The sequence below is a fragment of the Physella acuta genome, unplaced genomic scaffold (assembly GCF_028476545.2).
Source record: "Physella acuta isolate Inbredline_101_S28 unplaced genomic scaffold, ASM2847654v3 ptg001671l, whole genome shotgun sequence".
NCBI lineage: Eukaryota > Metazoa > Mollusca > Gastropoda > Physidae > Physella > Physella acuta.
Genome location: NW_026733184.1, coordinates 1 through 105,775, shown reverse-complemented (window position 1 = coordinate 105,775; position 105,775 = coordinate 1). Strand labels below are relative to the sequence as shown.

Genomic DNA, 105,775 nt, shown 5'->3' with positions numbered 1-105,775 from the left:
AAGATATCAGTCAAGCTATAAGTCAAGCTATAAGTCAAGCTATCAGTCAACATATCAGTCAACATATCAGTCAAGCTATCAGTCAAGCTATCAGTCAAGCTATCAGTCAAGCTATCAGTCAACATATCAGTCAACATATCAGTCAAGCTATCAGTCAATTTACCTGTCAAACTGTCAGTCAACATATCAGTCAAGCTATCAGTCAAGCTATCAGTCAAGCTATCAGTCAAGCTATATGTCAAGCTATCAGTCAAGCTATAAGTCAAGCTATCAGTCAAGCTATCTGTCAAGCTATAAGTCAAGCTATAAGTCAAACTATCAGTCAACATATCAGTCAACATATCAGTCAAGCTATCAGTCAAGTTATAAGTCAAGCTATCAGTCAAGCTATCAGTCAAGCTATAAGTCAAGCTATAAGTCAAGCTATCAGTCAACATATCAGTCAACATATCAGTCAAGCTATCAGTCAAGCTATCAGTCAAGCTATCAGTCAACATATCAGTCATTCTATCCTGACCGAGTTTGTCGATGACAACAGGGTACTCGCCTATTTGACCGTGTTCTAATATAATCGATCATATGATGAGAGATTTCAAACTCTGCTGTATTTTACTAAGTAATAGTACGGTGAGATGTTTCTAACTCTGCTCTATTATACTAAGTAATAATCAAAATCGCCCCTCCCTTACCCATCCCCTATCCAACGAATTATCTAGTGCTACTTTCGTCACGCCCATTCCATCCCCTATTATCTATGTATAAAAACACTCGTAAATTTCAACCTTATGGTACCAAACATCACTAACAGAGGCGTAGCGAGGGGGACGGGGGGGAACGGGGACATATGTCCCCGGGCGCCGACCTTGAAAGTTTGAGGGGGGGGGTGCAAAAGAAAAGTTCGAAGGGGAGAGGGTGCAAATCGAAAGTTTGAGGGGGGGTGCAAATCGAAAGTTCGAGGGGGGCGGGCAAATCGAAAGTTTGTCCCCGGGTGCCAGGAAGGGTCGCTACGCCTCTGATCACGAATGGATCCGTTTCAAGTTTATTTTAATATCTTCATGCTAGTACACAACCCCACCACCCCATCGCCATCCACCAATGCACAGGATGGATCTTACAAGGCCAAAAAAGAAAATTATTGTTTAAGACAGCTTGGAGATAACTCTCAACGATAAATCTTCTAGCGTATACCTTCATTGATATCCCCGTCAATACGATTAGTTCCCTTGACGTCACGCCCATTGTAAAGCCGCGGGCCTCAATCAATGAGATATGGAACAGATGCTCTTCTTGATGTTCGTGTCTTATCGGGAGCTCGCGATGTATACATACGCTTTTTTTTTTTACTGCAATCCGTCTTTGTGTTTGTTATTCGTATTTAAAAGTTATTTAATTCTTATGTAGATTTTTTTTATATTGTATCAAAATATTGGATTACGTTATTAGCTTTCGCGGAATTGTGTTGTAAAAATCGGGTTAGGGGTGGGATTAAGGTTAAGCTGGGTTTTAAGATAGGAACTTTTTTTTTATAGTGTAGGTGCCTGGTTGATTACAGCAATACATTCATTGTTTATTTTTAGGAACACAAAATTGTAATAGGTTTATTGATTAGTTGAATGTAGTTTACAACATGATATTTTTTTTCAATTCGCACAAAAAATACGCAAAGTATCAACAACCTTGACCTCTAATTATTAACTATAATGCCGGTCGATAGGGAAGTTACCCATCTATACAATATTAACGTATATTATCCGATACGTTGGTTTATCGCCCTTTAACGTTGCGCAAGTGCTGCTTTATGTATTACGGAGTATCAACAAAACCATTCATCATGGTTTGTGAAAGATTATATACCCAGATGTATGAACATCCTCAACATATATTACGAGCTTAACGACTACAGTCAAACGCCTGTCAGGGAAATCGCATTTTTAACCCATATACAAAGGCGTAGCGAGTGGGGGGGGGGGGGGGGGGGGGGCGGGGGGGGGGGGGACATATGTCCCCGGGCGCCGACCCTTAGGCGGGGCGCCAAATTGAAAATTTGAGGGGGGGGGGGGCGGTGCAAATGAAAAGTTCGAGGGGGGGGGGGATGCAAATCGAAATTTTGTCCCCGGGCGCCGGGAAGGGCCGCTACGTATCTGCCCATATAGTGTTGTTTTTTTTAAATCCTAGTACTAGCAAACAGGACCATTCGTGGCTCTATTTAATAAAAACAGCAAGAAACAATTGTTGTAATGCGCATACAGAAGCTGCCCTATAGAATATATCCCAGAAATAACGGGGCAGAGCCACGCCGAAAAATCTTTACCGCCCCCCCCCCCCCCCCCGCCCCTCCCAACAAATAGAATTTATATAAAAATTATATACTTTTACCCGTGCCTGCCCCCCCCCCCCCCGATAATTTTAGTCCGCCCCCCACCCCCTCTCGAAAATTTAGCCGTTATTACTCTCCCTAAGGTGAGTCAGGTACCCATCCTATCTAGGTGGGCTTTGGACGCTCTACAGAAAAGAACCCGTGATACAAACTCGAGATTTTTGGGATAGCTTTCGGATACTCTACCGACCGTCCATACCGTCACAAGCTTTTAACAGCAGTAACTCTTCTAGTTTATCTGTCCTACGTTTTGCCTACCCTAGTGGGGCAACGCTGCGTCTTTTTTACTTTCTCATATATACGAAGTATAGAGAAAGTCTTGTAATCGTGCAAAAAAAATCGAGATTTTTACAAATCTCGACGTTTTACACCTCACTGATACGGAAAAACATAGTTTTGCAATCTTGTCCGTATGTCTGTGTGTCTGTCTGTCTGCCTGTCTGCCTGTGTGTAAACATGATAACTTGAGTACCTTAACAGCTAGGTTGATGAAATTTCATATATAAGTATTTTATCAAAATCGTAGATCCTTATTAACTTTGAGCGATTTCCGATAACCGGAAGTGGTACTTTTTCTACTTTGAATTTTTCAAAAGCCTATAATTTGAATACTATTTCATATAGATACATGAAATTTCACACGTAAGTAAAAGATCTAATTCTCTACCTTCTGTTAAATTTTGAGCAATTTCCGTTGACCGGAAGTACTAATTTACGCTATTTCCGATTTCTCAAAAAACCCATGTAAATTTATAAAGTACTAATAATATTGCGCTTTATTGTGCACTTTTTTTATTTGGCGTTCACTTGGTGTGCAATTCTTTTGTCTACGAGATTTTATTCTATTTTTAAAACTTTAAGTATTTAAGTATTTAAAATGGATTAAAAATCATGTCTATCGCCCGAGTTCCCATCCCCCGTTATTTTATATAAGAGTATTTGAGAAAGTTTAGGGGAGATCACTCCCGGTTTATTTTCTTAGCGTTTAGGTTCAAATTCCTTTAGCTGTGACCCTTATATAAAAACTCGTCAGACAGCTTGCTGTCTATCATTACCATAAAGTAAGGATTCCTCTTTAGACCTAACGATTCATTGGGCAAATAAAGTGAAGTTCTTGTTTCTTGACCTCGGCATATGAAGGGATAATGTGGTCAGCAATATGCCCAGCCGCCTATACTTTCCCTAACGTAAGTTAAGTACCCATCAGAACTGGATGGACTCAGTGACGTTCCACTAACCTGAACCCGGATTTGAACTCGAAACTCTCGGGTTAGCAGTCTAGCGCTCCACCGCTTGGCCACGCCGTCCCGCTATCATTACCATACTGACTTGAAAACGTCGACAACGAATGCAGACGTGTTGTAGTTGAATACACGGTAAGTGGAGTGGGTCAAGGTCACTGGATTACCGTATTTACTCACAAGTAAATCCATATCTATCTGTTGGTGACGGTCGTTTTCTTAGACACGTTTTTAGGACATCGATTGGAGGTGGGATTGTATGTCAAACATACAGACATGATGCCCCCCTCTCTCCCTCTCCCACCTCCTCACAACACGCACACATACGGTCGTATGTTGAGATAGACACGTTGCCTCACACTATGCTGCACTCGCCAACACATACTATAACACACGGAGTCACACTCACTCACACAGAATCCCTGTCAAACAAGCATAGTCATGCGCAGTCAGTCACACACACACACGCAAACACTCACACAGACCTGTTTACACTCCCGCACATACACCGAGACACACAGCCACAAAGGCTGTAACACACATCATCCACATCAGCGTTCTCATAACCTCAATCACACATGACTGTTTACAGTCCCGCACATACATTGAGACACACACACACACGGCAACACAGACAAACTCTCACGCCTTGTCACTTAGACTGCCACATACATTATCTGTTTCACACACACACACCAATCACCCCTCATACCACCCCCACCCCCACCCCCACCACACACCCTCTTTTCACAATCACGAACCATCACTTATTCCACCCCCACCGCCACCATACACAAACACCAACCACCCTTCATACCACCCCCCCCCACCACACACACACACACCCTTCTCTCCTAAACATACCAACCACCAGCTTTTTCCTTAAACTTTTCTGTCAACACCCCAAGCTTATCTCCATTTATGGTCATCGAGTTATTGATTGAAATTTTAGTACTTTAGTATTCAAGTTTAGCGTAAGCTTATCTCTGAACTAAACATTGCTAATCTTCTGATCTGTCGATTTGAACTTCCAGCAGATGAATTCTGCTCGTTACTTAGAAGATAGTACAGTGGCGCTGAAAGGGTACGTGTAACCCAGATTGTGAAATAATTCTTTTCTAAAGCATTTTATGGGATTATACAACCACTGTGATGGGACGGTTTGATGTAGTGGTAGAGCGCTACTGCTAACCAGAAAGTGTCGTGTTCAAATCCGGGTTCAAGTCGGTAGAACATTCCTGTGTCCACCCAGCTCTGATGGGTACCTAACATACGTTAGGGAAAATTTAAGGCGCCTGGCACAATGCTGACCACACTATCCCTTCATATGCCGGTTTCACTCAAACAGATGAACTCTACTTCATCTGGCCCATGTATCTTGGGCACGAACGGGAAAAGATTATACAATTACTGTATAACCAGCTGTTATGTGGGTACCCCAAAAAGCTGGGCTGGCTTATTGACGTCCAGGTAAAATTAGAAGTCAATTTCTTTTACGAACAAAAATATGACCAGGTATATTAAGACGGGCACCTATTTAAAAATAAAAAAGGAAAGATTCTTCTTTAGACCGAGCGATTCATCGGACAGATAAAGTAAAGTTCATGTGTTTCTTGACTACGGCATTTGAAAGGATAATGTGGTCAAAACATGCCCAGCCGCCTTTACTTTCCAAAACGTGAGTTAGGTACCCGTCTGAGTTGGGTGGACTCAAGGACGTTCTGCGGACTTGAACCCGGATTCGAACTCGAGACTAAGGTATTTGTGGTCTAGTGCTCTACTGCTAGGCCACCCCGTCCCACACCTATTTAAAGATGTGTGAGCTCATTGATAAAATCAATTCCATTCATTGTGCAGTTTTCTATACACTGAAACATATAACAAACACTGGAGAAACATTTATAAAGCGTCCGTTAAGTATTTTATACTGTAAGGTGATTAAGGATAGTATAAAAACTGACAACAGTAATTATAGCCATAACATTGTTACATATTGTAACGTAAATCGATCCCAATAAGGGCTACTAGATCAGAATTAAAGAAAAAAAGAGAATTTTCATTTTTAAGTTCAACCAAGCTCCAGGAGAATTTTTAGTTTTTGTTCATTCAAGCGCAAAAAGAATTTCTACTTTTTGTTAAATCACGAGCTAAGAGAATGTTTTGTTTTATAACCCAGAAGAAGAAATGTATTGATTGAGCAAAACTACAAAGTGCGAACTGTTTTTTTTTTTCTAACTTTCAATTTGATACTAAAACTTTTCTGTCCTTTAGGAATTTTTAGCAAGCTACATAAGAATCTTCAATTTGATACCAAAACGTTTCTGTCCTTTAGGAATTTTTAGCAAGCTACAGAAGATTCATCAATTTGATACCAAAACTTTTCTGTTCTTTAGGAATTTTTAGCAAGCTACAGAAGATTCATCAATTTGATACCAAAACTTTTCTGTTCTTTAGGAATTTTTAGCAAGCTACAGAAGAATCATCAATTTGATACCAAAACTTTTCTGTCCTTTAGGAATTTTTAGCAAGCTACAGAAGATTCATCAATTAGATACCAAAACTTTTCTGTTCTTTAGGAATTTTTAGCAAGCTACAGAAGAATCATCAATTTGATACCAAAACTTTTCTGTCCTTTAGGAATTTTTAGCAAGCTACAGAAGACACAACATGGCGGACAAAGAGATTCCATTGTTGGCTTGTGAGGACGGCGTCCAATGGGTTTGGCTGACTTTTGCTGAATGTTTACAGTCACCGAGGCATGTAACGGGTTATGTGATTGGCTCCTTGTGTGTAGTAACATGGGCTGTCGGATGGATAATGTGAGTTAAAAATTAGGAATAGTAGAAGTTACCTGAAGAATTTAACTATTGTAATCGGTGATGGGATCTTACATATATATATATGTGTATATATATATATATATATATATATATATATATATATATATATATATATATATATATATATATATATATATATATATATATATATGCATATATACGGATCCGTTGGTAGCTAAAGTAGAGTTCATAAGTTTCTTGAACTCGGCATATGAAGGGATGGTGTGGTCAGCATTATACCTTTAGTTTCACTAACTCACTATAAAAAGACTTATCATTTATCCATTGGCGCCACACTTCATTGATCTTTACATCGATACCAACATTTTCCTCTTCCTCTTCATTATTTTTTTGTCGTTGTTGTTGTTGTTGTTAAATACAGTATAAGAATTACAAAGTTTGAAAAACACTTGCTTCTTCTTCTATAAATATAGTTTTATATAAATTTTTCTTGAATTGCAAACCTAACGATGGATTTAGAACTAAAATATTATTATTCACTCGCTGAGCTAAAGGGCCAATACAGTTAAGGCATATACCAATTTATAAAGGCCTAATTTCACCGGGATATTGTATATTAAATATCTCGTTAAAAAAATTACATTGGCTGATTCTACTGGTCATAATTTGTGAAAGCTCTGCTCACAATCCATCGAAAACAAAATATATCGCTTTCCTTGTGGCAATGAAATAACACTGACACGAAATGTCTACGTCGTATTAATGAAATAAAGATATGTATGACACTCAGGCGATGTATTAGCACTCAACGTCCCATCCCGCGGCAATTTAATATCGTTGAAGTGTCATTTCGACGCTGTGTTCCACTCCTAGCTTCCAAGCATCTGATTAATGAAACCTTGAAGTGGCTATATAACGAAATGACGTACATTTGTATTTTGTTTACTGATGTTATATGTCTTTGTCTTGAAGGTTTCTGGTCCAGCTATGTCCAGTCTCAGCCAACAGTATTTGGTCAGTTCTTCTAATCTCACTTGTGGTGGACTTGGTCAGTTTTGCTGGGGCCGTGTTATCCATGCAGGTTATCCTTGTGGTGCGTTACGGCGTTTTCGTTATTTCTCGTTAGTTAATCTAGCTATGTTATTTATACTGCATTTAGTCAACCGATGGAGACAGAGGCGTAGATAGGCAGAAGGAGGGGGTTGAGGGGGCGAAAGGAAGAATAGTACAACATAGAAAATTAAATGCGTATATATACATACGTACTAGTCTTAGAATATACATTCACACATACACATACTCACATACACACGCACTTATTTATATGTTTACATATATAGTCCCTATATATGCATATGCATATATATATATATATATATATATATATATATATATATATATATATATATATATATATATATGTCTGTGTGTTTGTGCATGTGTGTGTGCATAAATATACATACACATGAAGAGAAAAATCTGTCTAATGAAATGTAAATAATAATTTTCAGATCTCCATTGATATGTTGATGCTCGCCTTAGACATCAGTCTCATCATCATCTGTACCATCTACATGTCAACAAGGGCTTGTATAAAGACAAGCAGCGACAGCAAGACACACGAGTCTCAAGGTACAGGCGACCTTTGTGTAATTATTTCAAACTTCTCAGCATAATATCACTAACAAGTAGGACAACATGTACATTATATTTTTTATTTACCTCAATAGTTTCTTAAGACGATCAGACCAGATGCTGCCTTGGTCTATCATGGAGTAGTTTGATTAACTTTTGTCTTTTTTTACGGCATGCTATGGGATCCTTTCTTCTTCTAATTTTTTTTAGCAGTAGGCGTTTAACATATATATATATATATATATATATATATATATATATATATATATATATATATATATATATATATATATATATATATGTAACTAGGGGAAGTTACCAGAGACATAAGAACGCGGTACAGCGCTGTCAACTTTGACACGACTGATGCAATAACGCAGGTGTTGGCTGATAACGATCAGAAAGCCAAGGCGTAGTATCTTGGGAAGCGATACGATAAGAACGCAATACGGTCTGTCAACTTTGATGTGACAGGATGCAGATGGCTTATTAAATCGGACTGTACGACAGAAGCGGCGTAATTAACATTCTGATGCAACGATTAGAATCGATTACGATTACGATTATGATAGAACCGAATACGATTACGAATACGAAGGGGATATATAGGAAGGCGACGGCTGAGCTCGCGGTGTGTCTCTCTCTCTCGATCAGTCAGTCAGTGTGGCAGTATCAAGTTGGTTATTGAACGGGTTAGCCGTATTGTGTTAAGAAGGACGATAGACATGTGCATTCAGTTATGTGAAGACTAGTGAGGACTGTTGGGGGTCAGTTGATTCAGACTATTATTGTGAAGCATTCCTTTTGATTCATTATATTATTGTGAAGCATTTCTTTGATTCATGTAATAAAAGGATCAATAGAGAACCTGCATCTTCGAGTATCTATACTGTGGTCGATGTTGTGTAGAATGAGTGGTTAGACTCGGTAACATTTGGCGTTGTCGAGCAGAACTCGTTAACATTTGGCACTACAGGCAAATAGTCTCGTTACATTTGGCGCTGCGGACAGGATGAATTCAACGAGACCTGCCGCTTGAGGCACCCATAGTCAACCTTGTTCATAACTGTGTTTCGTGTGTGTGTGAATTCGGACATTCAGGAGCAGTGAAAATTGAGGAACGAGGAAAATTTTTCATACACACACGGTAAGAAAGAACTCTTTTTTTTTTTTACTCAAGGAATAAAATGTCTACTCTGGACGAGAAGCAGACCCATATTGTGGTCCTGCCCAGAGAGTCCCACATTAACAAATTTTACGGGGACGGTGATCCAGCTTTAACCAACAGGTTCAGTGAAGAGGTCAAAGCGGCCTGGGCCTCGAGACACATGTCACCAGAGGAAAGATTAAGACTGCTGATGGGCAGTATAGGAGAGACGGTTAGGGCAGAGGTCAAATGCCACGATAAAACCATCCAATCAGATCCAGATAAGGTGCTGGATCTAATTATGGAGACCTTTGGGGAGAGACGGTCGGGATCGCAACTGCTATCGGGGTTCGTAGGCTTAAAGCAGAGAATGGCGGAGAGTGTGATGGAGTATTTACACCGAATGAACAGGGCCTTTGATTCGGTAAAGGGCAAAACACCTGACATTGATGTACGCCTACTGAGGGACCATTTCATCGAGGGGCTAGCAACCCCGATCTTAAGGAGAGAGTTGAAAGAGGAGGTCCACAAAGACCCGCAGTTGACCTTCCTTCAGGTCAGGAACTCAGCGATCCGCAGGTCCGAGGATGAGGACCAATCGAACTGTTCGGTGGACAAAGTCTCTGTGCCGGAACATAAACAATCCCCACCCACAGGGACCGGCACGGTGGAAACCATGATGGCTCAACTGTTGGCCCACCTGGATAAGGTTGACCAACGATTGGAGAGGTTAGAAAGCAGGTCAACAGCTGAGAATCAGGAAAAGAACGGGACAAAACAGAGACAGGTTGGACGGCCGCGACCCGCCGGTCCATCGCTCCGGTGGACGGCTGACGGTCGACCAATTTGCTTGTCCTGTTCACAACCCGGACATATGGCACGGTACTGTCAGGGAAACGGTCGTCCTCTGTAAGGCAGGGCCAGGCTACAGAGGGGCGAGGTTATGGCCCAAGAAACAAAATGATGGGAGTCTGTCCCGAAATGGTGATTACGATTGGGGACATCGCGGTGAAGGCAATTGTGGATACAGGCTCCCAGGTGACGACAATTACGGAAAATTTTTACACCAAATGGATGAAAGGAAAAGACCATAGGTTGAGGTCTGACACATGCATGCGCCTGACGGCAGCTAATGGACTAACCATTCCATACTGTGGTTATTTTCTGGCGGATGTCGTGGTGGCGGGACATAGGTTGAAGCAGGTTGGGGTGTTCGTTACGAAACACAACCTAGAGACAAATGTGTCAAATATACCTTGCCTGTTGGGCATGAATATTCTTGGCCAGTTGCCAGAATTTCTTACAAATATTGTCGGATCGACCACACCAGGTCGGGGATCCAAGTTGGCCAGGTTTGCCAAGACCAGAGGAAGGATATCAGTCCCGGCAAACACGGTCAAGGCAATCACATTACAAATTGGTGATAGAAGCGTGAATGGTGATGTGATGATAGAACCATGTGGCGCCGCACTGAGGGCAGGCGTCGTGTTACTGCGGACATACACATCAGCGGAAAATGGACTAGTTCAAGGATTAGTGGCAAATGTTTTGGATGAGGAAATTTTTATACCGCCTAACACTCTGGTAGGAGTACCACAGAACGTCGAGGTACAAAGGTCGGCACAGTGCATCGAACTGAGCAATACCAGCAGTAATGAAGTAACAATTAGGTCGGTCAATGTGACGGCCGAGGTGAAGAAAGAGGATGGCCGATCATATACATTCCCGGAAACTGAGGACCCAAAACTAAATGAATTGCTGAATAAGTACAGGGATATATTTGCCTCGTACGAGGGTGATTTGGGTTACACGGAAGTAATAAAACACCAGATACCCTTACTACAGGACAGGCCTGTGGCGCAACCTTATCGAAGATTACCACCAAGTCACTACTCGGCGGTGAAAGCACACCTGAACGATCTACTAAAAAAGGGAATTATTACAACCAGCACGAGCCCGTATGCGGCACCGATAGTAGTGGTAAAAAAGAAGTCAGGGGAGATAAGACTGTGTTGTGATTACCGGAAATTGAACAATATCACAAGAAGGGATGCATTCCCCTTGCCTCGTATTGATGAATGTCTTGATGCGTTGGGGGGAGCAAGTTTTTTTTCTACCTTGGATTTGGCTAGAGGCTACCACCAAGTGGCCATGCACCCCAACGATCAACATAAGACTGCATTTATTTCTCCACTGGGACTGTACGAGTGGACCCGTATGCCGTTTGGTCTAACTAATGCGCCTGCTACATTCCAGCGAGTAATGCAGAGTGCTATGAGTGACTTTCTATTTCAAATAATGTTGGTGTACTTGGATGATATACTAGTTTACTCAAAAACTTGGGAGGACCATCTAAAAAGATTAGAACAAGTGTTTCTCCGTCTTAGGGAGATAGGAGTAAAGCTGAACCCAGACAAATGCGGCTTCGGTCTGAAATCGGTACGTTTTTTGGGTTATGTGATTTCGTCGGATGGCATCGCCACTGACCCAGATAAAATTGCAGCTGTTAAAGAATGGAAACAGCCAACAACCACGGTAGAGGTCAGATCATTCTTGGGCTTTGCTTCCTATTATAGAAAATTTGTACCTGGTTTTGCAAAAATTGCCGCACCGTTGCATGACTTGGTAAACAAAATGACAAAGAAACACAGTAAGGAGAAAAAGAAAGGTAAAACACAACTGATAGGTGAATTATGGACTGATGAATGCCTGAACTCGTTTAAGCTCTTGAAAAAGGCTTTGACAGAGACGCCGATATTAGGATACGCGGACTTTGACAAACCATTTCGGCTAGAAATTGACGCCAGCTCTAAAGGTCTGGGAGCTGTGCTATCACAACAACAAAAGCAAGGTTTCAGGGTTATTGCGTATGCCAGTCGAGCTCTGAAGGAATCAGAGAAGAACATGACAAATTACAGCGCCATGAAACTAGAACTTTTGACATTAAAATGGGCTGTGACTGAAAAATTCAGGGACTATCTATTAGGTGCTAAATGTGTGGTATACACTGACAATAACCCCTTGAGTCACCTAAAGACAGCAAAGTTGGGATCCATCGAACAGCGATGGGCAGCAGAATTGGCACTCTTTGACCTGGAGATAAAATATCGCCCGGGGCGGTCCAATGGCAATGCGGACGCTTTATCAAGGAATCCGTACGAGAGACCGGGCGATGAGGAAGAAACGCTGACAGGAATATGTGGGGTCAGAGCGTCAACAGATATCCCTCACGGGGTGCAAGTGATGCAAAACGGACTCAGATCGGGGTGGAGCACATATCCACAGAGCCCGGACATATGGACATTAGTGATTTTAATTGCCTTAATAATAAAGAGATAAGAGATGCCCAGAGAACGGATAGTGGCTTACAGCCGCTGTTGAAACACGTCCAGGAACAAAAATTCCCAAGAAGAAGGGAAAGAGAACAGTTTGGTCGGGAAACAAAGAAACTACTGAGTCAGTGGGACCGTCTCAGTATAAAGGATGGTGTTCTCATGCGGAGAATTCATGACCAAATTGATGGGACAATACACCAGGTGGTGGTGCCTGGACAATTACGAGAAGAAGTGCTAAGGTTGGCACATGACAGGGCAGGACACCAGGGTCAGGACAGGACGCACAAAATATTACGACGGAGGTGTTACTGGCCCAATATGGAAATGGAGGTCAAACGCCATTGTGAGGCTTGTGTGAGGTGTCAGCATGCGAAAATGCCAGTTGTCAAAATGAGACAGCCATCAGGACACCTACTAGCGACAAAACCACTAGAGATTGTGGCTATGGACTTTACGTCGTTGGAGCAATCATCGGATGGGACGGAACATGTGTTGGTAGTGACTGATGTATTCACCAAATGGACTGTGGCGGTGCCCACACGAGATCAGACTGCCAAAACAGTGGCAAAGGTCTTAATAGAACATTGGTTCATCAAATATGGCATACCAAGACAATTACACTCTGACCAAGGAAGGGCCTTTGAGTCAGAAGTAATTAACCAACTGTGCAGCCACTACGGGATCAACAAATCTAGAACAACCACATTTAATCCGAAAGGAAACGGACAGTGCGAGCGGTTCAACCGCAGCATGCATGATTTGCTGCGTACCCTAGAACCTGAACAGAAAAAACGTTGGCCTGATTTTCTCCCAGAGTTGGTATATCTATACAACTGCACCCCCCATGCCACAACCGGCTTTTCGCCACACATGTTGCTGTTCGGACGGGAGGCTCGACTCCCTCTTGACTTGTTCCTAGGAAAAAAGGAGAGTATGACTGGCTCATACACTGCACTGGAATATGTGAATGAACATATGAGACGAATTAGAGAAATGTACAGGGTAGTACAGGAAAGACTAGAACATGAAGCACGGCGAAGGGAACCGCCGGTACAGACAAAGGACCCGCCACTCAAACTGAACGACAGGGTATTACTGCGTAGCCACCCGTTAGGCAGAAACAAAATCCACGACCTCTGGGGACAGGAGATATGGCAAGTCGTGGAGATGCCTAAAGTAGCAGGTGGCCCCTTTAAGATAAGACCCATCGATCACACCAAACCGGATCGGTGGGCGAATATTGCTCAATTAAAGAAATATTGTCATAGTCAAGAAGAGCAGTTACACACAAGGAAACCCAAGACAATTAGGGAACCGGAAACTATAACGGAAATTCACATACCCATCCCGGAACCATGTCACCATCAACAGAACAACAGCGATACACAAGTGGAGGATAACGGCAACGAAGAGGATCCCGTTCCTCCCAGAAGCAGAGAGACAGTAGACCATCAGATAAGTGGTCCGCGGAGAAGTTTGAGAAACAGAAAGAATACGAAATTTTTTGTCAGCAACCATCAATTCTTTCATGGTCGCGCTGGTATGAGAACAGACTGTTCAAAAAGTCATACAAGTGAACTGGTGAAGACACCAAACAAAAAAAGGTGGATGTGAATTCTAGAACTGTTTTGTGTCTGAGGAAGATGATGTAGACACATTTGATATGTGAAATAGGGATAACTGTCAATCTTATACGAAGGTGACAGTGAGTGGAACAATACATTTTTTTTTACGGTGGTGCGATTGACTTTGAAGGACTGCACCTGCCAAGCGTTGTTTGTGGTTGATAACACACAAAAAAAGGCAGGGGTGGATGTAACTAGGGGAAGTTACCAGAGACATAAGAACGCGGTACAGCGCTGTCAACTTTGACACGACTGATGCAATAACGCAGGTGTTGGCTGATAACGATCAGAAAGCCAAGGCGTAGTATCTTGGGAAGCGATACGATAAGAACGCAATACGGTCTGTCAACTTTGATGTGACAGGATGCAGATGGCTTATTAAATCGGACTGTACGACAGAAGCGGCGTAATTAACATTCTGATGCAACGATTAGAATCGATTACGATTACGATTATGATAGAACCGAATACGATTACGAATACGAAGGGGATATATAGGAAGGCGACGGCTGAGCTCGCGGTGTGTCTCTCTCTCTCGATCAGTCAGTCAGTGTGGCAGTATCAAGTTGGTTATTGAACGGGTTAGCCGTATTGTGTTAAGAAGGACGATAGACATGTGCATTCAGTTATGTGAAGACTAGTGAGGACTGTTGGGGGTCAGTTGATTCAGACTATTATTGTGAAGCATTCCTTTTGATTCATTATATTATTGTGAAGCATTTCTTTGATTCATGTAATAAAAGGATCAATAGCGAACCTGCATCTTCGAGTATCTATACTGTGGTCGATGTTGTGTAGAATGAGTGGTTAGACTCGGTAACATTTGGCGTTGTCGAGCAGAACTCGTTAACATTTGGCACTACAGGCAAATAGTCTCGTTACATATATATATATATATATATATATATATATATATATATATATATATATATATATATATATGTATGGGTGTGTGTGTGTATCGGTGTGCTTGAGTGTATATTTAACTTTGAAAAATGTGTTACGTGCAGGTTTTATAGATGAGCCGCCATCTGACCTGAACTTGACCAACCTGACGTCATACAAGGTCTGTATACTGCCCGTGAGCCTTGTGAGCGTGTCTTTACTGGTGCTGACCACGGTGGCCGTGCATCGCTCCAACAGAACCATCTGGTCTGACGCGCCTCATCATCCACTGGTAGTGTTCTTGTTCAGTCCTTTTTTTTAAACTTACAAATGTACTGCTGTCGTTTTGATTGCACGTACTTATATAGTAGCCCTATGTGTTTGTATCTTGTTTCAGTGTAGCTTGTATAAGTCAGTTTAACAAATTAAACATAAAAGTTATACAATAACATTACAATTTTTATTTTTTTTATAGATCTATATTTTAAAAAACATATATTTGGTCAATTAATATATTTTATATATATATATATATATATATATATATATATATATATATATATATATATATATATAAATATATAAATATATATATATATATTTATATATATATATATATATATATATATATATATATATATATATATATATATATATATATTGGCATATATATATATATATATATATATATATATATATATATATATATATATATATATATATATATATATATATATAGATAGATATAGATATATATATAATATATATATATATATAAATTTATACATATATACATGAAATTAAATGTAATAAATTTAGATATATAATTGTATTCATTATATAGAAATGCATATGTGTGTTTTTACACACACACACAAACACACACACACATACGTATTTAGTGTATGTAACCGGCATATATTATATGTATATATATATATATATATATATATATATGCATTTATGTGTGAGTATATATATACCCACATAATAGTTATAAAATACAGGCAATTGTATTTCCAACAGAACATGGTGAGCGTTGTTGCCATGACAACGGCTGGTTACGTACTGGGTTGTCTCTCTTGTTTTGGACGTTGGTGTGTAGAAATAAGAGTCTACACGTTGACTGAGGTAACGCAAAACGTATGATTCTCTATTTGTATTGTTTACTGTTATATACACTTGTTAGATGTAACCAACACGTCTTGGTCTCTGCCAATCTCCGCGAATCATTTTCACATAGCTTTTAAAATTATGTTATTGTTATATTTATAGTACGTGTGTTTTAAGCAGCAAAAATTAAAGAGTTGATTTTAGAATTTAAATTTCATTTTTTTTTTCAAAATAAATCCTCCTCCAATATTACCAATAAAGAGTCAAAGTATTGTGATTAGGGTTACAATCTATCCCGTATGCAGTAATTAAATTTCATAGTTTAGGTCTATGTAGTACTACATGGACGAAGAGCTACTAATTCTATAACACAATGTAATAAAATATTCTTTATTTAGGCTCCAGGAAAAGATACCTCTCAGTTTTATTTGAAACGGATCCCAGGAGTTATCGTTCTTTGTTCCCATCTTTTGTATATCGGAAGTATTTTCATTCAGTCAAATGGATTCAGTATCAGCCTTGTTGCACTACCGTGGATTCTGGGAAGGTATTCGACAAATATATCTATTATTTAAACTGGAAAAAATATTACTATAGCTAGTAAAGTGTGTGTATATACAATCTTTACTACCGATAGTGGACTGGCTTCCCGGTCTGTGGAGAAAATTCTTGTGGTCCCCCTGATAAAAAAAAGTCCCGGTGGACCCCTTAGTACGGCGCTGTTAGTGCTTCGATTAGGAAATATTAATTGATTAATAAAATTGATAAAATTTTAAAATTTTCTTTTAATTTTCAGAACCATTCAAGTAATGTTCCAAGTATTTGTATCCTTTTTACAAAACTAAACACAAGCTGAACTGATTAGTTTTATTTAAAATTATATATATATATATATATATATATATATATATATATATATATATATATATATATATATATATATATATATATATATATATATATATATATATATATATATATATATATATATATATATATAGTTCTATTCTACTATTTATATGAAAAGAAGTAAAGATTCCTCTTTAAACCTAACAATCCATTGGGCAGATGAAGTGGAGTTCGTATGTTTGTTAATTGTGGCATTTAAAGGAATAATGTGGTCAGCAATATGCCCAGCCGCCTTTACTTTTCCTAACGTGAGTTAGGTACCCATCAGAGTTGGGTGGACTCAGGGATGTTTACTATTTATATACTAGTAATAATTCCACTTACTTACGCTAATCAACACTAACTTTTACAAAATGCATTAAAACAAGAGCAATTTACTGTGATTAATTTAATAAGTTTTCACAAATTTCGTCCTTGACATTGCATTCAGCTCCTGTTTTCAAACAAATGCTCCGTTGATTGTACACTGGACCATAATAACGTGGGCTATAAAGCATGTGGTGATGTGGATATCTTTCCTGTTGAATATGAGACTTTACTTAGAAGGTAATAGCGAAAACCAAAATTTTAACTCATTCTAGGTTTACTAATAAAAATTTAGCAATGACAATGTAAAATAGCGGAGCAAGTCGACAGTTTAAAAGAAAACACGTTAAACTTTATCTCTCTTAAATATCATCACTATTTCCCGTTCGTACCAAAGACACATGGGGCAGATGAAATAGAGACATCGGGATAAGGGGTCTACACTTTGCTCATCTCTAGCGTTAGTTAGGTATCCATCAGAGCTGGGTGGACCCATGGACCCATGGACATTTCACTGATTTGAGCCCGGATTCGAGCATGAGACTCTAATCTTGTTCTCTACCGCTAGGCCAAGACGTCCCATTTCTCTATAATACATATTTGGACTCTTTATTATTTTATTATAAAAAAAGAATTAGTTTAATTAAAATTAACTTGTGTGTAAAATTTTAAAATGTTTACTGATTTAGCCCCGAGAACGAGGCTGAGGATACCAACGTACTGTTTGATAAAGAATGGACACAATTCAAGGGGCATAATCAAGAGGCACGTCAAGAGAAGGTAATCTTAGTTTGGTCAATACATTTTAGAATGACGTTCTTATTTAAAACACATTGTCTAGTAAAATTATATGCGATGGTATATAGTTCATGGGGGGATGGGGGGGGGGGGGTAGGCTTAAATAATTTGGAAAAAGCTGTTCGGTGACAGTGCTAGTAAGCTCGCGTTCTACCTTTACGCCACAAAGTGCCCTACATGTCTACAACAGGACTACAAATCAGTTCAGTTTAACCACTACAAGTAGAATCTGATCTGCTGTATTGACTGTATTGTTTTCAAACTTTTCTCCCGCTAGATGACGTCAGACAGTGCCCACTTGACGTCACTCTGTCAAATTCCCACCAATCAGACGGCACTGCATGAGATGACGTCAACCACGGATTCTGATTGGACGAGTACAAGCCAGGAACACGAGACAGTGGTAAACAGCACGAGCTTTTTATGGCTTTTGTAGCTAGCTGTGGTATCTATCTATAGTATCTAGCTGTGGTTTCTATCAGTGGTTTCTAGCTCCGCTATATAGATGTAGTATCTATATGTGATATTTAGCTGTGGTTTCTAGCTGTGGTTTCTATCTGTGGTATCTATCTGTGGTATCTATCTGTGGTATCTATCTGTTGTATCTATCTGTGATATCTATCTGTGGTATCTATCTGTGGTTTAACTGTGGTATCTAGCTGTGGTATCTAGCTGTGAAATCTAGCTGTGGTATCTAGCTGTGGTATCTAGCTGTGATATCTAGCTGTGGTATCTAGCTGTGGTATCTAGCTGTGAAATCTAGCTGTGGTATCTAGCTGTGGTATTTATCTGTTGTATCTAGATCTGGTATCCATCTGTGGTTTCTATCTGTGGTTTCTATCTGTGGTTTCTAGCTGTGGTATCTAGCTGTGGTATCTAGCTGTGGTATCTAGCTGTGGTATCTATCTGTGGTATCCATCTGTGGTTTCTAGCTGTGGTTTCTAGCTGTGCTATCTAGCTGTGGTTTCTAGCTGTGCTATCTAGGTGTGGTATCTAGCTATGGTATCTAGCTGTGGTATCTAGCTGTGGTATCTATCTGTGGTATCCATCTGTGGTTTCTAGCTGTGGTTTCTAGCTGTGCTATCTAGCTGTGGTTTCTAGCTGTGCTATCTAGGTGTGGTATCTAGCTATGGTATCTAGCTGTGGTATCTAGCTATGGTATCTAGCTGTGGTTTCTAGCTGTTGAATCTAGCTGTGGTATCTAGCTATGATATCTAGCTGGGTTACGTAGCTGTGGTATCTAGCTATTTTATATGCATCTTTTATCTAGCTCTGGTACCTAGCTGTCCAATATAGCTCTGGTATCTATCGCAACAACCTCTACATGCGTTCTGCCATAATTTTATTTACTGTACTGCACTCACATTAACGCAGAGTTTTAATACATCCCTAAATTTAACAGTAAACAAGACCCCAGTCTCTCTTATAAATACTTATACCTGATCCTACTCATTACATAACTAGTTCTTTACCTAAACACAATCCTAAACTCTGCCTTACAATTAAACTCAACATTACCCTAGTATAGTTACAGACATTAATTTAATATTTCAACCTATTCTGTTTAAAATTTCAAGCTATAAACACTTGCCATTTTAAAATCTTGTTTACAGTGGGAGAAAGAGGAATTGCTCACAAGACAAAATACCAAACCTGGTCAAAAACCTTTCCGACACCTGTACCTGCCCCTGAAGCCACAAGGTCCGAAGATCGCCTTAGACTCGGCAACGACCGAGACCTACACCGAGCGGGTGTGCTCGTGGATCTCCAAGAGCACGCCCGAGGAGGAGGTGCTGCCGTGTCTGACCTTGACCTTGAACCTGGACACGAGTCAGGAGTCGCGGAGCTGCGACCTGCACTGCAAGCAGTTCGGGGAGAGGAAGGCGTACCACGGCGGGCTGCTGCTGAGCCCGAGGAAAAATTCGTTTTGAGCGTGCAGTGTTGCGAATATGCAACTTTAATTGTGCGCGGCCGTCTTCTGAATACAGAACTTAGAATGTGCACGGCAGTGTTGCGAATATGCAACTTTAAATGTGCGCGGCCGTCTTGTGAATACAGAACTTTAAATGTGCGCAGCAGTGTTGCGAATATGCAACTTTAAATGTGCGCGGCCGTGTTGTGAATATGCAACTGACTATGCGCGGGTGTGTTGTAAACACAGAACTTAGAATGTGCGCAGTTGTGTTGCCAAAATAGAACTTTAAATGTGCGCGGTCGTGTTTTAAATATGCAACTGCGTGGAACAAGAGCGTCTACTGAAGGCTTCGATCCGAGATCAACCACTAAGGATTAGCTGGTGTTATTGTGCAATGTTAAGACCATTGATGTTTTGCTAATGTTATTCTGTAAAGGTATAACTGTTGAGGAAATTCAAGATTTAATAACACAGGGTGTATTGACAAGGTTTCAAAGTGTTCGCCAAAAAAAAAAGACAAACGTCTGCATGCAGAGTTATCCAATGTGTAAATGTTGTTATCCAAACTGAGAGAAATTCCAATAATCGGTCAAATATCATCATTTTTCTGTGTAAATAGAACTGGCAACAATTCGAATGGGAGGCCAATTTGGTGATACTATACAAACTAAGCTCGCTTGCAAATATCTCAAAAAAAAATTAAACAAACTAGCTAAATTCTAGTGTTGGACCAATGTCTCAAATTGCACTATATAATCCAAACTGACAGAAGCTAATATGGTCACCAACCTAGCTTTTGCTCATCAAGTGACGATTTCTTAAAACCCAGTGATTTTTTTAATGTTAAAATACAGTTGTATTTTATGACAACTAGTTGCAATTTACCTTTTTTTCTCAAAACTCGGGCGTTTGCATAATATTCACGAAAAAAATGTATTCTGAATTGACGATTTGAGTCAATGAATAGGATAGAGTGATTGGAGGGGCACAAAACCTATTCTCTTTTATACATTAAATGAAAATCGTTATATGTAATACTGTTGAATGAGAAGGTCTGCCTTCGTGATATACTGACTGCAAAATTTGTGTTGGATATTTGTGAAAACAAGTTAATAAAAAGTCTAGTGACAATTTAAGCGCAATTTCCTTAATTAATTTTTTGTGACCGAACGAAAGGATATTTTTGAAAACTTTCTTCGGCTAAATTGTTCTAAATTATGGCAGGAACCGATTGGTAAATGTTTCAAATCGCTAAGTGGTCTGGTTGCCGAGAACTTGCTTAACATATTTGCTTTTGGAACTAGTCCTCGATATTGCTTCGTTGAGGAGGAGATACGACTTAAACCTGCGGACACACATCCATCCAGAACGAATTAATAATCGCAATTGTCAGTATGGAAATTGCGCTAAAAATAACTGTTATAACATAAACATCGTTAACCAGTCTTCTAGTAATGTAACGGTTTGGTGACGTCTGTATTTGAAAACTAACTGTGCAATATTTCTTATTACTGTATAAAATAAATGAATTAAAAACCCTTAACCTTTGGGGGTCGGGACTTTTCGGTTTAGCAACGATGAGTTTTACCGACCCGACCACACTGGTTCCCAAACAGGCGCATAGCTAATGAATTTGGTGCGAATGGCTAAAGAAAGAAAGAAAGGTTTGCAGAGAGAAATGTTGGTACTAGTTTCTATATAAAAATATACAAATGTAACTAAAACTTCACATCATAACTGTTGCCTTGTGTATCATGTATCCATTAATCGGGATTTTGTATCGCTTGTCTAATTACAAATGTTCGATCCCCCAGCAGTATCGACCCATATTTTTGTTTAAACGACGGTCTTATGCTATTTCTGTACACACATATCTATAGACTAATTCCTAAATTGATGTTTCTGTAGACTTATTCCTAAATGAATGTTTCTGTAGACTAATTCCTTAATTGATGTTTCTGTAGACTAATTCCTTAATTGATTTTTCTGTAGACTCATTCCTTAATGAATGTTTCTGTAGACTAATTCTTTAATTGATGTTTTTGTAGACTAATTCCTAATTGATGTTTCTGTAGACTAATTCCTAGTTTCTGTAGACTAATTCCTAAATTGATGTTTCTGTAGACTAATTCCTTAATTGATGTTTATGTAGACTAATTCCTTAATGAATGTTTCTGTAGACTAATTCCTTAATTGATTTTTCTGTAGACTAATTCCTTAATGGATGTTGCTGTAGACTAATTCCTTAATTGATGTCAATTTAGGCGAATTCCTTAATTATTTTATAGGTAATCCATTCATGCATGTTTCTGCGGGATAAATAACTACTTACGCAATACTTCTGCGGCCTTAACTACTATATCATTGTAAATAAATACGACATTTAAAATTGTTATCTATTTTTTTTAGAGGAATGTTCTTATTTAAGCCATCTAGGTCTATCTGTGTATCTGAATGTAAATAAACGTATTAAATGTTTTTTGAGGAACATTTTCTTGTAATTATTTTTTTTATGTGGCTGATAACAGTGGCGTAGCGAGGTCGGGTGTCACCCGGTGCGGCACTTAATGGTGTCACCCCCAAGAGGCGTCGCGACCCTTCCCGGGGACAAACTTTCAAATTTTCGATTTGCACCCCCCACCCCCTCAAACTTTCGATTTGCAAACCCCCCCCCCCCCCTCAAGTTTTCGATTTGCACCCCCCCTTAAGTTTTTCTCTATATATTTTGCTATATTTTGCCTTGGTGTCACCCCCCACCTAAATGGTGTCACCCGGTGCGTTCCGCACCCCCGCCCCCCCCCCCTCGCTACGCCCCTGGAAAGATGGCTAAGTTGTGAGAATGTTTTGAGCAGAAATATGTATATATCTCTATATAAATTATATTTCGTTGGGGTGGGGGTGTTGACGTTCCTCGGGGGGGGGGGGGGGGGGGGGGTCCGCCACTGAAAGAGATGCCTGGAAGAAACTCTGGCCCCCGAACTGATATTTGATAGTTGATGCGGCCCTCGGGCTGAAAAGTTTGGAGACCCCTGTCCTATACTGATGCTGATACTGGCATGGGATATTGCTCGGTGTATTGGAACATATAGCTACTGTTATCTAGCCAAAGTAACGAAAGTTCGTTGTCAACAAGCCACAAGCCTCCACGTGTACTTGACTTCATCATGAGATTAACGGCTCTAATTAATCATGTGCTTAAAATAAATTAACTTTTATGTTTACTTTTTTTTTAGGAATAACAATACAGTGATACCTCCAGATAAGAATTTAATTCGTTCCATATCATTTGCTCGTATGTCAAGTAGCTCGTATCTCTGAGCGATTTTGAATCGTTGAAATTAATTGCAATGCTATTAACCTTTTCCATCCCACAAAGTACCACATCATCGGTTATTGTTACGAGTTATTTGTTTTTTAAAAAAAAACGTATTTTTATTGTAAATTTTGTATTTAAAAAATCATAAGCGAGAATGTCAGGAAATAAAATTATAAAATTTTATAAAATTACATTTACATTGGAAACCAGCCCATTTGAGATTTCAGAAGATGCTTTGCGGAGTTAAAGGGTAGAGGCAGTGCCGGCGCCAGGTTATTTAGCGCCCTAGGCAAAACTTCTTAAAACGCCCCCTCTCACACACATTAATAACTAAAACATTTGTATAAGAAAACAATTAATTAAAAGTGACATAATATTAATTTATTATCAATTGCATACACGTTATAAGTTTACATCAAATTTTATCTAGCCTCCTTCATTTGCAAGCGTAATCACATTTTATTGAAATTGTTGCTAAGTCCACTTTGTACTTTACGACATAGCCCCACCCCCCACCCCCTAGAAAATTTTAAGTGCTTCCACACCCTCCCGCGAGAAAAAATTTTTTGGAAAAAACCACTTTAAAAAAGTTCTTGTTCATTTGGGCTCTCTGTAGACCTCCCAAGGTGAATTCCAAAACGAACCTTACGTGTTTTAAGCTCGACTGACTTTAGTTAAAATTGTAAAATGTAAAACATTGTGTGAATATTTAACTTTTTTTTGTTTTTGAAAAATAAAAGGTTATAAATGTTATAGCCTTAAATTGTTATATATGAATCCTTTAGGAGAAGGTGAAAACTATGAAAAGACAATTAACTGGATGTTGAATGTACGACTAAGACTGTATGTCTACTAACATTAAGAATTGCAATCTACAACTACAACGGCTACTAATATATTTATTTCTCAACTTGATAATGCTAAAAAAAAACTACCAAACTATTTTGTTTAGAACTTAAGCTTTATATAATTTTTACAATTGCAAATAATAACTTAAAGTTGTATTTAAATGTAAGCGGTCAACCTAAGGTGCAGGAATTTGAAATGGATGTAAAGTTAAGCAATCTCCCATTTGAAAATCCAAATACCAAAATTTTATTCAAGGGAAATAACTTTCAAAAGAATAGCTAAATTAACCAAATGTAACTAAGACATGTTTTAAAAACACAATAAAACGCTTTAAATTTCATTACAATTATAACAAATCTTTTATATTAGCTTTATAATCTGTAAAAACAATATATTTTACCGATTAAATATTTAACTGTAGGTTTTATTTGAAAGTCTAAAAGTGGTATCTTTATTATAACATCTTTTATACAATTTTGATGACACAGTTACACGTGTACAAATTTAATTTTCTTCATGTTTAAAATTTTAGATCCCCTAAATTTAGGGACGTCTTTCAAAAAAAATCAAACATGGGTAACTGTTTTAGACATTGCTAGAAATGTTGATTAAATATAAAAAATAATAAATTGAGAAACAAAGTTTACGGTTGGTTATAAATTCCATCCTATTTAATATTATATATTAATACTTTAAGAGTGTAAATATAGATTCCTAAAAAACTAAAGAATTTTCAACTAGAGAACGCCTACTTTTCTTTGTAGTGTGTTCCGTACTGAATTGAAATCATCTAGCGTGCGATAAAGCTCCTACTCGTTTAACTTCACCAAGCTCTACATGCGGTACTCCCAATCAGTGGCGTAGCGAGGTCGGGTGTCACCCGGTGCGGCACTTAAAGGTGTCACCACCACCCCCCCCCCTCCCCCAGAGGCGTAGCGACCCTTCCCGGGGACAAACTTTCAATTTTCGATTTCCACCCCCCTCCCTCAAACTTTCAATTTGAACCCCCCCCCCCCCTCTTCTCTCTCAAACTTTCGATTTGCACCTCTTAAAAGACTATTTAACACTCGAATTAATCACTTAATGAAGTGGAATTATCATTTTTCTCTATATATTTTGCTTTTTTTTTGCCGTGATGTCACCCCCCCCCCCTAAATGGTGTCACCCGGTGCGTTCCGCACCCCCGCCCCCCCCCCCCCCCTTGCTACGCCTCTGCTCTCAATCAACAACGATTTCACTGGACCTACTTCACTTTAACAGTCAATATAATTCGATATCTTAATACCACAAGAATCAATACTCCCGAACTCCAGAACTATGATACTTCATCACCTGCATTCTCATTTCTCTGTTACCATTCAGAATCCACTAGACCAGGGGTCGGCAACATGCGGCTCGCGAGCCGCATGCGGCTCTTTTGATGTCAAGGTGCGGCTCTCGAGCTCCATGCACACAGATTAATAATTCTATTATTTCATTTTCAAAACTCATAAAATATTACACTGTAAAGAAAAACAACTTTAAACAGGATTAAAAAACTCATTAGAGAACAGTGAGAATAGGTTAGGTAGAAAGTAAATGGACAGCTGACAGCCGCTTTGGCACCAGGCCCAGCCCCACAGCCGTGCTCTAGCCAGCCCCGTGTCGACTATTCCATGCTTGCCACTGCTGAAGTGCCGACTTTTTCGAATATCGTTAAATCGGGATTGTTATTTTATTCAGAAAGCATCCCTCTACCGAAGTATTTTAGTTGTTAGTATCATAAGGTGGAGCCAGGTACTGGACTGTGTGGAACGAGTAGGGTGGAAGATAAGCACTGTGAGAACCGAAGGACAGAAGCGACCTATATCTAAGCCAGTTAGTCAGGGCTGCTTGGCTATGGGAGACATCTCCTGAGCCAGTGGTGTCCGTAGAGAAAGAAAAAAAACTAAGTTATTGGCTTCTAAAGTTGATTGGGATTGTATTATAGTTATATTATTTGATAATTAACTTAATCATAGCGGAGCTAGCTAAAACACTTTTGTGTGCGAAAAATGTTTTTCTATGAATCAATATTAGTTCATATTTAACGGTATTTTTTTCAAATAAACAATTAAATGTATTTACCTAATCCTAATCAAACACCAGAATATTGGAAAAAAATATTAGTGGCTCTTTAAAAACTGGGCAAATTTGTAAATTGTAACTTTTGGCTTTTTCGTCTCAAAAGGTTGCCGACCCCTGCACTAGACCTTCAACTACAAAACAGCCGAATAAAAATTATGACACTTTAACACTTCGATACATTATACCTACGAAACCATTTCAGCAACACCCTTCCGTGAAACTCTGTCCGTGTCTTGTATAAATCGTCTTCGAGGTTGAAAACAACTGCAAAACGTTTGGTTAGTTTCCACGCCGCGACCTCTCTCAACATCCGGTATACTGCCGGTAGTGTACTTTTTGTGAACGTTACCAGACCCCTGCTCAGAGGCGTAGCGAGGGGGGCGGGGGGGGGGGGGGGGTGGCGGGGTGCGGACCGCACCGGGTGACACCATTTAGGGGGTTGAAACCAAGGCAAAAAATAGCAAAATATATACTTGAGGGGAGGTGCAAATCGAAAGTTTGAGGGGGGGGTGGGGGTGCAAATCGAAAATTTGTCCCCGGGAATGGTCGCTACGCCTCTGGGGGGTGACACCATTAAGTGCCGCACCGGGTGACACCCGACCTCGCCACGCCACTGGCCAGACCCCTGCTTTGACGGAGATTCATGAGACTCCGCTTAGAGAAAAAAAAGAATAGAAATGTTGAATTTTATTCGACAGCTAATGGTAAAGTACGCTTGGCGAAAAAGAATTTTATTCGACCGGGATAGAGGGACATGGTAAACTGGTAAACTCCGGATTCTTTACTGGCGCCCCGGAATTTTTCCGGGTGTTCAGGCAAGCCAGTCTACACATCTCCGATCGTGACTTGAATGTTTGTATGTAATCGGCAGGAAATTTTACCGAGTAAAAGATAACATTAGCTTTTGATGCTATGAACAGTGTTTCTTTCATACTTTTTCTCGGGTGTTGGGGAGGGGGGGGTGGCTTGAAATTTTCGTATTTTCGGTGAGGCGGATTTAAATTTCCGGGGGGGGGGGGATGAGGGGAGGGGGACAGACACTGGTATATATTTTGTATATTAATTTTAATTCTTTCTGGGGGCAAAGAGCCGCCTGTCAGCAACACGGCAGTTCTACTAACTTTTTCCAGTTTTCAATAAGTTCGGTGACGTTGGTATCTTTTGCCCCCCAGTTCTTGTATCAACCTACCTCAGCATATTTTAAAAGTACATTTTACTTGTTGAATTTGTTCAGTGTTTCTTCCAGACTTTTTTCTCCGGGGGGGGCACTTGAAATTTTCGGGGGGGGGGGGGGCGGTAGACTTTCTTCGGGGGGGGGGGGGGGGCGGACACTGTTAAATATATATTTTCTATATAAATTATATAAATTTCATTTCGTTCGGGGGGGGGGGGGGGGCGGTAAAAAAATTTCGGAGGGGGGGGGGGGGGTGGGGGGAGGGCGAAGCCCCTTCGAAGAGATGCTTGGAAGAAACTCTGAATTTGTTGAAGATGTATGTGTTGCATCTTGTCCAGTATTTATTTACTCTAAACAAGTCAAGTTGAACAGATACAATTGTGACTTTTAGATCCTATAGAACAAAATGAGATCAATTATTGTAGTGACAATAAACATAAACAGTAATCTATTGAAATGGTTCAGTTAATTTAGCCAGTTAGTAACAAAACGACATACTCAAAAGTTAAGATCCAAAAAAATGAGCAGGAAAAAAAAATTTACGAGCCTGCCAGGATTCGAACCTGGAATCTTCTGATCCGTAGTCAGACGCGTTATCCGTTGCGCCACAGGCCCAGATATTGACGGGTGAAAAACAAAATTTATATAACCAGCTATATTTTATTATGTTAATTCTTTTATTAGTAGCGGGATTTGTTTGTTTATTTTAAATATTTCACCTTAACTTTAGATCAAGGTATAATTAAACACCTATTTTAAAATGTATACTCTTTTCCTAACTTTATTTTCATTAAAAATAATTGTTTTGTTTGCTTGAACTGGGTCTTTTTATTTTTTTAAAACTAAAATCCTATTTTGTATTTAAGCACGGAACAATCTCTGTTTGACATAGTGGATACCCATACTACTGACATTGTTATAATTTGTAAGTAGATCTAGATCTAGATCTAAATCTAGTTCTAGAGCTACACTCAAATATACTAGATCTACATCTAGTCTATATTTAGATCTATAGTATTAATACTAGAAGATCTAGATATTTTTTTATAAATTATTAGTGGCCTAGATTCAGATGAGTTAGGCCGCGTTATGCTGTTTCTATGGCGATTGTTCTCACACACAACACATGACCAGGCCAATGTGACCTGTGTAATAATAATTAGGCCTATAATATTAATTATTAATAGATCTAGATTTAGTGTAATTTGTTGTTGTGACTCTGTGTGTGTGTGTGCACTAATTACTTAGTGTTGAGTCTACCCACTGTAAAAAAAATACTGTAGGTCAGGTTGTCTTGTCATGCCATCATGCATGCATGGTCTCATCACTCATGTCTCATTCTATGTTTCTTGCTGATACTCTGCTTTGAGAGAGTGCTATAGTTGATACTAGATTCTACTTACTTACTTACTACTAATCTAGATTTTAAAAAAGGTAAATGCATATGCAACACACAAACAATAAAGAAAACAGCGCAAAACACACAAAAGAAAATGCAACACAAACTCAAAAACGCAACGCACAAACAAAAATGATAACACAAAAGAAAACGCAAAACACAAAAGAAAATGCAACACACAAACTCAAAAACGCAACGCACAAACAAAAATGATAACACAAAAGAAAATGCAAATGCGTTATCAAACAAACGGCAGTGTTTTTTAGCTATAATGCTCTCACTAACGTCTGTGCAATTTGCACTCCCATTTTTTGTACTTAAATAGCATTATTTAGCGTGAGTTGATTTTCTTTTAAAATTACCTCCCCTGGCAAAATCATTTAACATTTTAATTAATTAGTTTTTTTGATCCAATATCAATAAAATGTATCATTTTTTTCTTTTGTTGACGTATGCTAAAGCGTAAAAACTTTGCAGGGTATCAAAAAATGTAACTTGTTACATAAATAGACCACACTCACACTCTATAGTCTATACTCTATTACTTATAATAAGACAATGTGATGCAAGTAAAATGCACAACATCTCGATATGTTACTAGATTCTCTATAGATAACAGATAACAGAACTAATCATAAAATTAAAATGGGCCCAACATGATCTAAAAATAAACACCCAGAATATCCAAATACTAAAAATATATCAGACAGATATCTAAATCTAGTTTTGTAAATACAGTACCAAAACAAAAGCATTTTTCGTCTCTATCAGCAATAATGATCATAGCTCTTTAACTACTGTAAGTCTAAGATAACTCCCTGTTACTGGGACTAGTCTAGACCAGAGAAAGCTAGCTCCTTGGATCCCTTTCAAAATGAAAGTTGCCTCACATTAAGTTTCAGTTACACTGCGCTCTTGTTGCTTTATAATGACAATTTCTAACTTTTTTATTTATAATGTAAAATTTCTAGATAAATTTGACCCCTTCCCCCCATATCCATTCCAAATCCTACCAACATCAGTGATTGCAATGTGCAACAAGTTAATTCTTTACTGTTTCTTGTTTTCCTTGACAGTTTAGAAAATGTCTGATCAAGCTTCTGAGGCATCACAGGATTTAAAACCAGAAAACACTGCAGCTGAGAGTATGTATAATCTAAATCATTTCAAGATTCTGAGTGGGTTTGAGTAGTCATAGAGTCAATATATATTTTTTTTTAATGTAAATTTAATTTTTATGTAAAATTCATTTATTGTTTTGTTTCTTTTTTGTGTAGAAAAAGAAAGCCTTGAAGATCTCTTAGCAACCCTTGGTCAACAGATTCGCAACTCAGACTGGCTTCAACAAAACACACCTGAAAAGTTTGAAGAAGAAAATCCAGAAATTGCCCAGGTTTTTAAAAATATTGCCAATGACAGCAAAGCAAAAGGTGATGGTGGGCAGGGTTGAAAGTTCAAGAACAGCTTCCATGATTTGCTGTGATACTACAGACATTCAATCTTTTGAAAAACAAGTGAGGCATGTACAAGAAATTGTAAAAGAAAATAGATCACACAGCGCTTGGTCAATCTAAGCTTTGAACTAATAGATGTGATTGAAATATTTATTCATTTGTGACCTTGATTCCTGTTGTTTAGGAACTGAAATAGTTTGTTTGGCAGTACCACATGGGAAGGTTAATGTTTGTTGCGTTAGAGATACTATGATGTGTATTTATTTTTGTTGTTCAGCTGAGTTATCAGCACTGGATGTCTGTTGTTTTAAGGATTAAAATTTATACTGTGACTAATAATGAGAAATTAGTTCTCACATTTTGATTTGTGTATAAAACTATGTCAACAGCTGTGTGGACCTGATTGTAAAATTTAATGAATGTATGCCTGAATGAGATCTTTTGATTAAAATATTTCCATCATTTTTAAGAGTATGGAGTATTCATGCAGTACCAATAGTTTACTTTACTATGTATTTTATGTATAGGGGTACTTGAGAATGAAAAAATTTTACTGCTGAAAAAAATAAATTTAACATTGATATATATAATGTAATTTCAATTTAGTTAGAATTTCTACGCATAATCTGTATGATAATAAATTTTGTTTTAAATGTTTTATTCTGTGTGAGGTATTTATTTAGTTAGTGTTGGTTGTGGCCTTAATTCCCCTTCATTTTGACAATGGACAGTTCATTGCTGGGATGAATTAGAGCATGTTGATTTGTGTGACACCTGTATGTGAAGGTATTGTGTGCTCAGCACCACGACTTTTTTGAGGTTTTTGGACAACTCTTTTTTATATGCGACTGATTATTGTTACATACCCTTCCATGAACTGGTACCCTGATAGTTAACAGGGTAGGTGAAGTAGAGTTTGCTTGTTTATATGACATTTGATTGTATGCCACAAACCTTGTTGTTACTTTCAATAATGTGAGTCAGGTACCCAACAGAGATTGGTGACCAGATACCTTACAGATTTAATTCCCGGATCAAAACTTTAAACATTTATATGGGCAGTTATGAGGTATATTGCCAACAGTCTCATTAGCCTTTATTAGGCAAGATATAACTGATATTGATAAGCAAACGCTGTTTACATACATGGGTCAAAGACGACCATACTTATTACAACTTTTTAAAAGTTGGAGATTACGAACTCAATTTTTTAGAACTTGTCTGTCCAAATATAGTTTAGTACTTGCCTTGTCTATTCTATCCAAATATAGTTTGGTACTTGCACCATTCTAGCCTTGCTTGAGTACAAGGTTGAGAAATGTTGAAAAATTCACTACAGACATGAATAAACCAATCTCACACAAAAGAGCTATTCTAAAAATGTATAAAACAGACACCAGCTTTAAAATCTGTAGTTTAATACTTAGTAGAATTTTCACAATTTTGATCAAATGTTTTTCAAGAGTCTTTTTTTTATTCTTAAAATGTGATTTTAAAAAAACAAGTTAGCAATCTTAAAACTATTTAAATTTACAAGTATCATTTAAAATAAACTAAAATTATTTCCTGGTTTTAAAAGTAACTATGTTGCTTTAAAACAGCAGTGTTTCTAAAATAAGTTTGCAGACATCTTCCCTTATATATGATAGCTTTCCTAACTTTAAAATACTTTTTAAAAATTACCCCTCAAAACAACATAATATTTTTTAACCTATGCTCCCAAATGACCCCTTGATTACCCTACTGAGACATATAATAACTCATAACACATACACCAAACAGTACCATAAATAACTTGTACAAATAGCAAAATTTGTGTTATTCATTACATATATGATGGTCATACATGTATGATAGTCACACACAGAGGACAGGTTTAATGAGGAAAAAATGAACACAAGTGACTTTAAATATTGAGTTTCATAAAGTCATTTACATTCTATGAGTATTATATCCCAGTATTAAAGATATATGAGATTTCGTGTATACACTATATATAGATCTATATAGATTGGATTAAACTGTGCTTAATACAAGTAAAGGATTTATTTTTTCCTGTGTTCCAAATCTCAATACTTTAGTCAAACATAATTTTCAATAAAAATACAACTCTAAACAATACAAATTGCTGTTGACAAACAGGTTTTAAAAAAATTATCTTTGGTAAAGTTTACAAAATTACCATCAAATAATCCATTGGAAGTAATTTATTTTAAAAATGGAACTGATCAAGTTTTTTTAAGCCATATTAATTTTAAAGCATTCATAATCAAAATATGAACATCTTCACCAAACGAAATGTTACTGGCTTTGGTGACCTTATTTATGTAGGAAAAAAACATTGAGATATGTCTTGGTATGGTCTCAGCTAAACAAATCACAGCTTCAACCACAAATATCTAATTGTGTGATACATTATTATTATTTGCAGCAGTAATTTTCACACAAACATTTGATAAAGAATGTTCATGCATAAATTATAATCAAGCATTAATAGTAGTACTACAACAGTGCTTGGTTCTTTGAAGCTACTAATTCTACTATATTTTATTTGAGTAAATGTTAAATTAATCATTTTGATGTTACAGAATAGAAAACTATGCATTCTGTCACCCATGTTTCTCATAATAAAAGATTTACAAAAAATGAACATCTCCATTTTCTTTAACCATAGCAAACATGCCTCTAACTTGCCTAAACACTAGCCAATGAATACACCCACACTATATGAAATGAAACTAATAAATGTCCTGAGGTACATTGGTACAACATTTTGATGATGCTACAAACAAAATGAGAATCTCATCAGTAAAATTAAAATCAGTAATAATTTAAGACCTGTTATATTGTTATAATCTCATTATGGCAAAATCAAAATAGGCCTACAAGATTTGCATTTAATCCAGCACTGTGTTACATATATAAATAGTTAAATTCTTCTTTAACATCCTTACATATGAAGAAGCGTTCATAACATAAATACGGATATTGAAATATTGACCCTATTGATAAATGAAACTTGATAGATGTATTCATACAATGGTTTATAATATTCAACACAAGTTATAGCTGTGTAGAAAAAAACTCGTATCTAGATCTAGTATTAAGAAAAGAATATAACTCAATGTTTTTTCGCAAGATGACTCACAACAAAAACATAAATAAAATGTATACATTCTTAAATCTTATTAATGTGAGGATAATTCATGTTACTGTATTTTCTGGATAATAAGATGACTTTTTATCCCAAGTAAATCTTAAAAATTTGCAGTGTTATCTTATTAGGTGGTTTTATATTCCATTCTCTAAATGCGAACTGGAAAAGTTGGGGGGGGGGGGGGGGGGGTGTCATCTGAAAGACCAGAAATACTTTAGGCCAACTTGAAAAAATTTTTAAAAACATTTTAGTGTGGTTCATACTTCTTACACTTGCAGTATTCACAATCTAAAAACACAAAAATGTCATAATATTAGAAGTTACGTGGCATCTTAACAGATACTAACTTTTTGTAAAAAAGCAAATGGTAAATAACATAATTATTGCTTCTTTCAATTTAATAATTTTTTTTTTTAGAGGACATAAAATCTCATACTGCTATAAAATATATTTTTTAAAAGTGAAGTATAAAAATAACTTTTCTCTTGAATTCTATAAAACACTTAACCATGTAAATTCACTATTTTAATATACCAGCAAGTATGGATTTTGATAAAAATCCAACAACAAACTGAAAATAGCTTGATAAGTACTTTTAGTAAAATTCTTATTTTTTTAATATAATCCTGACTATCTTAATTTAACTGCAGCATCAATTGTCTGTTCTGAAAGTATTACAAAAACACTATATATGGAACATTAAAAATACAAATCCTTTAAAATTGTGACTAGTTAATAACATGCATTTGCATACAACACTGTACAGGATAATTCATCAGCAGGGAAACAGTTAAGAGAAATTTATGTTTATATTTTTACAATGGTCATAAACTGAACCATATCACAGTAATAAGAATTATTTAAAAAACTTAATTTTTGTTTATCGTCAATATCAAATGTAGGATTCTGTGTTTAATCTTCATCAATGTGAGTTTACTGTTTAAAATTTTCAAAAAGCAATCAATCTGTGCATGAATAAACAAAAAAAGATATGTTTAAAAGATATTTATATCCTTTGTCAATGAGTCCTATTAAAATGCAGCAAAATCTGCAAAATCAACCTGCTAAGTCTATTGAAAAATCATTTAAAAAAGTTTAAACTTTATAGCAGCAACCACTACAACAATTTAATTCAACATAAGTTAAAAACTGGCCATACTAAAACTTGTTAAAAAGAGAATTGAAAGCACCAAGTAACAATAGCAATAGATAAGTAGCAGATAAAGTCCCTACTAATGAATCCTTTTAGCCTTTAAGAAAATTTTTTTTTTTAAAATAACCAATATGTGGAGATAAAACAAATAATATAAAAACAACAGTACAAGTATATCGACCAGGAATATGATAGAAAAATACATTTCTACATACCGTTGATGGTTTATACAATAAACTTGTAATTTATTTGACATCATTATTAATAGAAAACTATTTAAACATATTAGTGTGACCAAATTTAATATACTATTTTTTGTTTCTTTGTGATAAACTTAACACACTCAACGACATAAATATCTCTGCTGCTTCAAGAATTTAAATGAGTTAGGCTTAAAAGTAAAGTTCCCTTTTGGAACCTGATGGTCCATAGGGGAACTGGAGTAGAGTTTTAGTGACCTCAGCATATGAAGGGATCACGTGGTCAGCACTATGCCCAGCCACATTTACTTTACCTATCGTGAGTTAGGTACCGATTAGAGCTGGGTGGCCTCAAGGACGTTCTACTGACTTGAACCGGGATTCAAACTTGAGACTTTTGGGTCAGCTTAAAATAATTCAGGTATGATAACGGAATCAATTCCATCATAGAATATATACAATACCCGGGGCAATGGAAACAACTGTGATATATTGGCTCATTGAAGGTTAAAATAATATCTCTTCACAAACCAAAAAGAAAGATAAAAATGGTATTTGTAAAACAACAAATTAAAAGTCACAAGTGAAATAAAGTAATTAAGAAACCTTTTTTTTAAAGTTTAAAATAAAATAAAATTCTCTTCATGGAGAGTTAAAGAAGAGCTTGTTTACACAGCCAATATTGTAGGAAAATATTTTGATAAAGATTAAAATATAGGCACAAAAAAAACAACTGTCAACCTTTAAAAGAAATGTAAAAGAGGATGTAAAATTAAAGTAATATTGTTCTGTTCCATTGGAATTCTGAGATTTTTCAATATTTAAAAAAAAATATTTTTAAATGTTACAAATATTGTTAATTAATATCATGTTGATTTTCAGTTTGTTCATCTTGAGAATTCTCGTCATCGGCATTGATAATATATTCTCCAGTTAGGAGAGCTTCTTCCTCTGCTGTTCTTATTTGGTTATTTTTCCTGTAGTAAACAAACTGGATTAATATCTGTTTACTTCATAAGGAAACAACAGTGTGAATAAGGGGAAAGAATCTACAAAATGATATAAATGATTAAGACTATGTATGATAGAAAATTATATTGAAAGCAAAAATTAGGCATTGCTTTGATAATTGACAGAAAGTTTTAAAATATATTATAATTTTATGTACTGTGAGGAAAGAAATCTTACGGCCCTGAATAGTACTTAAACAACCTGCTTTTACTTTCCTTGATTTGACACATAAATTCACTGAATTGAGAAGAAACAGGGGCATCCTAAATACTCAGAGATCACACATAACCTGTGAACTTAACCATGCAACCAAGGATTTTAAAATTATGGGATACATCTTTCTTTACAACCACCCTTCATACAAATAGCAACCATTCAATAACAGCTCAAGCACAAAAGAGGACAGAGATGATGATGACACTTTAGATTCAGTATCTATGACAACATGTTTTTATATAGTGACTCAAGGATACAGTGCAATCAAGGAAGACAACTCCAAAGCTTCCCAGCAACCATGGCAACTTCTCTATGATGTAATCCTGGCTGAAATCCAGGATTACGATTTGACCTCCGTAGGTAAGATTACCAAAAACAGCCAGAGTGAATGTTAAAAAAGCTAGACCTTCCGTTGATCGGGCTTTCACCTGCAATACATTTTGATCAATGACAATAGGCCAACTACTTTTTATACTAATTATTAATGATAATTAAGATTATATAATTAAAACAAGATGGTCAAGAGGTCATGCATAAGCCTAGTCAAAAAGCCTAGTTTTAGATTTTCAGCTATACATTCTCTTGTCCTTTACCTCCTCTAAATGTTGCCAGATAAATTATAAAGAATATATTTTAAACTTATTCTTAAATAAATTCTTGAACAATAACTTTACAAATACATTCCCATCTTGCCCCACTCCAAACAAATTATTTAAAAATTAAATTTTAAAACCTAACAATCAAATAAGGCTTTAGAGCACAAAAAAAACTTACGTTTTTATATATTTGGGAAACGCGAGAACCCAAATAAAACACAGCAGACACTACCCCCATCAAGTATCCTATAACATTTCTTGGGTTCTGTAAATATACATAAATATAAAATAAATAAAATCATAGCAAGCTTTAAAATCTAAAACGATTTTGATAAACTTAATTCATAATTATTTAATAATTGTGAAATAATCCTGATTGGCATTTTAAAAATAAATATTTGTGAAAGTAAATTAAGTATTCTATATATGACTCTCCTTTACAGTTTAAAACAAAGTAACAAAAAAAAAACTTTATAAATGCAATAAAAATTAAAATCTTTTATATGACCAATTGACAAACAAATATAAAAAGTTACACAAAACTTACATTCCAGTATAATGGATCTTTAACATCATCAACTTCATAAACAGACAACAGTGAACGGGAGACATGGCTTGGATGTATACTATTTTCAGCAGTATTTGCAAAAATAGACCACATGTACTGTTTCCCAATGAAGGAAGAAATAGCAAACACACCCATCAGGCATAAAACTGGTTTCGGTGATTTTTGACGACCTATCAGATCTTTTCTATCTAGAATAAGAATTAAGTAGAATTTTAAATTTGAGTCATGATTTTGAGCCAACTTTCATTACAATTTTTGTAGTCAGATTTAGATGCTTAAGTTGTTTTCATTTTACATAAATTCATTCAATACACCAATAAGAGATCGAAAGGTATTAATAACATTTTTTTTAAACAATTAGTATTAGGTACAATTATTTTAAATTGCTATAGACTGAACATTAATCAACAAGAGTTAATATAAAAGCTATAAATATGTATTCCTAAAGTATATTATAAATGAGTAGATAATTTATAGAATTAGAACTTTTACTTTTATTGTACCTTAATTCTTTTAAATAAAATCTACCTAATAAAATACCATCATGCATAATAAATCTATTATATTTTTTCTTGCTTAACCCTGATTGATTCTTTTTTTTTCAAACAATACCTTCTGAAAGATCTGCTCTTCTCTTTTTATGAATACAAAAGTAGTAAAGAAACTGAAGCAACAATAATACATCCATGCCCACAAAATACCCAGCAAGGATAATCTGAAACAAATAATTTCAATATATTAATAATGTCCTGTATTGTTTGTAATATCAAAATTTGGCTAAATTGTTCTTAAAGGGGTAGTTTCAAATGTAAATATATATAAAAAGGTCACCATATTCTATATAATATTTGTAAGCAGATATTTTTAAAAATATTTCTAAGTTGGCTGTCAGCAACCTAACATTTCTAACTTGAAGATTGTTCTATATATATAATGTAAAAGGTTAATGCTTTACACTTACTTGGCAATTGCTCTACATATAATGTAAGATTATAAGCTACTTACTTGAAAGCTTGTGTGCGAGAGGTTAATGATAATGCTCAATACTTGAAAATTGTTCTATATATAATATGAGATTTGCACACTTAATTGAAAACTTTCTATCCAAGAGGTTAATGCTCTATACTTACTTGAAAATTGTTCTATATATAATATAATATTTGTATTTGAAAACTTTCTATCCAAGAGATTAATGCTCCATACTTACTTGAAAATTGTTCTGCCTCGTTAAAAGACACCCAGTCAAATTGGCCAGGTCACCACCAGCCCACTGGAGTATCAAGAGGAAACTCAGTCCCGCCATTCCATCTATGTGGCAGAAGTTTTTACACATCTGACTATTGCAATTAAAGAGAAATAAATGAAATTTACCAGCAATCAAGAAAACTTTTTCTAGCCAGCAGGGTAAGTATTATTTTAATATCATCATCATAATTTCCTGTTCTTGCCCAAGACACATGGGGCAGATGAAGTAGTTCATCTGCTTCAGAGACCTCATAAGTTAGGCTCCCATCAGAGATGGGTGGACTCAGGGACATTCCACTGATTTGAACCCGGATTTGAACTCGAGACTCTTGAGTTAGCAGTCTAGCTCTCTACCGCTTGGCCACACTGTCCCATATTATTTTAATATAGGCCAAACAAATTTGCAATACTGTCTTTACATTTAAATTATTATAAACCTCTAAAACGTGTAATACAAAACTCATCAAAGAAAATAAAGTAAAACTTTTTAATGCAGAATAACTCATACTTACGGAAAACCAACCAAACCCCACAATACAAGAGAGGCAACTCCAAGATAAGCAGAAGCTTGTTCTCTCGCAGTAATACAGCATTCTCCCATCACAGCATAAACCCATTGCACCCCGTCTACACAATCTGTTCCATTTGTTTGATTGACAGGAATGTTAAGCTTCAGTAGTGATAAATTATACTGGGTTTCCATGATTGATGACTTTTCGTCAGTGTTGAAAGATAAGATTGGTTGTAGGCCGTCTGTAATAAATTAAATTAAATTCATTAGATGCATAATGCTAAAACTGTGTGGTATCAACACCCTATACCATAAAGCATTTAAATCTAACAACGGCCCTGCTAAATATTAATTGAAAAGCTAGAAGAATACCATAAAGTTCTGATACGTTTATAATATCTTTTATTTTATTGTTTAGAAAATAGACCGACACAAAGTTTAAGGACAGTTGTATTTTTAAACTCTTTAATCTTGGTATTTTTTTTAAAACCAAAATCACATACCTGTACTCAACAAATAAATATATTTTTAATAAAGGTCTACCCATGTAATTTAAAATATATCCTACTTTAATTACAGCTGATACACTTACATGAGTAATAAACTTCTTAGTAACTCAATCGTTAATTGACTGAGTTACTTGAAACTCAGACTCAGGATAGACTCATTGCAAGTCACTGTCACCAAGCTCAATCGGAAGAGGCTCTATTAGTAAAGTAATATATTATTCGTAATTTAAAATTTATACACAAAAATTCAATCGATAAAATCATAAATTTAAAATAGTTGCACTAACTGGAAATAGTGGAAATATGAATTGAAGAGTAGAGAGTAAAATTTTCTAAGTGTCTACTCAGAAGATGCTGCTGCCCAACCTATGCTAGTTCGGCCGGCAGAAGTTGCAGAACTTAATGACCTCGGAAAATGGCGAGTTTTTATAAAGACTGCATCAAAAGTCTGGATGTCGAAACGCCTATTTAGTAGACAGCTACTCATCTACTAGATCTAGTAACTAGTCTGTGAGTCAAGTACTGTAGTCTGTAGTAGTAGAAGTAGACTAGTGACTGTAGTAGTAGTTAATTTAGATCTAGTAGTAGTAATTTTTTGAGTAGTTAGTTACTAAGTTAGTAGGCTAAGGGGTCGTCCATAAATGACATCACACTCGTAGGGGGGTGGTGTCAGTAATTTTGTGACAGTGTGTGATGAGGGGGAGGGGCGGTTCAGATGGTGCGACATCACCTTTTTACATTATAAAAAAGCAATGTTAGAAAATGAATTTTAGATGTTTTTCACGTTTTTAGAAAACTGTTTTAGTAAATAGTAATAGGAATTGATTAAAATAATCTATGTTGACAGAGTTCAGACAAGATTTTGGAAATATATAGATGTTTTAAGAAAAATTCAACTGCGACTTTGAGGAGGGGTTGTAGACTGAGATGTGGCGTCATTTTAGGGGGGGGGGTCTGGCTTTTTGTGACGATGTGTAACGGGGGGGAGGTAAAAATTGTCCAAAAAAAGCGTGACATCATTTATCACGGATGCCCCCTAACTACTACTAACTACTAGATTCTAGATCTAGATCTACTTAGGGTTGCCAGATACCTTTTCCGAAAATACTGGACACCTTTCCATCCTTCCCTTCTCAGGTATGCCGCAAAGCAGAAGAAGGGGGGTAACAGAGTATTATTCATATACTTGTCCAGTATTTATATTTATTTTATCCTGGACAGTCTGCTCAAATACTTGACTGTCCAGTTTAAAACTGGACACCTGGCAACAGTGGTAGGCTAGAAGGAGATCTAGTTCTATAGTAGGCCTATAGGATTAAAAGTAATACTAATAACAACTAATAGTAATAGAGAGTAGAGATGGTCTAAACTAAAGTTTAACTAACTTAAAAGTAAAGTAAGTTAACTTTACTGTAACACTGTAACAGTAGTACTTTACTACTTTACTTCAACTTGTCTGTCACTTTCACTTTTTGGGTAATCTATCGTTTTGGGTACGTAAAATCGCCCGCGATTTGTAATGTGAAAAACAGGTGACTCCTTAAATTTTAATAATTATTTCACATTTTGAGGAGGATTTATGTTTTTAAAAATTCAAAAATGTTTCCTTGATTCATTTATGTAACTGTTTTTAAACAATTGAATTAAAACTTTTCCGTAATAAATGAAGACTAGCGATGTTTCCAACAGATGCAACCATGCTCATTTACTATAGCAGCCATCTTGTCAGAGTTTTATTTTTATAAGCTTTTAGCGCCAGTTTCAGGGGGAAGCCACTCTATTTTACAAATGGCTGCTGTTTATATAGCAAATCTTGCTCTCAGACACTGCTGTTTAAAGTTAATTTCTGGCCTATATCGATATATTTAGCCATTGATTTAGGTTTATTATTCATTTATCTATAATATTTGACACAAAAGTATGACAATATACTTCTATTAAAGCCTTGACAACGAGGTAACGTTTTCGTACATAAATAGCCGCGGGCGATTTTACGTACCCAAAACGATAGATTACCACTTTTTGTAAGTCTTAAGTCTTAACTTAATAATATAATTTCTAAATTTTAACTTAAGTAAGACTAAGAATATCTAGATCTAGATCTAAATTTAAAATTAAGCCATCAAAAGTAAAGTAGTCTTACACAATTCACTTGACTACTAGATCTAGATCTAGATCTATTTAATTTAAATTATTTTAATTTAGACTTAGGCAATCTACTTATTTCTCTAGTAGTCTAAATATAGTAAATAACGTAGATTACATCCCCTGTTGAATGATGGTAAGTGCAGTTGCCGAAAATAATATTTAAAAAAAATGAAACAAAAATTTAAAAAAAAAATGAAACAAAACATGGATGTGTCCAATGTGAATATAGATCTACATCTCATGTAGGGCCTAGCTAACTTGAAGAGTTGTGTTATGGTTTCTATTCATTTAACAAGTCAAAATGAAACGAATTTGGTATCGACATGATTAAGTTATAATTCTAGGTCTAGGCTTACAGTTATGGATTAGGTTTCATTTAACACAGGATAAACAGAACATAGGCCCTAATAAATCTTGAACCTTTCCCCTTTTGGCTTTTACTTTTCAAACTTAGATATTAGAATTAAACATAGATCTTCTAGATCTACATTCTAAACGCTTTTGTTCGGTTCAAAACGCACGTTTATTTGTCACTTTGTTGGATATGGTAAATCTTGTAACTTAATTCCGACCAACTTTTAATTAATGCAGCGATGTCGTTTTAACTTTCCAGATACATTCTGATTCGTCTCTGGTGACACAGCCAGAGGAGTAGCGACCCTTCCCGGCGCCCGGGGACATGACAAACTTTTCGATTTGCACCCCCCTCCCCTAACCTTTCAATTTATTTTTCCAACCCATTTTGGCGCCCCCTAAGGTCGGCGCCCTGGGACATATGCCCCCCCTCGCTACGCTACTAGACACAGCAGCAAGAATATATATTATTTTTTATGAAATTAGACATTAGGTTAGTCATACAAATTTAATTTTAAAATTGCTAAAGTCAATATTTAATGGGGAGATAAAAAGATAAAATACTAGCGATCGCTAGATGCTTACTGATCGGGTTTTAACGCAAATGAAATATTTTCAGTCACAGCCTATCAGTGTTTCTTCCAGACTTTTTTCTCCGGGGGTGCAATTGAAATTTTCGGGGGGGGGGGGGGGGGGGATAACAATTTTCGGGGGGGGGGCGGACACTGTCAAAAGTATATATTTTCTATATAAATTCCATATTCTATATAAATAAATTCTATATAAATTTCGAGGGGGGGCGGTAGACTTTTTTCTTGGGGAGGGGGGGGGGGGGGGGGGGGCGGTGCCCCCCCCCCCCCCCCCCCTCCCCGAAGAGATGCCTGGAAGAAACTCTGTAGCCTATGTGATGTCAACTTCATGTAGAACGAATATCTAAACATTGTGTGGGTGGGGGGAGGGGGGAGAGAAAATATTTTTTTTAAAAGCTTTAAAATAATTAGCACTGAAAAAAGTAAACAACACTAATTTGCTTTCGTAAATAAAAGCGTGGTAGCCAGAAAACGCTATAGATTTTTTTATTACAGAGTTTCGTTTAGTATTTTAACCGAATTATTACTGCAAGCTAAAATTTAAAGACAAGAGATTTAAATAATGGTGAAAAACACAAATAAACTGAAATGTTTAAAAGAAATTCCAAACATGGGGGCGAAAAGACAAGACATGCTCTACTACACGCTAACTTTGTGATTTGTGCATCCCTCTTGCATATTCCACATGTGCCCAGTGTATGTAATTCTTAATCTTAAAAGGGGTCATCCATAAATGACGTCACGCTTTTTTGACGATTTTTACCTCCCCCCTCCCCTCCGTCACACATCGTCACAAGAAGCCAGACCCCCCCCCTAAAATGACGTCGCACCTCAGCCTACAACCACCCCCCCCCCCCCCCCCCCTCAAAATTGAAGTTGAATTTTTTTAAACATCGATATTTTTCAAAAATCTTTTCTGAACTCTGTCAAAATAGAGTATTTTAATCAATTCCTATTACAATGTATCAAAACAATGTTCTAAAACGCGAAATAGCGTCTAAAATTCGCTTTCTAACATTGCTTTTATATAATGCAAAAGTGTGACTTCGCACCATCAGAACCTCATCACACACCGTCACAAAATTACTGACCCCCCTCCCCCCTACGAGTGTGACGTCATTTATGGACGACGCCAATCTCTAATTTTGGTATTTGTGCAAGATTTCCTTGTTTATTTGTATTCACTATGAATAGATTATATTCTTTTTAAAACGTTCCAAAGTTTTCGTAATTTTTGATAACTTCAGTTGCACATTTTTTGTGACACACATTTTTATTATGCGCTGTTTTGGGCGTTTTACAGCACATTGAATAGAGATTTTACCCCGGATCAAGTCAACTTTACTCAAGGCAAAAAAAACAAGTTAATAAAAAGTCTAGTAACAATTTAAGCGCAATTTCCTTATGTTATCCATAACAATATTTAATTTTTTGTGACCGAACGAAAGGATATTTTTTTGCGCTAAAAAAAGGACAACTATATTAACCTATATCAACGGAAATAGTTTTATTTTAACGAGTAGGCCTACACGATGCTCAGTTTAAATGTTCGTCCTAGGCCTACAAGATGCTCAGTTTAAAAAAGTAGTAAATATTTTTTTGTGACCGAACGAAAGGATATTTTTAAAAACTTTCTTCGGCAATATTGTTCTAAATTATGGCAGGAATCGATTGGTAAATGTTTCAAGTCGCTAAGTGGTCTGGTTGCCGAGATATGGAGCAAAAACTGCATTTTCCGGGAAATCCAGGAAGGAATTCCGGGAATTTTTTTGGCCCACAATCATCCTTGGAACTTGCTTAACATATTTGCTTTTGGAACTAGTCCTCGACATTGCTTTGTTGAGGAGGAGATACGACTTAAAGCTGCGGACACACATCCATCCATTCATACATCCAGAAATGACGAGTTAATAATCGCAATAGTCCAGAATGGAAATTGCGCTAAAAAGTAGCTAGGCCCTGCCAATTTCACTTGATCCTTTTGGGGCAATGTGTGAAAAGCGTTGATTAAAAATTAGTTTTCTAGGTTGATTTATGCCTACCTACGATAGCTTATCTGGTTCATACGTGCAAACAACCTTTGTCTTAATTTACAATTAGGTTCTATTTCAAAGGATAACAAAATCATTAAAAATGTTCCTGTTTGATATTGAAATCTGCATGCAATTTCGCTCTCGTTTAGCTTATAGAAATACGTTTGTCACATCATACTATGGGATTCGGTTTTTTGTGAGGACAGTTGACAAGAGGAGAGAATGGGTTTAAAATATACAAAGACTATCTTCACATCGTATAAAAGTAAAGTTCCCCTTTCAAACCTGACCAGTGTTTCTTCCCGACTTTTTTCTACGGGGGCGGCGGGGGACGGGGGGACGGGGACGGACACTGATAAAAGTATATATTTTCTATATAAATTCCAATTTGTTCGGGGCGGGCTTAGACTTTCTTCAGGAGGAGGGGGTTGCCCCCCCCATAGGCCTACTAATTGTTCAGTAGTGTTGGCAGGGCACAACTTAGAGAAAAACCAGAAGATTAAAATGACCAGAAGTGACTAGTGCCATGATATTAAGGATATTGACATGTCAGCTCCAGATTCAAAGAACAAGAATAAGAAAAACTACTAATCCCAACCTACGTTTATCAAACTTGATGTATAGGGGCCACCGATTTTATATATCCCCTTCGTGTCTTAAATTGGCGGAGGTAGATCTAAATGTAGGCTATTTCTAAAAATAAAAAATAAAACTTGTGATTAAGTATAATATCCACAGAGATCAAAACAGATTTGTTACATTTTTAAAACGAACTACTAGTTATATTAAATTAATCCTTGACTTACCAACAGCTGAATTACCAAGAGTGTTTCCCTCTTATAAGCCGTATATTACGCCAAAGTGCTTTGTTTAGAGTTTTTGTGTTGGTATACTTCAGTGCAACAGCCCACGTAATTTTCACTTAGTCTTGCGCTGGACTCTGTTACACAATAACATAAGCTGTTGCAGTGGACGTTTCAATCAATTTCCATCATATCGCGCACAGTGGTATACTTCAGACCGTTTAATAAGAGGGATGGTGGGGGGGTTGGGGGGGGGGGGGGGGGGGTGAGTGTTATTAGGCTAGGTATTAGCAAACAAAAGCACACACGAGAGTGTGGTGTAGCCAGATTTTTGAGGTTGGGAGAGCGGTGAATACTTGAAAGGGGGCCATATTTTTTTTTTTACGCTGGTAAATTTATAGCCTATAATATATATATATATATATATATATATATATATATATATATATATATATATATATATATATATATATATATATATATATATATATGCCTACATATTTTAGTTGACTCGATCACCGCACTGTTCAAACTGTCTTTACACATACTTAAAAATTTTAGCCCATGAGAAAGCTTAAGTTTTGATTGTAAAAAAAAATACTTTTTCAATTGTGATGGGATTGATGTTAAACTTAGTAATTTAGTAATTAGCAATTTTCGCGTGTATGCTATTTCTGACTAGTATGCTAGTTTTATAATATCTGGGCTTATGTTTTACAATTGAATGCTACGTATTTTGTTATTTAGGAGAAAAATGTAGGGTTGAACATTGGGCAAGTTTATTGTTTCGTATAAAAAAAGCAATTAACGGGGAAGGCATAACGTGCGTCTAGGAGGGGATCCGGACAAAAGGCCGACACGGCCTTTTGTCCTTGTCGGCCTTTTGTCTTGTCGGCCTTTCGTTCTACACCAGTCTAGGGAAAGACATCCATAATTTGCTGGCAAGCACAGGACTAATAAGAATGATTTTGGCAATTCACCTGGATAACTGCTTTTCTAAAAACCAGTAATGAACACATCTTCATAAACAAATGAGTCTGCTGGCTAAATAAATAGGGACCCTAAATATCACATTTTCAATGTTAGTGATTAAAAAACTGTGTTCAACCGTGAATGCTGCTTCGATATATATATATCACATAATGGAAAAAAATACCAACCTCTTACAAAGTTATCAATGATTACTAACAGCTTTTGGGTTCCAAACACATGAAACAATATAAAAATATGTTTTAAGTCTCTGCTTCTCTTTCTACTCGTCTTTTGAGTGGATCATAATTATAAAGACTCAAAAAACGAAAGACAACTAAGACTAACTGTAGACGCGCACAACGCAACTGACAGCTGTCAACGTATACAACACTTATATGATAATTATATGCAACATTTCCATCAGATGATGAGCCTCAACACTTGTGTCCCGCATCCAACAGCTTCAACATAGATCTATATCAGGGGTCTCCAAACTACGGCCCGCGGGCCGGATGCGGCCCACGAGGTCCTCTTATCCGGCCTGCTGAGATAAATTTGTCCACGGAAAAAAAACGTTTGTTGGTGATTGCTGTGGAACTTCGCTCAGAAAAATCAAAGACATGCCTGGAAGAAACTGGCCCCCGAGCTGAAGTTTGATACTTAATGCGGCCCTCGGACTGAAAAGTTTGGAGACCCCTGATCTATATGAATGTGCTTTAGTGCTGCGTCTTTGTTCAACTATAGAGATAAGACCAAGGGTTTATCAGTACATATGTTCCACCAACAATTAGTCGTACATCTTTGAACTTTAGAGATAACTTTTGGCGGGCGCTTTCATTAACCACTTTTTAATTATTTTACTAAATATAATCGTTAGCTATAATCTATATTTCGGGACCTCATGGTGTCACCCCCCCCCCCCCCCACCCGGATAAAAACTTTGTAATATATATATATATATATATATATATATATATATATATATATATATATATATATATATATATATATATATATATATATATATATAGGTAAAACCTATATATATTAATGTATACATAATATGCAATTGCAATTGGTGACATCCCCTTCCCAAGTTGCCTAATGGCATTAATGTGTGCACACAATCCACCTATTTATTTATGTGGAAAAAGCATAGTTTTCATCGTAAGTTATTAGATTTTGGTGTCATCCCCTCTACTTTCGTAGATTGACCTATCTGTTGTTCAAAATACTTAACAAACCTTTAATTCTCTCTATATTTTGAAGTTGGTGTCACCCCCCCCCCCCCTCGGTGATAGTTTTAAAGTGTGTACAGATAATGGTAAAGATGGCTATCTATAGTCATTTATCAGAACTGGTGGATTAACTCTTATTAACCATTAATTGAACTGGCAAAATGCATATTTCTTCTATATATTTTCAATTTTTTGCCATGATGTCACCCCCTAAATGGTGTCACCAGGTGTGGTCCGCACTCCCCGCCTCTAATCCAGAGTTTCTTCCAGGCATCTCTTCGGGGGGGCTTTGCCCCCCCGAAAAATTTTTACCGCCCCCCCGAACGAAATGAAATTTATATAATTTATATAGAAAATATATACTTTTAACAGTGTCCGCCCCCCCCGAAGAAAGTTTACCGCCCCCCCGAAGATTTCAAGTGCCCCCCCGGAGAAAAAAGTCTGGAAGAAACACTGCTCTAATCACCAGTAAGAATTATCTAACTGTAAGTGTGCAGTGTGAGGGTTTTTGATAAGGTAATAATCTAAGCCAACTTACAATACTATTATATGGGATTTTTGCCTTGTTTAAAATTTTTGAGTGCAAAATATGCAAGCAAGTACCAGTCTAAATTTGAGGTGAATTTAGCTATGCTTTACAAAAAGTTGTCATACAAAATATCCATTAACTAATAATAAATTAAACAAAAACACTAATTTAGAGCACAATTATTAGTATCTTTATAATTTCAAAAGAAAAAAAAAGAGATTGAAATTAAATATATCTGTACAGCGATCAGAAAAGAATGAAATAGTCTTCAATAATAATTACATCAGGCATTGAAGTTATCCATTCTTTGTTCAAAGCATGCCTAAATTTGGGATACTAAATATATAAAAATATTTTAAACAGGCAATGTAGAAGCAATGCATAAAAACATCAAATAATTTGTACAGTAGTTAAGACAAGTTGATAAAAAAAATTCAAAATATAATTAAATGAACAGAAAAATATATGTTGCTGCTTTGTGAATATAATATGAACAGCTTAAGTGTCATGAATATGTAAATAAAATTGACAAATTAGAGGAGAGATTTAAACTGTACATAACATCAAGGCAGATTATGATATAATACGATAGAAGGAAAGTGTTAAATATCACATTGGTTTTAAACAAAGAGCAGAGTTAATAAATCACATGTAATTTTAGCACAATTTAGTGTAACAGGCTTGAATTTGTAAATTTGTTTAACAAGTGGTATCCAGGTGGAGGCAAAGTAGGGGAGATTAGTCAAGAGGTAGAATTTTTCTCAGGGGAAATAACTGGCAATAACGATATGAAATTTTCATAAAAATAAAAGATTGTTTCTATAAATATTTAGGAGTAATTTCTTTTTAGTTAAGAAATGTTTTTAAACATTTAGATTGTATTTATTTCACCATTATATTTTTATACAACAAAAAAAAAATTAGGCCTAGAAAATTAAATAACTATTTCAACCACATCAATTGAATAAAATGTAATATAGAAGCTCAATATTGAAAGCTTGAAATATTGCACTTGCCATCTATTTAGTATGACACATTCAAACTGACAAAGAGAACCCATTAAAATAGGGGAGTATTTCTCAGATTTATCATAAACATCTGCAGTACCCTCACAGCTGAAAAAGATAACTACGGGGACAATATATTTTCAAAATGCAAACTTCTAAGCAGAAATATATTTATACACTAACCATAACCTCGCTACATCAAATTGTAAGTCCATATACCTTATAAACACACTTTATTTGGCTTCTAAATACATGCGTATTGCAAACATGTACATTAACAAGATAAATGGCCTGTGACCAAGTTTTACAAATAAAAATGCTTAAACTAATTAAAAGTAATTAATAGAAAACACAACAGAGCTTGTTTGCTTACCAAGAAATAAATTAATTATTCAACCCCCCCCCCCCCTTCTCAAAAGCAGGAATATTAATTTTTATTACTCTTGCTTAGTGTAAAGTTGGTCTACAAATTCTTCTCATTTTACCTGTGTCAAAATATGTTTGAAATAGACCTTACATCATAAATTTATAAAAATATCAAATTTTGACAGTAAAAATCTAATCAAGTATAATCTACATTAACAGCATTAAGCAATGCATGTCAACTTTATACAAAAGCCAATCAATGGAATTATATGAAACATTTTCATTTGACTAAATAATGTGTGTGAAGTAGGCATGCTCATTGAACAGCATGTATAATTAACTATTTGTAATCCTTAGCGCAAAGCCACTCTGCTATCAGATCTACCTTAACCTACATGATTAAAAATTGTTGCGGTATAATTTAAAGTGCTTCTTTTTAATGGAACATAACTATTTTTATGTTTATATTTTTTAAATAAAAAAGGAATCTATTTTTAAAATTTAGATAATTTTATAATTAGGTTTTTTTGAAAGCACAAAAATGATACAGATTATTAATGGGAACAATAAAATAATGTCTAATAATGCAAAACAATATTGGTAAAAATAAGTTTTAGATAACTATCACAATAGACCTTAAATGCTGTATTTATTCCACTGTTTTGTTCCTTCAATTTCCTTATCAGTTATGGTTTTCTAAACTTTTTGGTCAATGATTTTATTATGAAATGCAGAGACTGAGCTACACACTGGTAGAAATGCTGAATATGCTTAAGCAGCTGAAGTTTTAGGTGATGGTGTTTTCCTTACATTCAAGTCTACATCATCTTCTTCCAATTCATTTCTTCTTGCCATCTAATTAATGAGAAAGAAAGTTATTTTATAGGTTTTTAAAAGAATGCATTTAAATTTTCAAAAGCAATAGCAAATTTAGCAGTCAAATATTATTTGGATTTTAAAAATAAACAATTTATAAATGGAAGAATAGCTGATCAAAATCTAGTTAAATAGCTATATTTTCAAATAAAATTAATTTAAATAGTAAAAAATCTTCATTCTGTAAGTCTACTCCAATCTATAAGAAACCAACAAAACAAAAGGGAAATTCTCTTTATAGCTTAGTCTAATCATGATCTGTATTCATAATTTTTAACTTTGTAGTTTTTAATTCTATCCAGCAATTTGGTTATTTATTTTTATTTTATTAATTAATTTTGAAAAAATGTATTTTATTTGTACTTAAAGCTATTTAAGAAATGTTACACCGAAAAAGTTACAAAACAGAAATTACCATCAGCAGTGTATCTGTATCTGCTAGAGCCTGTTTCGCCAGATATCTTTCTCTCTTGATCTTCAGCTCAAGAGTCTCTGGAATGTCTGGGACTAGTATGTCAATCATCTTACAGATGCCGAATACAACATGCTGCATGGGATTTATTAAACCAGTGGTTAAGACACAATTATTTCATAGATAACAGTTTTAGTGAATGCAAACCATCGTAGTAAAAATCTTTAGAAATTCAATGTATAACAAGTAATAGGTGTAATACATACACCCTTTATGACATCTTTATTTAAGATACAATGGTCTATATCATTAATAAATGTTAAAACTTAAAGAAATGAAGGATAAAAAACATTTAACAAAAAAATTGTTTAAAATACTATTAGTGGAAATTTTCTTTTCATTTGATATAAAGCAGGTGAAAGAAAAAAAATTTCTCAATTTTTTAGTTGCATGAACCGAATACATTTATTATATAACAAACCATATTTAAACTAGCAAAGTTTCTTCAAATCTACAGGTTTCATAACTAATTCTTGTAGTAGGCCTACAATGACAATTAAAAGAAAAAAAAATCTGATCAGTGATATAATTCACAGAGCATTACCTCAAATACAATGACAAAAGCAAGTCTGACTGCCAATAGTTTCCAATAAAACATGGTATGGTTCCCATCAGGTTCTCTATAGTCACGATATCTGAAACATTAAAAATAGAACATATGTCTTACTTATTATAACATTCAACATAGTAGGTTTATTATACTGATGAAACTATTCAACAGTATATTTGTCATATTGATGAAACCATTCAAGAATTTGTCATATTGATGAAACCGTTCAACATAGATAATTAGTAATATGGGTGAAAAAATTTAACATAGTAAATTTGTCTAACTAAAATCCTAATAATTCAATTCAACATAGATAATATAATTACTGATGAAACCATTCAACATTATACATTTGCTATAACATGACATTTAACATAAATTTATCACATTGATAAAACTATTCAACATAGACAAATAGTATTGTTAATGAAACTATTCAACATAGTAAATTCATCTTACTAAATATGCAAGTAATTTAAAAAAATGTCACTAAAATTTATCATTTTTACTGTGTAAACACCCACCTGCATGGTTCTCTAAGGGTATTGTTAGGAGCCTCGGCTAACGTGAAATTTGTATACCCATCCAAACTCCACTGGTACTGGTACTGATACATCAGCCGAGGCAGAAACTCAGAGGTAAAGGCTATGAGGAAGGCCTGAAAATTTTGATGGGCATTGTAAAAAAAATCATGCCATCTACTAAACATGAGCATGTATGCATTAAAAGGTGGATAATATAAAATTTTTCCTTAAATTCAAATACAAAAATGAATTAACATTATACACCCTCTCCCACACCAACTAATTTATATTCAATTTTAATCATGACTAAAACATCACCTCCCTTAATGTGAACCTAATTTATATTCAGTCATAATCATGATTATAGTCTCCTAGATACAAAGTTTAAAAATCTTTAATCCTATTTATGATTACACCCTCCTAGATTCCACATTAATTTATATTCATTCCATATTAATTTATATTAATTCCATATAAATTTATACTCATTCCATATTAATGTATATTCATTCCATATTAATTTATATTCATTCCATTTTAATTTATATTCATTCCTATTTATGATTACACCCTTCCTACTCCACATTAATTTATATCCATTCCAATTTATGATTACATTCTCCCATACTCCATATTAATTTATATTGATTTCATATTAATTTATATTCATTCCTATTTATGATTACACCCCCAGACTCCACATTAATTTATATTCATTCCTATTTATGATTACACCCTTCTTAACTTCACATGAACTTATATTCACTGCTAGTTCAGATGACAAGCTCAGCACTGGCTTACATTGCTGATGACTGCAAGCTGAGCTAATGTCTCAAGGATGGTGAACCACACGCCAATGTCCTGGGCCCTCTCCGCCACTGGCCTCCGGGTCTCACACACAAACTTGTGGGCGTCAAGCCTGATCTCCACCCAATTGTTTAAAAGTGCAAACAAGGGAGCCAAGGGGAAGGCAGCCACAAAAATGGTGATAAAACCAAACTGGAGAACTGTAAATATAAAAACACAACCAGTGAAAATGTATGAAACAAAATTTTTAAATTTAGAACTCTTCAAATACTTGCTTGAATGTTTTGAATACTTTGCTATGATAATCTCAAGCAATTGATTATTCCAACACATAGGCCTACATGGTGTGCAGCTCTCTTATATCATATTAAATATAATGTGATATAAGTTTTAGATTATTAGATTACAAAGGTTCAATTACAGTAAAAAATAAATGTAATAACATTAGTCAATTAGGTTATCAATAGATGCTAAATTCACTGATTTTGGAAGAATTAATTTTAGTGGCATAAAAATTCACTATTAGTAAGATATAATGTTATTTAATCCTGTACCATAAGTAAATTTACAAACTTCTTTTTGTTAATGGTCATTTTAGGAGCTGTCAATCACTGTAATGAAAAGCTATCCCATTTAAATATTTAAACACAAGTGATACAGATTAAATTTGTCCAGTAGTTCATCAGCTACATTAAACTGGAACTTTTTCTCAGGCTTGAAGCACCAGCTCCATCTCACTAAGATGGCTGTATGGTACTGAAGTGTCATTTTTGTCATGATCATAACTTTTTATTTTTAACTTACTCATTTCTAAGTATTCCTGAAACAGACCCTCATTTTCTATCAACTCGTAGTCATCCTCCCATCTTGACCTTTGGACTTTCTTGTCAAACCGTGTGTTGAGCCGATGCCAAAATCCTTTTAGTTTCCTAAATAAAAATTTTAAAATAAGAATACAACAGGAAAATGTTTTTCTATTCATTCATAATAATATTTAACATAGGCCTACATTTTACTAATGATCATATATCTCAAAATATTAATGTTTTACTAGTGCCTCATGTTGTGCATTAAACTGACATTTACAGCTAAAAATTTGTAGAAAAAAATGTGAAAAAAAAAAAGTGGCGACCCTACTTACGGCAATATAATTTCTTGAGCATTGTTTATAATCTGTTTACCAATCATAATAACTCCCAGTTGTTGGGCAAGTTCAACCAAGCAGCCACCATTGTTACACTAAAACATATTTTAATTTCCATAAATAAATATTTTAGGATCTAAAATAAAAAGTTATTTTAAAAAATAAATAATTGAAAGCAAATATCCTAAAAATAAATCCAAAAATAAGAAAATATTTCCAGATTACATTATTAGTTCTATGAATTTATATGTAGATTGAGTGGCCTAGCAGCAGAGAGCTGGACTGCTAACCTGTAAGTCTCAAGTTTGAATCCGGATTCAAGTCAGTAGATTATCCCTGGGTCCATCCAACGCAACTCTGGTAGGTACCTAAGTAAATGCGCCTGGGCATAGTGCTGACCATACTATCCCTTCATATGTGGAGGTCACAGAAACAAGTGAACTCTACTTCACTTTCCCCATAGACCGTCAGGTTTGAAAGGGATTTTTACTGACTACTACTTACTATATTTAGAATGTGAGATAATATGAGTTGAAAAATATTGTTTTTATATGGTTACCTCTTCACTCCTAAGTCCAAAGAACCTGTTATAGTTTCCTGGATAACCAACAAATCTGGGATAAAAATAAGTAAATAAAGTTCTTTTTTATATAAGGCTCCAACACTCTTGGGATTTAGACTATTTATGAAACTAACTACTTCTAGGCCCTGAAGAGTTTTTTTGAAATTGCAGCAACAAATTCATTACATAACAGAGTAGAGAAATATGAATTTAAAAAAAAAGATTTCTGTAAAATTTCAAGACTACTAAAAATATTGCAGTGCAAGAAATTCATAAAAATATGAATTATTCTCAAAGGAATTGTAGCTTCTGTATTGCATTACTTACTTCCCTTTGAAAAATGCAACATAAATAATGGATGAGTAAAAGTTGACAAATTGAAAGATGAACACTTTAAACGTCAGCTGGTCCTCAAATTCTGTCTGTGTACGATGCATCTCTGGAATAAAATATATCAGGTACTAAAATACACCCTTTTACTTTTATACTGAGGTAATGAAATCACAGAACTTTAATATAAACCAAGAGGAAACTAAAGTTTTAAATTTAAGTTATCATTGAAAAAAAAAATCTATATGCATCTGAGAGGTCTTAATATTTGCTAGTTAAAATTAGAAAAATGAAAATTTTGATGTTAGATTTATCAACTTCACATTAACCTTTCTAATATTAACTAAAATAATCCTAAAATAAGGTTCATTTATATTTACTATATTAACATTAACTTCCTAATACTAACTAAAAAATATCCTTAAATTTTATTATATTTTTTTCAATGCTCTAAACAAGTCTGGTCAATTGATATTTCAACAGCTTACCCCATTGGGTAAGTTTATAGGCTAGCTTCTCATAGACTTTCCCTAGGGTCATGATGATGATGAGATTGACAACAGCAGCTGTCATGCTGGCTATGGTTGAGGCCCGAGCTCGGAGATTTTCGTTTTCAAACAATGGAATGCTGATGAGGACTCTGTACATGATGACAGCTATGATGAAGATGAGGACTAGACACATCTGCAAAAAAAGTTAGCATTTAGTTATCATTCTTTAGGATTTTTATCATTCTATAAAAGTGTTACACTTTTATCGCAAAAATATTATCTTAAAATATTCAAATAATGGTAAAGTGCTAATTTTTTAATGGACCTAATAAGACAAGAGTGATACATTTTATTATTGATTTAAAAAGGTATCTGTTAAATTTTATAATTCAGTTTATTTGGCAAAGATTTCACAGCTATTCCTACATTTAAAAAAAATCTAGACAATAACGGTTAAAATTTATTTTTAATATCATTCCTTGAACATTATTAAATGTTTTTTATATTGTCTCCATAATTTGTGATTTAATAGCTGAATAACTGAGATACTAACCATAATGACTATCGCTGCAATACCAGAGAGGATTCTGGGAAATCTTTTACTGGGATCAAAATATGGTTCATTTATGCCAGTGATGGGATTTTCCTTCAACTCTGGAGCTCTGGCAGCATAGTCTGGTCTGGGTCTCTCCTGTATTTACAAATATTTACAGTGGCGTAATTGACATTCTAAAAAATTCTAGAAAACATCAAATGATTTTTTAAAATGTTTTACCATTACAATACCAATTTGCTCCTGCAGTTACTCATCTTTTACAAAACCAATTGTGAACTAATTATTTAATATATTTTATCACTGTTTCTTACAATATTAAATAATGATGTTATCAGTGTCTAAAAACCACAATTAACTTAAAAAAAAAACATAATCAGGACACATTATTATTTCACACAGGAATGTAATTACCTCTTCCTCCTCAAAATCTAAACAATCCCAGTGATGAGCCAAACTGGCATTTTTACGTTTCCAATACTCCAAAAATGTCACAGCTTTAGCAGGAAGATAATTTAAGAACATTATTTATGGAAATCTAGAGATAGTCTAAAATAAATCTTCAACATGTTTTAGTGTTTCTGCCAAATATTTTCCTCTGAGGAGGGGGGGGGGGGAAGAGGAACTGGTGAAAGTATAGGCCTATATAATCTAAACAATATATTTTCCCTATTTATTTTGGTTCGGGGATGGGGGGGGGGGGGGGGGGGTATGTGTGGACGTGCACCAGGAGATACACTGTCCGAAGAGATACCCAAAAGAAACACTGTTTGTAAAGATATTAAAAATACTCTACTTGCAAAATATTAAAACAAAATATGTAAAATCTTAAACAAGTTCTTAAATTTCCTTTTAAAATGTAAGTTAAACAAGTTCTTAAATTTCCTATTAAAATGTAAGTTAAATAATTTAAATGATACTTGTTTGTATTGGCTTCATGAGCCAGTGCAAGAACTCACCCCAGAAAGAGACAAAAACAGCATAGAACACAGTTCCGGGGTGGTCAAACAGATAAGCAATTTTAACAAACAGGCAGACGTCACTGAGGTACCAGTATTCACAGCCGATGTCTTCATCACACACCGGACACATTTTATAATCTTTGTTACTGTCACATATTTCTTTGCTGAAAAAACAAGTTAATAAAAAGTCTAGTGACAATTTAAGCGCAATTTCCTTAATTAATTTTTTGTGACCGAACGAAAGGATATTTTTGAAAACTTTCTTCGCCAATATTGTTCTAAATTATGGCAGGAATTGATTGGTAAATGTTTCAAGTCGCATTTTTTCGCGTTTTTTTTGGCTTTTCCGGGAAATCCAGGAAGGAATTCCGGGAAATCCAGGAAGGAATTCCGGGAATTTTTTTGGCCCACAATCATCCTCGGAACTTGCTTAACATATTTATTTTTGGAACTAGTCCTTGATATTGCTTCGTTGAGGAGGAGATACGACTTAAAGCTGCGGACACACATCCATCCATCCATCCAGAAATAACGAATTAATAATCGCAATTGTCAGTATGGAAATTGCGCTAAAAATATGCTCCAACATTTTAGTATGAAGTACAACATTCCAATAATGAGAATGATCATCACTTGTTTTTTTTACAAGAAATAATAGAATTGTTATTGCAAATTGTTCAAAAATTAAAAAAAATGACACATTAAAGTCTGACTAATTTAATCACAGATGAATTAGATAAAAAATTGTTGTGGTAGATTAGGGGAATTTGTATTCAACACTTTTTGCTAGTAACTATTTCCTTTCCTAGATTTAATAAATATTAAATAACCTTCAGATCTGGGTAAAACTTTTAATTTTTTTAGCCAGGTAACAAAGATCAGAAAATAACAACAGCTATTGTCATGTTTTTTCTACAGATAAAAAAAAAACATGATTTTTTTACCGCGATTTTATTCGCGAAAGTACTAAAAGAGTTCTTTTTCTATACAAAATAAATAAAAACTTGACTTACGCTGGAATATTGTCATTGAATGTGATGAGGCCGTAGAGAAAGACAAGAACACCAACAATTGAAGCAGGAAGCAACCAGGCTGTGTAGAACCCTAGCAAAAAATTTTGGAAATTTTATCAGCTCTGATATACATTTCCAAATATCACATGTTAAATAGCAGTATCCATTAATTTTTACTTTCTTGAAAAAAAAAAACCTTAAAAAAAATAAAAGTCTGTTTGCATCCTGATGTGCAAATAAAATAGAGTATGAAACAGGAATGTTAATAATCATATCATTAGTACAATGCCTAGTCTCCGTTATTACATCATATATATAAGATATATATACATATATCTGTAAACAGAATATTTTTATTATTATGTAATTTATATAGATATTGTTAATTATAATCAAATATGCATCGTTAAACAAAAAAAAGGAATGTTTGATTTTTAAATAAACAAGTGTTAGTTGCATCCCATTTTAACAGTTATTTCGGCTAAGGGAGACAACTTAAATTTTGTTTTCAGATGTGAAAAACAGAGATTCAATAGTTATAAAGTAATTAATGTTTTTTTTTCTTCTTACTTTTCAGGACTATTTAAAATGCCTACTTGGAAAATAATGTGTTAAATTGTTCATTTTATGGATTTCTTAGCAAAAGTTGTGTTATAGTTTAATAGACAAACATTAGCTTTTTTACTTTCTTAAGTTATAGAGACAGGAAAGTTTGATTGGATTACGTTGCATCATCCAGTGTGGGTCATCCCCATAGTGTTTTTTCATTGGCAATACTACCAAATTAAAAAAAACTGCATGATGATACTGAGATACACAAAGATGTCTTTATTTTGCATAACACCAAAAGGAAAAAGGTACTTGGTAGGAATACACTTTTGAACCATAAAGCAGTTGAAGTAGAGTTCACCTGTTTCAGTGACCTCTGCATATAATGCAATATCTAGTTATGCCCAGCCGCCTTTTGCTAATGTCAATCAGGCATTAATCAGAGCTGGGTAGACTCAGACCAATCCCATAAACTTAGCAGAGGTTATTAACTGTTGGCTAATCAACCAGTAGGTCAGATTTTTTTTTTACCTACCAAGCCAGGCGAAGTAGATTCCAATCTTTTCACCGAAATACTCTCTGATATGGTCAAGAGGTTGGTACTTGTACCAACAGCCCCATCGAGCCCAGTACTTGTACAGGACTTGTCTTTTGTTCAGCGTCTCAGGTTTGGCATTGCGGTCATGGTTCTTGTGGGAACCCTGTGATTTAAGAGACTTATTGTATTGGCAATATTGTAGTATCATGTTAATACACTACTTTTCAAGTTGAGTGTACATCATGTTAAAATTTATATATGTATATTATATACATATATATATATATTATATATGTATGTATGTATATATATGTGTATATATATATATATATATATATATATATATATATATATATATATATATATATATATATATATATATATATATATATATATATATATATATATATATATATATATATATAGGCTTATATATATAATATATATAGATATATATAGAGAGAGAGAGAGAGAGGGAGAGAGAGAGAGAGTTATATATATATACACATATAAATTTGCTTTTTATAGACAAAATCAAAATTGTTTTTTTTCTTCAACATTTTTGTTTTAAATAGAGCAGCTATTTTATTAATCTATGCTTTAGATTAATAGTTCTATTGAAGAAGTAACAAATTCCAAAGATATAATTGCCTTATTAAAAAAAAAAACTTAAATAATATATTATGCTTTCAAAAGTACTTGAAATATGTTTTTTATTTATTCATTATAACAATAATTAATTTTAGCTATTGACAGATTGTAGGCTTGTGTTTTTAAATTAACTCGAAAAGTCAACATAATAGTGTAAAACTTCAGCAACCCTCACATCATGTAAAGGAAAGGCAGCAACTAATCCGTGTTCATCCATCAACCTCTCCACCCCAATCTCAGCTCTTTTCTTTTTGCCGTAAATTGTTGTTGAGAGAATTTCCCATAAAATTCGATGCCTGTGAATATCTTCGAAAAAAGTGTCTGGGTTCTCGCTGCCTAAAAACCTGCGAGCGGTTGGAGGAGATAATTATTTAATGCTCTGTCATAATAGAATTTTCTGGAACATTTTTCTCTTCACAAGAAAACCAGTATAATTAAAAAAAAAGTTGCATTTCTTTCTCTATAATTTTTAGTGTAATAATAAAATATAAAGTAAGCTATAATATGGTAGGCTACATTTTCAATAAAAAGTATAAATAGCTACAGTGTTTCTTCCAGACATTTTTCTCCGGGGGGGGGGGGAGCACTTGAAATTTTGGAGGGGGGGGGCGGACACTGTTAAAATAATTATTTTGTCTATATAAATTATATAAATTTCATTTCGTTCGGGGGGGGGGGGGGGGGGTGGTAGAATTTTTTCTGGGAGATGCCTGGAAGAAGCTCTGAATAGCTAACACAAAAACTGACCAAATTGTTTTACATAATGATAACTAAATATTCAACCTTGATTTAATTCTTTTTACTGTTTACCATTAAATCTTGGTTAATATTAAAAGTTCTATAAAAAAATTTTGTTTATAAAAAGCCTTCAGCTCCTTGACTAATGAAACCCCACTGATTAAGCTTTCAAATTATATTATAGAACAAATCCATACATTAGCTGACTAAAAAGTAAAAGAAAGTTTCCTCAATATAAACTTGAGGTTTTAAACACTTGAAGATTGATATTCATTTAGGATCAAACAAATAACTCTATTCCATCTAATAAAACATCAACTAATGAGTCAGAAAAATTCAGAAGCTACAAAGGACAAATTTTCAAAAACATTTGATTTTAATATAATAATAATAGAATTTTTGTTTTTATTACTCAGTCACAATACCAGCTCATATATTTCAATAAATGTTATTAAATTTCACACTTGTAGTAGACCATATTCCCTTAATTGGTTTTAGAGAACAGATATAATACAGGCCTACAAGTAAAATTTATGATAAATCAAAATCTAATTCTCCTACCTCTCTAGCTTTGAAGTTTTAAACTGACATGTATAATAATCAAGTGGCATGTTGGGAACTACTTGATCCATCATATTGGGGATGTGGAAGGTCTCTAAAAACTTGGATGACCAATTGCTTGTTGGGTTTGGGTGTGCCTTGAGTACAGAAATTAAAAGTTTTATACATTGTGTATATGATAAGTTAAAACCAAAGTGTTTGATATTTATGTGAATTCATATATATTGCTGGAATAAAAATGATGCATCAAAGAATAGAGTAAATTATGCAAATTAGGGGATGTAATAATAATGTGGAGGAAATATTCAATGATGTTGAAACATAAAATGTATAGTTTAAGTATTTGAAGACTGCATCTTTCATGTAAAGAAAGACAGGATACTTATGTTATTTAATTTTTAATTTATTATCAGTTAAAAATACCAAATGTAAAATACAGTGCAGCTTGTATCTTCATATGCTGTTACATTGCAAGATTAAAATTGAAATTTGAGTTAAGATAGTTCTGTAAACAGCCTTTATATAATCAGTTAACAATAAAACAAATTTAAAATGAGACATCCTAGCCTCGATCACAGCTAACTTTTGAAAAATAACTAGGTCTATCATATTTCATGCTTTATCTTATATTTAAATTAAATATGCCATAAGAGTGATAACAGCATGTCATTGTAAGATGTAAGCATAGAGTGCATTTAGATTTAAATATATATATATATATATATATATATATATATATATATATATATATATATATATATATATATATATATATATATATATAATATATTCAATATTGTCTTCTTCTGATTTAAACAAAGCTTTCTAATGGTATTGTTATAATTGCATTGTAGCATTGTCTAAAGCCTCAGACTATAGACACTAAGACAGTTTTAACAATAAACATGCTTGGTTTGGTAGTTAGGTAGTCTGTTTTTATTGTGCGGGAACTTAATACCAATCAATTCATCATTATCTGAATAATTGTTAACAGTGGCGTAGCGAGGTCGGGTGTCACCTGGTGCGGCACTTAACGGTGTCACCCCCCAGAGGCGTTGCGACCCTTCCCGGGGACAAACTTTCAAGTTTTTGGTTTGCACCCCCCCGTCTTAAACTTTCGATTTGCACCCCCCCCCTTAAGTTTTTCTCTATATATTTTGCTATTTTTTGCCTTGGTGTCACCCCCCTAAATGGTGTCACCCGGTGCGGTCCGCACCCCCCGCTACGCCCCTGATTGTTAATATTAATTGATTGGATCTATTATTACACGCACATATATTAGCCTATAAGCTTATATTATTATTAAATATATAACAATGTAGGTCTATACACTATACACACATTCACATTGTAATTAATAGTAAAAAAAAAAAGATGGAATAAAATATAAGAGTTATGAATTTGCAGTTTAGTAATATAATTAAATATATGCTATAATAGATCTACTATAGACTACAGGTAGGCTTCCGTAATTTAAATCAAGTAATTAGATCTAGATATACTATAAGACAAAAGAATAAATGTCTCAGCAGTTTCAGGGTGGGGTGATAAGCACAATGTTGAAATTTTAATAGGGTTACCAAATAGGCAAATGCCAAATAGTATAATGAATTATAGTGTGAGTTAGCTGGGAACAACATACAGATATAGCTGTGTTGCAGCACAAGTGAATTATTTAAGTCAGTGAAAACGAGGCTAATGTGAAAGTGAAACAGTTCAATTTACATTTAAATTGCATCAAGCAAGCAACGACATCTGGTGCAAGTGCTACGATCAAATAACAGAAATGGATCTAATTTTTTTTTAACTTGTTAGGAATAAGGTAAGTGTTGCCAGATTTTCGAATTTAAAAAAAATAAAATTTAAATTATTTTTTTTTTAAATTTAAAGATGCTATTCATACATGCCAACTTGTTTTGTAGATCATGAAAAAAGTGTATTATTATCGATCACATATTAAAATAATATGCAGACATAATAGTCAAACTCACTAGACAGACCATTGATGTTAAAAAAAACGATTTATTATTATTAAAAATTATTTCATTATGCCCAGATAGTTGTTTTTTGTTTACCCTTAATTAAGAATAAAATCTCAGGTCTTAGGTAATAATATTGATAAATATTCAGTTTGAATTGTAACAACAGAAACACAAAAGCAGAGCGTCAATTAATTATTTTTTTTTTACAATCTTTTTTACAATGTTTAAAAAATGCATCTATAACTAGAATGAAACATTCTAAACAAAAATGATGACATCAAAATCACGGCTAGCAAAATATAATGTTAAGCAAATAAATTCGGCGTGAAATCAATTTAAGAACTGGCAATTCATTTTTAGTAGTGGTAACTTTTAACCACATCCGTTGACAGAGTTTTTAGTTTGTCGGATTAAAAAAAAAGAAGTTGCAACTGTCGACTAAATGTGAAAACTTATAGCCTACTAAGAATCAACATTAAAATAAAATGTTATATCAGAAAGAAAGCAAATGTTTAAAAATGCAATCATAAAAAGACTTCCGAAAAAAAAAAGTTTTATATTTTCATAAAAACGTTATCTAAAAGTAATCACCTGTAATAGTTGTAAATCTACATACATAAATCTAAATTTAATTACTGAAAAACCCTGTACGCGTTTCATGTGCATTGGCATTGGCCTACAAATCATACATTATAGGAAAAAAACTTCTATTGATGTAGCAATGTTTACAACAAATTTTTAATCGCCATATCAATAAACAAAAAGAAACTATTATTAGCGTAACAGAAAAATTAATCTGTAACCAAGACAGAAAAATTCTGAAGATAAAGTTTTCCTTAGTCGAAATATAATTAGTGTTTATGAAACATCGAAAATCTAATTGAAAGAGACATTTTAATTAAGCAAAAATGAAAAGAGAAATTAGAGTTAATTAACGTCAATAAGGAAGAACTTTTAGCGCTCAGCAATTATTTTGTTTCGAAATGTTTTCTTTTCTAGGAAAGCTAATGCGTTGCTGTTTTCTAGAGAAGCTTGCTCTTAATCTAATTCATCTAATCCTGAAATTTTCACCTAGGTACCAAACAAGATTTTGTATTCTTATTTCATTCATATGTAGGCTACTTGATGCACATTTGTGCTGATAATAGATCTTACGATTGACGTTTTATTAATTGTCGTGCTAAGCAAAGCTACTTTGCTACCATAAGTAGGTCAGACAGATAAAAGCTAGGTAGCAATCAATATGGTACCAGATGAAGCGTGACAAAAATTGTCCAAAACAAAACAAATAGATTGTAGTCTCGTAGCTTTCCTGGTCAAAACAGGATGCCTGTTTGGTTTTAATACAATCCCTATAACAGGGGAAACATTAAAAGACACTCATAGAGTTAATTAAAGATAATTAGAGATACATAATATGCCATCACTTAATACTTCGGTATATACTTATTATTTTCATCAATTTTCATCAACAAGTCTAATTGTATTTCTCATTCGTCATTATTTAATCATGTGTGATTATTTTCATGCCAGCTTGGAAGAATTTAAATTTATTTGGAAAATCTGTTAGAAATATACCACGATGCATACTTTATCATGACAATACGGCTGGTGAGGTCTCAGAAAAAATAACGTGTGTTCTCAAGGAACTATTTCTACTCACAGCCAACTTCGATAGCAATTTCTGTTAACAAACAGGAAATAAACTAATTCTACAACAAATACATAGTCAACATTGATACAAACAAAATTAGAACCATAATGCATGTAAACATCAGTGTTAGTAATGGATAGGGAAGACAGCTGTTAGGGTTAAATAAAACACAAAAACATAATATGTAGGCTACACTACTATAGCTAATGGCTGACGTTAAAATATTCAAGCACGCAGACAGTTGGCATGCGATCGTTCATTCAACTTTCTACTACATTAACGATCCTCAAATTGTTCTGTGCACTGTATTGGTTATTTCCCCTTTCTATGTTCTGTGAATCGAAGATCGGCCAAGCATAACGGGCATTCTTCTTTATATATATATATATATATATATATATATATATATATATATATATATATATATATATATATATATATATATATATATATAGTCTATATATATATATATAGTCTCTCTCTCTCTCTCTATATATATATATATAGTCTATATATATATATATATATATATAGTCATAAAGCAATGGGTAGTGAGGACGACCTGTATCAAATAGATGCGAGGAGTAAATAACGAATTCGGCCCTAGGGGATAAATCCAGACAGAATATTCGAGAGATTAGGAAAATGCTGCTGTTGTAGTGAAAGTCGTACGTCTAACTGTAAAATATATAAAAAAGTATATAATGATTTTAATATGTTTTCTTTTAAGTCGCATATTAGTTGACAGCCTACCACGGCCCACAGGCCATTTTTTCTACGAACACCACATTATTCAGCAAACGATTATCAGAAAATATTTAGGATTTCTTTAGATGGATGACATTTAGTTAAAGTTAGCCAAACAATATAGCTAAGAAGCAAGGAAGCTTTCTTGTTGTATATTACACGCTGCATCATTGAAGTCGAACTAAAAAAACATAATTTGAACATCTGGATCTTCTTAAAAAGTATGGAATATTGAATGGATTAATTTCATAACACGAACTACTGTGTTAGTATTATATTTTTTTAAAAGCCTTCGTTTCATTTCAAAATCAGGAAGTCGCCAAAGACACTTTCTTTATATTGAGTACCATTACACCAAGGTTATTAAAACATATTCTTCCAATGCTAATCAAATAACAATTATTGAGACATAACTGAAACAATATATAAATAAGGTATCAATATAATTCTTTAGATTACAGTACATGGGAGCACCGTCTAAATGAGAAAATATATACAAAAATAATTAGATGAGTCATACAAATAAGTAAAAACAACTAACTACAAATATTCAAAGGGGACACGTTTTGAAGTATAACAAACTACACATAATACATAACGGAGGCATTCGTATAAAGAACTAACTAACAACACAGCCTTTAGATGGGACATCTATAACTACAAGTAATATCGTATAGTATGTAAAGGAGACATACATTTTGTTATAAAATACCAATTTGAATCAGGGGTTGGGGGGAAAGAGGTAATGAAGGAGGGGAGGGCATACACAATTGTTTATAGTATACTACATCAACAAGGTAGAAAAAAAAGAGATGCCTCACTTAATAAAGTGAAGGCCTATGTACACACAAGCACAGAGGTATGTACACAATAGCAAACACCGAGAGAAGATTACCTCACAGAAGTACACACTGTGAGGGTCAAAGGGCATGGGCTCCTGAATTTCGTCCTGCCACCATGGTCACCATGGAAACAACAACAACACAGTTCATCAATTCACCAAAGAAAGCAACAGACGCACATTACGATACAGTTTAACAATTTTAAGAATAGAATAACCAGTGCTTCTTTATTAGAAAATTTCCTAAAGAATAGCATAATCAGTGCTTCTTTATTAGAAAAATTCCTAAACTTAACGCATTTCAACTTAGTAAATTAGTAGGCCTATATAGATCTACTAAGTATTTAAATACAACTGATTTTTTTCCGCAGAAATTGTATCAGAATTTAGAAACAAAATTTAGTTTTTGCGTCTTTTATGAACAAGGTAAAAAAAAGCACTGCTTATACAAGTGTAGATTTTCAGTTTACACTCACACAGACAAAAATTACTTCTTTTAAACTATTATTACATAAAAAAATACAATCACCAACATTTTGCTCTGATAAAACTTGAGTGCAACCACACACAGATCTAACCTATATAATAATGTTTAGTCTGACTATCACTGACGATTGAGTCAAGTACAAATGGATCGTGAAATGTTTGAAATAAATACCGTATTCCCTCAAATAAAAGAGGAAAGCCATACCTTGCTATCTGGCACAACCTAGAATTATAAGTCAAATGGAGGAGTGAAGGTACAGTGAAAGTATAGTACAAAATAAAAAGAAATACGAATACAAGTAATTTACACTCCTAAAAATCCCACATGATAAATATGCTGATATATATATATATATATATATATATATATATATATATATATATATATATATATATATATATATATATATATATATATATATATATATATATATATATATATATATATATATATATATATATATATATATATTATGCTATAAAGGGTTCATCATATAGGGTTGGGTAGAACAGGTTTATGGTGATAAAACAAAAGGTAGAATTTAAAAAAAAAATACTTCTATGGAAGAAGCTTTTTAAGCCTAAATCAACACATAAAGATTGAAGTCCCATTATCTGTTTTCTAAGCTTAAAAAAGTTCATCCATTACGTCACACAATTTTAAGTTTAATCCTTGCCACAAAGAATACAAATATGAATAGCCTGTCCTCTATGTCTATGGCTCGATTTAGGGTTAGAGCAAGATGAAATTTGATCATAATGATGTTGTGTAGTAGAGCATAGAATGGTCAATTAAAAAAAAAATCAGACATAATCGGCGTAATGTTTTCGCTTAAAAAATTTCATAAAAAATAATAATAAAACGAAAATGGGGGTGGGGGGGGGGGGGGGTAAAACAACATAGTTGGTTCTAAACAAAAGACATTCGTTTAACCATTGTTTAAAAAAAAATCATTAATTGCATTTTTAATTTAAAAAAAATCTTTAGAGGGAAAAAAATCTACATTTTAAAATAAAAGGGAAATAACTTGTCACGAAAAATAAACGTTTTGAAAAAAAAAATGACGTGTGCTTTCTCCTGTGAAAATGTTCAAGAAATTTAATGCATTATATTAAAACAATTTTTGTACACAGCTATCAATACATTAGTCACACACATGCGCGTTTTTTTAAATACAAAAAATTAATTACAAAATATAAAATAAGTGTGTGAAAATGAAAGCGAGGTAATTTTCTTTAATTAAAGCTAAAAAGAGTGTGTTGTAGATTTAAAATAATAAAAACAACAACGGCGTTTCGCTCACGTCAAGTGCTTGAGAATTTAACAAGAAAAAAAAACAACAATTTTTCGTCTTTACTCTAGCGAAGAGTCATTTAAAATATTTAAAATATGTAAATGTTATTTACACCATCGAGATGGCTATATTACACTCATCGTCAATTCACCCATGTAGCGTAGATAGGATTTCGATTTAGCGTTATTAGTCCTAATCGAAAATTCAACCCTAAACTTTAAATCTTACAAAATCCCCACACACAAATAGATAGCCCTATAATATAGCTCTTTATTTAAATATACGATGTAATATAACAAATCCGATGGTATTAATTTTTATCAATAAACAATTGAAGCTGTAAACATAACTATGACACATGTCGCTGTGATTTAAAATAAAAATTAAGCATCGAGTTGTTTTAAAAACACTGTATAAATTATGATAATTAGTTTCTGGTAAACCACGCCTACCTGTAATGGCGCCCTGATGCTGAGGCTCTCGGCGTAGGCACAACAGACATCCCAGGGCGCGTGGAGCTTGATGAAGGTGATGAGTTTCTTGTCGTTCTCTACCATCTCCTGCAGGGGAGAGAGAGAAAGAGGGTTCAGTGAGAGGGTTCAGTGAGAGGCTTCTGTAAGAGGGTTCCGTGAGAGGGTTCAGTGAAAGGGTTCGGTGAGAGGGTTCAGTGAGAGGGTTCAGTGAGAGGGTTCTGTAAGATGGTTTGGTGAGAGGGTTCAACGAGAGGGTTCAGTGGAGGGTTCAGTGAGAGGGTTCAGTGAGAGGGTTCAGTGAGAGGATTCAGTGAGAGGGTTCAGTGAGAGGGCTCAGTGAGAGGGTTCAGTGAGAGGGTTCAGTGAGAGGGTTCAGTGAGAGATTTCGGTAAGAGGGTTCCGTGAGGGTTCGGTGAGAGGGTTCAGTGAGAGGGTTCAGTGGGAGGGTTCTGAGAGAGGGTTCAGTGAGAGGGTTCAGTGAGAGGGTTCGGTTGGAGGGTTCAATGAGAGGGTTCGGTGGGAGGGTTCAGTGAGAGGATTCTGTAAGATGGTTTGGTGAGAGGGTTCAACGAGAGGGTTCAGTGGAGGGTTCAGTGAGAGGGTTCAGTGAGAGGGTTCAGTGAGAGGATTCAGTGAGAGGGTTCAGTGAGAGGGCTCAGTGAGAGGGTTCAGTGAGAGGGTTCAGTGAGAGGGTTCAGTGAGAGATTTCGGTAAGAGGGTTCCGTGAGGGTTCGGTGAGAGGGTTCAGTGAGAGGGTTCAGTGGGAGGGTTCTGAGAGAGGGTTCTGAGAGAGGGTTCAGTGAGAGGGTTCAGTGGAAGGGTTCAGTTAGAGGCCCAGCAGACATCCCAGGGCGCATGGAGCTTGATGAATATGATGAGCTTCTTGTCGTTCTCAACCATCTCCTGCATGGGAGAGAGTGAAAGAGGGTTTGGTGAGAGGGTTCAGTGAGAGGGTTCAGTGAGAGGCTACAGTGAGGGGGTTCAATGAGAGGGCTCAGTGAGAGGGTTCTGTGAGAGGGATTCTGTGAGAGGGTTCAGTGAGGGGGTTCAATGAGAGGGCTCAGTGAGAGGGTTCTGAACCCTCTCAATTCTGTGAGAGGGTTCATTGAGAGGGTTCCTTGAGAGGGTTCAGTGACAGAGTTCATGGACAGACGTCAGTACCAGTTCAGTGAGAGGCTTTATTGAGAGGGTTCAGTGGGAGGGTTCAACGACAGTTCAGGGACAGTTTTCTGTGCCAGGGTTCAGTGAGAGAGCCGCTTACTCAAACAAGATGTGTAGCTACCTCACACTTAACTGTAGCTACTTTACGCGATGTGTAGTACATTACACAAGATGTGTAGCTACCATTATCGCATAGCTATTTCACAGAAAAAAAAAATTGCTAACTACCCACAAAAAGGCAATATTTTTTAAAAACCTGTTAAACAGTCACATATTTTAAGCTTAGAGAATATAATTTATTGATGTGAATCATGTCGCAATGCCGAGTTTCTAACCAGCAAACGCTCTACGCACAGCGAGCAAGCATTTATTGATTTAAATACGGTAGAAATAAATGTCCTCCCAGTGACAAACGGCGCATACTTAACTTATTGATTAAACAGAAAGCATTTCCTACGGTCTACTTATTGGATTCTTTTTTAAAGTCTTAACGATTATGTAACATTGGCAACATCACAACAAGTCGCTAGTGTTGAAGAGTATGTAGTTTTTGATAAAACTTGGGAAGTCGGGGTTTCGTTAATTGAATAGGGTCGTTTTATCTATGTAGGAAAGTCAGAGGAACGCAGATTCCAACTGTTTGGCGAGCTATCTAAGTGAATAGAGGGTTTTGTCGAAATATATTACGGCCTATAAAACTAGAGGGGGTTGACATATGTTTGAGGGTTGTTATAAGTTATAATATGGGCGGCGTGTTCGAATGGTAGAGCTCCCGATTGCTAAACCGAAAGTCTTGAATTTAGAGTTTCTTTCAGGCATCTCTTCGGGGGTGGGGGGTGGAGTTCGCCCAAAGAATATCAAATGACCCCCCCCCCCCCCACCGAATGAAATAGAATTTAAATAGAAAATATATACTTTTACCAGTGTCCGTTCCCCGGAAAAATTTAGTACGCCCCCCCCCCCCCAAATTTTTTTAAGTGCTCCCCCTCCCCTCCTGACGAAAAAAGTGAAAGAAACACTGCTTGAGCTCGGATCTTGGGCTCGACTTTCTAGGGCGGCACTGAGAACACCCAGCTCTATTGGGTACCCCACTCAGGTTAGTGAAACCATAGTGCTGACTATATTATTTTCCTGTAAGCTGTGGTAGTTGAAACAGATGAACTCTACTTCATCTGCCCCATGTGTTTAGGGGTCGTACGGGAAAAGATTATCAGTTATAAACAAGAGATAGTGAATGTATGGTCCTTCACCTCCATATCAAAGTTGTATGCTTCCTTAGTAGAAATACATATACATCTAACCATATACATCTGGAAGAAAACCATATAGCCAAAATAAATAGCCAGTCAGAGAATTGGAGATGTCTACGAAAGGACACATTATTTACCACCTTGATATTAGTGGCGTAGCGAGGTCGGGTGTCACCCGGTGCGGCACTTAATGGTGTCACCCCCCAGAGGCGTAGCGACCCTTCCAGGGGACAAACTTTCAAGTTTTCGATTTGCACCCCCCCCTCAAGTTTTTCTCTATATATTTTGCTATTTTTTTGCCTTGGTGTCACCCCCCTAAATGGTGTCACCCGGTGCGGTCCGTACCCCCCGCCCCCCCCCCCTCGCTACGCCCCTGCATTATATCAAATGTCGTTGTTAATGAGAAAACTTGTGCTCACGCATGGGGGTGACATCAGAACTGCTGCGGTTATGGTTTCTTGTGAGTTCCGTGCAGCGTAGAAAGGATTACTTCATCGTGGGAGTGGGGGGGGGGGGGGGTCACATTTGTTTTAGAACTATTTTAAGAACATTAAATTAATCTTTTTTAATACACCGTTTTGAAATTTAGTAAATATGAATCGAAACCATCGCAATACCTTAACTTAAGACAACTTTCAATTCTACCCCCCACCCCCCCACCCCATCCCCCAACACCTCTTCCCTAATGCCACCGATGTACTCCTCTTTATCTCAGGTACAGTACGTGCAGAGGCGTAGCGAGGGGGGGGGGGCGGGGGGTGCGGACCGCACCGGGTGACACCATTTAGGGGGGTGACACCAAGGCCAAAAATAGCAAAAATATATAGAGAAAAATGATAATTCCACTTAATTAAGTGATTACTTCTAGTTGAAATAGTGTTTTAGGGGTGCAAATCGTAAGTTTGAGGGGGGGTGCAAATCGAAAATTGAAAGTTTGTCCCCGGGAAGGGTCGCTACGCCTCTGGGGGGGGGGGGGGGGGGTGACAACATTAAGTGCCGCACCGGGTGACACCCGACCTCGCTACGCCACTGAGTACGTGTACTATTTTAAAGCCAACAACACGGGGAAAACACAAACAAGATGGCCGCCAAATTGGAGCGGGTCATTAAATAACAGCAATTGACTTGCAATAAATACACGGACAATAAAATTGATTTAAAACAACTTTAAATTTCCGTTACATAACCAGACCGTCCTAGAGTAATGTAGAGCAATAAAAGTTTAATGACATCCATTAATCAAGCTGTATTTTAACGTAATGGTCTTTTTCAACAGCTGACAAATAAAATGTTAAACCAAATCTCTCTTTTTAAGCTGTGCATAAGGTTGAACGCGATTAAACCCCCACTCTAATACCGTAAATTATAGATTAATTTTATTTCGCAAATTACTCATGTGTTGTAAAGCGTGAACGTATTTTTAAGGTTGTTTTTCGTGTTTATAGCCTGAGGGATGGTTGGGTTTTGTTGGGTTGGTAAGTATGCAGAGTTTTTAGTCCTTAAGCAATTAGGGGGAAATTGAATTTCCAGGGGGGGGGGAGCGGACACTGGTAAAAGTACATATTTTCTATATAAATTATATTTAGTTCGGGGGGGGATGGGGGGTGCTAGTCGTTCTAGGGGCTGCACCCCCCTCCCCGCAGAGATGTTTGTTAGAAACTCTACCCCTCACCCCTAAGCATATCGCCACAGTGAGCAGAAATCCCCACCCATGGGTGTGATACTGTTTTTTTTTTGAACGAACACCAGAGAGATTGGACTTTAATCTATTTGAAAAGAATTATGAATGCTCATCTTACAGATCTATTTAATATTCTCGTCTTCAAACTATTGATTGCCTAGCTGTTTCTGGCAAGTTGAAACATCTCTATTAAAGCTTGCAAAATTAATGTCAATTTTTTTTAATCCAGGAAGGAAAAATAATTGCTTTTGTGATAATGGAATCATTAAAAAAATTCAAATTTTAAAGAGCGATAATTATGTGTAATTACATATCTTTATCTAAGCCAGTTGAAAAAAAGGGCTAAATTAAATAATATGATGTCTGGCAAAGATATCTCTTGCAGTTGGGGATTATAAGAAAGAAAATCATAATCTTTAGTGCCCAAGACACAGTGGGCAGCGGAAGTAGAGTTCATATACTTCAATGACCTCGGCGTAGAAAGTGATAGTATAGTCAGCACTATTCCCATCCGCTTTAGTTTACCAAACTTGAATCAGGTACCCATCAGACTTGTGTGGGCTTCAAGACGCCTACTGGTTTCGGGTTAGCAGTTGTGCATTCTACCACCCCGTCCCATATATAGAACTTTGTTAGAGAAACCAAAATGTCTTATTAACAAACCACTTATGTGACTAAAGTAGAGACAAGAAATGTCCTGGCATTCAAACAAATGTCACACACATAAATAAATGTCACACTCACAAACACATGTCACACCCACAAATGCCACACCCACAAACAAATGCCACACCCACAAACAAATGCCACACCCACAAACACATGCCACACCCACAAATACATGCCACACTCACAAATGCCACACCCATGAACAAATGCCACACCCACAAACAAATGTCACACCCACAAACAAATGTCACACCCACGAAGAAAAAAAACACACCCACTCACCTCTTCTATGTGAAGTCCAGCCTTCTTCAAATTGTTAAAAAATTTCTGCCGCCATTTTTTTATCCGTTCCTCTGTGGCAGACACCGACTTTTTCGTTTCCACCTGCTCCTCGTACACCAGTATAAAGTCTGCAGACGATAGTAGAGATAACACAGTTCGAATCAGCTGTCGTTACGTCATCAGTTATTTCAAGAAAAGAACTCAATGAATTTTTCCCTCAGATATTTCAACAAAACAGCTCAATGAATTTTACCCCTAAGGTATTTTTAAAAAGTACTCAATGAATTTTTCCCTTTGATATATCACCAATAGAACTCAATGAATATTTCCACGAAAATATTTCCATATAAGAACTCAACACGTTTTCTTCACGGATGATTCAACAATAGAACAATGAATTTTCCTTCATATATTTTCAACAAAAGAACGCAATGAAAGTTTCCCTCAAATATTTCAACAAAACAAATCGCCAATTTTTCAAATATTGAAAAAAATAAACCGGGAGTGATCTCCCCTAAACTTTCTCGAATATTCTTATATAAAACAACAGGGGATGGGAACTCCATTTTAAATACCTAAAGTTTTTAAAATAGAATAAAATCTCGTAGAAAAAAGAATTGCACACCAAGTGAACGCCAAATGAATGTGCATAATAGTGCGCAATATTATTAGTTCTTTATAAATTTACATGCGTTTTTAGAGAAATCGGAAATAGCGTAAATTAGTACTTCCGGTCAACGGAAATTACTCAAAATTTGTCAGACGGTAGAGAATTAGATCTTTTACTTACATGTGAAATTTCATTTATCTATCTCAAATAGTACTCAAGTTATAGGCTTTTGAAAAATTCAAAGTAGAAAAAGTACCACTTCCGGTTATCGGAAATCGCTCAAAAGTTGATCTGGATCTACGATTTTGATAAAATACTTATATATGAAATTTCATCAACCTAGCTGTAACGGTACTCAAGTTATCGTGTTTACATACAGACAGACACACAGACAGACACACAGACATACGGACAAGATTGCAAAATTATGTTTTTCCGTATCAGTGAGATGTAAAACGTCGAGATTTGTAAAAATCTCGATTTTTTTTTTGCACGATTACAAGACTTTCTCTATACGAGAAAGTAAAAAGAAAACCAAAAATTAAATTGTTACCGACATTTTGAAAAAACACCGAACTCACCAATTTTCCGGAGTCCATCGTTGAAGTACAAGCCACTGTCCTCTTTCCGTAGATTGACGTGGACTGTGTTCTCTTCGGGTCCGTCCTGTGGTCAAGGGTGAAAATACAGGTATCTTAGTGGTGTTATCACGGGGTTCCGGGTTGTTGACATTTACATCAAAACAGGGTTCAGGGTTGTTGATATTTATATTTTCACAGGGCTCTGGGTTGTTTACATTGATAATAGGGTTTGGGGTTGTTTACATTGATATTAGGGTTTGGGGTTGTTTACATTGATATTAGGGTTTGGGGTTGTTTACATTGATAATAGGGTTTGGGGTTGTTTACATTGATAATAGGGTTTGGGGTTGTTTACATTGATATTAGGGTTTGGGGTTGTTTACATTGATAATAGGGTTTGGGGTTGTTTACATTGATAATAGGGTTTGGGGTTGTTTACATTGATAATAGGGTTTGGGGTTGTTTACATTGATAATAGGGTTTGGGGTTGTTTACATTGATAATAGGGTTTGGGGTTGTTTACATTGATATTAGGGTTTGGGGTTGTTTACATTGATAATAGGGTTTGGGGTTGTTTACATTGATATTAGGGTTTGGGGTTGTTTACATTGATAATAGGGTTTGGGGTTGTTTACATTGATATTAGGGTTTGGGGTTGTTTACATTGATAATAGGGTTTGGGGTTGTTTACATTGATATTAGGGTTTGGGGTTGTTTACATTGATAATAGGGTTTGGGGTTGTTTACATTGATATTAGGGTTTGGGGTTGTTTACATTGATAATAGGGTTTGGGGTTGTTTACATTGATATTAGGGTTTGGGGTTGTTTACATTAACATTATCACAGGGTTCAGGGTTGTTTATGATGACAGGGTTGAACATGTACGACACTGTTATTATCAAGGGTTTCAAGCTGGAAGACATCAACATTGTGACAGGGTTCATAATTGTTCATATCATCACAGGGTTCAGTGTTGCAAGTGCATTAAAAAAAGTCATTTTTCATTTGACCAATAAACACATTTTTTTATAGTACAAAACATTGTGTATAGTATGAATATGGTCATTATTAATCACCCTTTCCTGTTATCTAACCATTATCCTAAAAATAAGTCTGTTGCGTAACCTAACCCTAACCGTTGATTTTTCCCTGTATCGGAAAGCCTAAACTAAACAAGGTTAAATATTCTAATGAAATAAACAACTATGACCATTATGATTTAGTGTACTACGTTGACCAGTGATATCCATTACTAGAGCAAGGTACTCACTTTAGCTGAGTCAAGTTATAAGCTATCCCAGAAAGGTACAACAAGAACAAAATTAGTTTTTTTTCGTTTTGAATTGATTACAATTTTACTAAATGAGATTGTTGAATACGAATTTTACAGAAAGGAAAACAAAATTAAAGCAATACTTTTACATACAACTTTACAGGGACAGTGTGTGTGCGTGTGTGTGTGTGTGAGGGGGGGGGTGAGATGGGAGGAGTTGGGGGAGGGTACCACGTTTCGATACTATACTTTCTTTCAGCGTTCATATAATTTTTCTAACTAAATCGCCATTGTACCACATTAGCATAGCAAAAAAACCCCACTCCTTTTCTTAACAGGCACGACCAACTCACTATGTTGACCTCCTCCGTTCCAGAACTTTCTCCAAGGTCGAGTCTGGTTTCAGGGAAGCTCCTGGAACCTGGCTCAGCATGACCGGAAGTACCAAACGTGTCCAGCGTGACGCTAGCACGTGGTCCGGCACGCTCGTCTTTTTTCCCGCGCTTTTTCATAAACGCGGGAAATCTGGCGCGTTTCTTTTTACCCGCTACCGAAGACTTCAAATTCCCGTCAGTAGTTTGAGACCCACTGTCGACTGCCGGAGCCGTAAGAGCAGCAGCCGCGGCCCTTTCTTTTTCTTCCATTTCCGTTTTACGTTTCGCTTCTTCTTGCTCTAAGCCCGCCCTGTATTTGGCCGCCAAACTGGCCAGGGTTTCTTTCTTTTCTTCCTCCTCTGCCGGCTTGAAGACTTGAGTTGCCTGTTTGAATGTGGCCAGAACCGATTTGGTTTTTTTCTTGTCCGGGCTCGCGTTGGTTTTCTTTGCACGTGACTTGGCGTTCATGTCAGACGAGACCACGTGACCCACCGGAAACTGATCGCGGATTGGTTACACTCAGCCGCTGTGCATTATGGGAAGAAACCATCTCTCCGCATAGACTTTATGAGACTGTTTACTTCCATAGCTTAAAAATATCCCTTTTTTTCAGAAATATATACAAACATTCGGTAGTTTTCAATATCAGTTTACACCACACAAATGATTAGTGGGCAGGAAAAACATGTCCATTTGTCTTTCTGCATTAATTTCAATAACACAAAAATATACTTTTAAATCACCAAATATTAAGGTATAATTTAATTTAAAAATAAACACACCAAGAATATAATCAACACTAATTGAATATTTCGCCAATGAGCACAGTCTAGGGTTAATTAATAAACAAAATATGAGACACACCAAAAAATCTAAAACTCATGAAACCATAAAATTTTTTCCCCGAACACAATTGACCCAGACAATAATTACGTTCATGAAAAAATATTTTAAAATGTTTTGATCGATAGAATTCCAGAATTCCAGGGCTTGTATTTTTTGTTTTGTTTGAACAATTTAAAAAACCAAACAAATCTTTGCGCAACTCTCTCTCTCTCCTCTATAGCCGGATTACATTTAATTTAATAAGAAACTGTGAAGCTAGGAACGATAACTCTATTAAAGGGAAGTAAGAAGTAAAAAAATAGATTATTGGATTGCCCAACTGTTTTCTGTGATAAAAATGAAACTCGGAGTGAAATTTCTTATCAATAAATTAGCACCAGCTGATCATGATTAAATATTATAATGAGATTTAAAATTTGAACTTCTCGATGGAGGTAATTTGTACTATAGTTTTTTTTTATACACATAAGATTATCATATACTTATCCATCATTAAATCTCATTCATAAGTGTTGGATAATCATTCAAAAAGGTCCGACAAAAATGTCTTATTAACATATCTCAAGTCACATAATCCGTAAAAGCTGTAAAATATTCCAGGATAATCCTATATAATATTTAATTTCTATACAAGTGAATTAACAAACATCACAAACGATCATCAAAAAATACACGCAAAAGAATATCGTACATTTTATCTCCTACAGATCCTAAACTATCCCATAAAACTGTCGACCAGTTAGTTACACAAGATATCCTTTAAATTTACGAAAAATAACAAACGATTATACCATGCACCTTCTTTTTTTTATCACACAATACAGCCAACAAATATCCCAAAACTATAATCCGACATTGTCAAGCAAAATCCCGGAAGCATCCAATATTCCAAAAAATATCCATACAAATAAGCCACAGAAAGTATTGAATATTTGAATGTTATACGGAACACCTCACATATACTTAACAAATCCCACGAATATCTTACAAAAAAAAAACACCACACACCGCCACTTGAATACCCCACACAACACAAGACCACAGGGCCAAGTTCAGTTACTCATTGTTATTCCGCCAATGAGTAGACTAATTACGGCTCGGCATCCACTGGCCTAGCACACACCAGCTGGTGTTAGTACTCACACCGAATAACACGCGCACACACACAGTGTCCAACGTAAGCCAATTAAGCAATCCTAAATTAAGGCTATGAGGAAAATAATTAACATCCGCTGTGTCATTATGTAAGCGAGACCTCTTTGGATAAAGTGCGCGATCGTTTGCTCGCCACATACACACTTACAGTCATACATACATACGTGAGTACGGGCTTACATATACCGTAGAGATAGACATGGTGATGTTTTCTTTTCAAGGTTTTGAAAATAGAAAAAAAAAGTTGTAGAATAGTTTGAGTAAAATGTTCGGTAGAAAACGTGAGATGAAGGATGGTAATGGTAAAATGATGTTTTGTTTAAAATGCGATATAATAGATGACACTGGTAAAAAAAATTGTTGGATATGTGATATGTATGATGTTGCTAGGAAAAATATGGCTCGATCCCCTCCAACACAAAAAATTAAGAACGAAGAAGAAGAAGAAGCCGGTAAAAATGACGTTTGTTTAAAATGTGATATAATGGATGACACTGGTAAAATGATGTTTATTGAAAATATAAATGATGATACTGGTAAAATGATGTTTTGTTAGAAATGTGATATAAATGATGTTAATGATAAAATGATGTTTGTTTTTATTTTTGATATAGAAGAATTGGCTACAGGACATTACCCCCCCCCACCGGAAATTACCCCCCGGACATCCCCTCGTATTTACCCCCCGGAGCAATTACTCCCCCTGTCAATTACCCCCCCCCCCCCCGGAGAATTACCCCCCCCCCCCCCCCCCCCGCTCTCAAGTTAGAATCCTAACTCTCATTAAAATTCTATACCTATAAACTACTTTAATCCAAACCTTAAGGAAAAGACGAAAACCTAAGCATCCACCTTAGTCTAAAACTTCACACAAAACAAAAACCAACGCTAGACACAACCCTAACCCTAACCCTAACCCTAACCCTAACCCTAACACTAACCCTAACCCTAGCCCTAAACCTAGCTCTAACCCTAACCCTAAACCTAGCCCTAACCCTAACTCTAACCCTGTCCGGGGGGGGGTAATGTCCTACTGGGCGGGGGTAATGACAGGGGGGTAATTACTCCGGGGGTAATGTCGGGGGGGTGGGGGGAATGTCCGGGGGGTAATTGACAGGGGGGGGGGAAATACTAGTAGAATGATGTTTATTTAAAATTTGATGTAAATGTAAAGGATATTACTGATGTGTTGGTGGAAATGTTGGCAGTACGCTGAAGGGTCATGAGCTGAAGAAGAAAGAGCCGTGTAAGATGATTCGTTGATGTGGCTTGATGGTAGTGACCCGGTAAGTGGTGTATGTTTGACCAGGCGTTATAAGCCAAGGCCAGCGATACTATGGCTCTTATGTGGGAGCCGTTGAGCCAGGGGTCATTCAGCTGAGAGCTGGGGTTAGGCAGATACCACACGGGCCATTGAGCCAATCCAATGAACCATTCCAGTGAGCCAACCCAGTGAGCCAACCCAATGAGACAACCTAGTGAGCCAACCCAATGAGCCAACCCAATTAGCCAACCCAGTGAACCAACCCAGTGAGCCAACCCAATGAGCCAATCCAATGAACCATTCCAGTGAGGCAACCCAATGAGCCAACACAATGAGCCAACTCAATGAGCCAACCCAATGAGCCAACCCAATGAGCCAACCCAATGAGCCAACCCAGTGAGCCAACCAAGTGAGCCAACCCAGTGAGGCAACCCAATGAGCCAACACAGTGAACCATTCCAGTGAGCAAACCCAGTGAGCCAACTCAATGAGCCAACCCAATGAGCCAATCCAGTAGACTAACCCAATGAACCAACCCAGTCAGCCAACCCAGTAGACCAACCCAATGAACCAACACAGTGAGCCAACCCATGAGCAAACACAAGCAATCTCTATGAACCCTGTGAACCAATCCAGTAAACCAACCCAGTGAACCAACCCAGTGAACCAACCCAGTGAGCCAACCCAATAAGCCAACTAGTGAGCCAACCCATGGGCCAACCCAGTCAGCCAACCCAGTAGACCAACCCAATGAACCAACCCAATAAGCCAACTAGTGAGCCAATAAATGAACCAACACAAGCAGTTTCTGTGAGCCAACCCAGTAAACCAACCTAAAGAGCCGACTCAAAGTGCTATAACATTGCAGCAAAGCCAAGAGGCGGAAGTCAAGAGACTAGAGCCATGCAGCCAAAGAGACTCGTGCAGCTAGACATCATCACGTAGATATGAAGACATGCAACCATGGGGATGTTGCACATAGGAGTCATATAGCTGTGGGACCATACGGCAAAGGGGGGCACAGTTGACGTTGGCGTATACACAGGTCAACCAGCTATGGATTGCTTGAGTTCCCAGAGCTAGTGGTCACTCGACTATGGACCATGTCTGGTGCTAATGTCTAACTCTAAGACCATCCCGTCGAGGTTAGGTTTGGCAGCGAAGAGAACGAGGGTATGAATGCTGTTGGTGCGAGGTGTATGTAGGCCTACATGGTGTCACATTACAAACATGCATTAGCACACACACTTTAATTGGAATAGTTACTCACTTTACGCATGTCAAAACTGTACTTGTCTGAACGTCAATTGGTATTGCTTTTTCCGTCCAGGTGTTATTTTATTTACAGAATTGATTGCTAATTATCATTATATTATAGCCATCCCAGTAATTAATTTTTGTTATTAATAATATATTTAAAAAAATAATGTATTGCCTGGACTTGACGGACTTTGTGCAATTAATAAAATAGTATGGTGAACACCTGCTAGCGTGGGCGATATTTTTACATGTGTATATATACATATATATATATATATATATATATATATATATATATATATATATATATATATATATATATATATATATATATATATATATACGTATATATATATATATATATATATATATACGTATATATATATATATATATATATATATATATATATATATATATATATATATATATATATATATATATATATATATATATATATATATATATATATATATATATATATATATATATATATAAACTCATTGATCCCTGACTCAAAGGGAATATGTACCAGACTAAGATATCCCTGAATAAAGCCGCCATGTTTAATGGTGTACGTATAATCATATTCATTTCAATTATCAAGAACAACAAGGGAAATGTTCTGATTTATCATTAGCCCATTTGCCCATTGACATTTTCAGATTTCGGGGCGAATGACTTTTCTTTTTCTCTTATGATGTAATTTTTTTAACCCTTCACCTAATTGTGTAACAGTTGTAGTGGGGGTCGGAGCATGAGAGGGGGGGGGGGTTAGACGGTGTGCCACATATATGAACACAGTTACACATTTTATTTGTATGCTTTGCTTAGGTCAAGGTTAACATTTTGACTTGCAGATCAAAACGCTAATCCTTTGTCTACGATATGTTATGAACACACTGATATGTTAAACCAGTGGTGCTTAACTTGGGTTCGATCGAACCCCAGGGGTTTGGCGGGGGTCCAGACACACACCCGAGTCATTTGATTCACGATCGAATTTTGTCAGTGCGGACGATTGAACTATTAAGAAGGGGGGTTCAGTGAATGCGCATGTGAAACTAGTAGAGCCCAGTACCTCCAAAAAGGATAAGAACCAATGTGCTAAACGTCTATCTATCTCTGGTTTTCTTAAAATAATGTATACCAAATATTATTGAATCGAAACAATGTGTCGAAATTTAGTAGTTTACAGTTCTTTTTTTTATGGCGCCAGCTGTCATAAAGCTACGGAAAAATATAGTTACGTATAAATGTCATGTTATGTTCTTAATAAGTGATCATCTGATGGGCTGAATGGCTGGTCGTTTCATACTCTGAAAACGTGGTCATTCTATGGTTTGAATGGTCATTTTATGGTTAGATCAGAGGCTTAGCGATGGGGGGGGGGGGGGCAGGGGAGGGGGACATATGTCCCCGGGCACCGACCTTAGGGGGCGCCAAAATGGGTTGTAAAAACAAATGAAAATGTCATTTTAGCTGCATTTTTGCAGTTTGAGGGGGGGGGGGGGGTGCAAATTGAAAGTTTGAGGGGGGGGGGGGGTGAAAATCGAAAAGTTGAGGGGGGGGGGGGTACAAATCGAAAGTTTGCTCCCGAGGGGTCGCCAAATTGAATATTTGTCCCCGGGCGCCGGGAAGGGTCGCTACGCCTCTGGGTTAGATGCAGAAGTGATTTATTGGTGTGATTCTTTCAATTGACTAAACGAGTTATCGTTTCAATGTTCTACAAACGTGGTCATTCAACAAGGTTCTTGCTAATGTAATCCAGTGGTCATTTTACTGTCAGAACTAGTGATAATTTTCTTTTTTTAATGTTCTTAGAAAGTGGTTATTTGATAGTATTTTAGTTTCCATCCTATGAAGGTAACAAAAGCAGTGGCGTAGGCAGGGGGGGGGGTAAGGGGGGTCATAACCCCCATAGACCCCTCGGTATATATATAAAAAGTATGAGGGGGGGGGGGTGCAAATCGAAAGTTTGTCCCCGGGTAAAAATTGGACCCCCCCTTGAGACGATCCTGGCTACGCCACTGAACAAAATAAACACGATTTGCGAAGAGGAGCGAATTTCAAAGGCCAATAACTCTCAGTAAATTTGCATACACTATTTGCAAAGACTAGTACAAATATGCCTGAAAAGCTCTCGTCGTTGGCCTATGTCCCGGGGGGAGGGGGGCGACAGGTAACCTAAATCACCCTAAATTCGGCTTCATAATCAAATAAGACATTTATTTTTACGATTATCAAAAATAAAAACAGTAAACTGATAGATTTTATGTCATAGTACATTGTGTTGTTCTGCTCATGAATGTTAACATCAGATTATTAGTTGAATAGCTTCCCTTTATTTACACACTAAACGCCTCTACACATGACACCCAATGCTTGTGTTTTTACCGGAAATATCCGAACTTGTACCGGCAATACCCGAACATTTTCATTGAGCAAAATCAATTGTCTCTATCTTAACATACGCAATTACGCTGGGCAATTTTGTTTTCATATGCGGCCGCATTATCACTATCATCGATAATTGTTGCGAACAGATGTAATTATTACAATAACTAGGCTTCAATAATTATTTTATGACACAGCATTGGTCATTTATTTTTTTTATCAACGTAACTCATATTGCGTTGTAAGGTTTCTTGGTGACAGGGGTATGTATAACGAAAAGGGAGAAGACAACGGTATGATGATAATTTTTCAACCTCACATAATAATTTCAACAAATATTCATTCCATATCGATTAGTCAAATACTAGTCAGAACATTAAAAAGAAAGGTCCACCACAATGGAGTTATCGGACGTGGGCACAATGAATACATTGAGAATTTTTGTAAGAGGGGTTGTCTCCCTGAATGGTCATTGCAACAGAATAATGGGGAGGGGGGCGGGGTCGGAGGGAGGGGGGTATGGTGAGGGGGGGGGGGGTAGTATTCTACTCGGCCATCCGACAATGGACTCATCCAAAAATAAGGGGCGTTGTGTTGATAATCGTTAGCTGCTAACTAATGCTACCAGATGATGATTGATTTTAACGGTGTCCGAAGGTGGACTCTTCCAGTCAATGGCGTAAGAAGGTTTCGTTCATGGTAGGGGGGGGGGCGGTTAAAATTTATTTCTACGCCATTGATTAGAATATACGGTTAGCGATTAGCAGAGTTTCTTCCGAAATGAAATTTATATAATTTATATAGAAAATATATACTTTTAGTGAAGAAAAAGGGATTATCAGGCAATGCTATGAAATGTATTCCCTAGTAATTTTTTTCACAATAAAACCAACGGTAATTAGTCCAGTTTTAGTCATACCCCAAACCCTTAACTATAATCAAGTCTAATCTTACTGAAATATTAACAAATACATCCATTTAATATTGGCCATTTCAATAGTATGAAATTTAGGCCTATTACTTAATTTTTTTTTCACCATTAAATGATTCCTAATCAGTCTAATCTTAGTCATAGCCCAAACCTTTAACTGTAATCAATTCTAATCTAACTCAAATATAAACAACAAATTCCTTAAATATGGGCAATTCCGTTCCAGTAAGTAAATCGTCTGGTAGTCTGATCTGCGGGTTATTTCATGGACTGAAAATGTGGTCATGTTATTGTTCGAATGGTTATATTACTGTTAGAAGTATCAGTCATTTCATAGTGTAATTCTGGGATTTTTCAGTCGACTAAACTAATTCAACTCACCTCTTGTAGAAATTGATAATCGAAGTCCTGCCCATGTCGAATTTTCCTTAACATTTCAGCTCGTCTTATAAAACTAGTCTCGCTTCCACACACGTAAACAAAACTACTCGTGTATTTTTTAACGCTGATGACGTAATCGTTTTGTGTGTACTTTGTTATTCACAAAGTCTCCATTGAGGAGAAAAAAACATTGACACACTAACAATAATACTGTGAACTGTCTATCCACGATCGGTAACTCTAAATAAATGTATCATTTGTTTAGATATTCCAAAAGTAAACATACACATCTAAACACAAAATTACAACTTGCTAGTATCACGTGCGGGTATTAATGAAACAAACCAAAAACAATAAACGGCCTGTAAAATAATTGGACCACGTGACATCCAGAGATGCCTACAGAAAACGATATTGTTAAGTTATCGATCCTGTCATTAATCAATCATTAATTTTTTGTATAGGTATAACAAAATGATTGCTGACACTACACATCAAATGAACAATCGCACTATTGATTAAAATGTTGTTGGTCTTTGGCTGTGTGAGATGGTACATATGCTAAACAAATAATATTACGGTTAGGTTAGGGTTTAGACAGTGGCGTAGCTAGGCCGGGTGTCACCCGGTGCGGCACCTAATGGTGTCACACCCCTCCTCCCCCTCTTGTCGGTATTCTTATTAATGACTTAACATTAAAATACATTTTAACCATTTAACCTGGGTTTATATATTGAAAGGTTAGGTTTGTAGAGAGGTTAAGTTTGGATAATGGACAGGAGAACACTTAGTCGCTGGAATTGAATATGTTTTAATTTATTCAGAAATAATGTTATGAAACTAGCATAATTCTAGAAGACGAATGAATATGGAAATCTGAAAGCAGGACTTGGCAAGGAGCTAGGAACATACTATGCTATACCGATTAAATATGTATTAAAGAATAAAGTATTTAAGCTACTAGCACAAGCTGTGATGTTTAACACGTGATATTTGTTACAGCTTTAGCGCACAACACATCATATTTTTAGGTTCGACTTTTAACACATCTAATTGTTGATTTTAATATATTTAGCTTCGAATTACAACACATGATATTTTAGCTTGGATATTTTTAGTTCCCACATGCTATTTATGAGTTCTAATCTACCAGAAAGACGAAAGGCTTGCAGAGAATACACATAATACAGATGAGTGCACACAATACACGCGATAACAAGCACATAACACAACACATCATACACTAGACTGCATGCAACATATGCGGTAACTAGCGAATAGCACAACACATTAACACCAGGTTACACACACATACGCGATAACTAACACATAACACACGAAACATCAACACCAGACTACACACAAGGCAGGTGACACACAAACAAACAAACAAATCAATTGTTTCAGTTCTTCTAGCGTCGCCACAAATAAAGACACAATGTTCACAAGTCATTTTATCCTAGTCAAATAAACTTGTTGACAAGACCAAGTATAAATGACCACACTTGAATGCACAGAACAAACAGAATTAAGGCCAGTCTACTTTTGTCTACGTGTTGACCATTCCACTGACTACGTAATGAGTTCTACGATCGATGCCACATAACGTTATGAAACAATAGAACAACAGCGATAAGAGAAGAGCTCAGTGAATATAAATGGTACTTTGTATGTTGTATCAGTGGCGTCACCAGGTCGGGTGTCACCCCTTGCTGTAACTGGGGATACCCCCCCTCCACCCTTCTCCAAATATTTTGGAGTTTCGGTTATTGTCAAACCTCTCTTCCACTTTTTAAAGCACTATTTAAACTAAATAAAATATTGTTTTGAGGAGCACATTTTATTTTCGATTTGGTGTCACCCGCTAAATGGTGTTAAAAGTGCCCCCCCCCCACCCCACTCGCACCAGCGTTGTTACGATGCTGGTTGCGTTTGATTAATGGATCTGGTATTGTTTATCAAGTCACAAATATACATTTCAAGGTACCAGTGTTAACATTAAACGGTACAGTGTCATCAGGGCTAGCAAATACTTCCTAATAAGGACCAGAGCCATTTATAAGAAAAAAAGGCAGACAATAAAAAAATGGAATATTCGAGAAGAACAGGGTTTAAAACTGGCTGGGGGCTTAATGAGAAGGGGCAGGACAGAGTAAAGGAGGACGCTGATAAAAATGACAATGCATCGTTCCGACGGTCATCTGAAACTGAGGGACAACTTAATGTCCAATTGTCTTTCTTCATCTTCTTCGTCAGCCTTTTAATTGAGCTATTAGACGAGATTTTGTCCAACACAATTAAGTATTACGTGCCAACATGATGCGTGACATGGGATGTTGACTTCGATTTCAGCCTGCATTTATTTTTGTATTTCGTTCTATATCCTTTTTTTCACCACAAATGTCAAGTTTTTTAAGATTCCTAGATGGATTGCTATTCCCAGCTATCGAGCCTTCTCTACCCGGGGGGTTTGAACTCAGGACTTTTCGGCTTAGCACCCGTGAGTTTACCGCAGCGATTCACTCATGCAATTTAACAGTTCAATTTCTAATACTTTTTAAAAGATACTTATCAAAACATTATATTTATAATATCATGCTACATTTGTAATGGCATTGGAATTTAGGGGTTTATCACTGCCTTATACATTTTTAACAGACTAGATGCACAAAGAGATAAAGATGGAGATCGTTTCCACCAACTTGAGCGTTTTATTTCCTTCCCTCACGTATTGCAACCCATGGTATCGATGTAGAAAGTCTCGTAACTGGTACTGAACTCGCGACTTGAGGTTTAGCAAGTGTGAGGTCTATTACTAGACCAAGAACACTGTAATCTTTACGCACTCAACTCAATATTTAACGCTGCGTTCAAGATTTTCTAGATGTCGAGATCGTTTATCTCCCATCAGGAACTATTTTCCATTCGATTGACTTTTTGTTTTTATTTTCATTTAAATTTTTTTTTTACATTTCTGCATTTTAAATTTCCCAGCCTTGATCCAGCATTAATGGCCTCAAGATTAAACCTGGCTTTAAAAAAAAAAGTAACAGAATTGAAATCGCCATAATTTTTAAGGCTAAAGCAAAGATTGATCTTAACTAAATCTTCACATTGCGCAGGCTAGCTTTTTTTGTCGACATTTTTCCAAATTCCAAGTTTATAAGCCTAGTTCATATCAAAGGCTATATATATATATATATATATATATATATATATATATATATATATATATATATATATATATATATATATATATATATATATATATATATATATATATATATATATATATATATATATATATATATATATATATATATATATATATATATATATATATATATATATATATATATATATACAATATACCAGGGCTGAACGCCTGGTTTCTTTCAAACATTTGTTTTCGGAGAGGGACACTTACAATTTCCGAGGTGACGGAAACGGGTTAAAATGTATATTTTGTAATAAATCATAATTTTTTTCCCCTATTTTGTCAGAGTGGAAGTACTTTGGCCGTGCCTCCCCCTCCCCCCCCCCCCACCCATTGAAAAATGTCGGCTAGAAACTGATGGACGCAGGGTGGAGGCGATGACAACCGATACCTTCTAAAGCCGTTGAGCCGGGTCTATGCCTCCACTTGCTGACCTGACGAGCTGTGCCCGTGGGTGAGGCTCGGCCACGAGCTAACAACTCGACCCTGACACCCTGAGTCTTTGATGTCTGAATAACATCATCAGTGAGGTTTTTATTTGGCTGTAAGATTTTGACAGCAACCAGATAACAATGATTTAGTTGCTCAAAGCAATTTCAATCATGGCATCTTTTAATCTTGTCATTACAAAAAATATCGATAATGATATACATATCATTTAATCATGGCTTTATTTTCTCACTTATTTTCTCATTTATTTTCTCGTTAATGGTATCCATGACGGGGGAGGTTAGAAGACCATCACATCAAAGAGTTATCGCTAATGATTTTTAACACCGCCATGCAGCAAAACGCCACGAAGCTAGCCGTCAAAGCTAGCGCCCGTCTGTTTTATCAGTTCGCGTTAGCTGATTACCTGATATCGAGCTCAGCTAAATTTTTGTTAGCTGTGCTCGTTTTGAAGATGGTTTTTGTCCTATCTTTGTCCTAATATTGTAAAGGCAAAGTGCTTTTGTTCTAACTTTTAAAACGTTTTTTTTTTTGTTATCTACGTTGAACGTGTTATTTGTTCAACTTTTAATTCGTATTTTCTGTTTGATAGCTATAAAAAACAAACAAAAAAACTTTGATATGTCCCTTGTTGAAGATCAAAACAAAATTGGAATTAATGATGAAATTAATTAATAATAATATTAAAAACATATTGCAGAAATTATTTCTAACTTTTACATTTTTAGTTTAGCTTTCCGAGTAATGCTCATTAATTTAAAAAGTATTATCAGCTCTCAGTTTACTTTATTCAATTAATCAATGGTCTTTAACCCTCAACATTTTCTCAATGGCTTCTCAATATTTTTTCAAAATTTTCTCACTATTTGCTTACTATTTTCTTAATATTTCCTTAATATTTTCTCAATATTTTAAAATATTTTCTTACTATTTTCTACCTTTGTCTTGTTCTTAAGTCCTCCGAGCCGTAGTTTACTTGATTGTTTACCCTAAAAACGATACCTCAATTTACCAGTAATTGTACTCCATGTTTGCCTAGAATCAATAATCCCACCCCGTCTCTCACTGTCCAACCTCCCCCCCCCCCACCAATATAATAGATCCTTCAATTAACACAGCTATCTAGTGTGACAAAGTGGTACATTTCTCTTGACGATAACATCGGTAATTCCCACATTAACAGTTCAAAGGGACCTAGACTGACTAGTACTATGAAAGTGTTACATATGGGTAATCACCCCTAAACATAGCACACACTACAAACTAGTGCATAACCCAGCACTTATGGGGTTTATACAGGGTGTTATAGTCAGGGGGAAGTTGTATTTAAGGGTTTTTTCCCTCTTATCTACTTAATTGCATCATGAAATAATAAAATTAGTTATATTAAGAAAATATATATTAGTTATTATTATTATTATTTATGCCAATTCAAGCCCGATGCTTTAAAAAAGATAGCTCTTTTGTTATTATTGTGGTTGTTTTTCATGGCTTAAAATCTTAAGTTTTTTTTAGTTGTGACATTTAATCGTTCGACACGAAAGTGAAGATTTACTGGAACTCTATATTTTTAATTTAGTAGAGAGGTTCTAACTGTAGCGGTACGGCTAACCGAAGTGATATCTGATATGGATGAGGAAGAAAATAACAGAGAGATGCTTGACGCTGGCGGTGAAGTGTAGTAGTGATGATCTCTGTTCACAGTTGACGCGTGTGTTGTAGGGCGGATCAATTGTTTACACGCTGGCAGCACGCTTTGGTGAACTCCAACAATGGGGGAAGTGTGTTGGTAGAGTGGTGGTGGGAGGGGTGGGGGATGGAGGGTGTGAGTGGGGAAAGGGTGATGGATGGGGGATCTAGGTGAAAGGTTGAGTAGGGGATAAAAGAGGATTTGTGGAGGATAGAGGGGGATTAGTGAGGATGATAGATGGGTGTGAGTAAATTAGGGTGTTTGGGGGTAGAAGAGGATAGAGAGAAAGGGGAATTTGTGAAGGATACAGGGGGATTAGTGAAGATAAAGGTGGTTGGGTGTGAGTAGAGGAGGATGTTTGGGGGTAGAAATGGATAGAGAAAGGGGGGAAAGGGGTATCCATAGGTGGTTGGAGGGTATATCGAGATGGGTAGAGGGTGGGGGGTAGAGTGGAACTTAGGCGGATGGGTTGGGGCTAGAGAGGGATAGAGTGAGATGGGTGGGGGTAGAGGGGGATGGGTGGGACTTGAAAGTGATTAGTAATGGATGGGTGAGGTGGTGAAATTGGGGGAAAGGTGTGGACATTGTGGAGATGGGTAATTTTACAATTGTGAGGAAACTGTAAATTACGATGGTGATGGAGTGGAAGAGGATTGGTAGAGGTGGTCATTGATGGTGAGGGCATGTGGTCATTTATGGTGTGAAAGATGTGGTCATTATTGTGTGGGGGATGTTGTTATTGATGGTGTGGGGGATGTGGTCCCTGATGAAGTCGGGGATGTGGTTATCTTTGGTGTGGGGGATGTGGTCATTGATGGTGTGGGGATGTGGGAGATGTGGTCATTGATGGTGTGGGGGATGTGGTCATCGATGGTGTGGGGATGTGGGAGATGTGGTCATTGATGGTGTGGGGGATGTGGTCATCGATGGTGTGGGGGATGTGGTCATCGATGGTGTGGGGGGATGTGGTCATTGATTGTGTGGGGATGTGGGGGATGTGGTCATCGAAGGTGTGGGGGATGTGGGAGGATGTGTTCATTGATGGTGTGGTGGATGTGGTATGATGGTGAGGGGGATTGACTGTGACCATAGGAATCATAAAAGGGAATGTTGGAGATGACATGGCGAGGGGTAGGGGTGCTACAGATACATGGTTAGATGTTTCATAGATGTCCGACTAGGGGGGGGGGGGGAGGTCGGGTGCTATGTCCTCCATTATTTAAGCATACGAGACGATAATCTTTTGAGCAGCTAACCATTCTATTGCCTTAGATTATTCGTGTGTGAAATCTTGTTAGTATCGTCTTCACATTTCATCAGCAGTTAAATAATTTATATCCACTGAGCAACTCAGAAAATGTTTAAAAAATGTAGAGATCACAATTGTTTTTTGAATGGTTTAGCATAATGCTTGCAACAAAATCGATCGAGAAATCGATATCATATATGAGGAGGGGGGGGGGAATGTTACTCAATGAGAGAGTGACAGGTGGGAGGGGCGGGGAGGAGGAAGCATAAGTGGTGTGTTGATTGGTGACAGATGGTGAAGGATGGGTGGGATGGGTGGTGAGAGGTTGGGGGATGGGTGGTGAGAGGTTGGGGAATGGGTGGTGATAGGGTGGGGGATGGGTGGTGATAGGGTGGGGGATGGGTGGTGAGAAATTGGGGGATGGGTGGTGAGAGGTTGGGGGATGGGTGGTGAGAGGGTGGGGGATGGGTGGTGAGAAATTGGGGGATGGGTGGTGATAGGGTGGGGGATGGGTGGTGATAGGGTGGGGGATGGGTGGTGAGAAATTGGGGGATGGGTGGTGAGAGGTTGGGGGATGGGTGGTGAGAGGGTGGGGGATGGGTGGTGAGAAATTGGGGGATGGGTGGTGATAGGGTGGGGGATGGGTGGTGAGAAATTGGGGGATGGGTGGTGAGAGGTTGGGGGATGGGTGGTGATAGGGTGGGGGATGGGTGGTGAGAGGGTGGGGGATGGGTGGTGAGAAATTGGGGGATGGGTGGTGAGAGGTTGGGGGATGGGTGGTGAGAGGGTGGGGGATGGGTGGTGAGAAATTGGGGGATGGGTGGTGATAGGGTGGGGGATGGGTGGTGATAGGGTGGGGGATGGGTGGTGATAGGGTGGGGAATGGGTGGTGAGAGGGTGGGGGATGGGTGGACAGAGGTTGGGGGATGGGTGGTGAGAGGTTGGGGGATGGGTGGTGAGAGGGTGGGGGATGGGTGGTGAGAGGGTGGGGGATGGGTGGTGAGAGGTTGGGGGATGGGTGGTGAGAGGGTGGGGGATGGGTGGTGAGAGGGTGGGGGATGGGTGGTGAGAGGGTGGGGGATGGGTGGCGAGAGGTTGGGGGATGGGTGGTGAGAGGGTGGGGGATGGGTGGTGAGAGGGTGGGGGATGGGTGGTGAGAGGGTGGGGGATGGGTGGTGAGAAATTGGGGGATGGGTGGTGAGAGGGTGGGGGATGGGTGGTGAGAGGGTGGGGGATGGGTGGTGAGAAATTGGGGGATGGGTGGTGAGAGGGTGGGGGATGGGTGGTGATAGGGTTAGGGATGGGTGGTGATAGGGTGGGGAATGGGTGGTGAGAGGGTGGGGGATGGGTGGACAGAGGTTGGGGGATGGGTGGTGAGAGGTTGGGGGATGGGTGGTGAGAGGGTGGGGGATGGGTGGTGAGAGGTTGTGGGATGGGTGGTGAGAGGGTGGGGGATGGGTGGTGAGAGGGTGGGGGATGGGTGGTGAGAAATTGGGGGATGGGTGGTGAGAGGTTGGGGGATGGGTGGTGATAGGGTGGGGGATGGGTGGTGAGAAATTGGGGGATGGGTGGTGAGAGGTTGGGGGATGGGTGGTGAGAAATTGGGGGATGGGTGGTGAGAAATTGGGGGATGGGTGGTGATAGGGTGGGGGATGGGTGGTGAGAGGGTGGGGGATGGGTGGTGAGAAATTGGGGGATGGGTGGTGAGAGGTTGGGGGATGGGTGGTGATAGGGTGGGGGATGGGTGGTGAGAAATTGGGGGATGGGTGGTGAGAGGTTGGGGGATGGGTGGTGAGAGGGTGGGGGATGGGTGGTGAGAGGGTGGGGATGGGTGGTGAGAGGGTGGGGATGGTGATGAGAGGTTGGGGGATGGGTGGTGAGAGGGTGGGGATGGGTGGTGAGAGGTTGGGGGATGGGTGGTGAGAGGGTGGGGATGGTGATGAGAGGTTGGGGGATGGGTGGTGAGAGGTTGGGGGGTAGGTGGTGAGAAGTGGGGGGTGGGTGGGTGGGTTGGGAGATGGGTGGTCAAGAGGGTTGGAGGGATTTGGTTGTCAAGAGGTTGGTGGGGTTGAATTGTGAAGAGAATGAGTGGGATGAGTTTGAAGAGGATTGTGGGAATTGGGTTGTCAAGATGTTGGGAGTGGGTGGTCTAGAGGATGAGTGGAAGGGTTGTGAAGAGGTTGGTGGGGTCGGGTTATGAAGCGAATTGGTTTAGCCGATAATGGGAAATGAAGAGGTTCAGATCCACATGAATCTTTAAAAATCTACTAGTATAGATATTTTAATAAAGTGGGCTCTATTGGCTTAGACATACCTCATCATATTTTTTAGTGTAGATTTGTTTTCAGTTGGGACGGTTTAGGATTAATTTAAGTTTTCTACTTAACTTTTGTTTTGCTTGTGTTAGGTATATGATCCTAATTCATAACTAATACATTTAGTACTTGGTTCATCTTTTAACTAGATTTGTTAGTTAGAATTGGATTCTGGATCGGTAATAATAAACTGTTAAGTTTAGGGCTGAGTTTAGGTCAGATATGCTCGTTCTATGAGCGCCTCGAATACGAAGTCATAAATATAACTGCAGACATTATTAAAAACAATTTTGTTTTGTTTTAATATCTGCCTCCTTTCACCTTGGGGAACCTAATTGTATTAAGAAACGACAAACCTGTATCAGAAAACCGAATGCTAGATAGACACACTACGATAGGCCGCGTATAGCCGAGTTATTGGAAATTTTCTGTTTTGTTTTTGTTTCTCACTGTTTGACCTAATTAGTCCCTGCAAGGTTACCAGTCGCGTGTAGTTTATCAATCGTGTGAGTTCGTCAATTGTGTGCTTGTCTATGCTATTCAGTGATTAAAGCTCACTTAATATTTACACTTCCTGTTTATGATTAAAAAGCTATGGACTACATGTGACGGATAAGATACGTCGAAAAACGAAAAGATCATTGTGAAATTCATTTGGGTTATCACTTTTTTTATCTACTTAGTGAGTTTGCTGATACATAACACAAATATAAGACATTTTATATTTCATGACACTTCTGTAGTTTACCCAGAGGAGTAGCGAAGGGGGGGGGGGCGGGGGGCGGGGGGTGCGGATCGCACCGGGTGACACCATTTAGGGGGGTGACACCAAGGCAAAAAATAGCAAAATATATAGAGAAAAACTTGAGAGGGGTGCAAATCGAAAGCTTGAGGGGGGGGGGGGAGGGGGGTGCAAATCTAAAGTTTGAGGGGGGTGCAGATCGAAAATTTGAAAGTTTATTCCCGGGAAGGGTTGCTACGCCTCTGTGGGGTGACACCATTAAGTGCCGCACTGGGTAACACCCGACCTCGCTACGCCATTGAGTTTACCTATCCTCATAATTATAATATTTGAAGGAAACTCCCCCCCCTCCACTTTCTCAACAAATAAACCGGGAGTGATCTCCCCTAAACTTTCTCGAATATTCTTATATAAAATAACAGGGGATGGGAACTCGGGCTATAGACATGATTTTTAATCCATTTTAAATACTTAAAGTTTTAAAAATAGAATAAAATCTCGTAGACAAATTAATTGCACACCAAGTGAACGCGAATAAAAAAGCGCATAATAGTGCGCAATATTATTAGTACTTTTAAAATGTACATTAGTTTTTTGAGAAATCGGAAGTAGCGTAAATAAGTACTTCCGGTCAACGAAAAATTCTCAAAATTTGACAGAAAGTAGAGAATTAGATCTTTTACTTACATATCAAATTTCATTTATCTATCTGAAATAGTACTCAAGTTATAGACTTTTGAAAAATTCAAAGTAGAAAAAGTACCACTTCCGGTTATCCGAAATCGCTCAAAAGTTGATACGGATCTACGATTTTGATAAAATACTTATATATGAAATTTCATCAACCTAGCTGTAACGGTACTCAAGTTATCGTGTTTACACACACAGACACACAGACACACAGACACACACACACACAGACATACGGACAAGATTGCAAAATTATGTTTTTCCGTATCAGTGAGGTGTAAAACGTCGAGATTTGTAAAAATCTCGATTTTTTTTTTTTTGCACGATTACAATACTTTCTCTATACTACGTATATACGAGAAAGTAAAAAAAATGTTATCGTGTTTACACACGGACACACACACACACAGACACACAGACATACGGACAGAATTGCAAAGCCCAGTTTTTCAGACAGGAATACGCATAAAACCTTTTAATTTTGATAAATCTGGATTGATAATTTTTGCCCGATTAAAATAAGTCCTCTATACTTCGGATGTGATGAAGGACTGAGGTGTAATACGGTGAAAATAGTTAAAATTTCAAGTGATTTTTGTGCACGATTACAATACTTTCTCTATACTTCGTATATACGAGAAAGTAAAAAAAACAAGTTAAAAAAGAATGACTTAGTGAATCAGGTACGTCATCTTATTCATCTAAACTTTCTAATGCAGGAATGTTTTGCGAAAGTGAGATCAAAGAAAAACAAAATCAATGCTATAGCTCAGGGGTCTCCAAACTACGGCCCGCAAGGTCCTCTCATCCGGCCCGCGGCGATCTTTTTGTCCACAGAAAAAAATGTCTGTTAGAGGTGGCTGAGGAACTTTGCCCAGAAAATTCAAAACAATTTGAAAATGTAGCTTTGGGTGCAAATACCTTTGCCCATCGTGTTGCAGACATTAGTGAAACCATCTTGACTCAAATAGCGAAAAATGCAAGCAAGTTTCGCCATTTCTTAATTGCAATGGATGAGTCGCTGGACAGCTTTTCCACCTATCACCTGCTTGTGTTCATTAGGGGTGTGGATAAAGACCTGAACATAAAACAAGAGCTGGTTTCCCTACATAACATGTATGGCACTGTTTTATTGGGGGGGGGGGGGATGGGTGTAAGTTTACGGGGGGGGGGGGGGGGGGCTCCATAACACCGAAGATATGCCTTGAAGAAACTCTGGCCCCCGAACTGATATTTCATAGTCAATGCGGCCCTTGGTCTGAAAAGTTTGGAGACCCCTGCTATAGCTGAAAAAATCTCCGGTACAGAGACGTATCATAACAAGCTTTTAAATGCACGAAAACGATCAATTAAAAATAATTTGTTTTCTTCAATCAAGTTTTTGTCACTCTTAATATCTTTAATATATCTTAGCGACCAAAGCTTACATTAAAGAAAATAAATTAGTTTTTTTTATTTTAGTGCATTTAAAACTTTGCTTTTATACTGTTTTTTTTTTTCATCTTTGTTTTATCATCTACCTTTTTTTTAGTAATTAATAATTTATGAAAATGACACTATATAGGCAACGACTAAAAATAGTCGCTTTAAAACATAATCAGTAGCTATCGATCTCTGAAAGACGATTATCTTCTCAGCGCCGCTGCCGTTTTCGGGTGTGAAATCAACCGTCCGTGACCGCACACAGACGACAGCGAGCTAATCAAACTAGCGCTATTTCTTAAACTCTTTATCTCCCCGAAGTTTCAAAATCGTGTAATTAATTTTTTATGACTAATTGATCCCCTACGTAATTTTTTTGCCACAAAGCCTCAAACGGACGTTGTGTACTAAAAGCTTCTTTCTAAAAAAAGAAATATTCCACACGTAAATGTATTGAAGTTGCTTAGATTGGTGAGTAATCAAATAAAGTTATATGCCCATACACGGCCTATCAGTTTCGTACCTCATCCCCCCCCCCACAGGGATGAACTATCAGTTTCGTACCTCATCCCCCTCGGGATGAACTATCAGTTTCGTACCTCCTCCCCCCCCCCCCCACCCCCCATTCCGCCTCTATATTTAGTCATTTTAATAACCAGTTTCACCGTGGAACGGCGTGGCCTAGTGGGAGAACACTAGACTGCTAACCTGAAAGTCTCGTGTTTGAATCCGGGTTTACGTGAGTGGAACATCCCTGAGTCCACCCAGCTCTGAGCGGCTTAAATGACAGACCGTCGAGTAAACCTCTTCTTCTGACAGACGTTATTGTCTTGTCTAACCAGTAGCAAGTCATTACACCAATCCCATGTACGATCTAAATTGTTCCAGGAAGATCTTTTTATTTTATTTATTATTTAATTGAGCTGAAGTTAATAGGTGTGAAAAGTCTATGTAATTATTCTAAATTTAAAAAAAAAAATATAGCAAGCGTTAAAATTATAGTTACATTTGTAAAAATTAAAGCCGTTTGGGAACCATCGATTACGCTCATTTTTTTTTTTTTTTGCATTTTTGCCGTTTAGAAATATTTTATACGAGCCGGCCCGCGGCATATCATACGCCGCTATTTAGTTTTTTTTTTTTTTTTTTACTTTTCAGTAATTCATAATTTGTGAATTCGACAGTACCAACGCTGCCACTGAAAATATTTCTTTAAAACACTATAAGTAGCTCGTTAAGGACCATAACCCCCACCCCCCCTTCCTTCCCCCCCCTTCCCCCCCCCTTCCTTCCCCCCCCCCCCTTCCTTCCCCCCCCCCCTCCCCCCCTACGTTTAAAATCGTTGTAAACTAAATTATCTGCCCCTAATAGTCGTCACTAAAGCCGGCTCTGTTTGTAAACATTTAGAGTGAACACAGCTCACTAAGACCATGTAGGCATGGGGAGGTAGGGAGCGCGTTTACAGCTTGTTTTCTAGCGGCTCCCAGAAGAGAATTATATATATAGATTTTCAAAAATTGCCCTTAACCTCTCCTTGAAGTCAACCGGAATGGCCAGGGAGAATAAAACAATAAAAGTTAGAACAATTGTTTTCCATGATAAAAATACACAATAGTGATCTATGGCGTATAGAGTGGTATTGTATTTTTTATTAAATAATATAACATCCCCAATCACCATAACACCTGGACTCTACTAATCCAAATTAAAAATTGCTAAAAACTATTATATTACTAGTTTATTTCTATATTATTATTATATTATTTATTACTATTATTATTAATATTATTATATATTATTATATTACTAGGCATACTGCCTAGCTTCGCTTAGGTTTTCAAAAACATTACATAATTTTAATACTAATTATTTATTGAAGGATGAGGTGTGGAGTGCTTATATTTTAAACAGTAATGCTAATTTTAGAGAAGATGTTGTTGTATGTTGTTTACGATTTGTTTTCAGAGAAAGTAACTGAAAGTACGCAATGTATGACTAAAATGTAATTAGAACTACAGAGGTTCCATGAACAGTATATCTCATAATTTATATTACGTTGACTTTTAAAATTAATTTTTTTATTTAATTATGATACATAGCTGAATTAACAACTTAAATTTTTACTAAAACAAATGCTATACTTTGTCATTTTCTGTTTCTGTTTAAAATAGTATACAATTATTTGAAAAAAAATTATTTAAAAAGGTTACCTCCCTTGAAAATGTCCTTGTTTACTTTTTTTTAAAACAAACAGTTGCTATGCTTATATTAGAAAATACAATATATGAACATATTTAACGACTACAATGGCTTTTCCCGACGGGAATAACGTTTTTTTTGTTACCCTCCAGGGTCGGTCTACGACCTCAAATAATATTAAGGGGATCGTTCGTCAATTTATTTATATATATCTCAAATAAGGAGAATGTCACTCGCGGTCATCTTTTAGCCCTGGTCGAGGGCTTTGAGTCTGACCAACAGTTTTTCCATACGGCCTAGTCATCAATAAAAGTGTATGCAAAACATTAGCATGATGTACAGAGGTTAAGTAACCTAAAAATTGTGTTGAAATTACCCTGTTTTTCCCGTAAAATACAAAGATTATATAGGGAAATACAACTGGTCAGTTTTGACCCATTTACCGAATTTTCCCGGACATGGCGAGTTTTTTGTGACACCCCAAGGCGTTCTCCTACCACCTCACAAAATTTCAAGGGGGGTCGTCGGAGGAAATTTTTTTTCGTAATAGAGCTCATATAAAGAGATTTTCACTCGCGGTCACTTTTTAACCCTCGTCGAGGGCTTTGAGTGTAACCGACAGTTTTCCCTAAAGGTCAAGCCATTGACCTAGGAGCATGCAAAAAATTAGCCAGATATACTGAGCTTAAGTACCCTAACGTCTGCGTTGAAATGACCCTCTGTTTTTCCCATAAAATACAAAGATTATATAGGGAAATACAACTGGTCAGTTTTGACCGCTTTACGAAGTTTTCCCAGATATGCCGAGTTTTTTGTGACAACCCCTAGGTTTTCTTCTACCACCTCACAAAATATCAATGGGGGTCGTCGGAGGAAATTTTTTTTTCGTAATAGAGCTCATATAAAGAGAATTTCACTCGCGGTCACGTTTTAGCCCTCGTCGAGGGCTTTGAGTGTAACCGACAGTTTTCCCTAAAGGTCAAGCCATTGACCTAGGAGCATGCAAAAAATTAGCCAGATATACTGAGCTTAAGTACCCTAAACTCTGCGTTGAAATGACCCTCTGTTTTTCCCATAAAATACAAAGATTATATAGGGAAATACAACTGGTCAGTTTTGACCGCTTTACGAAGTTTTCCCAGATATGCCGAGTTTTTTGTGACACCCCTAGGTGTTCTTCTACCACCTCACAAAATATCAAGGGGGGTCGTCGGAGGAAAAATTTTTTTCGTAATAGAGCTCATATGAAGAGAATTTCACTCGCGGTCACTTTTTAGCCCTCGTCGAGGGTTTTGAGTAAGACCGACAGGTCTGCCCTACGGTCAGGCCATTTACCTATAAACATGCCAAAAATTAGCCAGATGTAAATAGGGTAAGTGCCCTAAAATCCGTTTTGAAATGACCCTCTGTTTTTCCCATAAAATACAAAGATTATATAGGGAAATACGACTGGTCAGTTTTGACCCATTTCCCGATTTTTCCCGGACATGGCGAGTTTTTTGTGACACCCCAAGGTGTTCTCCTACCACCTCACAAAATTTCAAGGGGGGTCGTCGGAGGACATTTTTTTTCGTAATATAGCCCATATAAGGCGCCGGTCAGTCGAGGTCAGTTTTGACCCCTTCTCCGTAGACTTTTCGGCCAACCGTCACCGGCCTTCGTGTTCTATTGCCCGAAGGCACCATCGTGCCAAATTTGACGCGCCTGCGGCGCCGGGAAGTGCCCTATCGGGCACTTGACCACTTTGCTTTATATATATAGACTAGGCATACTGCCTAGCATCGCTTAGGTTTTAAAAAAAAGTTGAGAAATTGAATGATTAATTAATAGGTGATTGGCTAAGTTAAATGCTTAGGGACTAAATTTATACAGTGGGGGACTTTTATTTTACACATGAATCGATGGAATAATTCGCAAACTTATTTCTCGCAAGGTTATTAGAAATGAAAGGGCTTTCATAAAAATTATAAAACAAATATTATATTAAATTACTTTTGCAATTAATTTTACAATTTCAGTACAATACAAAACTATATATATTACAAAATATCCATTTAAAACAATGCTATATTTTATGACTTTTGTTTTTTCTTAAAAAGAGTATACAAAATATTAAAAATTGTTACATTAAAAAGTTACCTCCCCTGTTCATAGACCAAATGACCAAATATCGTATAATGAGAATTTCACTCGCAGTCATTTTTAGCCCCCTTCGAGGGCTTTGATGCTGACCAACAGTTTTTCCATACGGCCCAGTTATCTATAGAGGTGTATGCAAAAAATTAGCCAAAGAGTAAGTACCCTAAAATTTGTGTAGAAATTACACTGTTTTACCAATAAAATACAAAGTATATATAGGGAAATACGACTGGTCAGTTTTGACCTCTTTACGAAGTTTTCCCAGATATGCCGAGTTTTTTGTGACACCCCTAGGTGTTCTTCTACCACCTCACAAAATATCAAGGGGGGTCGTCGGAGGAAAATTTTTTTCGTAATAGAGCTCATATGAAGAGAATTTCACTCGCGGTCACTTTTTAGCCCTCGTCGAGGGCTTTGAGTGTAACCGACAGTTTTCCCTAAAGGTCAAGCCATTGACCTAGAAGCATGCAAAACATTAGTCAGATATACTGAGTTTAAGTACCCTAAAGTCTGCGTTGAAATGACCCTCTGTTTTTCCCCATAAAATACAAAGATTATATAGGGAAATACAACTGGTCAGTTTTGACCCCTTTACGAAGTTTTCCCAGATATGCCGAGTTTTTTATGAAACCCCTAGGTGTTCTTCTACCACCTCACAAAATATCAAGGGGGGTCGTCGGAGGAAATTTATTTTCGTAATAGAGCTCATATAAAGAGAATTTCACTCGCGGTCACTTTTTAGCCCTCGTCGAGGGTTTTGAGTAAGACCGACAGGTCTGCCCTACGGTCAGGCCATTTACCTATAAACATGCCAAAAATTAGCCAGATGTAAATAGGGTAAGTGCCCTAAAATCCGTTTTGAAATGACCCTCTGTTTTTCCCATAAAATACAAAGATTATATAGGGAAATACGACTGGTCAGTTTTGACCCATTTCCCGATTTTTCCCGGACATGGCGAGTTTTTTGTGACACCCCAAGGTGTTCTCCTACCACCTCACAAAATTTCAAGGGGGGTCGTCGGAGGACATTTTTTTTCGTAATATAGCCCATATAAGGCGCCGGTCAGTCGAGGTCAGTTTTGACCCCTTCTCCGTAGACTTTTCGGCCAACCGTCACCGGCCTTCGTGTTCTATTGCCCGAAGGCACCATCGTGCCAAATTTGACGCGCCTGCGGCGCCGGGAAGTGCCCTATCGGGCACTTGACCACTTTGCTTTATATATATAGACTAGGCATACTGCCTAGCTTCGCTTAGGTTTTAAAAAAAAGTTGAGAAATTGAATGATTAATTAATAGGTGATTGGCTAAGTTAAATGCTTAGGGACTAAATTTATACAGTGGGGGACTTTTATTTTACACATGAATCGATGGAATAATTCGCAAACTTATTTCTCGCAAGGTTATTAGAAATGAAAGGGCTTTCATAAAAATTATAAAACAAATATTATATTAAATTACTTTTGCAATTAATTTTACAATTTCAGTACAATACAAAACTATATATATTACAAAATATCCATTTAAAACAATGCTATATTTTATGACTTTTGTTTTTTCTTAAAAAGAGTATACAAAATATTAAAAATTGTTACATTAAAAAGTTACCTCCCCTGTTCATAGACCAAATGACCAAATATCGTATAATGAGAATTTCACTCGCAGTCATTTTTAGCCCCCTTCGAGGGCTTTGATGCTGACCAACAGTTTTTCCATACGGCCCAGTTATCTATAGAGGTGTATGCAAAAAATTAGCCAAAGAGTAAGTACCCTAAAATTTGTGTAGAAATTACACTGTTTTACCAATAAAATACAAAGTATATATAGGGAAATACGACTGGTCAGTTTTGACCTCTTTACGAAGTTTTCCCAGATATGCCGAGTTTTTTGTGACACCCCTAGGCGTTCGTCTAACACCTCACAAAATTTCAAGGGGGTCGTCGGAGGAAATTTTTTTTCATAATAAATCTCATATGAAGAGAATTTCACTCGCGGTCACTTTTTAGCCCTCGTCGAGGGCTTTGAGTGAAACCGACAGTTTTCCCTAAAGATCAAGCCATTGTCCTAAGAGTATGCAAAAAAATTAGCCAGATATACTGCGTTTAAGTACTCTAAAGTCTGCGTTGAAATGACCCTCTGTTTTTCCCATAAAATACAAAGATTATATAGGGAAATACAACTGGTCAGTTTTGACCCCTTTACGAAGTTTTCCCAGATATGCCGAGTTTTTTGTGACACCCCTAGGTGTTCTCCTATCACCCCACAAAATATCAAGGGGGGTCGTCGGAGGAAATTTTTTTTCGTAATAAAGCTCATATAAAGAGAATTTCACTCGCGGTCACATTTTAGCCCTCGTCGAGGGCTTTGAGTGACACCGACAGTTTTGCCTAAAGGTCAAGCTATTTCCCTATATGCATACCAAATATTAGCCAGATATACTGCTTTTAAGTACTCTAAAGTCTGCGTTGAAATGACCCTCTGTTTTTCCCATAAAATACAAAGATTATATAGGGAAATACAACTGGTCAGTTTTGACCCCTTTACGAAGTTTTCCCAGATATGCCGAGTTTTTTGTGACACCCCTAGGTGTTCTCCTATCACCCCACAAAATATCAAGGGGGGTCGTCGGAGGAAATTTTTTTTCGTAATAAAGCTCATATAAAGAGAATTTCACTCGCGGTCACATTTTAGCCCTCGTCGAGGGCTTTGAGTGACACCGACAGTTTTGCCTAAAGGTCAAGCTATTTCCCTATATGCATACCAAAAATTAGCCAGATATACTGCGTTTAAGTACTCTAAAGTCTGCGTTGAAATAACCCTCTGTTTTTCCCATAAAATACAAAGATTATATAGGGAAATACAACTGGTCAGTTTTGACCGCTTTACGAAGTTTTCCCAGATATGCCGAGTTTTTTGTGACACCCCTAGGTATTCTCCTACCACCCCACAAAATATCAAGGGGGGTCGTCGGAGGAAATTTTTTTTCGTAATAGAGCTCATGTAAAGAGAATTTCACTCGCGGTCACTTTTTAGCCCTCGTCGAGGGCTTTGAGTGTAACCGACAGTTTTCCCTAAAGGTCAAGCCATTGACCTAGGAGCATGCAAAAAATTAGCTAGATATACTGCGTTTAAGTACTCTAAAGTCTGCGTTGAAATGACCCTCTGTTTTTTCCCATAAAATACAAAGATTATATAGGAAAATACAACTGGTCAGTTTTGACCCCTTTACGAAGTTTTCCCAGATATGCCGAGTTTTTTGTGACACCCCTAGGTGTTCTCCTATCACCCCACAAAAATGTCAAGGGGGGTCGTCGGAGGAAATTTTTTTTCGTAATAGAGCTCATATAAAGAGAATTTCACTCGCGGTCACATTTTAGCCCTCGTCGAGGGCTTTGAGTGACACCGACAGTTTTGCCTAAAGGTCAAGCTATTTCCCTATATGCATACCAAAAATTAGCCAGATATACTGCGTTAAAGTACTCTAAAGTCTGCGTTGAAATGACCCTCTGTTTTTCCCATAAAATACAAAGATTATATAGGGAAATACAACTGGTCAGTTTTGACCGCTTTACGAAGTTTTCCCAGATATGCCGAGTTTTTTGTGACACCCCCTAGGTATTCTCCTACCACCCCACAAAATATCAAGGGGGGTCGTCGGAGGAAATTTTTTTTCGTAATAGAGCTCATATAAAGAGAATTTCACTCGCGGTCACTTTTTAGCCCTCGTCGAGGGCTTTGAGTGTAACCGACAGTTTTCCCTAAAGGTCAAGCCATTGACCTAGGAGCATGCAAAAAATTAGCCAGATATACTGAGCTTAAGTACCCTAAAGTCTGCGTTGAAATGACCCTCTGTTTTTCCCATAAAATACAAAGATTATATAGGGAAATACAACTGTCAGTTTTGACCCCTTTACGAAGTTTTCCCAGATTTCTTTGGCTATTTCTAGCCTTAATGAAACCGGAGTTAATTTTGTACGTATTACACAAATGTTATAAAATATTAAATTTTGGTTGAAGAATTTGCTTTCTGGTAACACAAATGTGGAACCATTTAGAACCAGCTTTTCATGTCTATTGGACTAAATAATTAAACTGAATAATTGAACCACCGTAGAACACATTCGTCGTTTCGTGTTTTCTTTGTTTTCCGAACGTGTCGTATTTTTGTCACGTGACCAGCAGGCACGTGCTCTGGTGGGTACGGAAAGTAGGTCAGTGGCGTGAGCAAACTACAGGGGTGGCTGAACGTCTGTCGCAAGCGTGAGTGCAGTTAATGAGTGGGTGAAACCGTTAATGACGTTAATTAGTCGATTTTTTGATGATTAGCATTAAACTTGACCGTGGGGTTGGCGTCGAGAAAAATAAATAAAAAAATACAACGCCCACTTGAAGGGTCGACAAACAGTGCTAAAACAAATCAACGGTTCAATTGGTTTAAACCGTACCCACCTCATCTTTGTATGGTTAAAAGGAGTGATGTTGGTTAGAAATTGTTAGAGTAAAAAACATTACAAGAATTAAGGATGATTTAAAAGATTACATCGGGGTTTGTGTAGGGATATGATTTATTTTCTCTCTTTCCATTCATTCTTTACGGACATCACCGGCTGAGTCAGTGTCTCCCATTAGCCAGGCAGGCCCCAACAAACTCCGACTAACTAGCTTGGATATCGGTTTGATTACCCTGCACCGGTCGCTTCGATATGGTTCGATTTTAAATTTAAGCATCGGTCTATATTTCTATTAAGGGCTTTGCTTGTTTGTTTAGGGTTAGGCTACCAAATTAGGTTAGATCAAGAACATATATTCACCAATAAAATGGGGAACATATGAGCCAAAAACAGTGTTTCTTCCAGAGTTGTTTGGGGGCACTTGATATTTCCGGGGGGGGGGGGGGCGAATAAATTTTCCGAGGGGCGTACACAGTTAAAAGTATGTGTTTTCTATATAAATTCAATTTCGTTTGGGGGGGGGGGGGGGGGGGGGGGTAGACTTTTTTCGCTTCCCCCCCCCCCCCCCCCCCCCCCCCCCCCCCGAAGAGATGCCTGGAACAAATACTGACCAAAAATAGCAAGAAAAAGTGAAATAAAAGTAGCGAATTAGGATAGGCTACGCATGGTAACTAACATAATACACACTAACGTCCGCACATAACTGATCAG

The 105,775-nt window shown here is 36.7% G+C and overlaps 4 protein-coding genes and 1 non-coding gene across 11 annotated transcripts; 2 read left to right on the top strand and 3 right to left on the bottom strand.

Moving 5' to 3' along the window:
- Window positions 1–6,269: 6,269 nt before the first annotated feature.
- On the top strand, window positions 6,270–20,103 carry LOC131929763 (uncharacterized). Its single transcript, XM_059286123.1, has 10 exons — window positions 6,270–6,437; window positions 7,392–7,512; window positions 7,931–8,051; window positions 15,172–15,338; window positions 16,558–16,706; window positions 16,956–16,965; window positions 17,499–17,614; window positions 18,064–18,154; window positions 18,450–18,575; window positions 19,786–20,103. The coding sequence occupies exons 1-10, from the start codon at window positions 6,286–6,288 to the stop codon at window positions 20,101–20,103; spliced, it is 1,371 nt and encodes a 456-aa protein (XP_059142106.1). The 5' UTR covers window positions 6,270–6,285.
- A 7,971-nt stretch (window positions 20,104–28,074) lies between these two features.
- Trnar-acg (transfer RNA arginine (anticodon ACG)) lies at window positions 28,075–28,147 on the bottom strand. The gene has a single exon. It is a non-coding gene; the product is annotated as a tRNA-Arg (tRNA).
- A 237-nt stretch (window positions 28,148–28,384) lies between these two features.
- On the top strand, window positions 28,385–31,217 carry LOC131929762 (1-aminocyclopropane-1-carboxylate synthase-like protein 1). Of its 3 annotated transcripts, none has more exons than XM_059286120.1 (3): window positions 28,385–28,457; window positions 30,013–30,076; window positions 30,209–31,216. In XM_059286120.1, the coding sequence occupies exons 2-3, from the start codon at window positions 30,016–30,018 to the stop codon at window positions 30,379–30,381; spliced, it is 234 nt and encodes a 77-aa protein (XP_059142103.1). In that variant the 5' UTR covers window positions 28,385–28,457; window positions 30,013–30,015; the 3' UTR covers window positions 30,382–31,216. The 3 variants fall into 3 exon arrangements, with proteins under 3 accessions (XP_059142103.1, XP_059142104.1, XP_059142105.1); XM_059286121.1 differs by having other exon boundaries at window positions 28,398–28,457; window positions 30,008–30,076; XM_059286122.1 differs by having other exon boundaries at window positions 28,402–28,461; window positions 30,209–31,217.
- Window positions 31,218–34,195: 2,978 nt separating this feature from the next.
- On the bottom strand, window positions 34,196–45,564 carry LOC131929760 (lysosomal amino acid transporter 1 homolog). Of its 2 annotated transcripts, none has more exons than XM_059286113.1 (9): window positions 45,483–45,564; window positions 39,635–39,747; window positions 39,044–39,284; window positions 38,494–38,623; window positions 37,899–38,001; window positions 37,266–37,474; window positions 36,897–36,983; window positions 36,380–36,550; window positions 34,196–35,898 (listed from the first exon to the last, which is right to left on the bottom strand). In XM_059286113.1, the coding sequence occupies exons 3-9, from the start codon at window positions 39,232–39,234 to the stop codon at window positions 35,752–35,754; spliced, it is 1,038 nt and encodes a 345-aa protein (XP_059142096.1). In that variant the 5' UTR covers window positions 39,235–39,284; window positions 39,635–39,747; window positions 45,483–45,564; the 3' UTR covers window positions 34,196–35,751. The 2 variants fall into 2 exon arrangements, with proteins under 2 accessions (XP_059142096.1, XP_059142097.1); XM_059286114.1 differs by lacking the exon at window positions 45,483–45,564 and adding an exon at window positions 41,695–41,773.
- A 4,063-nt stretch (window positions 45,565–49,627) lies between these two features.
- Window positions 49,628–84,603, bottom strand: LOC131929761 (anoctamin-7). Of its 4 annotated transcripts, none has more exons than XM_059286119.1 (23): window positions 84,505–84,603; window positions 74,625–74,709; window positions 73,434–73,561; window positions 68,370–68,477; window positions 66,828–66,845; window positions 66,191–66,244; window positions 60,913–61,049; window positions 59,789–59,957; window positions 58,960–59,125; window positions 57,876–57,966; window positions 56,860–57,026; window positions 56,315–56,397; window positions 55,901–56,038; window positions 55,345–55,540; window positions 54,854–54,965; window positions 54,524–54,578; window positions 53,962–54,059; window positions 53,625–53,749; window positions 52,815–53,020; window positions 52,014–52,147; window positions 51,484–51,574; window positions 50,883–51,014; window positions 49,628–50,446 (listed from the first exon to the last, which is right to left on the bottom strand). In XM_059286119.1, exons 1-23 carry the CDS (start codon window positions 84,556–84,558, stop codon window positions 50,363–50,365), a joined length of 2,631 nt encoding a protein of 876 aa, XP_059142102.1. In that variant the 5' UTR covers window positions 84,559–84,603; the 3' UTR covers window positions 49,628–50,362. The 4 variants fall into 4 exon arrangements, with proteins under 4 accessions (XP_059142102.1, XP_059142099.1, XP_059142100.1 ...); XM_059286116.1 differs by lacking the exon at window positions 84,505–84,603 and adding an exon at window positions 76,252–76,967; XM_059286117.1 differs by lacking the exons at window positions 66,191–66,244; window positions 84,505–84,603 and adding an exon at window positions 76,252–76,967.
- Between the last annotated feature and the right edge of the window lie 21,172 nt (window positions 84,604–105,775).

Coding starts and splice junctions, on each gene's coding strand:
- LOC131929763 (XM_059286123.1), top strand. CDS start 6,286: ATGGCGGACAAAGAGATTCCATTGTTGGCTTGTGAGGACGGCGTCCAA. Junction 7,513..7,930: donor CCATGCAGGTTATCCTTGTG/GTGCGTTACGGC, acceptor AATAATTTTCAG/ATCTCCATTGATATGTTGAT. Junction 18,155..18,449: donor AAGAGGCACGTCAAGAGAAG/GTAATCTTAGTT, acceptor TTCTCCCGCTAG/ATGACGTCAGACAGTGCCCA.
- LOC131929762 (XM_059286122.1), top strand. CDS start 30,016: ATGTCTGATCAAGCTTCTGAGGCATCACAGGATTTAAAACCAGAAAAC. Junction 30,077..30,208: donor AGAAAACACTGCAGCTGAGA/GTATGTATAATC, acceptor TTTTTTGTGTAG/AAAAAGAAAGCCTTGAAGAT.
- LOC131929760 (XM_059286113.1), bottom strand. CDS start 39,234: ATGGAAACCCAGTATAATTTATCACTACTGAAGCTTAACATTCCTGTC. Junction 38,624..39,043: donor TGGGGTTTGGTTGGTTTTCC/GTAAGTATGAGT, acceptor TAATTGCAATAG/TCAGATGTGTAAAAACTTCT. Junction 36,984..37,265: donor AAGATCCATTATACTGGAAT/GTAAGTTTTGTG, acceptor GTATATTTACAG/AACCCAAGAAATGTTATAGG.
- LOC131929761 (XM_059286116.1), bottom strand. CDS start 76,740: ATGAACGCCAAGTCACGTGCAAAGAAAACCAACGCGAGCCCGGACAAG. Junction 68,478..73,433: donor CTGGACTTCACATAGAAGAG/GTGAGTGGGTGT, acceptor TCTCCCCTGCAG/GAGATGGTAGAGAACGACAA. Junction 53,750..53,961: donor GCTCAAGAAATTATATTGCC/GTAAGTAGGGTC, acceptor ATTTTTATTTAG/GAAACTAAAAGGATTTTGGC.